This window comes from Phaethon aethereus (genome assembly GCF_964289735.1).
Source record: "Phaethon aethereus genome assembly, chromosome: 2".
NCBI classification, from domain to species: domain Eukaryota; kingdom Metazoa; phylum Chordata; class Aves; order Phaethontiformes; family Phaethontidae; genus Phaethon; species Phaethon aethereus.
Genome location: NC_138582.1, coordinates 119,534,574 through 119,678,752, shown reverse-complemented (window position 1 = coordinate 119,678,752; position 144,179 = coordinate 119,534,574). Strand labels below are relative to the sequence as shown.

The 144,179-nt window shown below is 41.5% G+C and overlaps 1 protein-coding gene across 2 annotated transcripts; it reads left to right on the top strand.

Annotated features, from left to right (window-relative positions):
* Nucleotides 1–38,539: 38,539 nt before the first annotated feature.
* STAC (SH3 and cysteine rich domain) lies at nt 38,540–112,444 on the top strand (the record flags this gene model as incomplete). Of its 2 annotated transcripts, none has more annotated exons than XM_082015131.1 (11): nt 38,540–38,930; nt 63,395–63,671; nt 85,000–85,100; nt 87,191–87,272; nt 89,038–89,153; nt 93,718–93,799; nt 97,993–98,057; nt 98,951–99,039; nt 103,102–103,153; nt 103,283–103,420; nt 112,346–112,444. In XM_082015131.1, exons 1-11 carry the CDS (start codon nt 38,814–38,816, stop codon nt 112,442–112,444), a joined length of 1,218 nt encoding a protein of 405 aa, XP_081871257.1. In that variant the 5' UTR covers nt 38,540–38,813. The 2 variants fall into 2 exon arrangements, with proteins under 2 accessions (XP_081871257.1, XP_081871256.1); XM_082015130.1 differs by having other exon boundaries at nt 98,945–99,039.
* Nucleotides 112,445–144,179: the final 31,735 nt, after the last annotated feature.

Genomic DNA, 144,179 nt, shown 5'->3' with positions numbered 1-144,179 from the left:
TTGATCTCTGCTACAGATACTTGGAGCAAGTCTCTAAACCTTGTCTTCAGCTTGTTTATTTATTAAAGGAAGCCAGTAAACCCAAATACAGTTCAGAGTGGTGAAGAATTCTTTTGATTTGGTAACGCTTATTGCAAAGCATGAGCTTGTTCATGCTAGATGCAGGAAGATCCTGCCTCTGCTTATAACATGCTGTGGTGCGATATGTGATGTGCAGTAACCACCGGGAAGTAAGGAGGAAAGTAAGGTCTAGGATTCAAAATCCATGTAGTTTACATAGGCTGCTCTGATCTAGAACTGGTTAGTGAAAATGGACATCTTTCCAGTGATTCATATGAGGTCTCAATGAGAACTGAACTGTCCACCATGACAGCTTTTGAATCACTTAAATGAAATTAAAATTAATGTTGGTGTATCTGTGTCTCGTAGTATCGGATTTTTATTAACTTCTTATCCCATTGTTCAAATACTCTTAAAAATTTGGTGAACAGTACATGCATAAGACAGCATATAGTATAGTACTAAGATTCTTGTTAATTGTAATAATTTGATTCTTTGAACCTACACATTGAACAATGGTCAGTCAAGTGTTTGAATATTTGTCCATCTTTCTTTAGTGGGAAAAAGGATTAAGTGCACAGGGACAGGTAAAATTTGTTCATTTTGATAGGATTTCAAGAAGGTATATATAGTTTCCTCCTTGTTCCGATTTGATCCAGCAAACTGGAGCTTGGTTTGTTTGTTGCTAAAACATGAATTAGACCTTAGAGACAATATCTTAAAGTTTTCAAAATGCAAATGAATATTGAAAAAAGGGCAATGCTGTCCTTAAACATCCTGGTAGATATGCACCCTCTTTCTGGACATGAAATGTAAAATGCTGCATGAAACCTTGTTTGTATGTGAGCTGGAGGCAAATTATCATCCATCTTCCATGAGGAAACTGGAGGTGTTTTAACGGGCTCTTTTTGCGATGATTGCAACAATAAAAACAAAAAATATCCATGCTAAATTGGTGATTTGCTGTGGTTCTTAATCCTGATCTATTTCCTTTCATAAATCCAAGGAATTTTGCAGAAAGAGGTTGGAATAACCCCTGCGGAAGACATCAATTAGGATAATGAATGACATGACAATTACTTGGCACACATGCTTATGTCTACTACCATTCATTCACTGTCTGCCAACTCAGATCACATCCTAGCTTTAGATCATTTCATTTCCTGCTGGTACTCAACGTATACAAACAATTAGCACTTTGCAATGCCTTTTAGTTACATACTGAGTTAATTGGTAGTTTGTTTTGATGGTCACCATGCTTCTATCTTTAGGTGGGACCCTTCAAGGAAACTTGTCCGGTATTTTTTTACCATACATATAGTTAGAACATGCTGCAGCCTTGATTTTGAGGCTGTAGCAAAACTTATTCTCAAATACCAATACAGTAGAAGAGCCATAGCTGATAATCAGGTTGGTCCTTGCATAGTGCCTGGGAAATACAAGACCAACTCTCTGGAAACTTTCAAAGGCACATATTACCTTGGGTATTTTTCTGGGCTGACTTACTCTGAAATCTTTTTTCCTCAATGCTATTTGACGTGTAAGAGAGGTGGTTCTTTTTCTTATATCTCATCTTCTCTGGCCTTTCTGCATGTTTGGATCCTTCCCACAGGACACTGCTGCTCCAGCAACCTTCGTGAGAAAAATCTCATTGCACCTGTGGTGACAGCATTAAGCCTTTCACTGTTGTTATACTTGTCTACGAAGATGAATGTCAGTAAAAACCTGCCCTTTAATTGCTCATATGCTCCCCTTAACTTGCAGGAGTAAAATAGATAATGAGTAAAGAATGTGGACAGTTTTGCTTCCAAATTAGCTCTCCATAGAAGCAGAAATTTGTAAAAGTCCCTATTCATGGGTTCATCATTTTAAGTGCATTCTTACAGCAGCTTTAAGGACACTTCCCAGCTCATAGAAATAGAGTTTTATCATGTTAGAGTTACTTTGTGCCCCTTTCTTTTTTTCTTAGCCACTTCTGCTAATTGTTGGAAATACCTATTTTAAAGGAAACTTACGCTCTCCATTTCACTGTGTGTTGTGCTCGATCCCTTAATGATGCTTTAATAATGTTGTAGCTTCATTGTGTCTAGCAATAAGCATTTAGAAAGAAGAGCTTTTATGTCTTGCCTGTGTATTTGGTGATTTTTCATGGCTCTGCTAGTATTATTCTCATTCTATATCCAGAGAAGCGTAAGTCTGGTTTAGCTGAAGTAGCACTGTACCAAAGCCTCAGTTTTTGAGAACTTGCCCATGGGCACATCATGAACAAAAACTGTTTTAAAGTGTTCACAGCAAGGTTTTAAAAAAGAATGAAATCATATTTTATAAGATTCATTCAGTATCTACCGTGATGAGCTCTTCTGAAAAGCTTGCCATTTTTTCTGGCAATTAAATGAATGCTAAACCTTTAAAGAAATTAATTCTCAGTTATGTATCCTAAAACCTTTCAGATTTAGATGATCAATTTAGTAAAGTATGATAAATAGTCAATCAAACCTACATGCGTTTCACTTCAATTTTGAAGTAGAAACAGGAAATCTCTGAGGGAAGATGCATGGATGTCTTTTGTTCACAAACAGCATCTCCAAGAGGTGTCAACAAATTAGTGTGGGAGATCGCCAAAAGAGTTAACAGGAAGTTGCCTCCTATAGTCACCTGTTAGTATAATCTCCCACTTCTCTGTTTCTGTGACAGGTGTACTTTGTTGGTTTTCTCTTTTACCATTTTTTCATTATACAGGATGCTACTGAACAGTGTGAAACACATGGAAAGACCAGATTTCAAATGCTTTAAGTGCTGTGTAAAAACGGTTGTTGTAGTTGGTGGTATTTTAAGTGTAGGAAGAGATTTCGTGATTAAAGGATATTCCTTACAATTCACGTGGCTAGGATCTGAAGGTACAGTTTAGACTCACCTTAAACTATACGCTGCAAAAATAGTTAGAAATATCTTTTCCCCAGAGTTTAGGATAGGAATGTAAAATAGATGAAGACAGGTTTGAGGATGTGAAGAAATGCTTGGATGACAATGCATGGATTTAGCACATCTGTGGCCTAATAGTCATGCTTAAGTGTGAATGTGTAGGAGTCAGGAGAGGAATGGGCACTAATTTGTGCGTTTTTGTAACCATTACAGTGAGATTTTTAGGGAAGTCCGTGGAGGTGGGTAAGAATGTAATACTGCAGTTATTAGTAGGTTGCTCTTTCCAACCTCCAGACGTAGAATAGGGGAAAGTACACAGTAAGATTATTTTCATATTTACCAGGGGAGCAGTGAAAGCCAGCAGTGCGGGTTGAGAAGTTACATGCGTCCTTGCTTTGTATGAAATGGGAAAGTTTGGGCAGGCATAGGTTGGGAAGGAGCTGACTGAAAACCAGAGGAATAAGTTTTCCGGTCATTACAAGACCAGACTGTAAAGTGTGGAGTATCACAAGGGTAGGGAAGGTGACATGCTAAAATAAACAGGCTAGGAAAAATGTCTTTCTTTTGATATTCTCGCTAGGAACACATTAGGACTGTGCTTCTCTGGGCAAGGGATATGGTTATTTGAATTGTAGACTTAACTGATCATGATTTTGGGGACTTTGTTCTGGCAGCAGAAGTTTCATTTCCTAACAGTCTGTTACTCCAGGTATGCTTAATTTGTGGTAGAGTAAAGGTGTAAATGTACCCTACAATAAAACTTTGTTTTCAATTTAATTTGTTAGCTTCTAAAAACAGACTGTGTTTCTTACACACAAAATTTTCAGTTCAGCCTCCTTATAAAAATGGCGTGGAAACTGAGTAGCTGCTAGGCCATCTCAATAATATGTTTCATATCGCAGTAGACTTAGAATTCAGCAAATTTTCATTAGTGTACAAAGTGTCAATAATATTCCATATTTCCACAGAAAGCATAATGACTTCCAGTATACAGATACACATTCAGAGCTTATTCGCTATAATTTCTCCAGTGCATATAATGTGTTTACATGCAAGAACAAACTGCAATTCTGAAGAGTGGCACTCACTGTGAGCAGTAAGAGTTTGAAAGACAATTAAAGTAGTTACATGAAGCACTACATGTGACCCTAGGGAGCAAGAGTACCTCAGGACTGGGTTTGAAGAATGTATCGGCTACATTAAGACAATTACCTTAAAAAATTACTAGTTAGAGTGTTCTTATTGACTGCTATGGCTTATTCTAGATTGATGGAATGAGCCTGGAATATTTTTGGTTTTCTATTATTATACACCATTTTTTAAGTAACCTCTGCAGTCTGACTTGTATTTCAGTGTGACAGCTTAAAAATCTGATGCATAATTGATGTTTAAATCTATGGACATGTTTAAATCTATGGACATGTTTAAATCTATGGACATGTTTAAATATTAAAACCAATCTCCAGGGACATTTTCCCCCTTTTTCTTTAGTTTCTCACCACCCCCTACTCCCCCTCCGCCTTGTTTTTTAATTATTTGAGCATGACCCAAATCTCCCCTGTCAACAAATATGACAACAACAGAGGAATTGTTGACAGCTCTGTGATTCTCTGCTTAGCTGGAGACTGACCTTGCCACAGAATAGGCCAGTTTCAAGACTTCTCTAAAACTGTCCAAAAAGTGTGTTTAAAAACATTTGATGGGGACGGGTGCAGTCTTCCCACCACACCCATCTGTTCATGTTCAACATATTCCAAGTCCAGATATACATTAAATCAATCTCAAAGGACCTATACAATTAAACCAGCAAACTTCGGGAGTACCAGGATGACACTTCTGGTAATGCCTTATTCAGTCACCACTTTATGAATACTTTACTTTTTTTCTCCTCTTAAAATTTCTGGCCTCATTTTTTTTTTTTTCCCAGCTTAAACTCTAAGGTACATTTTCAATGACTAGCCACAATTTCTATATTTGGGTCAAGTCTTGTTTTAGTCATTAAGAGAAATTAAATTTCTTAATAATTTATTAATCATTAATTAAAGTATGTCTTCTTGCAAGTGCTAGAATCCAGGCCTTTAACCCTTTTCCATTAAATATATCTATTTCTGCTAGCTTTTTAAAGTCAGTTATTCACTGAGAGACCACAGCCTGATGACAAGCATTGCACACTGTTCTTTCCTGTATTTAGGCCATCAGAAGGAGCAGTCCCATGGCTGAAGGCATAGTCTAGAAATCAGACACAAACTCCACTTTCCAGAAACTTTCTTTGAGATTTTGGACAAGTCATCTGATGTCTTCTCACCTTTTTCTCACCCCCAGGTTAAAAAAATAAAAAGAATAGTCAGGGGTTTGATTGCCTGTTTCTTTCATTTATCTGAGGTGCAATTTTGATGCATGGATGTTTATAAAGAGCAAGATTTTTTTATAACTTGGGTGCCTAGCTGGAGACCATTGAGGTTTTGGAAAAGCTGAATGATCAAACTCATTATAAAGTGTTGCAGATTAAGCATGTAAAATGGCTCATTTCTGAATTTTTTTTCCAAGCTACATTGCAGTAGTTCTGTGGAGGCTATTAAATGGTAATTTGCAAAGTATTATTTACATCCTTTGTCTGGCTTTGTACAGACTATTTGTATTCTATCCATGCTCATGTCTGGCTTATATTACCTTTAATAAAAGGACACAGGTCCTCAGGATGTAGAAATGGAAACCCGTATATTATGCTTAATATACGTATTTTAGAGTCATTACGTTATATAATGAAATTGCATAGCATGTAAGACCACATGGAGGGAAATGACTTCTCAAGAGTATTGTTGCAAAACAGCATTGGTTTAATGTGGGGTATAGAAGAGATATGATACCATACATAGAAACTCTTTGTTCAGTGTTTTACTTACAGTCCCCTAGCAATTCTAGCTTTGGGATCCTGTCCCCTAAATGCCCTATCTTAATTAGATTGTGCTTTTGGTAATTAGTTTTCCTAATGCAATATAGTCAGTCCTCTCTGAAATTTTCTTTTGATGCCTAGGGACACATTATGTCAAAACCTGATGAGTGCTTATGTATGCAAAAGATGATTTACAGTCAAGCTCACTCCTCTATACCAAAAAATGAAGAAAGGAAGGACTAGAGCAATAATCTCTTTGACATCGCCAGCAGGAATCCCAATTTGTCCTTCCATTATAAAGTTAGTGTCTTGCAATACTATGAACCATAGACATTTACTCACAGCCACTCAGCATGGCAAGTGTTTTCCATTTCTATCTTTCATTTATCCTGGTAGATCATCAACATCTTGTGCTTAGGATTGGATGGATCAGCCATGTGCACTGATCGCCAAATAGCAGCTGGTGTAGAAAAGGGCAACCATTTTTTTTTTTTTTTAGATTTTCTAAAAACACCCAAAAAATTGTAGCTTTGACTTGACCAAACTCATTTTTCAAAATTGTTTATTTTACTGAAATGCTTAGAAAAACAGAAGGGAATCAGAATATTTTGTTTTATGTTTCTTTCAGTGACGTTTTCCAACCTGATAATACCTTACGTGTCTAAGTATATTTCACTGTGAATAGCATGTTTAAAACAATCAACTAATTTTGATGAAACCTGGGGTTTGGAGTTTTTTTTTTAAAGTTCTTTGCACACTAGGGAACTTTCTGTACCCCATAAAAGGTTGACAAAGTCTAATTACCTGACACAGAACTGAAGTGCTAAGTCCATCCCTTGAATGTGTTAAATTGCTTTGTTAAATTATTTAATTTGCAGCTTGTTTTATTATAGTCCTTGTATATTTATCTAACTTGAAAGCACTATACAAAGGTTAATAAGATACTTCTATACATGATTTCTAATGACACTGAAAAAAGAACCCAAAGGATTTGTATCTCATAGAAAACTATAGGACATTTTGTCAGTCGGTGAAAGTGGAAAAATTGGAATAGCTGTGAGGTAAAAATTCTAAAAAACCATCCAATTTAGAAATGTTTCAGCAGTTCCAATTAAAATTCTCAAAGATTGATTCCTTTGGAATTGCACAATACTTTGAGGTAACTTGTTACAGTACATTCTCTCATGAGCATGAATTTAAAAAAAAGAAAAAAGTTGAGATAAGCAGGTCCTTCTGCATCTCCATCCAGACAGAGCACCCATCCCACGGGTGAGTACAGTGAATCAGTAGAGTTAGATGGATGGCTGCAGGGGGGAGTTACACAGGGATCCAAGTCTGAGGGTATGCTGCACTTGGGGCTAAAGCTGGACAGAGGTGCTCTGGTCCCCAGCTGCTCTTTCCACTCCCCTGTGCTGATGCAGATTTTGAGGGCCACAATGTAAACTGGATTTTAAATAGACTTCCAGTACAGTTGTTGTCATAGCCTGGGTCAGCCCAGTGATGCAGCACGATGAGCACGATCTCCTGGCGGGTGGTACAGGAGGTGGGCAGAGCACAGGAAGAGGCGGGTGCTGGAACATCTTATATCATTTTTGCTATAGAAGGAAGAGTATTGTATAAGCTTACCCTGAAAGAATTATACTTCTAGGGAATGAAGCACATGGGAAAAAATCGGGCCCTGAACTAATTTTTCTGAAGTTTGTGCAGTGATATGAGGGACACTTCAATATAACGTTTTATCAAATTGATACGCAGTTAATGCTTTTGGATGAACTGGGTAAACTGAAATATTCTGTGTTGAACAGGCACAAGCCACAGTACTTCCTTTTCTTCATATACAATCAGGTTTTTCTTACTGAAAATACTTTTGATTTCCCTCCACACACACACTTTTTGTGAAGTTGTTCCAATAGAAAATTCCCCACTGGTTCTAATTAAGTAATCTAAATATAAAATATAATGGACACATTAAATGAAGTTTTTAATGTTTGTGGAACCTTTGTCAGATACAGAAAGTGTGCTCCATTTTAAGTGCAGAGATAGTGGTACAATTTGTAATACCCCTGAAATGGGAATGAACTAAAATGAACTCATTACGACATTGTTTATACCAGGCAGAAAAGAGCAAACCACAAGTATGTCAGGGAAAATGTTTTGTTTTGTTGATTTTTTTTGTGTCGTGTTAAGGAAAATGAGAACAAAGAAGAAAAGACTAGTTGTTGTGCTCTCACTTGTGGACACAATCTAATATTTTGCCTCAAAAACAAAAAGCAAAGCAGCAGATTTCCTGAAACTGAGAAAATTGAGACCTCAGCATTTGAAAGAGCCCATGAAAAGAGAATATTGAAGCAGTTTCTCATTTCTTTTGTGTAGCACATTTATGCAACTGTAGCTCAGCTATATCAAGGCAGGGGTTTGTGGTGAATGTGATACAGAAAAGGAGGAATTAGCGGTTAGTCTGTGGTGTGGATATTTGACTAGTGAGGGGCTGGTGCTCTGCAGTCTGGTTGTGACCCACATGCCCAGCTCCCCTTTCCATGGAAAGCTCATCAAATGGATGGAAGACAGAAAACGGTCTTCCTCTAACCTGGAGTTAAAATGCCACCAGGTTGAGCTCTGAGAAATTATTCCCACAGTTTACCTGCAAATTTATAGCCTCAGCTTGTCTCCTACGTAAAACCAGGGCAAACACTTCCCTTGGCATCCTCTCTATGCCGGGTGTGGATGTGCACTGAGGATCTTAAGGCAGTTTTCCTTATCTTCATAGTATGCAACACAGTTGCTCAAGGCAGTAAACACTGCCCATGTGGGTATTTTAAATGGCTGTTTTTATCATGGATGATGTTGTTCCATGTATTTTTTCATTCATTGACTCTCTTGTTTAGGGACATTTTCTTTTACAGATTTCCAAAGCAAGGAAGCTTGGGATGGGGCATTTAGTCTGTGAAGCTGACGAGATGATTAATCTGACTTACTGCATTCAAGTAGCCTATAGAGTTATATTTCACTATCCTTTTTGGCATTTATACGGCTAAAGAAGGGGTGAGCATTTTGCATTTGCAAGAATCTCCTCCCTTTCACCAAGACCAAACTTCATTTTAGAAGCTCTCTACCTTAGCACAAAAATGGAGAGGTTTCCTTAGGCAACATTTCAATCTCTTGAGCAATAAATTAATTCCCAAATTTTGGACAGCTCTAAAAGAGTCAAAATCGAGCCCCATACCAAAGAGAAAGCACACCAAGGGATGGGGACTAGCTTCACTTAAAGCCTTGACTGGAAGTATTGATGGAATAGTTAATATAGTTAACGGAACTAATATTGGTGGTTAACAGAACTAATAAAATCTTTGGCATTTACACCTTTTTTAGGCATAGGAGGAAGAAAGAGCCATTCACTTATTTCCCAGCACTTTCAAAAACTTGAAAAAAATTATGATCAGCTTAGCCTCTTAAATTAATAGAGGCTCTGGGAGGAACACTTCAATGTAAACCCATTCAGCCCTCTCTCTACCAACACTGTGATCTCTTTAATTACAGTCACAGTATGTTTTATAAATATTTGTTTACAGCTTCCTGCATGAAAGCACAGGGAAAATATGGGAAGAAATTTATATAATTACAGTTTAATGATCTGCATTTTAAATGAGATTTTACCAAATAATTTTGTAGGAAGTCGGGAATGCTCCAAAAATGTTGATGTATGGTTAGGCACTTGGAGTTTGAATTCTCCTACTTTGTTATATTTTCACATATAATGCCATGAAGACAGGAGTAATAAAATATTTTTAAAAGTTAGGATTTTTTTTTCTCACTCATTTGCAGTATTCTAGAAAATCATGTCTTCTTTTCTTATGTCTGGCTGCTTCTGATCAAAGTGTAATACACTGTGTTTTGAAGAAGCACTTTATAATTAAAGTTGATAGTGGGGTCTTATACATACTTGCGAAACACTGAGCTGTGCTGCTGTTACTCTCTAAGATGCCCTCTCCCTAATTCTTCTTCTCTGAAGACAAAACCAAACTTTGTATTTTGCATTTGCTTAGTCCTCCAGTTTCTGCCCTGTTTTCCCAACTAACGCTTACTTGACAGATATTGTCACTTACCAAATAGAGAGTTAAGAATGATTTAGTAGAGGAAGCTGCCAGAACTGTTCCTAAGATATCTTCTTGCATAACTTACGATAGTGTGACAGTTGCCACGTTAGCTAAGCAAGCAGGAACTGAACCAAGATCTCTAATGGCCCGTGACACTACTATTTCATCCTTATTTGGAGCTGTAACTGACTCTATTCCCGTGTTCCTTTGGTCCAGAGGACAAATATACACTCAGTAATGCTAAGATTAATGCTCTCCCCATTAAATGGTGTTGGAGACTAATTTTCCAGACAGTTTTGCTGCATTTCCTATGACAACAAAGTGTTGACGGTCACAAAAGTCTGGCTACCAATCTCCTCCCCTTCACTTATTCCTGGTAACTTTCATACCATTAGCAAATCTTAACGGAACTTGCCAGAAGCATGGAACTTCTTTTTGTGACAAGCTGGGTGGGAGAGGGACGCCGAAGCTTGTGTCACTCTGGTAGAGGTGGTGACTTTATGTTAGGCACATCTATGCAGGTCCCCACACTTTGGTTGCAGATCTGCTGGAAATCAGGTCTTGTTAGGTGAGCTATTGACAAAGCAATGACCAGTCTGTGTTTTGCTGCTTTTATTACAACTTTTTTTTTTGTGTATCCATGTTTCAGAACAAACACTGAGAAAAATACCAAATGAATGCAGCTTACTGTTTTCAAAGTGGTCCATTCCCAGTAAGTGTTAGACTTGGATGAACTACCTGTGTCACATAAAGTACATGATGAGCAGAAAGCTTATGCTTATTTCTCACAGGTACTTTTCCAGCTGTGTGCTTGTGCAAAAATAGGTTATGTACTTAAATTATGCATAGAAGTCATCCATAAATAACCTTCTCATTTGGTTAAGAAAGATCCCTCATGCAATACACACATCAAGAAAGATTCCTCATGCAGTGCAGACATCTCTCTCTTTTGCGTAATAGCTTTTGTAATCCATGTCTTGGATATTACCCTGTACCTGCTTTTACTGGGTATCTTTTAGGTTAAATACCATTTTTGCTTTATTATCTTTCTCTGTGCTTTCCCTTTTTTGTGAGATAAATTTTCTCTCCCAGGCACCATGTATAGCTATCTCTAGGTAGATTGTAGCTCGGGCTTTCACTTCTTGTGATTACCTTTGTTTCCTGTTTTCATATAATGTATTCTGTGCTTTGTCATATGCTAAGCAGCCAGCCTGATGAAAAATACACAATCACCAAACAAACTGGTACTTAAAAACAGGAAAATCAGTGTTGCAACTAACTATCTGTACTCTCATTTAACCCTATCTGATATTCTATTAGATTTTGATCCAAGCTTCTAGCAAGCACGTATTTACTCCAGGAAACAATTAGTAGTGAGTAATACTGCATTCTTTTCCACAATGAAAATATAATCTCATCACTGCAAAAAAATACTGCTTACTATTGGTATGCCATCTAGGCTGATGAAAAGAATGCTCCGCTGCATTAGACAAAATTCAATGTCATGAAGAGTCTGAAGTCTAGTACCTTAGAAAGACATTTTGCAAAGGACAGGCTAATCCATAATATATATATATTTCCTTTCTTTATATCAACCTACTGGCCAGTAGTGCAAAAAGGATAGTGGAGCAGAGGGAACATCACTGTGGTATACTAAAGATAATTCATATCAGATCAAATTTAAATATAACTAGTTGAACCTGTACTGATATCAGCAGCAAAGTTTCCAGTGGGATCAGGGGCAAAGAAGCTGAGTTGCTTGCTGTGAGCCATAATTCTTAGGGAAAAAGAGCTCAGACTATATAACATTTCCCATAACTAAATATAGGGGAAAACGAAACCTTTCTCTCTCATTTGTACTATTGCAGCATTGTGAAATCATCAGAGGATGAAAGGACAGATCTGAATGTGAAAGCATGTGGTCTTTTCTGAGCAAAGGATATTAGTTTTATGAATCTAAATCTAGAGGGTGGACAGACTGCCTAACAGTCACAAACTCCTAAACTCAGTATTAGAAAATTATTATTACTATGAGAGTAAATTTGCTATTTATGTAATGTCAAGAGTCCTGACCCACACCAGAAAGAAAGGAGCCAATGTTTTCAGAAAGTCTTGTTCACTGATGGGAGCTCCTAATGTAGGCGGAAGGATGTGTCCTGTCTTGTGATGAATGGAATTCCTACATAGAAGGTAGATAGTTATAGAAAATGAGATGATGAGAATACGCAACTTTTTTTGAGGACTCGGGATTCAAAGGATTAGCTGCAGAAACTGAATGTAAACAAACACCACTCCACTCCAAAATTGTCTTTATACAGAAAGGCAGATTATATTCCAGAGCCTTTTATGCTTTTTCTCTGACTTTTCTCCTTGAGATGCATTTGTTGATACCAGGAAGCATGGAGCACATTCATCATCATCATCTCCCCCTCTTCTTCTTCATAGCAAGAAGTAGGCTGCATGAAGTTTTCTTCTTTTACACTGCCTCCTTCATGTCTTTGGATGGCATTGGTTTCACACTGAACATTATAGTAAAGCTTGGATAGGTTGCCTGAGAGTGTTTTGTGGGGTGGCATTGGCCTTTTGCTTGCCAGGATTGCACAGCTGCCAGTAAAGAAGGTAGATATACTGTAACTTTGCACAACTTCTTACCCAGGGAAAACTATACAGATGGCCATAAAATGAGAAGTGATGAGTGTGAGAAATGCCCTTTTAGTCAAGGGGGTAGGTGGTTACTTCACACTCTAGTGGTCTTCCCTTTCGTGCTGCCATTTCTCTGCTTCCCAATTCGTGCAGCTATTTTTCTTCTATTGACAAAAAAGAGAAACCAGGACTGATGCTACACTTACTGCTGTCCCCATTAATTTGTTCATACTGTGGGGAATCAGGCAAGAAGCTTTTGTTCTTCCCGTTAACTGCAGAATTTGTCTGCCTGGAGCTGAGTGGAGGCGATGTTGCATTGAACATACCCCACTGCACTGATCCATTGCACTTAGGGAAGGCTGTTGAATCCTTTGAGGATTTCGAATGAATCCTGAGGCCTTTGAAATAAAAGTTTTGTTCCCTCTCTACTGCTAGGGGTTTTTTCCAAAGCCAATAGCACAAATTACTAGTGGGTTTGGTGCAAGTTGCTAGTTAGGGAACAGTTAGAGAGAATTATTTACCTAGAGGGAAACTCATTTAAAAATCCTTCCAAACCAAAATGCTGTGTCTGTTCTCCAGTTCTCTTCTTTTTTTTCCTCTTTTTTTTTTTTTTTTTTTTTACTTTGGTCATAAAATACAAAAATAATGATCAAAAGCAAAGGGGCAATGTTGAGATGGTGAAGAAAATAATTTGATGGCCCTAATGAGTCATAACACTGCTTTGCTTACCATCTTTTCCAGTTTCTTAATAGCAGCCAAATGGACATACACACAGGAACATTTCCTCACACTGACTTACAGCAGAGCTGTAGGCTCAGCTGCTTATGATCCCTCAGCCAGTCATCTCCTCTGCCTTTGTGTAAGTGACTCCTCAGGATGCCATTGCAATGGTTGGATGTTTTGGCCATTACCAAAAATAATCCCTTGTGAATGTCCCTTAGTTTTTAAATGAATAATTTCAGACTCTGAATCACTGAGATGTGCTACCAGGGGAAAACAATAGCCCCAATCAGTCATAGTTAAATTTATGACTAAAAAGCTATAAACCCAAGGCTTGTAGAAGCAGGATTCTAATTTGGTGAAATACTCCCAACCCAAGATGGAGAGCGAAGACAACAGCTACCTCTGAGCAGCTTCTTGTCAAGCTGCATAAGCTGTTGTCTGTGATTCAGGATGTTGAACTGCAAAGCTGTCCTGTGCTGCTTTTAGAAGATGCAAGTCTTCAGCCTCCTCTTCCACCCACTGTTTAGCAGAACAAAGATGGGACATTCACATTTCCTGGGAAGCATTCAGATCTTGCTTAATTCCCAGGAGATGCAACCAGTAATGACACTGACTTGGATGTGTATTTGAGGCATGGTCTAACGTGGCATCACCTGCTAGCATTGCCTGGCATAGCTGCAGTGTGTAATTTGCCCTAATTAAGGCAAATGAGAAACTGCATCTCCAAAACAAGTTTCTTTTGCACTACTTCCATGAGTCTGTAACATCAGCCACAACCTAGACATGTCAGTTTAATGAATCATAGAATCACTAAGGTTGGAAAAGACCAAGATCATCAAGGCCAACTGTCAACCCAACACCACCATGCCCACTAAACCATGTCCCGAAATGCCATGTCTACACATTTTTTGAATGCCTCAAGTGATGGTGACTCCCCCACTTCCTTGTCAACAGCAAGGTTGTTGATGTCTTCAAATGGACAAATACAGTAAGATACATCTCTTGGCTACAGAAATTGCTATAATTTATGCCAAAGAAGTAAAATAGGCCATGAGGCCATGGCAGACCATTTGAATTTCTGCTACACACTACTGTTCTTCAGTTTCAAAAGTGAACTGCATGTCATCCTTATTATCATTTTATATGTGTGTGTGCTTTTCTGAGGAGGAACACATTATCATCTACTTGCCATAGAACACAGGGCCAGAATATAAAGAGTTTTATAATCCTTTTTATCCCCTCTTCTTTAGGTCACAAAAAAATATACTTACACATTAATTGTCCATTTTACCTTCCTAATGCTTTTTTATCTCCTCCCAGCCATAGTGGGACTATCTACCCTGTTCCTAACTCTTTTATTAACCAACTACATTTTTGTACATTGTTACATACGGGTTGTTTTGGGATCTTTTCCAGCATTGTAATTCTGTAGGAGTTGATTTTTTTCTGTCCTGGTATTCTGTAGATCTTCTTAAAATGCATGTCAGATGTGCCCCTAAATGACATGTCCACATTTTCTGAAGTGCACAGAATGTTAAGTATGGGCATTTGTCTGTAAGCATGTTTTATAAATACATTACTGCATGTGGAGAAAAGCTTTTTTCTTCCATGATTACACATTTTTCAGATATGGTATGATATTTCATTTAGAGGACCTGGGGGCCCACTGTGTTAATGCCTGTTAGTGGGTGCTAGTGAACTCTTGGGAATGTGCAATCAGAAAAGACCAAAGCTTCTAATACACTTCATATAAATGTGTGGTTACTGAAATACATATGATTTAGTTGAATGTGCAATTACTACTTGATTGAATGACATATCTGATGGTAGTCTTTAAGGAAATGTTAAGAAATCTGGAAAGTAACCTATGAAATGAGGTTACGATAGCTGAACTGGTTTTGACAAAATCGGATGTAATGTTAGATTTAGGCAAAAGTTTTCAGATGCATTGTTTACTAGCTGAAAAATCAATTTCTGCATGACCTAAACAATGTCCCAGTAGGGAACTAAGTTCAGAATAAAATTTCCTTTGGGAAAATTGAGGACCTTACTGTAATATTCATTTTCCTGTTTCATGCAGCATTTTCAAAGTGGAAACATTTTCTCTTTTCAAATCCACATTTTAGATTATGATAAACAAAATTAAAATTTAGGAAAGAGATAAACAATGCCTACAGAGAAGTGCATCTTTAAATTCTAAAAAATGTTTTTGCTTCTTTTAATCTAGTGAGAAGCTGGAGGAGGAAATATTACAGATCAGAGCACCTCATCCAAATTAGGTTTTGTTTGTTGCTGCCTGGTTTATAGTTTCAGTCACTAACCCCAAATAATCAATTATTTCTGCAGTTCCATCTTTCCAAGTGTTACGCTGAAAAATAACTTAAAAGTTTTGAGACTTTTATTAATTATTCCTACAGCTGTGGACTTTTGCCTTCATATGGAACTTGTAAAGTAGCAGAAGGAAAGCTGACTCTCTTGCTTTTATGTCTGGGACTAGAAGGATGAGGCTGAGAAACTCATGAGACAACCTATTTTACTAGGCACAGAGAACTTGTCAAAGTTGTCAAAAAAAAAAAAAAAGCTGCAAGACCTTCAGAGAAGTATTCAAACAGCCTCATCCTGCTATAACTGATACCTGAGCTTCCCACCTTTTGAGATTCTGCCAGCCTTTGATGAACTTGTTTCATTTCAGCAAAAATAACCTCCTCCCTTCCACCCCTCCCAAAAGGAATCAATCATAGGGAAGAATATAAATTGTTAGCTTTTTTTTTCTGGCCGGGAGTTCAAATTAATTCTTCTCTGTGTTTTATCGCATTTCTTAGGGAAAGAAATGGCATTTTAGAAAAGTGTTCTTGATTCTGAAGTGATATAAAATTTGCTATAATAGCAAGTCTGTTTCTTTAATCTTCTTTTTTTGGTTTTGTCCTAGTAAATACACTGTTTTCGTTACTTTAATAAAAAGTGAGAAAAAAATCGATAACTGGTATTCATCATACAATTTCCCTGTCAATCTAGTTAGAAATTAGCTGTCAGCTTAAAAAAAAAGGATAAAAACCTCAACCTGCATTCATGCTAGCACAAAATAATACAAAAACACTAGAAGAGCTTATCTGGGACCTTGCTGTTTATCGTTCTGGCTATGAATCTGTAAAAGTGAAAAGCATTTTGACATTTCATGGTAGTGGCTGAATCTACATAGTCCTGTAAAGACATCCCCAGCAGCAAGTTCAAGGCCAAATGGCTCAACTGTCTGCCTGCCGTGAAATTCTGGGAACTGTCATGCAAGCACATCACCTGACATGCTGGGAGTCCACAGAGGATATTTTAAGTGCACCTTGCCCCTGTTGTGCTGACTATAGGAGCCGGTATGAACAGCACGGCTGATGCTTGCTTGGGAAGGACACTACTCCTCCCCTCCAGGGCTGTGCACCCCTGGAGCACTGTGCTGACCATGCCCCTTGAGAAACCTTGGGCCTCACCCTTTGCCTTACTGGGCAACCCACAGGGCTGTGGCAACACCAGACTTTCTGCTAGAGCCATGACTTCTGCAGGCACCTTTCCTACTGCCCTCACCATGGGAGAAACATGTCCCATCCACACGTGTCACCTGAACTTGCTTTCCAGGTACCACCCATGGGCAATGAACTACCCTAAATAACTCACCACTTGCAAAGGCAACTGGCACACCTCTGAAGGCTTTTTTAATACACAGGTTGCCTTTGCACAAAGGCCAGGTTTGCCTGAGGATCAAAATCTCAGTGTGTGATCCCAGGGTGGCGTTGGCCAACCCCCTGTGCCTTTTTGCAGATGTCCTTGTGTACTTTATATTATGTTGGGCCTATTCTGCTTCCTCGCACAGCCATGACTGCTGCCATCTCAGCCTTGCCTCTCTCTCTTCTCATCTTCATCAGCAGACCCCAATCCAGACAGTCTTACTAGTTTCAAAGAGGTACCAGTTTTGCTTCTGGCAATGAGCTATAGAAAAGCTTAACCCTTATGGTCTTCCCTGACACGCACCAGTCCCTCTTTGCCTGAACTAGGCCGTGCTCATCTCCTCCGCTTCTCTGAGCTGCTCCTGGCTTCTGCTGGCAAACTTACAGCTCTGTCATCTTCCTTATAAACACATTTTCAGGAAAATCTCCTTCCACCTAATGGGGGTTGAAATCAAGTAAGGGGATTGAGTCATACCTGTAGATGCCCTCAGAGAAACACACAGGTATTAGGAGGCCAGTTTTCTACCCCAACTTTTTTTGTTTTTCCTTTTTTTGGTTTAACGAAATATTAGTTTTAAAAGTGATTGTATATCTTGCCTGTTTTAGTCAGTCATTCTTAGACCATTTGTCTTTGGGAATCTAACTGGAACAAAAGTTAGGTGGACCTCACATTCTGGGCCAGATTTTCCAAACCACTTCAACTCACAGTAAGCATTTAGACACCAGGCGTAAGAGTCTGGATTTTCAAAAGAACTCAAAAAGTTGGATTGTGTAGATGCTTAAAATTCCACCACAAATGCTACAGCAGGAAGATGTTGAGAGTTCTCCAGTTTTCAAAACAAACACACAAGCAAAAAATAAGTTCTTTGTCTTGATAAGGGAAGAGATAATTTGAAGAATCCTCTTATATTTGCAGACACTAATTCCTGGAAACTGTACTGCAAATACTTGGATTGATTGTCCAATATACTTGGTGAAAACTCAGCTCTTCCTATCACTAACAGAGAATTCCACGAGTTCTGTGTATTCTGGTAGCAGCGAAAGCTTAAGTGCCTTTGTTGCCAGGGTTTCTATATTTTATTTTTCGGAATTTAAATCAAACTTGTTTTACAATCCCCAAAAATGTTCAGGTCAATGCATTTTCAATTCTAGTTTAATTGGAGGGTAGTGTATCTGGCTGGTTTTGTTTGTTCGATGGGGTTTTCAGTTCCTTGAGGTTACAGTGGTTTGTGATGTCTTTTACTTGTAAGTACTTAAAGGCACAGTCAGTATACAAGCTTTTCTTCAGGTCTTGTTATTCCAGTATAAAGCTACCGTGTTCATAAAGGAGTCAGTGCCTATTGATAATGAGAAATAATCAATACTGTTGTGTAGCAAAATCAACCTCTTCTTGATTTTTTATTTTGTCTTCAAAGTCCTCTTCTCTCTCCAGTTGTTCTGCTTGGGCTGAACAGTTGCTGGTGCTCAGTGAACAAAAAATACTGAGGCTGGCCTACAAGGTAGAATGGATCTCTAATTCATCACTGGGAGGGCAAGACTTTAGCGTAAGCCATCCCGAAGGTACAAAATTAGATTTTCACTTGGGATCAGAGACCAAGAAGGGTGCTGGCAGTGGGCTACAAAGTTAAGGAAAAGCTGTGCAAGTGTTGATGCTGTCTGGAAACGATGACTCACTTTTTTCCAAGTATGATGCACCACAGTGTAATGTTGTTGTGGGGGATTTCCTGAAGAGTCTGCTTGATGAGCCAGCAACGTGCGCTCACAGCCCACAAGGCCAACTGTATCCTGGGCTGCATCCAAAGCAGCGTGGCCAGCAGGTCGAGGGAGGTGATTCTGCCCCTCTGCTCCACTCTGGTGAGACCTTACCTGGAGTCCTGCGTCCAGCTCTGGAGCCCTCAGCACAGGAAAGACATGGACCTGTTGAAGAGGGTCCAGAGGAGGGCCACAAAGATGGGGATGGAACACCTCTGCTATGAAGAAATGTTGTGAGAGGTGGGATTGTTCAGCCTGGAGAAGAGAAGGCTCTGGGGAGATTTTATTGCAGCTTTCTAGTACTTCCAGGAGGCTTCTAAGAAAGATGGGGACAGACTTTTTAGTGGGACCTGTTGTGATAGGACAAGAGGTAGCCATTTTAAACTAAAAGAGGGTAGATTTAGATTAGGTATAAGGAAGACATTTTTCACTATGAGGGTGGTGAAACACTGGTACAGGTTGCTCAGAGAGGTGGTAGATGCCCCATCCCTTGAAACATTGAAGGTCAGATTGGATGGGACTCTGAGCAACCTGATCTAGTTGAAGATGTCCCTGCTCATTGCAGGAGGTTTGGACTAGATGACTTTAAAAGTTCCATTTCAACCCAAACTATTCGATGATCTCAAATTTCCTTTATAAATTCAGCTCATCTACTGCTCATGCATCATTACATGGGTATGATACCAACCCTAAAATAAAAATTAGCAGAGTAGCTCTTCACCTCCACTTACAGAAGAGGAAGGTTTCAGTTTTGTACTGAGGAAATGTTTTGTTTCCACCAAGTAGTAACATTAAGAAAAAGTCTCCATCAAACCACTAAAATGTCCTGTATGCAGCTGGGAAGAATGAGGACTGGGGAAAGAAGAAATGGGGAGGAAGTGTAGAAAATTGAATCAGAGTACTGTAAGACCAGAACTGAGAGCCATTTTAGTCCCTTTTTGATGATTTAAAGAGAGAATTTTTAAATCCCTCACTCCTTTCCCTTTCTGCCTTTCCCCCTTTCCACTTAACACGAATCAGTTCCTCTCACATGCCCTGTTACAGACAGTGTTCTGTTTCTTTGTAGTCTCTGGCACATTCAGGATCCTTGCCTTCAGTTTTTGTAGCTGATATTAACAGCTGTTTTTCAGGAAACATTCTGTAGAGACATCCTCACAGAAATGCTCTAGGAAGTCTGATACTTAGGAAGGAATTATCAAGCAGCGAGAACAGCACAGCAAGCAACCATTTCAAAATGGAGTCAAAGCTGTAGTGAAACATTGGCCTCAAGCTAAAATAAGCCAGGTAGACTAGAACTAAAGCAATCACGTGGTGCAAACACATGCTGAGTAGATGTAGCATTGCTATTTTATCATAAAATCTCCCACACTTCATTGTGTAATTTAAAAAGGCATCAGCTACTCAGCACTATCATTCTCTACTCTCTCATGGCAGATTAGCACCATGTACTGGCCCAAGGCTCCCCGGGTGTCATCTGGGTACACATACATATAAAGTCACTCAGAGTGAACCCAACGCATGCTGGATGTATCAGACATATGACTCATATGGAAGTTGATTCTACAGTGAATACATCAGCGTTTCTACCTGGGACTGTAATTTAGTCTATTAGATGGACATTTTGTTTATATACAGTTGGCCTGGGGCATGTCTGTCCCACCCAGAGCATCCAGGCTCTGTACGTGTGTGACACAGAAGGGCTGTCCAGGTCTCTGGATTGTGGGTAGTTCACTCAGACTTAGTGCTCCAAGGGGAAGTCTTTGTATGTTGAGATCCCAGGGGAATAGTTAAATGCCTTATCTCTTCCTGAACAAAATGTATGAGGGATAAGAGGTTATACCAGGAAAATTCAGACTCATGGTAACTTTAATCTGGGAGAAACAGGTTCATCATTTAATATACCCAAATTCTGTATTTTCACTATCTTTCTGATTTCAGAAGTGTTTGTTTGTTTATTTATTTTCAAATTCTGCTGTTGTCTTTCACTCTGCTATTTGTCTTTAACCAAAACCATTGTTATAGGGATTTTGGCCAGAGTGCCCAGCAGGGCAGCGTGGGTGAAACATGCTGAGCTTTAGCTGAAATTAAAAAGAGGGCTTTCAATAGCAGCAGGGGTCTTGGCATGCTTGTGCGGCTCCACTTAGGAGCCTGTGAGCTGGGTGCTGGCTTTTAAGCCAGAGTTCTGGTGTCTAGCTACTCACAGGCAGTGGAGTGCAGTCTTCTCTCCATTAGAAATGCTCTCCTCGTCCTGTGTGTGGACCTGTTGTGTGGGTGGTGGAAAGGGAAGAAAGCCCTGTCACTTCTCCAGACTTCCTTAAGCATCCTCCTTTCCCCTCATGAGAGTAAGAGTGAAGGAACGGTTTCTGAATGACCTAAAATACAGGGGCTGCTCTTGTTGGCTGACCCCCTCAACTGGCTGCTTTCAGGGAGGAAAAGTCTGCAACTGAGAGATGTCAGAAGGGTAGATGAGGTTGTTTTTCTCTTTTTAGTTGGCAGTATAGAAGCATAATAGCAGTTGAGCATATAAGTTTCTGGACAATCTTTAAAAACATCATCACCAGCTAGCCCTGGAGAGATACTTGCACCGTTTTACTGCAACATATACATACATTCTTTCTGCCTGGCAGATGAAGACAGTAGTTTGTTTTAATTGCGCAGAGAAGAAGGAAGAAGTATGTATAAATACTTACTTTTACTACCTTTAACCCTCCTGACCATATGTAAGGAGATGCTAGCATTTGAGAGCAATTTCCCTTGTTCTGGTCATACTCTAAATAGATGAGAGTAGTAATTGTTTCTAAGATTCCCATTCTTAAATGTTACAACAGTACTTGAAATGACTCAAAGTTCAGTGTAAATGTTATGTGCTGTCTGCTCTGTGTTGATATTAGTGGCATATTTTCCAGTAGCAAAGCAAATAATTAGCACATGGGAAGACGTTATTTTGTTAATAAACAGCATACAGTGCCAGTTCATCCAATATAAACCTATTGCATCTGTCTGTCTAGACAGCACATATACTCCATAGGGCCATGGCCTCATAAATTCTAGTAATCTGGCCAGGCTAAGAGTGGTTGCTAAGTGGCTGGAAACCTGGAACGATGCAGGAAGAGATGATGCGATAGTTGTGCTTCTTCCTCAAATTCACCAGTGATCCAAAGTAGCTGTAGGGGTTACTCTGCCTCTGGACATGCTGCCAGACTAATAACATTTAAAACAAAAGCCCTGATGAACGACACGCATAACATAGTCTCATATGCCTTGCCATGAGAACGGAGTTTTCTATTCATCTTAGTGAGGATAACTGTATTAATGCCCATCTCAAGTTCTCCTTCCAGTCAAACTGAACATGGTGCAGTATAACTGTCTGTGTAAATAGGAGCAGACCTACTCATGTCACGTGAGAAAGGCCAGATTAATTCAGCACAGGATGCGATGCAACATCCTTAGAAAAAGTTTCCTAGCAAACCCTGTAGTACAGGTGGATTTGGCTGAACAGTTGGTCTCTAACCTTCCTCTGACCTCCTTGAGAAGAGATGAGGCTTTTCATACAGGTGTATGTCTGTCCAAGGAGAGGAGATGGAGACTGGAGCCCACCTGCCTGGTGGGCCACCAGATGAATTCACTCTGTGAGTGAGTGCAAGGAGGGAGACCTGTTCATCAAGAGTGGGGTGGTGAGCCCTTTTAAATCAATTCACAGTGATCCAGGCAACATCAACAGAGATGTTTCAGCCCCTGAACTTCTCCCTACTTAATGATGAAAGGAACAAAAGCACCAGCAAATTTGGAGAGCATCCAGAGCCCAGAGAGACACACATTTTGAGCTGGCATTTGCCCAAATGTGAGACATGCGGAGGGGGAGGGTGTAATGGGATGGCAGTTAGGTTCAAAAGACATACATAAATTAAGATGGCACCTTTCCTAATAGGACCAACGGGGATGAGTTTCATTTTTCTTGAAGACACAGCTTTCCAAAATCTGTGACACCCTCTTGGACTGTGGCTCCTTAGGGCTGTTTCTTTTTCCTTCCATCTCTCATGCAGTCATCAGATGAAAGCGTAGTTGCTGCGAGCTTGAAAGTGAAGCTTCCCTTACCTTAAAAGTACTATTTCTCACGCCCCTTTGTCATGTTTTGAATCACTGTGACAAGCAAAACTGCTAACCTTAGCTCTCCTCCTCCTAATTAAGCAACAGCATTAGAACTCTTTATTAATGCCACCCCTCCCGGGTGGTTGCAGATATATATACTTTCAGAGAGTAATTGCTTTCTGGCCCTCATTTTAATTGGAGTCAGTGGGGGGCCTGTGGAATTCCACTGCCTTCATCTCCCACTGGCTCATTGTGCCCGTGACATAAATTTAGAAGCAGGGAACTACTACCCAGATCTGCATCTGAAAGAATGTGTAAGTGAGGGGGAAAAAACCCAACATCGCTGAGATGTAAGAGAAATTAGACTGTGAGAAAACAAAGTCTTTCACTTTGGTTCCTTTTTTCACTGGGAGAAAACAATAAAGGAATAAATTGGTGAAAAAGCTTTCCAGCATTTCCGTCTTCTGGCTTTTGTCTAGTGTCATGCAGCTTGTAACTAGGTTAACCAGATCCTGAAGGAGCTTAAAGACTGTTTGAGGCTAAGGTTAAATGTTAGTTAAGGTTAGACCTATTTTGCAGAAATTACCCTCAGTTTTCAGGGTCCTTGGAGTCTCAGGCAAGTGTGTAGGGAGAGGTAACATTGTGGCACAAGGGAAATGCAATATACGATGTTACAAACTCGAATATGAAAGGAATTCTCCCAATTCAGATTTTGGCAAGTTTAGATTCAGAAAAATGTTTTTGTTTTCTTGAACGTTCATATTTCATTGGAAATGGACCCTTTTTGAGGAGTGGGAAGAAACCATTCGCCAGAATAAAACATTTCTGTCAAAGAAACTCCCAACAAATCAACAGGTTGGAAGGAGAATATCTGTTCATACCTGATTACACAAAATATAGTCGGGGTTTTTTTAATGCTTAGAGAGAATATAAGTTTTTGTGGCATGTGCTTTAGCTAGATATTTCAAAGGAAATGAATAGGAGTGAAATGGTAACAGTATTGTTATTATTAGTCTTCAGAGTTAATACATGCTAAGGTGGATGAAGTGATTCATATCCGTCCAAGCTATTGTTTCAGTGACTGCAGACACTTCTACTCTGCATAGTGTTCCAATTAATGTTTTCTAAATTATCGTCATAATCATAAGGAGTAGAAACTATAATTATTCAAAAAAGTATGCAGATACAACAGCATGAAAAGAAATTCTTTCTCTTATTTGAATGTTTTAAAGTAAGAAGTTTTTGTTCAATTCTTTTTGTATTAAAGCAGAAGTAACTTCATAAAACTGCAGGAATATAATTAACATTTTTGGAGCTTTTTTTTCCCCCAACATCTCACAGTTTTGACAGTTTTCAATCAATTCCGCTAGAACTTACATCCATCCTTCATTCTTCTCCTTTCTCAGTAAGCCTAGCTACTAGAGTACAGTTTCACAACAACCTAAAAATTCCTCAGTGCCACACATAGAGATACACAAGGTTCTGCACCTGAGTGTCATTTGCTGGTAATTGCGGTACTGATGTTTTGCTTCTTGTCTCTGATAAAAGGCTGATTATTGTTGCGAGCTCTATGCACAGTTGGGTGTTTCTAGAGAGGACAGTAGCTCCTCATTACGTCTGTCTAATTAGGCTGATTGGTTCACAGCACTGAGCCAACCTGATTGAGAGGTGTGCTTGGCTGAGTGTCCTTATTTCTAACTGCTTTCGCTTTGTGTTAAATGAACTTTTGCAGGGGCTCTTCCTGAGCCACTCTTCCAGCTAGAGGCAAAGATGCATGACCAATGTAATGCTGAAGAAGTAAAACCTGTCCTGCTGGCATGATGTGGGTAAGTTATGCCACAAATACACTGAGGTTGTAGTTTTAAGTTGTGGCTGCACTGACAGGAAAAGAGGCTGGGGATTTTGCAGATTAAGAACTTCGAAGGACCTTCACGTAACAGTGATCTGTACCTGGAGATTAATGCAGGTTGATTAATCTGGTTTTCCATTTAAAGGCAGTTTGGCCATCCCAGAATGCTTTAAATCAGAATGCTTTAAATACCTTTAAATAGAAGGTATAAACAAAAGACTTGAGAGGACTGTGCTTGTTTCAGAGGCTGTGAGGCTACAGCAGATGTAGTTTTGGAGCCCGGTTCTTGCAGCCCTTTCATAATTCAGTGATGCCATCCATTTCTCCTACAGGGACTGAGACATTTGCTTAGGACCATTGACCTCAGAAATGCAGCTTCCAGTGTTGCATAAGGAATAGATTTTGTACTAGCAGCAGCATGAAAACACGAGGAGCATATGTTTGATAAGTTACACTGGAGCAGCGAGAAGGATGGGATAGGGTTGTGCCTGGAGCAAGCTGTCTGACTTCTGGGCTGCAAAATCAAAAGGGAAGCAGGGGAGAGGAGGAGGCTGTGTGGTGTGAAGCAGAATTCAGATGTTGGTTTGTCTTTTAAATCCCAAACTTTGAGATGGTTAGATTTGTGAGATTTATTCACTCCATAGTGGTGGTCCAGGAGCTCATTCTCTGTTGGCTGTAATTCTTGTAATCAAAGCAATTAGTACAGCACACCATGCCCAGAAAAGCATTTACAGCATTCATATACCTATACAAGATCAGATTTTGAACTCTCTCATAAATGTGGGATTGCCCTACTCATTAAGAAAATGTAGCTTTTACATTACAGCCTTTAAATTATCCATTGACTTTGACAAGCAGTCACAGGAGTGCTGTGATAACATTGAATTTAATATGAGCAAATGTTCTTTTTTGTTGACCCTTATAAGGAAGATGGCTCTAAGTGCCTGGAAACCTAAAACTGTCAGGTGATCTACTGGGTTCCAGTTCTGTTAGTTAAGTCACAGTTAATATCAAATGCATCAAAATTTGCAAAAATCACGTTCCCCTAAAATAGATGAACCACCCGACAGATCTACATCAAAATCACAGGCACATTTTGCAGTTTCATTTGATTGCATGTGAGTGTTTCATAATCCGATCTTCTTCTGTGCAAATTTAGAGTGCTGCCATTAGCTTTGAAAGCACTGCAGTGAATTCCACTATCTGTGTATCTGACACAGCAAAACTAAACCCAAACCCCACATTCCTTGTCCAGATCTGAGTTCTTAATATTCTGCTCTTTTTCCTTTATTTTTTTCTTAAGGGATTAAAAAAAATCAAATTGTTCCATTTTGGAAGACAAGGCAGCTGATACAGATGCAGCACTGTGCAAGATTTGATCCATTTTCCATTTCAAATATGCGTCGGTATGTACAGCTGACATCTGAGAAGAATTTTACATTCAGAATTAAAAGCTCATTTGAACACAGTATACCCAGCACATTCCATCCTTTTATAGAAAGACCATTGCTCGTGAGCAGTTGCCTAGAAAAAAGCTTACTTCAGACACATAACAGATAAGAAAGGACAGCATTTCCACAAGCACACTCCTTCTTCCTTTCATGAGCTCACATGGCTTGTTCAAGCTCTAATGACTCACAGGTTTGAAAGGCTTTGTCCACGTCATAAATGATAAACACCAGAGAGATTTGTCTGAAGAGACAAGATAAATTATGTACAACTATTCCAAACAAAGGCAAAGGTAGAGCATTCAATAAGCAGATACCGGTATTAACCTTCAGAGTGTATTACCTAATGTCTTCATGCTAACATGACTAAGGCATTACAACTGAAAAGCTGGGCTTAGGGAAGTCCCAGCAGCCATTGATAGGATACTTCACATTGTTGATTTAGAATTTCAAGGAGTAAAAAACCACCTATTCCTCTTCAGTTTGAATGACAGACCTTCATGCTAGCATCAAGCCAAAATGGCCAATGAGTCTATGGTGGATAGGCATTCATTTCTAATAAGTAGGAAGCAGTTATTTTTCTCATCTCCATCTAAGGAGACAGCTAATCAGTGACCAAACCCTAGCTTTCTCCTAAACATGTTCTGAAGCCTGCCTGCAGTCCATTCCTGAGTCCACATGGTGTGAACACAGGCACACAGGTTTTGTGTAGACAAATCACTCTCTAACTCCATGCTCTTTCCTTTTCTCCTTGGGGAAGAAGGAAAGATCCTCTGGCCACAGCTCAAAGGGACATGCTCACATACATTCAGAACCTGTCCCCCAAGAAGCCCTACTGTTGATGGCCCTCTATCAGGTCTGCGATGAGTCTTTAATAAAGGCCAAGACACCAGCAGTGCTCTCACTGAGCAGCAATTTGCCTTCTCCACATTGGGAAAACCTATCCAGCTGGTTATAACACTGCCTAGGCTGACAACCACACTTCTCTACATCTCCCAGTAAATCCCAATAGAGATTACAGTGTAGTGATATTCTCTGAGTAAAAAAAATAGTAGGTTAAATTTGTTGGAGAGCCTTCACAAACTGTTTCTTATCTGAGGTCCCCAATATCAAAGCTAGCCTTATGGGGAATATAGAAATCATTTACATGTCTAGGAATGATAGTGGAATATGAGTTGATAACTAAGGTGACTAATTAAAGCAGAAAGTCCTTGTTTCCTCAACTAACATGTAACATTTGAAGCGAATTAATAGGAACCCCTGAGGCTGAAATAGGGACACAGCTTTTAAACTGTGCTGAGATGCATTGGAATAGTTACAATTCTTTGTGAGATAGACTGCACAGAAAAGTACAGAAAATAGGAAAGTGTGTGCTAAAAGCAAGAACTGTCCTTTCTGAGTAGGAATGTCTGACAGCTAAGACGAATTGGTTTGGCTTTGTCGTTTAAAATAGTAACTGATATTTTGTCAAGTTGCTCCCTCATGGGTAGAGCCTTACAAAACAAGAGCGATGATTCCATTAATTTGCGTCTCTTCTGTGGTCCCAGGTGGTGTAGTTAATATAGTTTCTGTAATATCAAGTTAGTACTTGTTCCTACTCTTGGTGCATTCTTCTATAAATGTGCCCTCAGCTCATATTATACCCTCTGGTTGTAGAGAAGTTGAAAGTTGAGGATGGAGACTTTAGGCTTGATCTGAAACAGAATTATAAAAGCTATCAAAATGAAACTTCCACGTGTGTCTTCAGATGCAACTTAGGTTCTGGCTCACCTGCTTTCCAATGCTACTTCATGCTTCTAAAGCCATTTGTGTGAATTAACACAGCTTCCTAAATTCAGTTGAGCTATGGCTGTTTAACCCAGCTGAATACCAACCAATATCGGGCCAACCCAATACCTGGACATTTAACAGAATTTTCCCTCTTCTTCCATTCACTTTTGTCTCCACTTTTTTTTTTTTTTTTTTTTTTTTTTTTGAGTGCTAAATTTTTAAAGGAAAAAAGTGTGAAGAGCACAATCCCATAGCATCTTGACTTGTAAGAATGACAAGATATTTCAGCAGCAAACTTTGGGACACGGTTGCCAAATGCAAACCTGCTCTTGACTTGGCTAATTCTCAAGAGGCTTGGAGAAATAGCTGGTCCTCAGTCCAGGGAACCTGTAGGAGGAAGATGGAAAGGAGCCTACTAATATTGATCATCAGAACATCTCCTAACTCTCTGTTTCATTTTTTGAATCAGATGAAACAAGCTGAACACATATGCAGGGAAAACTTACGTTTTCAGGAATGAATTTCACCTAAACTCTAATTTTTCTTTTATATATCAATCACAATTGATGAGATTAAATAGTTAACCGACCAGTTATTGGTATTCTTCATGGCTGTAGGAGTTTGTGATTGGTTTTCTCAGAAGTGAAATGAATACTGCTGTAAAACTGTATTTCATAAATTAATTTTGTATGTTTCCAGGGATGCTTCTCTCACAGTGACTGAAAGAAAAAAATAACCAGGGTAATTTGGTACAGTCAGATGGCACAAGAAGCGCTGGAAAGAGGTAAGCATTTGAAAGTAATATACTCCAGGACTATTTTTTCCACTTTTTCATGCCACTTGAAAAAAACAACCACAGTTAAAACATAGTCAAAATCGATGCTGATCTCTCAGGCTGACATTGTCGTGAGTGAAAACTTCCGGGAAGTTTGGCTGTATTCCATTTTTTGCAGTTCTGTGGTCTTTTAGGATTTTTTTTTTTTTCTTGGATAATTAGATCTCTGACATTAGACACATATAATTAACAGGGAAAATGGTTTGCATGCTGACTATAATAGCACTGTCTAATCTGTTTGCCAGATAACTGTTATGGCCTGAGTTTTCAAATCATTTCATTCCCACAGATAGCAGCAGACATGCCTAACTGGAACCACCTGGATTTGTTTGCAAGGGTGAAATCCTGGAACCTTTTATTGATTTCAGTAGTCCTAGGATTTTGCATCCATCCTCAAAATTTCCCTTTAAGATAATCCTCTTTCAAAATATTTTTTTTATATATAGTTGAATGTGAATGACTCCTCCTTGTCAGTAGAATAATAGGACTGAAACTTCATCTGCAAAGCTGTATTGCTTAGGGAAGATGTTTTTTAGAATTGGCACAGAAGCTTTTACTGTAGTTTTCAAAATGTGCCTCTCTGGGTGAGAGGGAGATGTGTTCTCTTTAAACTAAAAAGTAGGTTTATCTATCTTTTGTTAGCCAAAGTTCAGGACTCTGGTGTCATTTATGCCTTTTGGAAAATTGTTCCCAAGTCTTTTTTCAACAGCCTATTTACCAGCTGCTAAGCAAACAAGACCTAACAATAAAGGACTGGAAAAAAATTGGTTGCAGCTGCTTGTTATTATGTATTTTATGCTACTTACACCTTACTTTTTGCATTTATATCAGATAAAGTTTTGATTCAGTAGAATAAAGCTTTCAATCCTGACTTTTTAAGGAGTAAAAATATGGACATGAGGTGAGTGAAGCCAACACCAGATTTCTTTTATTTTTGTTTCTGAGCATCGGGCCCAGGAGTAATTTTTAGGTGCTTATATAATAATAAAAAAATAATAATAACAAGGAAAATAGACCTGAACTGTTTTGGACCAAAGTGGTGTTTGGATTTTCGGCTAAGTGCTCAATTATGGTCCAGCTTTGCTCTCCAGGTCAAAGGAAGGCAGCTTTCACATCTGTGGAAGAAGAGAAAGGTCCATGAAACATTTTTGAAAAATGACATCATGCTTTGAGCACAGTGTATTTCAGTTGATGGAGAAATGGTTTTTAAGACATACTGCAAGTATCCTTATAACACCACTGGCTGCAATGGGATTAAAAAAACATCTCAAAGAAGTCAAAACCTTTACCAGCTATCTGCAGTTAAAGCATATCATTCACAGCTCTGCACATTCTTTGCTTTTCAACGTGGAAGGTAAAAATAGATTTCCCACACAAAGCTCTAATTAGCGGGCCACACAAATACACTGCAGACTTTTTTTTCTAAATCAGGTCATTCTCTACAATACTTCGTTTGATGTATGGAGTCCTTACTGCAGCGATCTTTCCCCTATCTTTCCTGAGCATTACTGCCTGTTATTGTCTATCATTCAACATGGCTACAATATATGAAGCCATTACTGTGCCAAGTATGCAGCATATGAACATACATATATATATCTCTACTGTTTACCTTCTATTTTTTTACTTCAATGTCTTTGTTTAAGCTTTCAGTCTTGAAAATACCATTATGTTTTCTTTTTTCATTTTAAAAAATGTTTTTATACTTCTTCCTCCAGTTTCTAATAATCAGTGCAGAAAAGCAGAACTTTGTTTATCATAACAGAATGGGGGTGGGGGAGCAGAGGAGAAAGCAAAGGGAAAATTTTGGTGATAAAATCTTTGAACACAGCCAAATATTGCACAAGTTATATTTACAGTTCCTCTGGGATTGCGTAGACACACATCCACTTTTTTAAGTGATTATTTCTCTGTTTTACTGTAATACCTAAGACCAGACAGAAAGCAAAACTACCTGCTAGATGCTGTGCACACTCAAAAAAGAAGCACAATACCTAGCCTGAAGAGCTCACAATTTAGGTATAAACCTTCTGTGTTTGCAGGAGTTCGTATCTGAGGGCTGGTCACATCCCCTTGGAAAGACAATCTCATCTGTCCTATTCCAGCCTGATTACTAGTACTTGCCTTTTCATATTTTCTCATGAATCAAAGTTTTTTTCTAGCTGAAGTTATATCTTCCTAATGTCTGCATCTCTTGAACGTTCTGATCATGTGGGCTACCAAGGCTGCTGGATTTCCTCGTATCTGGGATCCCAGAAGAATGCCCCAGTTTGAAACAATCCCTGACATTGTGAGGCGGTGGCTATCCCTTCTGCCATAAACTGCCATAGTTGTTGGTCCCCTGAATTTATATATGTCCAAACACCTATGCTCAGTTCTGTTAGTTCTGCTTTTGGCTAAATTAAAGCATCCCAAATATTAGCCCTCCATAAGTATTTGTAGTAACTCGCTTTTCCTCCAGATTTCAGCCATCCTGATGCTCATTGCTCAGCAGTGTTTTCTTTCCTCATGGTTCAGTAAAAGAGACTGAAAAGACAGAGAAGTATTGTAGGCTACAAAATGAAAGTAGAATTTTAAAATTATACAGAAATATATTAGCTAAATCATCATTCATGTAACTTTGTCTCAGTTATCAAAATCAATTTGACCAATTATATGGATAAATCTACAAAATAATTCAGTACCCTGCTTACTTGATGTCTGAAACTAGAGCTCAGTTATTAGGCATTTGAATTTGAGTCAACCCATTCCATGGAAATAGCAGGAGAGGTCCAGCTCTTACTGGGTCCAGTGTGCAATCCCCTTCTGCCAGAACACTTCAGACTCTCTGACGCATCAGAATGACAATTACAGAGTGGTATGACTGCCGGTGATATGACTAACAAACCTAAGGAAACCTTAAGTGATTTTTTTCTTAAATACAACAAAGTGTAGAAATAGACTAGAAATAGTTATGAATATAGAATATGTCACACTTTGGACAATTTGCCCCTGATTTTTCTTTTATTTCTCTTCTTTTCTGATGTTCGTACTTCTAAAAGTCTTGACTATCTTTACTAGTGAAATTGTTTGCTCTTGCAGCTGAGCTTGACCCCTTTGAATATTAAGAGGCAGTGTTATGTACTTATCAAAAGAAGCAGTGACTCCAGAATTCTCTGTGTTGAGATTTCAAATAGAAGTAATCAATCATGTTTTTTCCTATTGCTTTAAGCAACAAAATATAACAATTGTGTGCACTGGAGGACTTTAGAAAATGGATGTTATTTCTGTGAAGAAGTCTGGTTGGAAAGGTTCTCAACTACAATGCTTGGTAGTTTTATCACTGCTAGTAGGCTTAATAGTGAGATTTGATTTTCTTTTTCTATGTAAATTGACCTGAATCTTTTTAAAAATGTATTGATTATATCTGATAGACTCATAGGATAGTGATAGTCTTGCCTTTACCAAGAAGACAGACTTATCTTCCTATTATCATTATGCACTGGACTCTAAGTCTTCTTATTGCTTTAAATAAAATAATACAAATTATTATAGGTAATCTCTTGCAGTGCTTTTAAGATTTACCTTTATTTTTTTGCTCAATTCAAATTTTACTTCCCATTTTTATTTTGAACTGGTAACTATGTAGAGAGATAACAACCCAGCTACCATCAGTATCTTTCAAATTTTGCATCTTATCAAGATTCAAGGAACAAACCCAATATATTTGGGCTGTAAGATATTCACTTTCCCATCAGATTTATAAAAGGCTGGACATTTATTTTCTTTATTCTTGTTTGAGAGCTGTAATAGATCATTATAATAAGTTACATAACTGTGAGCAACCCTTATCACACACACTTCTATTCCAGTTGACACATGCACTAATCTGATGGAGTGGAATGTTCATCTAGATAATGATAAATTCTGATATTTCTACAAAACTTCTTACCCTATAAGGTCCAAAGGCATTTAAAAGATTTGCTGTCCGTAACTGCGTTCTACCACACCCTGTAGAAAAGGCCACTTCCCTGACAAAGGTCATTGGCACACGGAGAATTCCTTTTTTCTTCCAAAGCAAAATGCGATAGCACAACTGTTGCAGGTTTGCAGTTGACAGTGAGGTTGATTTTGCATTCAGCATGCATGTTTGTGCCTAAATACTACAGTGACAGGCACACACTGTAACTACCTAAGATAGGAAATACTGTGCATGCACAGCCTTTTAAAAATTGGTGCATAGCCATAAGATATCTGTATGAAAAAAAATGCATATACATGTCCTTGTGTTTGCCACCAGCTATGCTGGGAATGTTTGCCAGATCTTATTTTGGATTCTATTTACAGTCTAAGCAAAACATTGCTCTCAATGCATTTTCACTGACAATAGCTAAGAAATAACTCGTGGTGATGGTATACCAGAGTTAATGGAGAAAACAGAAACCTGTGACAAATCCAGTGATGTCCTGTGAGCTGTAATACCCAGCTCATGCCTGGAGAAGCTAACAACTGGACAAAGGAATTTAAGGGACAATTCAGGTCAAGGAAGGACTAGGAAAGAAAGAACCGATTGAAAGCTCCCTTCTATCAAAAGCCTTTCAGAAAAAAAAATAAGCCCAAGATCCAGGGCGGTGACCCTGTGGGTGATTCCTCCCACCCCACCCTGGAAAAGGCTGAGGAAGCGAGGTAGGTAGAGCTGGCTGAGATGGTATGATTATATGGGACCCTTCTGAGTGGTACTGAGAGCCGTCAGGAAAAGTCTTAAATGACTATCCAAGGAAATGGAAGTGTTCTTAAAGCAGAGTCCAGAAAGAGCGGAGGAGATGATGCTAATTATCAGATCTTTGTTATCTCTTTAGATATTTGGAGCATGGATACCATACCCTGAAAGTACATGGCTAAATCACCACTGCAGCAACTCGTTGAACTGGTTCAGGGCATTCCTGCTACAGTCATGTTGGACCGAGTCAGTAAATGGTTATTAAATAGCAGGAATTTCTAGGAGCATCTGTGAGTTGCAGGAAATGGTGCTACTGATTTCCACGGGCCTCTTTTTATATCACATTCCTATAAATAGTGAGAAGGAATCATATTGCCAGCAGAGATGTAAAATCAGGTCGGGACTGTCACTGGTTATTTAAAGGTATTGCAATGCTTTTTGTAAGACTGAACATATTACATGCTGTATCTTGGCTAAATTCCATCTTTTAGAATTACATCCTCTTCTCCCCTTCTCAAATATTTCTTGCTGTCACAAGAGGATGCAGCATTCTTCTTTCTCCTGGTCTAGATGTCTGGGTAGCAGTGTTTTAATCTCATCGTGATCTCTCTGAAAGACAGATTCAAGTTGCCCAAGATGCAGCATGATCTCTGCATCACTCCCTGTAGCATTGCTGTGGATGCAGAGAAAGAGGGTTTTGAAATTAATACTCAGGCAGAGGTTCCATTTTTCTCCTTGCTTAAGTACAAGCACAAATCTGTTGGTTTGGCTTCCTCCACTGTTACTCGTTTGCTACAGTATAATCACTCCCTGGAGCAGTAGGAGACTTAATACTTGAACTCTAAAAAGTACTTTGAGATCATGTTGGTCAAAACGCAAACCACCAGTACCCCATTAGTACTGGGGATGCTTTCAGAGCATTGACTAGCTTGTGCTTCCAGCTTGATGAGCTGGTGATTGTAGCCCTTAGATGGCATTTTGATAAGCAGAATCCGGGGGGGTTGTTACTATGTTAGCTGCTTGATGAACTGCCAAGATTGTACTGAAAGCAAACAAGGGGTGTGTGACTATAAACAAAAAACCACAGCCACCAGCTACTATTTTAATACCATTTTCTCTGTGGGTACAACATTTACTGGCGAGAAGTGCCCACAAGCCTGTTACTTGGAAACACAGGCAGATGTTCCACTAGAGCAATGGACTGTTCTTTGCAGGCTAGTAGCTAGCTGTGGGCAATAGTGGATATTTGAGAGCAGAGCCTAGTAAGACGTCCACCAGTACATCTGGCCAAATGCTCCATGCCAAAAGGAGAATTCCCATCACAAATGGCACTAGGCAGATACCCTGTTGCCAGTTTCCACAAAGACAAAATTGAACTGCCTAAGAAATGAAGCTACTGTTTCTCACCTGGAACACTCACAAATTGGACTGAGGGACTTGGAGAGAGGCTGATGAAGATTCACTGGAAGTGCCAGAACTACAACCTGTTTTCTGTGTCCAGTAGTTTTCCGTGGAACTCAGTCTGCATCCTTTTGGAAGTTGGACTCTCAGTAGACTTAATTCTTCTTTCGTTTGAGGGTTCTGTTTTGGTGGCAACCAGCCTGATTCCTCACTGCTTTGTACATTTATAGAGATGTGCACACCGGCTTAAACCGGTGCCATTTATCAGTAGTATCGTCTCTCTATGCTCCCTTATACCCTCTTTGCTCAGGAGTATGAGGTGGTTTTTACGCATCAGGTAGTGAACAATGACACCTATAGCTCCCTCTGTCCTTTTTACGTCTTATTTTCCTCTAATAAATACATGGGGGGTCTAAAGGGGAATAACATCTTTTGATAAGTACTGATTTCATCTCTTTCCTTTGGTGAAATCCAGCTCTGCTCACGTACCTCTTTCGCAGAAAGGTGCTCAAATATTTCAGAGGAATGTCTGTACCAGAAAAAGAAGGCAAAAGAACACAGCATGGGCCAAAATCTCTACATCAGCTTAATCTTGCCACTGTGGAGCTCTACAGCAGGTAGGACTTGGCAGTACAGCAGTGTGTATACGTTCCTGGTGTCAGGAGCCTCTGGGATGCTCTCATCGTGCCGGCTTAGGAAGAACTGCTGGAGCCCCAGCGCAGAGGAGTGCTGTGCATCACACCCTGTCACCTTCGTGTGTGCGGCCAGAGAGCGGGGTGGAGGGAGGGAGGACGGACAACGCGTAGCACCCAGGCAGTCAGCCTCAGACCACCCAGCAGGGGAATGCTTGGCAGTGACTTGAGGCAATATTCAAGCGCCTTTACATGGTGTGACAACTTCAGCTGGGGGCTGAGAATCGGCTCTCATGTTTTATTCATCCAAATTGCCTTTTCCCCACTCCAGAAATCTACGCTCAGCTCTTTACACTAGAGAATCTGTTCAATTTCCTCTTGTTTAGCACTGTGCTGCAGTGCTCACATTTCCGCCGAGTACCTTCACTTAGAGACTGATCAGCAGTAATCACAAGTCCAACTTCTCAGGAGTGAAATCTGGGAGAAAGAGGGAGATGTAGGTTCACCTAATTTGATCAGTCTGTTTTGTTATGCTGAATATTTGATTTTCAATAGCCTGTGGAAGGAAATAGGAATATAAGAAATCCAGCTTCTTTTCCTTTTTGCTTTTTTGGTAAGATTTTAGGTTTGACTCATCTTTCCCAGGCTAATTGTCAAGAAACTGACAGATCAGTCGTGGTTGACAAGTGAGTAATTGGGAGAAGAGAGGGAGTGCAGCAGGTGTCAGTACTAATTTGGTGAAACAACAACAACAAAAAAAGCGTAGAGAGTGGTATGATAGTCACTTACACAGTCATGACGTTACAAGCTTTTCATACAAAATGTATGCAGGATTTTACAACACTTAGAGCATTAACTATTAACCAGCCACTCCAGGTCCGTTTCAAAGGTGACCTACAAGTTCATCAGAAGAAGGTGTTTTTGAGCTTCCTAACAAGAAAACCTCGTTCACAACACTGCTGAGGAACTGGACAAAAATCAGTTTCGCGATTCTCACCTGTCGCGTTGCTGGGCACACAGCACAGCCCCTGCTGGGGGCAGACCCCATGCCCTGGCCCTGGCGTGGCTGCGCTAGGCTGGACCGTCAGGGAAGGATACCACTACCAGAGCTGGAGCATTCAGTCGCTGTCACCCTGCCAAGATCTCCGTTGCCCTAATTCTCCTAAACTGTGACTGTGCCCAGTCCCCGCTCATTGCCAAGAGGCTGATTTTAAAGCCCAAATCTCACTTGCTGAGTGGAAGAAATAAGCTTTGCACCTGGAGGATTCCTCTGGCTCTGAAGAGGACAGCCTAAGATGTGGCTGTATGTTAGAAATCAAACCCTTGGAAATAAATTCTTTTACTTACCTGCCAAATCTGCCCCTCTGAGATCCATGTTTCCTTGCTTCAATCTCAGTTGTCACTGACAGTGCCTCAACAGCAACGAGTGTTTTCTTTTTGATCTCTGTAATGGTGTTAGTGACTACAGGCCAAATAATAGGTTCTACGGGCAGACTCCTAAGACACACTTTTGCTCTGAAGTAGCTGTACAAATAGCATTGCAGCATTTCATGTTCATTGTCTGCTAAAGATTTCAGTATCTTATATGCTCTATTTCAAAGAAATAAAGTATTTTTCCCCATCTAACTGCCAGTCCTGAAAATTCACTGGGGATTCAAAGAAAAGATTATTTTTTGCCTGGCTTCTGCATAGTTATTAAGAATACAGAGGCTGCAGGGCAATATCTGCTCTGGCTTTCATCTGTATAACCCCTACTATCTTGAAAACTTGCCATCACTTTCATGCATGGATTATTTGAGGTGGAGGGGGGCTGCAAGGCAGCTCCAGGTAGCAATTGTGATTCTAAGGGATGGGGCTGGAAGGGAATCTGGTACCCTCTTCCTGGAGCTACAAAGTACTCTCTGACTCAGACCTCAGCAAATCACCTCCGAACACCTGTACCTCCAGTATAGGCTAACTAATCGTTGCTTACAACAAATTTTTTCTTATCACTTTCCAGGATGTAAGTATTGCTTATTGGAAACATGCTTGGGTTGCTTTTTTCTGTTTTCTTTAAATGAGAGAGGCATCTTCACCAGCCATATGGAGTGGCTCCTGCTCTGCAAAGCATCTATCTGGTGGGGGGCACATCCATTCAGCCTTTCATAATACGGACCTTAATTCATCAGGGAAGAGAGCTGACAAGCACCTTTGCAACAGATTTAAATCAGAGGCAAAACCTCGAGCAATATAAAGCAATCTGAGCCAGCCAGCAAAGTCGTGCTGACCTTCTGCCGGCATTACTGCAGCCCCAAGCATGACTTTGGGTGCCGCATCCTCGGGAATGGCAGCACGGGGGGAAACTGGCAGGCCCTTCCCGATGGCTGCCTCTGCTCTGTTGCTGCCTGATGGAGTGTTATCACTATGACAACCTACAGGTATAGGATGCCTGCGATAGTGGGAGCTCCGGCTGACCCAGATTGCGTGTGCATGGCTCAGAGCTGGGCTTCCCTGCCCGGGAGGGGAGCAAAGAAACGTGGATCCACAGGTGACTCTTCCCTGACTCTATCCTGTCACTTGCTAGTGGGAGTGGAAGCTTTAGAGACCCTGGATAGCTAGGATTTTAAATAATCTTCTCTGGGACAAGGTAAGGGAAGACTCATTTTTCTCCTCTAATTCTAGAGTCCTTCTTCAGAAGACTTGTAAGAACGTAAAGCTGCCGTTCAAACTCTGCCTGCTCCAGCCTGTTAAAGGTAAAATGCTTCCAAACCCCACATGCACTTGCCTGCCCCTCTGTGTGTGTGTGTGCATGCGCGCATTACTTACTTTCACTACTATGACAGCACATGCTCCTCCAAAGCTATTCACAGCATTAGAAATACAACTCCTCCCTCCAGTGCCCCGTGTGTGTGTGCGTGGCTCGGGCTTTCTGCTTCAGCTCACTCCCCTCTGGTCGCGGGGCTGACGGTCACGACTCTGTTCCACACCTCCGGGCTTCGCGCAGAGCGGAGGAGGATCGGGGCAAACACAGAAGCAGACACACAACTGACCTACACAGCCATCAATAACTTACTCCCCTCACAGCAGAATTGCATAGGGGAGGGGAGGGAGGAAGGAGGGAAAGGAGAAAGAGAGGGAGGAGGAGGAGGAGAAGGAAAAAAAGAAAATTCTAGTCTTGCAAATGTAGTGAAACCAAGCAGTCGGAGTTCATTTGCTGTGGAAGAGCAGAGAAGAAAGAGGACATTAAATGAAAAAAAAGCAAGAAAGGTCTGTAGCTTTTTTCCTGATAGTAGCAGTGTTTTAGAGGTAAAATGATTCCTCCGAGCAGCACGACTGAAGTCAGCGTGGATAGTGTGGAGAAAGAGAATGAAGTGGAGAGCACAGAGCAGCCCCCCTCTCCAGCATCAACTACCAGCCAGGAATCAAAGGTACTCAGAGAATGAGATCATTATTTTTTTTTGTTACTTTTTCTTTATTTTGAAGAGAGATGTGTTGCTTTGATTTTTATTTGGAGCCCTGAGCCAGGATCAGCGGTAGAGTGCTATGAGCCACCTCTGATTGCGGTGCCTGCTCTGACACTCCTGCTTCTGAATTCTCCCTGTCACTTGGGCAGCTCAGGAGTCTGAACTGGGAAAATACCTGCCTTTTGAGATGCTTGGGTTTGGGGATTTTTGCTAGTGTTTTTCTTCTCCTTATTACAGTAAGGGCCTGGGGGAGTGGTGGGGCTCAGGGAGGGGATCGATGCCAATAGATGTTGTTAGCTATTTTCACACCAAGCATCAGATCGCTTAAAAGGTTTTGTTCATGGGTGGAAGGATTGATTTTTCTCATAGGTTCAGAGAAGAGAATTTTGCCTGGGGTCTTGGGGTGTTTCACCTGCCTCACCTTCTTTGGCAGACCCATCAGTGAACTTTCACTGTTTAACAAGCCAGCAGCTGAAAGAGGGTGTGACAGTTTTGGCACAATAATCCTCATGTACATCACCCAGAAAAGCATTTTTTTTTCACAGACTTTTATTTATTTATTAATTTTCAAATGCAGTTCCATTTACCTTACTGAAAAACAACTTCCAGCTCAGATGGCATGGCCTCAGAATTTTTAATTGACTTGCATATGAAAAGTTTTTCTGCCCACCAGTGTGTTACTTGGAAGATAGAGAGGTATAAGGGAGGAAAGTAGTAACCTTGCATAATGAATGTTCTTTGCAGCTTACCTGGATAATGTGGTTTTACTGATCCTCTGTTACTTATGATTTATATCATGATAGCACCTGACACATCTTCCTGTGAACTTCATAGTGATGCTATGTGCTGTGTAAACATGTAAAAATGAGGAGCTCCTTGTCACTAGGAGCTCTCAGCTGGGTAGAGCCTTAGGATGTACGGTATGAGCAAAATAGCTGTTTGACAGGGAAGGTTTGTGCTGGCCAGAGTTTAAAGGCAGCGGCTGCCTGGGTCTAACGTAGACAGACTGCTACGTTATTCCGCAGCTATAGCTAGGTTTCTGGAGGGTGAGTCAAAATTATCTGTCTGTGTGGGTAGAGCTCTGACGTGGGCTTTGGGATTTTTACTTTTTTTTTTTTTATTAGATGCTGTATTCCAAGGAGGAGAGCTAAGGTATTCCCTATGTAAAACAGCCTCTTTAAAAGAAAAGAACTCTCCCAGCAGCAATAGCATGTGCTGTTCATACTATTCACTATACACATTCAGCACTACAGGGACACTATTACAGCCTTCCTGGTTAATGGGAAATGAAGAGTAAATGGGTTGTTGGTTTAACCCCAGGCTCTAAAAGGATCCAGCTGATCGGTACCTAAATTGCCCCTGAGACCACTTCTCCGGAATTGCTGAATTGTTCCCCCCAGTGAGGTCCCAAAAGTAACTGGAACCCTCACTGCACTGTCAGCACCAGCTCCTCATGTGTGCTGGGCTGTGCACAGGGCCTGGTGGGTTGTCTGCTCCCCTGTGCTCCCAGTTATGGTCTTCATTCAGTGCCGGGTAAGTGATTATGGAGTTTGAGGTGCTGCTCACGTGGTCAGGCACTTCATTACAATGGTGCTTGAGGGACTTTCCCGCTGGGTCACAGAGCGCTGTGCCCAAGACGAATGGACCAGCACAAATCCTAAACTGAGAGAATGTGAAGTGCTGCATAAAATCATAGAATCTTTGGTGCAGTCATCTAGTCCAACCCCCCTGTAGTGAGCAGGGACATCTTCAACTAGGTCAGGTTGCTCAGAGCCCCGTCCAACCTGACCTGGAATGTTTTCAGGGATGGGACATCTACCATCTCTCTGGGCAACCTGTGCCAGTGTTTCACCACCCTCATGGTGAAAAATTTCTTCCTTATATCTAGTCTGAATCTGCCCTCTTTTAGCTTAAAACCATGACCCTTTGTCCTATCACAACAGGCCCTGCTAAAAAGTCTGTCCCCATCTTTCTTAGAAGCCCCCTTTAAGTACTAGAAGGCTGCAGTAAGGTCTCCCCAGAACCTTCTCTTCTCCAGGCTGAACAACCCCAACTCTCTCAGCCTGTCCTCACAGGAGAGGTGCTCCATCCCTCTGATCATTTTTGTGGCCTCCTCTGGACCCGCTCCAACAGGTCCATGTCTTTCCTGTGCTGAGGACTCCAGAGCGGATGCAGCATGTAGGGTTCCTTCTTGCTATTTGTGCATCCATGTTTCTGCAAGGATGACAACAGGAATTAGGCACATCTGGCCAGAGAACAAATAGACTACAAACTGGTTTATAATCAAACGTTATTATCGGTTTTTCCAGTCTTGTGAACATTTGAAGCGATATACTGGAACTGGCAAAAGCTATGACTGTGCACTTGATGCCGTTACTTGCATACAGGTATTTTAGTAAACATATAATCTGTGTATTTACATTTTAGAACTGCAAATATGATCAGAAAGCATGCTGTATTGTCATTGCAGTAGATGGATTCAAAAGAACCTTCTGATCACTGTGCTAATGGGATAAGCTTTCTTTTTTTGGTCCTAGTAAACAGCAGAATGGAAAAATTCTCAATAATTTCATAAAGATGTTGTTTGTGCTGTTTTGTCTTTTTTCTAAGGGAATTGATGTACTTCAAAAGCTAAAGACTTTGACAAAAGCATAAGTCATCGTGTGCCAAGGGCCTGTGTGCAAACTTTTATCCCACGGTGTCCCCTGCTGAGGGAGCTATCCTGTTATTCACAGATGACTAAGCTTTCTTCAGGTACTCTCTGATGCATAGGTTAACAAGTTCATGTCTGCTGCAGTTACTGCAGAACAGTTTGTGCAGTATCTAATTACACCAAAATGACTTGTTTCTGTGGCAAAACACTATTATGACTCCAAATATAGGAACAGAAACAACATGGATAATAGCAACCTCCAAAATACATTTGAAAACATTTCAGTGGAAAAGCAATTTTGAAAAACTAATGTAGAACTAATGTGGCAAGCTTGCATCTAGTCCTGTGCAATTGTAGACAACTGCGGCACATAGTCCCTTGTAGTACCAAAGCCCAGGCTGCACCCAGAAGATGACAGAGAGGAGGTATCTCAATTCTTGACTAGCGCTGAGCTTGAGAGGCAGAACTTCAGGCTGCTACTAAGTAGCTGAAATTTGGAAGAATGACTCTCGTGTTAGTCACACACCCCTGCCACAGGAAACCGACTCTCTCTTTAATAAATGCTAAAGCCTCCCACCGCCTTTTCCTATGGATTAAGAGCCATATTTACAGGTGAGTATACTTGGATGCTGAAAGCTGAAAGATTGGACTCTCATGCATGTCCTCCTCATCATGAGCTCCTTAACACCTGGACTTCAGTACAACTGCTCAGAATGAGGAAATTCAAATAGACTGTCAGTTTACCACATTTCCTGGGCCCTAAGAGGAAATCCATTTCCATGTTCTAAGTACATGTTTGTGTTATGGCATAGTATATATATATTGCTATATAACGTGACTGTGTCTTTCAGATTATGTGCCCTCAAGTACTTTACATGTAGCCCCTCCAGCGTGCACTCTCATTAATATAACTTCAAATAGGTGTCTGAAGGGTAGCAAACATGCTGTAACCGGGCCATTCTGTAGCACTGTGTATACTGCTGCTGTGCTAAAAACCCTAGAGCTTGAATGGTTAAGAATGTTGCAAAACTAATTTATTTCTTAAAGTAATTTATTGGCTCTTGAAAACATTTATTTCACACCTAAGTATGACTTGAGTGGATACTTAAAGTTTATTAGGAGAATAATTTTATGAGGGTATCCTACAAATACATGTAATTGCTAATTCTATTACGTGCATATGTTTGTAGTTATGGCTCCCACCTGTTTGACTCCTTCACATCTGGCTTCCAAGAAGGCAAATGACCAGTTTGCTAAAGACTTTTGTAGCTTTACAACTCAGCGAGGGAGGAAGTCATTAGCTAATGAATCCTAAGGGAAAATTTCTTCCTGGTGGTAACAATTAAAGATGCACTGCACCCTTGTACGATCACTAACTTAGTAATATAAGCAGAAATCTAGTAGCAGCAATCAGAGGTTGTATTTCCAATGTCTCTTATATAAAAGTACCCTGGAATTTAGTAAAGAAAACTAAAATTTATGGGAGTATGTGTCTAAAGAAAAGATTCCTACACTTGGCAATATTTCTTTGTGTTTTGGCATAGTTGGCACATAACTCTGTTAGCTTTATCCTTCTTGTATTTAACTGGTATTTCTATATGAACAGGAAAGAGCCCATCTGCTGATTTCTTTAGGTGTGAGTCAAGTCATTGTCACTGTATTATGAATAATGACTGGAGTTTTTCATAGCCAATAAGTACATTTTAGAAAATTCCGTTACCATTTTTAAGTTTCAGGGGGACCTGAGCATCTATGATGTTTGAGCTAGTGCCAGCAGGGTTGGTCAGCACTGCTGACCTTCAAGCTATTAGTGTTTCATTTCAAGTATGTTATGCATCTTTCAGGTTCTCTCATACACCCCAGAAGGGGTATCAAGCCCTGCCTCTGCCAATGCAGGCGATCTGTCATGTAAAAGTTATTTATTTGTAGATATCAGTACATATCTGTGAAGAGCAAATTTTTTTTCCACAGCTTTGCCCGTTTCCATCTACTTTTTATGAAGTCTAGCTGTAATTGTTACATACTGCAGTCACACATCTTTGGTGAGAGGGCTTCAAAATTTTCCTCTGAACCACAATTTGATGGGCCTAAAAAATCAGTTACACTCAGGTCAGTTAGGTAAGTTGAATAACTGAAAGAAAAAAAAAAAAAAAGATAAACTAGAACCCCAAATAAATATGGTATCTGGACTATGTATTTCACAAAATAAATGATCTGTCTCAGTCTCTCATTTCTATACACTGACTATCCAGTGTCCAGTATTCAGGGAAATGCAGACCATTATCTTCAAATTCAGGTATGGCAATTCAGGAGATGTAGCACAATTGATCAAACACCAGCTAACCTGATCTGTAATGTATAAGATGGAAGTTGCTGAAAAGTAGTAAGCCAAGAAAAGGATTAAGCATTGAAGTTCAAGATGTAGACTTCATTTATGTTTATCCCCACACTGGTTAATAAGACTGAACTTAGTTTCCCCTGTCCTGCTGGTCCAATACAGCAATGTTGCTTACATGAGGTTTCAAAACCAGGTGTTAATATTAGATACCGAACTAACATAAACAGCTTGAAATTCTTTTGATTTTAATAGGATTGCATGGGAATTAAATCATGTAGGATTTGTGCTATGCTGTTAAGCAGAGATCTTCCCGACTTAAAGAGTTAATACTTTATGAAGCTCTGTAGATGGTTACTCATCAATTAATATTTTAAAAGGGCAAGGAGTATGGTGTACAGTTAGTGTTTCACCCTCCACACCAGTGATAAATATCCAGTATGTAAACTACTGCTGTAGTCTTCAAAGGAATACCAAACAGCTTTAAAAAATCCTGTGAAAGGGGAAGAAAAAAACGGTTCTCCTTCATAATCTCACCTCCATGCCTCTGCATAAAATGGTGAGTACATACTGTGACAATAAGACTAAGGGAAAGAAATGAGCTTAAGCATTTTTATGTGTTTTGATGAAGTGTTAGAACAATTTATGTAGAGGAAGATTTCATTAAGAGCAGAAAAGTAATACTCTACCCTATCAATAATTTCTTGAGCATGCTTGTTCTTATATTTACATTTATTTTGAATTTTCTCTCTTTTTTACTCTTCTTCTGATTAAAACACCCTGGTACTGTTTTCGCTTTGATATATATGTCAGATCAGTTCCTAGGCACATTGAGATATCTAAGGCAAAATAGAAATGTGATCTGTTCATTCTCTTCTATCCACACTTTCGATGTTGCCAAAATGAAGACAATATCTATTACCTTTCAGCAACTAAAGATGACTTGACTGAAATCTGGTGTGGTAAAAAAATGGATTTACGAAAAAGTGTAAATTTTCACTGAAACAAAACAAGTTATTTTAAAAGCTGGGAGATAGTCCAGTCCTACTGTCTCAGCCTCTTATGCTGTATTCTTTTTCATAAAGTAATCTGGTTGAATTCAGGTTTTACCACCACTTTTCAAAAGCTGTCCCAACACCTGGATGCTCTAATGGATGCCCTCTGCCCCTCACCCCCTTCTAATTCCAGTCTAAGTTTATTTCTGGCTAGCTTGTGTGGCATTGTAATTTTGTAGCTTAAACATCTCTCTTCCGCTCTTGGTGCAGGTTTCCATCATGTAAGAATAGACTTTTATATCTCTCCCAAGACTTTTATTTTCTATACTAAACAAGCCAGGCTGACATAAGATAAACTCTCCATTCTTCATCTCATTCTGGTAGCAGATCCACGCACCTGTTTCAGTTTTGATTCATCTTTCTTGAAAAAGGGTGACTGAATTTGTGCACGATATTCTACATGAGATCTTGTACAGTATCACTAATGATTCAGTAACTTTCCCAGAAACTGTACTTCTGATGTTTGTGTCTCCTAGTCACCTCTTGGTCAACCAGAAGTCACCATTCTATTTCTCTGTAATTGCCAGTGGATCCAGAATAGATTTGTCTGTCCTTATCTAGAGTGGTTTGGATCAGGACTCAAGTGCACAAGCTTGCATTTACACAGCTGAGCTTCATCAAATTTCCATGACTCCATCCCTCAAGCCCCAGGCCTCCTCAGTTTTGCCAATGCCTCCAACCTCATGTCAGAGGGAAATGGCCTTATGATGGTCCTAATCTTTGCATCAGATTCAGTAATAAAAATACAAAGAGAAAGATTGACCCTAAGACTAGGCCGGTGTTGTTCTTTAAAGAACTCCTCCAGTGATCTTCCTTCGACCTAGTACTTTTCCTTTCAACAGTAACCATCTCCCATTGAATTTTGCTTAAAATTTCTTCACTACTTCCCTTTTCCACCTTGGCTAATAGATTCCCTTTTGGTAGCATACTCAATAATTTTAATGAAATCCAGATAGGCAGAAACTACCTTTGACCTAAAACATTTCTTTGTCTAGAAAATTGTTCATATTATCCAAGACAACGGGTCTAGGAGGATCTACCTTTTTTTGTTTTACTCTAGCACTATTGAGGTCAGATCTATAAATCTGTATTTGCTGGGGTGGCTTTTCCTGCACCTTGAAACAGACTTCTATTTTACTTTCTATCATTTGTGGCTTGATAAAGCTTGTTAAGAAAACTTGTTCCTAGACTTCCAAAGTAAAATTTTGTAATGGAGATTAACTGGTTTCTTTTCTCCCTTTCACCTCAGCAGACACACTGAACTGCTTTTTTAATGTCACACCATCCATTTCTGCAACCTCTTTCCCATTATTCCTATTATTTTGCCCCAGGATTATCGTTCTGGAAATAAAGTAAGATGAAGTGTTTGGTAAGTTCTGAGCCAGCCTTTTATCCTATCCTTACTGTACCACAGTCTGTTTCTTCTTTTGTTTTCTCTAGCCTGAATCAATCCATTGACATTTCCTTAAATACCTTTTGCAAGGACTCACTCAGCTTTTCTGGACAATTAACATGCTTAGACCTAAGGAACTCTGCTTGAAAGTTCCAGTTTTATTTGCATAGCAGGTTTTTTTCCCTCTTTTTCTTTCTCTTGTTCCCCTCCCCACCATTCTTTTTGGACTCTCTGCTTATTCCACATTTCCTTTTTGAGGTAACTATTTTCATGCAGTTTGCCAGGAGCACACATTCACAGAAACTTTTTATTTCTTTTCGTTTCATATTCCAGGTAGTATTAACAGATTTGCTTTGAAGAAATTCTTTGCCTTTTACACATCCAAGTATCTGACCATTCGTGATAGGTCATCGTTCATCATTCATCAATGAAGCATGTCTCTAACCTGATACGTCAAGGTTAGCAAAGGCCAAGGCTGTTCCATAACCCATGGTCACCTGGGTTCATCAGCACTCATTAGCAAACACAGTGACCTGCTTACACAGCTGTGCTGCTTTCCAGACCAATGCTAAGACCTTCATACCTTCAGACAGACAATAACTTGGGTCCTTCTGTGTCACACTCCAAAGTGTGATGTGGTCTGAAATATATCGCTAGGGAGCTGACAGTGCTGAAGGCTTGGAATTTCTTCAAGGGAACATAACACATCAAAGGCTATCCTCTTGAAATCCAAAACTTGGCTTAGAGGTTCATTTTTCCCTTACACTTTATTTAATTTAAATGGAAGTAAGTCATAATCACCTGATAGAAAACTGTAGTTCCTAGTATGATGAGCATTTCTCCTATTGCCTACCTGAGCCATTGCTGTATACTCTTGATAGGTAGAGGATTGCATATTTGATAAACTTATGCTCATATTTGTCAGGCAGAGGACTAATCTTTCAGATGTGAGCACGAGTTGAATATTCTTAATACAGTATTCAGTCTTGCACAACTGCCAGTTGCATAGGCAAGCGGTCATTCAGTGTTAAATGAGCACTGCCTTTTCCAGGCAAGTAGATGTCTAAATTCTAGCTGAAGCATAAATAAACTTTGCATATTCATTAGCAAAGAGGACCAGCTGTGAAAATAAGAAATCTATGTGTGAGTGACTGAAATAACTTGACCTTGTTTCCCTTTGATATAGCCTCTGCTTGAGGAAACTCCCTTGATTCAGTGGACCAGCTGATACAATATATGCTACTTGTCAGAGAATTCAGCTCAGGAACCCTGCAAAACATAATACAATGGATGTCTAAAAAGCAGACTCCTTGTATCTTTGGCATCAGCAGTTAAAGATGACAAATGGCTTGCGTATCTTCTTACTTATTTTAAAAAAAGAGTCTCATGTCTGTAGTCTAGCATAAATGTTCTAGACACTTATAGAATTTTTCCTATTGATGGGTCAGCATTTCTTAGCTGACCTGTTTTTAACCGATGAGAGTAGTTTGCTAAGCACTGGCAAATGGAGGTGTTACAGCTTAGGGGCTGCAGTTGGTGAAACTTAAAAATACCATAGCATGAAAAATTGTGAGAGGGGTGTTTCCCAATCGCAGGAGGCTGCAAGTTCAATATGGAATTGCAGACAGTCGTTTAGGTAAGTAACAGTGACAACTTGAATGCTTTTCTTTTCTGTAGACATAATATGCTCCATTTCTGAGTGCCATTTAAAAGCTGTATTAAAATGCCACACATGCACTGCTTTAATTTATTTTAGCAGTCTGGTGTTCTGAATAGAAAAGCAAAATGCAGCTGACCTATAGTAACTGATGATTAGGTTTAATTCAGAAAGGAGAAAAATACTATAAACTGGTATTCCCAAAGCTATAAAAATCAGCATCCATTGGTGGAGTCACCATAAAAACATGTGGATATGGCACTTCAGGACATGGTTTAGTGGGCATGGTGGTGTTGGGTTGATGGCTGGACTTGATGATCTTAAAGGTCTTCTCCAACCTTAACAATTCTGTGACTCTGTGAAAATCAGCATTTGGAATATTTATTTTCTTAGCTTATTCATCAGATTAAGACAAAAGAAATGTATGCTGTGGAGGCACAGCTCAAGTGAGAGAGCAAAGTCAACCTGACAGGTTGCTATACAGTTGAATATGATCTTAGAGACAGACTTGCATCTCCATTACCCCAATATTTAACTTCATTTGGTTTTTACATAAATTACTTATGCATAGTAAAGGAAGGCATAAGCTTTCGTTGGCCAAGAGTCAGATTTCTGCCATGATGCGTACAGGTCACCTCCTCAAACATCATATATATAGGTGCACGATTCATTATCGATTTGCCAGCGTTTTGCCTGCTAGTTTAAATGCTGTGGTAGCATGTCTTGGGATTGAACTGAGAGGCTGAAAACCTTGACCTAGTGTCACTTGCCTTTGTGCATACACACGGTGAGAAAAGGCCTTGGACTGGGTATCTCTGTCCTCGCAAGTAAGCAAAATATACTGGGCAAAATTCAACATTGTAAACTTGGCAGAGTGCCGCTGATTTCTGTGCAGTTAAATTGAGGATCCAGTTGTTAAGATGTTGAGGTGTTTTTAAAATGCACCTACTGTTATCAACCAGTATCAATCAGCTCAAGGGTCCAGGATATACAATTTTTGTTGTACCTCTTAGTGTACTTATTTATATTATTTATAAGTGCCTGTAGCTCATTTCTCGCTTAGGTTCACCCCCCCCCCCCATTTTCTTCTTTTTTTAATGTCAAAACTTCTGTTTTTGAGAAAAAGTTCAATTTTCTTGATTCTGTCAACTTTTGTCAGGAAGCTTTCCGCGGTTGCAGGTGAAATTTCCAGTCAAAAGAGGAGATAAAAGCATCCTAGGTCAAATCATACAGCCTCCCCTTTAATTAGAGACCAATTTTAGGCAGTTAAGTTAGTAGTTCAGTCTTGCTATGTTGGAACTATAAATGGAACACAGACTGAAATTGTTTTATCAAAGGTGATTTAGAGGAAAAGCCTGCCTTACGTACTCTGAATTAGTGTCTCTGAGGGGAAATCTTTTTCCATTGACCATGGTAGGCAGCTACAGGTAAGTTAAAAGCTTGAATTTAAGTAGGGTGAACACGACTGTGAATCTGTCAGAGCAAGGTCTTGAACCTTGACTACAAAAACTGGTCAGTCATCTGTTCCCCTGGCAGGTTTGTCTGACTTTCCCGTCTTCTGCCCACAGCACTCTCAAAGACATTTTGAAAGGCTGCAGTTGTTTTTTATGTCAACGTGGAACAAAATCATTCAAACTGAAAATTTTTGCTAAGTGGAACTGCTGTTTTCCAGCCAGACCTATAATGGAAAGTTATGCACCTATGACAAAAAGAGAGAAAAGTGTGAGCCTATCCAGGCTTCAAAATGTGAAGTGCTGCTATTAAACTGTAGCTACAAGATGAGTGTACCAGTTTCATGAAGTATAGGCACACAGGAGTCTTTGGCAAGTTCACAGCAGTTAGGTCTATCTCCTGTAGTTAGTTGTAATGACAAATGGACTTCCTCCCAGCCGTAAAGATCCGGATGAACAGTTAACTTTTTTTGCTAGCTCACCCATTTGCCCTCTGCCTTTCAATGTTTCTTTCTTTCCTTTCTGTTCCTGTTCTCACCCAAATGCTTTAATCCAGGACTAGGCTCTCTGATACAACGAGCCAATGCAAGGTCTGTCTTTACAAGAAAAACTTCCAGGTTTCCAAGGCCAAGTTTAAAGATTCCTGTTAAGAAAATGGATGTTGATTCTTCTGTTAGGGGGAGGGACATTTTGTAAACACTGTGTAGATGCTGGCACTCCTGCCATAAGCACACTTGGAAAAAGGCAAACCTTACGGTTTGCACTTTCCCTTTCACCTATACCCCAGCCGTGCTTACTTTATTCACACAGATATGCCTGAAGTTGCATTTTGGTTCCTTTACATCACCTGGTATTACGTGGTCTGCTCCTTGTTTGTGGATGCCTATTTATCTCTTGGTGTAATGTCATGTTTTCTTTATGTATATATGTAGGAAATGACACATTAAAACCTCGGCAATGAGGTAATAGAAAACATTCCTTATGCAGAAGAAATTAAGCCCTCTTCTTAAGTCTCCCCTGTCTTCTTAGTCTCCTCCGTCTTCTTAGTCTCCTCCTTTCTGGGTAGGCAGTTGAAGACCAGCGTAACTCAGGAGATCCCTTTTCAACTGGGCTGCCGTTGGAGGGTTTTTGAGCTCCTGCCTCCCTCCCCAGCAGCTTAGGCTCCCACAGACTTCCCTGGGCTGCAGTTCTGCACTTCAGCAGCGCTGGTGTTTCTAGCAGTTCCTGCCTGGAATCCAAGAAAAATCACAGAATCACTAGGTTGGAAAGGACCTTCAAGATCATCAAGTCCAACCATTAATCCAGCACCACCATGTCCCCTAAACTATGTCCTGAGACAAATGATTCCTTGGAGATTATCAAAGCTAATGTGAATGCCAACAGCTGTAATAGACCTACTTGAATCCTGCTAGAATGTAGATAAATTAAAAACATTTCACAAAGGTTCAAAAAATGACAGCCAAGCCTTAAAACAAAAATCTTAACAGCGTGACCTGCCTCTGAGGAGTACTCGGCGATGACTGGGTGCTGGCCTTGAGAATTAGCCACTCAGCCTGGTAAAGAAAAGTCAAACCTTTTTTAAACAGGATGAGAACACTAACCTATTTTTTCTGGCACTGTAAGGGGGTACACTGCAATAAAAATAATATTCCTGAAGTAGCAATTGAGGTAACGTCATTTGGTCTTTACTACCAGCTGCTGAGTTCCAGAAAAAAAATCTCCTTTCCATGAGTTATCATCGCTCCAGCACAGTCATGCTCAGAGCCACTACTGCACATAAAAAAAAAACCCCACACCCAACCAGCTGACAGTAGAAAATGGATATAAATCTCAGAAGTTAGTGCTGCCCTTGTTCTTCAGTTCAGCAGTGGTCAGTAGCTCTGATTTTTGCTGTAACGCATCACACTGCTTGTAAGTCGGTGCTACTCTGCTGATATCAAGAATTGTACCTACTTTGACAGTAGAATAGACGAGACAAAGCAAGGCACTTTATGGAAATTCCCCTTCTCACACAGGTTTGCTGTTCATATTCTTTAAAACTCTCTCTGTCCTAACTTGAATTTCCTTTCATCTTCCTCCTTCTGTTCCCCTGCTTTCCTGCCTGCCCGAATCCCTCATGCAGCCCCGTGCAATATGGTGCTCCTGTTGAAGTCACTGCTATTAATTGTGTCAGACGGTATTTTACTGGTGCAAGATCCCTCACTTTCCTATCAAACAAGTAACTCCTATTAAATCCATTGGTATCTTATGTCAATACCAACAGCTCTTTTCTCTCTCAACACCAAAAATACAAAATTTGGATATGCTTCATTTATTAGCTGAGCACAACCTCATGACAGTGTTATAAGATTATGATGATGATGATTATATGTTTGTCTGCAGGCCTTCATTAGCAACAGTTTAACTTTAGAGGATTCTGAGGGACTTAAAAAATCTCTTTTAAGATTCAGAAAAAAAATTGTAGTTCTTCAGAAAGAGATATAGTCTTAAATTCTCTGTGGTATTCTATGTGTAACTAACTTTTTACATGAAGCTAGCTATCTCAGTATAAAAACAAATTTTTGCAGTTCAGGCAGTCATTTTAATCTTGAAACTTTGATAGAGGTAATTTGAGGAGGAAAGTTGTGCAGCTGGGGAGGATAAAAATAAAATGTTTTTGTTTTGCAGGGTAGATCTTGAAACAATAGCTGGCAAAGATGTTCAGCAGCTTGGAGGTTTAGGAAAAATACAAAAGAAATGGATTAGCCTGAGGCAAAAGGAGTCAAAGATGTATGATAAATCTCATGCATAATAACTCTTGCCAATTAACATCTCCAAATATATGTATTGGAGATACATACATTGCCAATTTTTGGTTTTAGGCCTTCAAACATCTCCATAAAGTGCCAAGTAACTCTATGACATATATAAGACAATATCATCATCAAGTTAAACAGATTCTTAATGTGGAGAATTGGCCTATTATTTATGTAGGACACTGAATGCAATTTTTGCTGGGCATGACTAATGTGCAACTGAGATGGAAACATTCTATACTAGTAACAGGTTTCTTGGAAGCTGGTACTGTAGGCATAGTTTTCCCCAAAATTATTTGGAAGTAATTTTTTAAAATTAGAAAATTATTACAGTAGGTGTGTTGAAAGGGATAAATGCATGCCATAAGTTGAGATGAGCTGTAATGAAAAATGTGCTGTATCTGGACTGGATCTAGAAATAAACAGATCTTTGCCATGGTGGACAGTAAGAAACTGGATACAGAACGAACAACAACGAAACTGTTATCGAGGTAGGAAAAAATTATAACTGGCACAGCATTTGTCATGTATGTGGTAGGAAATATGAGATGAAGGAAACTTGGTGGGTACTCAGGTGAAGCCCGGAGAAGCCCAGAGGAATAAACTAGCTTTGCTCAACCTGTGCTGTCAGCACTTCCCGCAGATCCAGGGCTTCAGGCCAGTGGTGCCAGGGCAGCGACGTGGCTCCGCACCAGGACCATATGGGTCCTGTTGGACTTGTGGGGTTAGAACAGACATTGCCAGGGTGGCAAGAAGCAGCATTCACAGGGTGGGACAGCATCGGTCTTTGGGAGGGTTAAAAAGAACATGGGAGGCAGCCAATTTGCTACCAGGTTGCAAAAATATCAACAAGAAGGGGAACTGTGAAAAAGAAAAATTGGAAGTGAACCAACAAAACACTGCTAATATTCTGTAAGGCCTAAGTTCCTACTCCATCTTCCCAGTGAGAAGAATTTGAAATCGAAAGATGGAAACAAGTTGTAACATTTTGATATGAACCTCTGTTTGTGAACAGGCAGCAAAGAAGGGAGTACAGAAACCTGTGGGATCAAATAAGCCAAAATACCTATGTTTGTGGGCTTTTTCTAAGCCAATAGGCCATAGAGTACCAAAATTCTGGCACTGCAGTTCTCGTTCTTATTTTGATGGGAAAATGGGGTAACATCATCTCAGAGTTAAAGCACAGTAGCTAAGTGAGAAATTTGGACAGAATTATTTCACACCAAGTATGAATTTGAAGTAAGTGTCTAGGAAAGACAAAAGAAGCAAGAGGCATAGGTGCCCCCGGATCTATCTGTATTTGGTTGTGGAGGAGCAGAGATTGGCAGAGATGGTTTAAAAAAACAAGGAACGATTGGGAAGCGGTGAACAAAGTCAGGTAGATAACAGGATGCTGAATGTGGCCAGGTGTTTTTTCATGCTGCATGCAGAAAGCCTTTATTTTTAACGCACAGTGTAAAACAGTAAAAAAAAGTTTCATTTTGAAACAAAAAAAACCCAACAACTGAGCCAAACCCCAAACCTTTACTCGGAAACATGCTCGCTGAAGGCAGTGGCAGTTAGCAGTAAGCAAAGACCTTAGGATTTGGCCCGGTGACAATAACTTTGTTGTAGAGCTGAGCACTTAACATGTTTTCATTGCAAAGCAATTTTAACAGTGTAAGTTTGGAACCCCAGAAGTAGGAGTGGAAACACTGACAGAATATGAACTATAACAACTCCCAGAAGATCTGAGTCTTCCTTTTTGTTTTAAGACGGAACAAATCTGATTATACAGTATGTGGGATCTGGTGCTGATGTTAATTTGCCCTCAGTTAGTATCTGCCTCCCTGCCAGATGTATTTCCATATTTGCTTCAAGACACATACTACCATTTAAAGTATTATAAAACAGCTCTGTTAAAAAAGAAACAAAAACCAAAAAATAGAGAAAAAACAAATGGGTAAAATAAATTAGTAGAAACTATTGCTGTTGGTAGACCAGTACTTTTTAGCAGAAGACTGGGGTTTTTTTTTAAAGTCCAAGGGGGTCATAGTGAGCTTTAATTTCTCGTAAGATCAATAGTGGTAAATTATGATGCACACTTCCTAGATGGACAGACACAAGATACAATCAAGGATGATTAATCTTACATTCGCAACTACATTCACTGTGGATTATTCATGAGAAGAAAAAGAAGAAAAACACAGGCCCTGTTGTTATTACTCTTGAAGACTCTCAGCAGGTAGATACCAGTGTACCTTCCTTCACCTCAGCAGGGCTGCCTGGACTTACATTACTCTGAAATCCAGACTTTTAATCTCCAAATTTCATTATGCCGCTTCCAGCGCAGCAAGGATTAGTAGGTTACTAAATGGGGAGTTACCAAAGGGAAATCACTGTTGAATCACCGTTTTAAAAGCTGAAATGGAAAAGAGATATCCAAACAGGGCAGCAAAATGTGGGAGGCACCTCAGAGATAACAGTCCAAATTCCTTCTATGTCAAGAGACAGGAGATAACCACACGTGTCCCTCATCCTGATGGGGGCAAAGTATGGAGATGACTGGCTGCTTAGCAACCAGATGACTGAGGTGAAACCCAAAGTACAAAACAAGATGTTGTAAACATGTACCCGTCTTGAAACTGAAAACACAGGGGGATTTTAAAAAAATTGAAGGACTATTCCTAACTATCTCTTGCTTTCTTCGTGAGCTTTCCTGTCCGTTTCAGGAGGAAGGACTGGAGGCAATTCAATTGCCGGACCATGAAAGAGAGTTAGAAGCCACACAGAGGTTTGCAGCTGGTTATTCCACTAGCCACGTTTCATAACATGAATTATAAATAAGATCTCCCACAACTGATGCCACCCATGTTGGAACAGCTGTTTCACAGCAGGGAGAATACAATCCTGGATATAAATCCTGGATTTACAGTCTTTCCCACTGCTCCCGAGAGGAGGAGTTTTTCTTTTGCTAGGTGAGGCAGAAGAGGAGATCAAAGGGACAAAACATTTCCCAACCCCAGTATAAAGCAAGCAACAGGCTTTGGTCATGACTGAAGTGGTGCTTAGTTTGATTTGTAACATGTTTTGATTTATGCACTTGTTCACAAAAGAGGAAGAATTGGCAATCATTGAGCTCAACACAATGAACCCAGCGGATCTTACTTTGGGACTGTTAATCCGATTTTCATGAATCGGATGATAAACTTTGGAAAGCTACAGTAAATCTTCTCTGAAAGATCTTGTGAGTTGTTAGCTTGAAATGCTGCAAATTTGAGAAAGATTCAATATTTTTCTTCTCTGCTAGAAGCTGGCTGAACACAAACCATGGTTCAGTGATACTGCAAGCATTTTCACCAAATTAAACTTGAATCAAACCTGTGGGGAAGTTTGAAGAAATGCTAATAGAGACTAGATCTCTCATGAAGAGAAATGTAATATGTACTCTTTTCTTTCTAGATTACTCTTTCTAATACGGCATGATTAAAAGAAAAGAGGAACACACCAAAATAGGGCTGTTCAAAAACTCAACAGCAAAAATGCTGTCAGATAGAAAATTTGACAGTTTTGCTAAATAAATAGATTTACTAAATGTGTTAGGGGGAATTTTACTTAGTTATTGATAAAAATGCCTTAAAAATTTCTGGATTTGACATGCATACAAATATCATTATATTTATTTTGCATATGTTTTTTCCTTTTTACAAGCTTTTTTGAAGTGTTTGAATGACAGTGAGATTCTTGAAGTTAATATGAAAATATATTTGGCCAGGAAAGTAATATGAGCTCAGTCACAATTGCAGAATACCTAATACAGGGTTTACTCTTTTTATGCCTTAAGACTAAGTAGACAGTTCTGAACATAATGGAGACAAAAAAGGATTTCTCTGAGGTTTGATGGTGATTGTTATAGTTAATAAATTGTGTTTCCTCAAATCTATCACTCCCTGGACTGCATTACTTTGTCCTGTCACATCTTATGCTGAATTTTGAAGATGTATAAGGGAATTTGGTACACAAGGAAGACTTTTTCATATTTTCAGGCCTTAAAACTTTCAGCGCTTTATTTCACGTTTGTCTCGCATATTTGCTAATCCTGGTTCCTTGCAATATTAGAAGATGTACGCAAAACTGTAGGATAATTCCAAACCCAAGTGCAGGAGCAATTGTTGAGAACTAAATTAATTTTTCAGCGTGTTTTAAACCGAAGTAGAGAGTTGTACGGTATGAACAGGTCTGCTAAGCAAACACACTCTTTGGCTACACATGGAGACTGTACCTCTCGATAATTTAGAGGTCTGGCAACTAGAGGTGCAAACACACAGCTGCCAAAGATGTAGTACATCAGGAGAGGGCTGAGAACGTGTGATCTACACTGACATTTGTGGGAGCAGTGATAACTGAGCATCCCTTCAGATTTCGTGCTTTCAAACCCTGAGGCTCTTTCAGGGGTTTTTGCCATTACGCTCTGGCATGCCAATCAGAGCGTTTCATTGTAGTTAGGACACTCATGTGTGAAACAAAATCGCAGGAAGAGCCCTGCCTGTAAAAGGTTTATATCCTAAATAGGTCTGCGGATCAGTGAGTGGTTTCAGAAACATTAAAGGGCAGGGAAGAGAATCTGAGAATGATGATCAGAGCAGCAAGAGCTAACCAGAGTAGTTGAAGGTACTAAATAAATCCCTAACAATGTTATTGTTAGGTACTATGGAAAATGTCTCCCCTTTGACTAGTCCAATACTGTATTCAAGCAGACAGTTTATTTATTTTTACAACAATAACAAACATATTTGTTCTAATGCCAGCTATGCAATCTGTTTGGGAAAATACACAAATATAATACGTAGCAGATTCTGCAATAACGAACACTCCCTCTTTGTCTGTAGTGGATTAAAAGGGTACAGCTCCCAAGAAAGCTGGCTATGGCAGACACAAATACATGATAGGGACAGATTCTCAGACTGTATAAATCAGCCACAATTTAAGTCAGTTTAGCTAATTCGATTTGTACTAGTAGAGTATTTGTACTATTTATTATTTAGAAAGAAGGCGGCAGAAAAGTAATCAGCTTTGCTCACAGGTTTTATCATGGATACTTTGCCAACAAACAATACCAACCCCTTAAGTGTTTGAAATATCCTTGTATCTTGTTAATTCTGTAAGACATGGTACTTCTCTCATCAGCAGGCAAACACACGTATTATTTATGAAATTGCACACTGGCTTTGGGCATGTCGTAATCGTATTTTTGCTCATTAAAATGCCAAGGCAGGGCATTTTCAAGTCAAATCGAGAAAAAAACCCAGCCTTGCCTGTGCTTAAAAATCACTTACTTTTATATCCCTCAATTCTAAGAAGAAAATCATTAGCCTTCCTGCTCACATAAAGTAAGCACTTCTAGTTGAGCTAGTTCCTGTTTGCTCTTAATCAGCATAGCTAGCTGAAGCCCAGCAATGCTGCCAGGTTAGCTTACACCCTGGTAACATCCAGTCCTCCAACAAATCTAGTTAACATCTGAAGTATGTTCTGAGCGCTGCTAGTACAAATTGAATGCTCCTTGACCCAGAAAAAGGACTGTACTCAGTAGAATAGATGCCATTCATCAAGGCTTTTTTCTTTCCCTTATTTGAAAGGCTTTTGGTCTGAGTCCCTTTTGGTAATGTACCATGTACCTGACATGCTCTCTCGTGAATCTACACAACCTCATCTGGGCTCTATGCGTTTAAGTCCTTCTTTTATAAAAATGTGAAAGTCAAAAAACTTGGAAACTTGCTCTAAGAAGCCGAAAGGAAGAAGAAATGGTTCCTTACAGAAAGTGGATGTTCGTCTCACAGCAGAGTGAAATCTGCTGATGGAGCATTTTTAGTCTTTATAGCTAAACAAAATAGCTATATTTTACAAGAATTGCAGGAATCAAACTGGCTTGACAGCTCATTCCAACTGTGTTAATACCCTGTATTACTTGTGATCCATCTAATGATATTGCTAACACTAGTGTAAAGAAAAGGATAGAGAAGAGCAAGCAGTATCTTTTTTTTATTACTAGCACAGTAGCAATACAGCAGACAGCTGATGTCTGAAAATGAGGGCTTGGTTATACGGTCTGTCGGTAAAGTACGGTTGATAAGCCTGGTTCAGTTGTTCATTTCTCCTGGAAGATAGGTAAGGGTGGAAATGTATAAAAATAATCTCCAAGTTGGCCCCACACTGCACAGGAGCCTCTGCTGCTGGCAGGGATGGTTAGCAGTGCCTGAAAAGGGAACAAGACCAAACAGGTTGGGAAATAAGCTGATGTGGGCAGACTCCATGAAGATTGCTCTGAATGCCAAAGCTGATGGCCCAAACAAGCTAATGTAATGTAATATAATAAACAGTTTGTCCTCCTAGTAACCACCGTTCACACTGAGATCACTAAGGAGGGAGCTTCAAGAAGGGGAAGGAAGCACTTGTGTGTGGGATGTGGAGGGAGTGAGGCTTTCCCTGATCTTTGAATGGTGAGTGTGATGAAGAAGTTGTGCTAGAGAAATGGCGATAGCGTAGGGGATGCCTATCTTAGCATTTTAGTTTGCTTTGGGAGTGTGGTTTCAAAGCAAATCTCCCATTTCTTGCTGCTCACCCCACTTTGGTCCTTGTTGTGGTGCACAGAGCACATGCTGCATCGCTTGGGGGTTCGCTTGTGCTCCGGGAGTGCACCTCGTGCACGCCCGGACTAATGGGCTGGTCTGGTTCAGAGTACTCTGTGCCCTGAAACACATGTATGCTGGGTCCTCAGCAGCCTGTGTTTCATTCTCCAGATCTGCTCCTACTGAGCCATGCTGACTGCTGATACAGACAAGCTGGAGAGGCACAAGAAAAAGAGTTTCTGTGTGTCAGTGAGCAGTTAGGAGCCTGAATAAATTACTCTTTGCATGGTGGATGATTATCTTTTGTAATTACAAAGCTAGGGATTATAAAACAGCTCAAATCAGTGATATCTTCCCAAATTCCATGGGAAGTTCTTAAACCAAAATTGTAGACATGAGTTGTGTGCTTCCAATGTTTACATCAAATAAAGTCTTAGTGAGGGCAGGTGCAGTTCCCATACGCATCAAAAGCCGCGGTACCTAGTTAACACTAGGAATTAATTTCAATAGCTGTCCTTTTGCTACCTCCTGTTTTCTGGTTATAACAGCTAAAAAGTTATAGTATAGGGGAATTAGGAACAGAGGAGCTGCTGATAAGCTGTGGTTTGTCAGAGATTCCTCATCCCTTGAAGCCTGAACATTCAGTAACTCAAGAAGATGGAGATTGTGCTGGAAGATACTGGGGAAAAAAAGGTTAATAAGCTCTGAGGCTTAGCTACTGCACTTATCTCTACCTTGCCTCCGGGGTTAGTATGTGCAGTCACTGAGAGTCTGTGTGACTGATAAAATGTTTTTAACTAGAGACAAACTTTTTTCCCCAACTCTAATTTCAAACCACAGGAACATCCTGGATTTGATACCAAGGGTTCATGTTTCTGCAGTGTCAGTGTTGTGAAGTCTCATGATGCTATCAGGAGTCCAGAAAAACTCTTGGGCTTGTGGGCATTTAATTTTCATTTTTATTTAAAAGAAAGCTAATTTGTAGCCTTCCTTGCAGAGGAGAAAATGTGAAAGGCTTAGGAAATTTATCTCAAATATGTTTCTTAAAGCCTTTTTGTGCTTGGTTTAGGGGTTTTTTTCAGTCCCAATACATAATTTTTCACTAAAGTTTTGAAGTAAGTGTTGAGTGCAGAACAACCCCAGTCACAGGTTTTTCCAAAGTTCAGTAGTGTTTCTTCCTAAGATTTAACTTTGGACTCATTAACACTGCAGAAATAAATAATGAATAGTAAAATTTGCATATTTTCCTCTCTATTGATAGAGCTGATTCCTGCCTTAGGTGAATGCTGTAGCAGCTCTATTAGAAGCCAGTGGCATCACAAGTGCATTAAATCAGTTTATGGCAGATCGAAATCAGGCATATATTACATGCCTATATTTAATTACATTTGAAATCTTCCAGTAAAAGAACAGGGGTGGGATATAAAAAACTTCAAAATGAGGAGATGGTGATATTTAAGTAAGGGAAGTGACGCTCACTTTGCTGCGGCACAATAATCCCTTAAGCATTTACGTTTTTACAATTTACACTATTTGTACAACCACCTGCCCTTGCCCTTGTGTGGACCAACTTTTCCTGAGTAAACAATCACATACCAGTAACCCTATTTCAAATTCCCTTGTGGGCCTAGTATGACAAAGGAAAGTTGGATCAAATTTTAAAACCTGATGCCAATCTTCTGTTGCCCTGTATACTCATGCAAGATGGGTGCAAAACATTCTCATTTGAGAGGTAGTTTCTAACTACTGAATAAAGTGTGTAATTAGCTGTGCAATATGCTAAACATTGCCTATGTATGTTCTCCGGTTTTGTATAGTCGCTTCTGTACACATATAACCTATTTGGGATGTAGTAGCTGCAGACTTTCATTGGTGTTTTAGGTATGCAACACAAGCCAAACATGTAGATGTCTTCCAGCCTGAACGCAAGTGAGTATGAAATCTGCATTTGGGTAACAACAAGGATGCCCACCTTGTCTGGAAATTATTTAACCACATCAACACAGGACAAAACTCAGGAAGTCTCTGAGAGGACTATTAACTTGTGCAGACATGCCTACGAAATCTGTGAATGTATCTTGGTCAACTCATTCTTGAATATGTGTTCTGCTCTGAACATTGAGGTTAGAGATGCACGGGGTATGCACAGGTGCATGCTTACCTCAGCGTGTATGCTTTGGACATGCATAGCCTAAATGCTGGACTACCCCTCTTTGGAAAACTGTTGACTTTTCTGCCTGGGGGAGGGAAAGCTGCTGGTACATCCTTTGACTGGCGAATGACTGTGCACAGGAGAATGGGATAAGAATAGTAAATGCAGAGCCCCTTAAAACATACTGCTTGCGTCGTCCGAACTAGCAGGACAGTTGTTTCGTGATAAAACAAATACTGTATTGCTCAGCTTAGTCGTCTTTCTGTGGCAGAAGCAGTGTTTTGAAATTTAATTAACTTCATGTGGCACTGTGGAAAAGGATGGCAAATCAATAATGAATGCCATTTCAGTCACCTTGTGGTGGTGTAATTCTCTGTGTTTTGCTACACTAATTAGGTCTGACTCCAGTGAGAAGCATTTCAGTAGCAAGGGGTTGAATTATTACTGAGTTCCTGGCTGTCACTCAGGAGATGAAGTAATCTCAGTACTGAGTAACCTCAGTGATTTCAGGAGCTGGTGACTTAACATCCAAGCAGAAGAGGGAAGATCTCACGTTTTGTTGGTGCTTGTCATACGGTTTTGGGTCTAGCTAGTCCATGACTTCGGCTTCAGCTGAAAGACCTTCAGAAACCAGAAACTGTTCTTACCTCATAGTTGGCATTTAGTGACTTAACTGTTCTTATTTACACATTCCCCCAGAGACTGACAGTTTCTTGCAAACAGGTGAATATTTCCTTCATTTGGATCCAGGGCTCCTCTCGTGAACCCAGGGAGAGTCATGGGTGGGAGTGGCGCATGTGGGACGGGTCCCTGGCTCTGATCCCTCCCGACTCCCAGAGTCACTGTGGAGAAACGGCTCAGGGAGCAGAATGCAGTGTGCTTCCATGCAGCAAACCCAAACACTGTTAACTGGAGGCAATGGAAGCTCTTTGGTGGTTTATTGAGCTCAGGGAGTTTGTTATGAAATGTGGGGAAGAGAGCTGGAGTGTCTCCCTTCTCTGAAGGTAGAAGAGAGGCTTCCTCCCGGGGCACCTTGAGGCTCCTCTCTGACAGCGTGCTTTCGGCTGCATCATAAAGAAAATGGATGGATCTGGAGTAGAAGCTGGGGACAGCAAGTGCTCTGAGGCCACTAAGTCAGTGTGACAGACCAGTGCCATGCTTTTTTGGGAAAGAATGTGAACTCCTTCCCTTTATATTAGTGTGAATTATGATTCCTGATCATCATTGCTTCTAACATAAACAGTTTCTAATATAAACCATTCCTGCTGGTTACCACAGACAGCCTGAGTGGCATGAAAAATTTCAGTTGTTACGTCACATTCACCCAGAGAATTGCAGCAGTGATTGAAATGATTCTGCAGTGGTTGGAATAATGCTGAGTGGAAGGTGATACATAGGTATTAGCCTTCGGCAACAGCAAACATGAAGCGCACGCAGAGCTGGCTTTCCTTTTACCCGGGCTCTACTTGCAGGCAGGCAGAGTTGACGAACCCACAAGTTTGTGTAGCTGCTATCCTGAGAGCTTCTGTGCCTCGCCTAGTGCCCTTCTCAGCCTTATATAAAATTTGGGGGGGGTAGGATGAGAGGAGGTCTGATAAGGTACAAGGCAGTTCACAGGTAAAGAGTTGGAGTTAACAAATGCAAGTTAATAGTGCCGTATTGTGGTACTTAGTAGCCTGACAATCCATACAATATACAAGAATATATGTGAATGTGTGTTAACTAGTATTAACTAATTATATGTTAACTATCAATTGGCTAGTTAATTATACTGTTACTGCTCCTTAGCCTTCTTTCCTTTAAAAAATAAATGAAAACAAGAATTTCTCAGACAAAATTGCATATAAACTCTTTTTCTGCCAAATTTAAATGTATCAAATGTATTTGCTGAATTCACTCCTCTTGTAATGCCATCTAACAGCTATCCCTGAAATGGCTTTACAGGCTGCTTAAGGACCATGCAAGGATGAATAATACTCTAAGTTCTCCCATGCTTGAATATGAAGGATATATTCTCCAATGTGTACAACTCTCTGCAGTACCTCTTTGCTGTTATACCTGAAAGAAAAGACCAATAAAAGCATTCATTAGAATTACCCAGTTTATTGCCTGTCAGAAAGCATATGCAGAGTAGTTTATTTTCTGATTGGGATCTGTTTGCTTTGCTCTGAAATTGCTGGTTAAATTCTAAAGTCAATTTTATTGTTCAGGTGGTTCAAGGTCTGCCAGTGGCTCCCAGGTTCACTTGTCAACAGCACACCCCAAAACCAGGAGCCTTGCCTTGCTGTTGAAGAGGAAAATGCAGTAATTGTAACTGGCTTATTTGTTGCAGCTGCAGAAACTGAAAAGATCACTCTCCTTCAAGACCAAAAGCTTGCGGAGTAAAAGTGCCGACAATTTCTTCCAGAGGACTAATAGCGATGTGAAACTGCAAGTAGACTTGATGCCTGAGGTGAGCACAAGCACTGGGCAGCTTCCCAGCTCAGAGACCCAGGCGTCCTCCCCCATCAGAGCCCAGCAGCTGCCGGAAAACAACAAGGCTCACATCTTCCAGGAGCACATCTTCAAAAAACCCACCTTCTGCGATGTCTGCAACCATATGATTGTTGGTAAGAAATTATTTTTTTTAATCTGTGTGGGTGTCAGCACTAGAACGTGCAGGATGACCTTCCCATAACTTATGTGAGCCCAGATGCCTACTTGAGAATATTCATGCAAAAAGGATCTGGACTTGTGTTACATCTGCCATAGGCTAATACAAGTTCTGTATTTGTTGACAGATCTCTTGCCTTGTAGACACATACTATTATCACAAATCGCAGGTGAGGGTTTCAGCTAGAGTCAAATTCTCCTCTCGTTCAGGTTATACTGAGCACAAAGCACAAACTCTGTTGCATGTTACACTAGAAAGAGCAGAATTCCGTCTTGCTAATTTGTGTCTGCTATCCTTACTCTTTTCTACAGCAGTAATTCTTACTCTCTTGCTCCTTGCGTCTGCCCCCACACCCTGCCGTGCCCCCCGTTCCCACTCACTGTGGCAACCATGCCTACCTCCTCCAGCTGCCTCACACCTCTCCTAAGTGACAGTTGGGCAAGAGGTAGCCTCTGCTGGCTGGTAAGCTCCAAGCTGCTTGTGTGTGCAGGTTGGCTGTCTAGGACACATGTTTTGGGAGACCATGTCAACAGAACAAGTAACAACTGAATGCACACTGCAGGCTGTCTTGGGATTCTTCTACCTGATCCCTGCTACTCACAAAACTTCACTCAAACTTTATGCCTTTGAAAGATGACCCCGTCTTCTCTCTGAAACTGTCCATGGGTATGTAAGTTAATGCCAGGGACTGACTGACTGACAGACATAGAGGACAGAGCTAATCATTTATTATTCTCTTCACTGTGTAGAGAACAACTCCATACTGAGCCCTGCTTGTAACGTAATACTCAGTGCAGTGTGGAAGGCCTAAACAGCCAGCCTTTATGCTGCGGATTATCCGTGGGGCTGTGCAAGGAGAGGTCGGGAAAGAAGTGGTGGTAGGTGGCTGGAGGTGTAGAACATGCACGATCACCACTGTGGGAAGCTGCAGGAATTGCTGTTCAGAAGTCTGGTCCTAGAAATTCACGTCGCTGTGGCTAGCTTGTTATGCACATGGTTTGGTCATCTTGCTACTTATCATCTAGTTGTCCCACCACAGTAGATTAGGAATAAATTCAGTGGCAGTGTAGCAGTGAGGAAGTGAGTGACACAATTTCCAGGTTTTTAGGCACAACAAGGATTGAAACACTGGTTTAGCTTCATGTAGAAGTAGTGCAGGTCTTTGAGTACAAACTACTATCTGTGATTTTTCTAGCTTACTGTAAGAAAATCATGTTCCTTGGCATGATTCCCTGCCTTTCAGATAACAGTATGGTAAGTTCTTGAAAGATGCTGATAGGATTGCTCAACATTTTTCAGAGAAAGGTACCTCCTTTTCCACATGGGGGTGCTCAGTGTCCCCCACTTGTGTGGGGAACTTGTGTTCTTTGGAAAAGGCAGCTGCCTGCAGGACTTTAAATCTGATGCAAGACAATCCTGCTTCCATAAATTAAAGAATTAAAGCACATGAGGCCTGATTTCATCCACTCTGCACCACAGCTCTACTGAACCCAGGGAGACAGAGGAGTTTTGATCCCAGAGTTTCGGTTTTATTTTCCAGTCCTTTAAGGTTTTCTGTACTGTCAAAGCTTAGTTTCACAAATACCTACTGCGAATATAAGTCCTTCGCATTTCTGGCAGCCTCTCATGAAGTTGTATGGAGATTAGTATCATCACAAATCTGCACGACTCAGCAATACTGTTTCAAAACACTGCTGCTCAAGAGTGTTATTACTGGCAGCAGACTTTGCAGGGAGTAACTCCAGTTCATAAACACTCATGCCCTTCTCCTTTGCTGGGCAATCCATGTCCCGCCTGGGATAGGAAAGTCCTGAAGCGTAGCTATAAGCTTCAAAACATCAGCTTTAACCCCACCTGCCTTCTGAGCTTCTGTTCTTTTCTGTCCTCTGGGGGCTTCCTTTTTCTGTGCTGTATCTTAGCCACTTCATTAGAGAAAGAAACCTTTCATAATTGCTGAAGAAGCTAACATGACCTATTTTGTCTAGCAGCAGGCTGAATCAGGTGAATTGCTCTGACCTCCTCCAACACGTTTTCGCTTGGAGGTATGGCAGAAAAGATGTTACAAGTTTTACCTTATAATGCCTTAGAGTCTAGATGCCCTGGTTCTTATAGACAGACTTCTACTCTATTCCTGTAATCCTCTTTTTTATCCTTACTGCAGTCATGCCTGGTTTCACTGTGTTGTGTTTTAAGCAGCATGGGAGATCTGGACGTTACTGTTTGCAGCTCAATTAATCCATATAAGTAAGTTGTGCAAATGTTGGGACAGTAAAGCAAAACAGACAGCTTTTCAGGAAATCGTGTCAAGCCTGCTCCCAAAGGCAGACTGAAAAAAATTCACTTCTGTGCAGGGACTCTGAATTTACACTTGCAACATGGAGTCTATTTATTCTCTCTATTTGCATTTTTCACGGGTAGTGACATTTGAGAGTAATGAGTCTATGGCTTTAAATTCCTTATTGATGAGAAAGGGCAAAGACAGATACATGTTTTGAAGACTAGGGGAAAGAGTCCAGGAAAATCACGGCTTGACTTTAGATGGTTTCAATTTTGCCACCAAGAATGATTCCAGGTTCACCTTAAATGGCTCTCTGATCTATGAACTGAGCAGCTCTGTTTGGTACAGGGCAGCATGATGGACTGTGCATGGCATGTGCGTGCAGCACGCACTTCAGTCTCACTAGCGGAGAATCTGTCTGTAGCTTCAGAGCGAACAGGACACTCGAGGCAGGGGCAGCAGGCTCCCTGTGCTGCTCTTTTCACAGCAAAATTAAAGCAAAGGAATGCGAAACATTATCTTCCTACAAAAAATATGTGCTTCATCTCTCCTTGATTGTTAGGCACTATGAGCCAAATGTTGCCGTTGGAATGCAGCACGTATGCCTGTTTGTTCATTTGACAGAAGTACAGTCATAAGATAAAGGCCAAATACATGTAATTGGTTTCAGCATTCAAAGGAAGATGTTTACTAGAGTCAGTATAATGCAAACTTACTCATTCAAGTGATTTTATTGCATCCCAGAGTGCAATGCAACATATTAAAAAGAAATTCTGTTTATTAGTTCAATTTCAAAAAAGAAAAAACAGTATTAGCGTGCTTCATACCTCACATTAAAGATAGGAGTCAAAGTGTTCTTACTAACTGTACTAGACTGGGGTTAAAGTTCCACCTCAGTAAACAAAAGGAAAATTTTATATAAAAGCAGTAGTTTTCTGACAAATGAAATAAGAGAGAGAATTTCAGATTCAAGGGAGCTCTGAGGAGTGCATGGAGGATCCATTTTACATTAATGGGGTCTTTTTGCAACATCAAATACTCCAATACAATTGTCAGTTCTAATACTGAAGTCAATGGTAATAATTCATGTAATTTCAGTGAAGATCAATAGTATGTTGGAACAGACTCTGTACTCCTTTCCACCGCTTACTGCCACTATGAGCTCCAAGCGTTGGTTAGTTTAGGACTGAGGATTCAGCTCCATGGTGGGTTACGTATTTTCCTAAATATGTCCACCTGTGAACATCCTCTCACAGTATGACTCTTAGAAACCCGCTCATTTGCTGTTCTTACTAGTAGTATTTATTACTGTTTTAATATCTAACCCCGGCAAGGGAAAATTTTGAAAATCAAAGTATCTTGTGGAATGTATCACTAGATCATTACTTAGAAGACACTGGGGTTTTTTTAATTTTACATCACTGTGAAAAGAAAATCGAGTCAGAACACCTCTGAGTTTGCTTCATGTTATCTGCCATTTTCTGTGTTTAGGAAGAATGTGGTAAGCTTTGGCAATGTCCAATAAGGGGAGAAAAAACTGCCTGGCACCAGCAAAGATAGAAACTATTAAATTAATGTTGCATCAGATTAGAGTCTTAAACTATGCTGATCAGAAGCAAGTTCTCGCTCTTCTTTAGTCTCTGGTGTGTCATCAGTCATCTCTGTGATACTTTACTCTTGAAGGAAACATGATGTCAGTACTCTACTCTTGAAAAACATTGTGTATTTAAAAAAAACTCCATCTGTAGACTTCTCAACATTTTACTCATTTGCAGTTCATTTCCTGTGCTGACTCACATGGAAAAAACGTTATTTTCCACACATTCCAAGCATATTACATGCAATTAATATATTCCCATCTAGGTCAAATATAAGTAGTGTAGCAAAAAAAGTAAGCCACTTTGCTTTTAAAAATAGCTGACTTTCAAAGTTGACTTTAAGTCAATGCTTTAAAGCTGTGTTTTAAAGAAATAGCTGCTCATTTAGGACAACATAGTTGTATGTTTTTTTGTGTTTCAAAGGTGTACTTAGCAGTTTCGTTCCGTGCTTAACCTTCATAGACTTTTGACTAACCACCTGTTTTATTGACATAAATGTTGGGGTATCTTTGCCTGGAAAGACATGCTAGAGGACCACAAAACTTTCAGAAAGACCAAACAAAATTGGGGTCCGCAATGTCCAATAATAGTCAAAAACAGGTCCTTCTGGACCATGGCATCACTGGTTTAGGTACCTGAGATAGATGCATTTATAGTCGGTCTCAGGGCAATCAAGTTTCTGGTTTGGATGCAGATTCTCCAGACCTTGGCAGCTCTGGAGGTAAATAACTCAGTACCTGCCTTTGCAGGGAACTAACTAGGTTCCAGTCAGAGAAACCTGTAGAAAACAAGCAAGCAAAATGATAAAACCAATAATAAACCCCTAGCACAGTTTACTTCCACTCTACTAATCAATAGTGCCTAAGCAGTGAAATTGTGCTATCTCTTCAGTATTGACTCACTCCTACCGCCGTCTGTTCTGGTTTAGCCAGTCATTCTGGAGTTTCAAACAACCAACAAAGTGCCATGAATAATTCTTTCTGGCTACATCTTTTAAAAGCAGACTGTATTTCTTTATTTCACTGTGCTGCTGTGGCTACTAGAACTTCCAACCACTTATCCCAAAGCTGTAATGCAGCATCCTCCATAAAGCTAGACTCAAAGTTGATAAATTGGCCCAGCTTTTCAAATGCAGAAATGAAGGAAAGAAAGAGATCTGGATTAAAGCTATGGTCCCCCATCTTTTTTAGTTCCTACATCTGAACCTCTTCTTTTAGACTATCAGTAACTGTGACTAGTAAGTAATGGAAAAATTCCATAGTTTGAGGATATGTTTGTATAAACATAATTTATGTGGATGTTTATTAAATATAGCAAAATTTCACAGGAACTATGACACAGTGCTTTCTGCCTCCAGTCTAATCAGCTCCCGCGTAAAGAATATTCTTGACTTTTTTTAAGCTTGCTGCCTCATTCCATTAAGTAGGCATTCTGGTTTGATCCAAGCCTGCCTTTATTCAGCATTATCCAGGCAGACAACGATGCAATGAATAGTCACAGGTTGATCACGACTGCTTGGCAGTTAGTCAAAGTAGAAGCACTCCTGGGAAGCATGACTGTAATTGAAGCTGTGTTTCCAAGGCTATGGTAGTTTGGAGAACTCTTCCAGAGCTCTTAAAAATAAAATAAAAAAATAAAAATAAAAAAAAGCACCTTTTCTATTTACTGAGGCTTTTCTTGCAGGATAAATGAAAAAATAATGTTATTCATTCAGTGTTCATCCTGCCCTCCACTCTTCCCAGTCTGACTAGCATCTCCCAGTTCAGATGACTTTGGGGGAAGAGATTTGTGTTGCCACTGCATCAGCATGGGAATTGTCCCCTGTAGAGACAGTAAAATGCTACCAGTGAGAAGGAGATGCCCCTGGAGCAGCTTGTGGAGACGGCTTCATGTTCACCTCTCCAGTGGGCTTGTGCAGTCACAGCTGAGCCTTCCCACATCCATTTTCCAGATGATAGACTATTACAGTACAAAATAGTGTGTGTGCGTGTATGTGAATGTCTTTTATTATTAATGCAAGAGGGCAAAACTTTCCCTGTGGAAAGAGGTTTTCAGAAGCAGCTGAATACAGCCGCTTTTGGTTTTAATTGTGAGGAAACGGGGCAGTTGTGTAACCTTGTCAGTGACTGGTACCAGGTGCCATCCCATATGTTACTAAATGGCCTGAAGTCCCTGTCTCTCCCTCCTCCTTCCATCCAATAAATCCACTCCTGGATTTAGGAGACTTAAGTTCTCACTCCAATTACAGAATCACAGAATCATTAAGGTTGGAAAAGACCCTTAAGCTGATCAAGTCCAACCATCAACCCAACACCACCATGCCCCCTAAACCATGTCCCAAAGTGCCACGTCCACACGTTTTTTGAACACTTCCAGTGATGGTGACTCCACCACCGCCCTGGGCAGCCTGTTCCAATGCCTGACCACCCTCTCCGTAAAGAAATTTCTCCTAATATCTAACCTAAACCTCCTCTGGTGCAACTTGAGGCCATTTCCTCTCGTCCTATCACTAGTTACTTGGGAGAAGGGACTAACACCCTCGTCACCACAACCCCCTTTCAGGTAGTTGTAGAGAGCGATGAGGTCTCCCCTCAGCCTCCTCTTCTCCAGACTAAACAACCCCAGTTCCCTCAGCCACTCCTCATAAGACTTGTGCTCCAGCCCCCTCACCAGCTTCGTTGCCCTTCTTTGGACACACTCAAGCACCTCAACGTCCTTCTTGAAGTGAGGGGCCCAAAACTGAACACAGGATTCAAGGTGCGGCCTCACCAGTGCCAAGTACAGGGGCACAATCACTTCCCTACTCCTGCTGGTCACGCTATTTCTGATACAGGCCAGGATAATTGATGCTGAATGGCTCTGGGCACCTAAAGCTTCTCACACTTTTGAGAATCGGTGTGAGTGAAAATTACTTCGGTCCTCTCTGACCTGCTGTGGTAGGTTTTAGGAAAACAAAAATACTGTATTTTTTAACACACATCTGCAAACAATTGATGCAAAATAATAATTTTAATGTATCTTTTAGCTTGAAATTGAACATGTCCTCTCCTATGATTTCTTTCTTGATTTAATAACTCTCTATAAGTGTAGACCTTCCCAATTCTGAGAGGAGCCCTGTAAGAAGAGCTAAACAAAAGCCTTCTGGAAATATGAAGTACTACATTAATCAAACTGTACAGGATGCAGTTAACTGTTAGTTGTAGACTAGTCAGGTGTAGATAATGTCATCTAGTCTCTGCAAAATTTCCAGCAAGTGGATTGTTTGTCTATTAAAATACATAAAGTCGGGATGAACAGATGGAAAGAGGTAGAAACACATATGATATACATAGTATAGGTGTGTTCCATCAGTACGTCTCCTATTATTAATAAGCATGACAAAAAGTATCCGATTCATACAGCCCTACATTTGTGAAGTAGCTACAGAGGGCCACATATTATCCCCACATTAAATTAATATTTTTCTTCAGTAATAAAGAGTTAAACATACTTTAAAGCAAATATTGAAAAGCAAATCTTTAGTCTGTTGATTCTCTGAGAGGGCTTCCTCCTCTGAGATGAGGCAAGAATGTTATCAGTAAATTGGATAATGAGGAACTGCTTAGCTGAGAAAAGAGGGTGGAAATATATTTTAAATTCTAATTTGTCCTTGAACAGCATCAAACATGTTTCACATTGTTTACTAGATAATTTTCAAGCTTACTGTAATTTTGGGGAAATTGCTATTAATATGAAACTGCAGTTAATCCTCAGACTTTAAAGATGTTGACCAACATTTTCTGCCTAAGTAGGTGGAAAACAATAAAAATTTCCAGTACATCTACAATCAGTATTTTAACATGATGTTAGGTAAGATGATTTTTGACCAAAAACTATATTGAAAAACACCAAACACCCTACTCGGCAGTGGCAATTGCTTCTGAGATCAGCCCTAGTGAAGAACATAATAGTAAGCTTAAGGTTTCTTAAAGACCTATGAACAAAGCAGAACACAAGATTTCTTTTTTTATGTCCTGCTATGCACTTTTCCTGAGCTCATACGGGACATCAGGTGTTTTCAGATAAGCAAATTAAATGCATCTTCTTTGAAGCTGATCTTCTAGTAAAAACATTATTTTTCTACTCAGAGTCTTTGTCTATCACTGTTATGTAGAAAATTACATTGCCACATAGCTGACAAAAGCATCATCTAGAAGGGAAATTATTAGAAGCTTCACCTTCCTATGAGTTGCAGAAGCCATAAAATGAGGCAATTAGCAGAAATGCTTTTGCAAGACATAAAGCATTGCCATCATGTAGAGTAAAATGCCTGCCCACGGTTGCTTGTTGCTGTCCTTCATATAGAAGGATGTCTCAGAGAGAAATGATTCTTGTGGCTCACATGGAGCATTGCATGCTCTTTATGCTTTGGTAATATGAATGCAGGTAAATGCATTATCAGCAATTATCTTCTCTAAACTGCCTGAATCTTAGTTTTTCAGGTATACACAATCTATAGCTTTTTTCCTCTTTGACCTAAGTTTATCTTACATGTTGAAAGATGCTGCACACACATGGATTCCCTCCCTGACTTCTAATTCTGAAGATACGCTCTGCAGTTGAAAATTGTGATTACATTGTAGTTTCCTTTATTACATGCAGGCAGTGATCTTGAAAATCTTGAAATGTTTTGCTTTGACCACTAGATTATTTCCTGCTTAATTAGAAGGGTTGGAAGCAAGAAAGGAAGAAAGGTGGCTATGTTTTCCCCCCACTCCCCACAACAATTCCACTTTCCCATCCAAGAGAGGAAATGGCATATGACTGGTATAATCCCCGAGCCAGTGTGAACTTCAATGTCACAGTCAGTATGTCCCTGATTGGCTTCCTCAGCAATCACAAAAGAAAGGCTAGAGATTTAATGCAGAGGAAGATCCCTCCAAATGAGGATTGGGTGTATTGATGAGGGAACTTGTATTTGCAGTGCTAATATTGCCTGGGTTTCTAGCTGCACCTCTCAGAAGTGTAGCGATCTTTCATATTCCAAGATCTGTGGCACATGAAACTCTTCAGACAGACTTTGTGCTGCCCAAGGTCTTTCTTTCTGAAGCATGGGGATGAATTTTTAACATTTGCCTACAGAGCTCCATCATCAATGGGCTTGAAATGAGAGGCCGCTGTGTGCAGCCTCATTTTGTCCCACCACTTTACCTTCCTCTGTAAGCGCAGGCACAGCATATTGGCATCATCGGGGTTGATCTGCACATCTGTTTAGAGCTGCAAGGTGAGATGTTGTCTGTCTTGCAGTGTTTGTTACAGCTAGCAAATATGGAGAGGTTACCCTGCGAGGTGCTTGCTCTGTTTTACTAGATCTAGTCCCTCAACACAGCTGAGCGTGGAAGTCCATGTTCCATTAATAACCTCTGGATGGGTGTCATGATTTAACCCCAGCCAGCAACTAAGCACCACACAGCCGCTTGCTCACTCTCCCATCAGCGGGATGGGGGAGAGAATCAGAAGGGTAAAAGTGAGAAAACCTGTGGGTTGAGATAAAAACAGCTTAGTAATTGAAATAAAATAAAATAATAATAGTAATAATAAATTGTAATGAAAAGGAAAACAACAGAGAGAGAAATAAACCCCATGGAAGACAGGTGATGCAAATGAAAACAGCTGCTCACCACCAACTGACCAATGCCCAGCCAGTTCCTGAGCAGCGTGTGTGTCCCCTCTCCCCACCCCTGCCAACTTTCCCCCTAATTTTATTGCTGATATGAGCATGATGTCATATGGTATGGAATGTCCCATTGGTCAGTTGGGGTCAGCTGTCCCAGCTGTTGTCCCCTCCAAGCTGCTTGTGCACGCACAGCCTACCCTCTGGCAGAGTGGTGTGAGGAGTGGAAAAGGCCTTGACTCTGTGTAGGCACTGCTCAGCAATCACTAAAAAATCCCTGAATTATCAACACTGTTTCCAGCACAAATCCAAAACACAGCCCCTTACCAGCTACTGTGAAGAGAGTTAACTCTATCCCAGCCAAAACCAGCACAATAGGATAAACAGTCACTAGTATGATGGGTCTCAAATGTCACCAGAAGGGTGGTCACAAGATGGTTTCTCTTGGAGAGCAGCAGATGAGCAATAGCCTCTGATGAGCAGTTGTTTTCTGTAACAAGCTGATGACATGTTCTGGCAGACTGAACTGCTCAGTGGTGCTCTCCAAGGGCAACAAACTCTTTGTTAGCTGAAACAGATTTTTCTGAAGAATAACAGAAAATTCAACACTTTTGATGTTGATGGGGCTTGGGTGTCTCACAGATGCTCTTTCAAAATGCCCCATCTGGAAATTTAGGCTGTTTCTTAACCAAAGAATCAAAAATGATGCCGAGCTCTCGTCAAGGGTGAGACAGCATAAATGCCAGGGCGGAGAGGATCTGCATACCAGGTGTTACTGAAGAATCGGTGATATTACAACTTTTACCCTACTTATTCTTTCTCTCACTCACTCCCTCCCCATCAGCATTTCATTCCCTAGGTCTCCCCTTCCCTGCAGAGAGGTCACTGCTGGCCTGGGAAGGTTGGGCAGAAAGTTGTGTTGGTTCCTGCTGTGATGCTGCTTTTGCAGCTCCTGTCTCAGGCGCCTCTGGCTAAGGTCACTGGGCATCCCCTGGCATTGATGTCCATGGCTTCCTCATCTCCAGGATCTTCCCCCATTTCCCAGATCTCTCCCCAGGCCAGAATCTTCACCACCTTCTTTTTGGGCCGCCTTCTTTCTGAGACCACTTCTTCCCTTCAGGAACCCATCACTTGGCACCAGATCTTCTTTCTGGAAACCAAGCTCCCAGTTCCTCCAGTCTAAATAGTATATGTGCATAAGAACAGCACCTGGTCAGTCTCTTAACTAGTAGGTCGGTCTCCTGTCTCTATTAATTGGAGGATTTGGGATGCATCGCTTTTGTTTAGTCAAAGTGTTATTAAAATTTCCAAGCAGCCCATACTGGTTGCAAGTAGCAGGCTCCTGTCTGAGAGTTCAGGAGTTCAATTTCAGACATTCACCCATGCGAATACACACAGTTATCTGCTGCCTGTTCATGTTCACAATTTCAGCTTTTTTTTTATTTGCCTGTGACAGCTCCTAAATGTGAATACGTGTATTCACCCAGCTGTCTGTTAGTGAGATCCAGTTACGTGCCAGTGCCTTCTGACACACTGATCTGTGGGGTTTTTTCCTCCCCTCCAAATCACGCCTTCAGTGAATTCCCATCAACGGTTCCTGTTACACTGGAAATCATTCTACCAAAAGCAAGGTGGATGGATTTTGCTAGACTTTTGTTATAGGTTATATCATTATACAGGCCAGACAGTTGTAGCTATCAAGCCTACTGCCACCCTTATGGGTTTCCTTATCTCTAATAGCAGTAGCACAGTTATGGTCAATGTTAATTAAGGTTTTTGGGGAAAAAAACATGTAGTCGTGCTGGTCCAAACATAGATGAGAAAAGCTATGGCTTGAGTTGACTTGGCTCGTTCCTGCTTGAATACAGGGTGTATTCAGATAATGCAAATACTTTCTAACCATGAAGACTTTATGAGTGATGCTTTGAATTATCCCCTTTATAGACAAAATCTTAGAAACCAGATTTTTTATATTTTTTGTTTAATGCTTTAAATATTTAGAAATAAAGTAAAATTTCAGCTTAATGTCCGTATTTTTTTGCTCCCTGACCTCCAGGCAGGTAATATTCTTTTTGCATTGCTGAGACTGCAGCTGAAAAAACTTCTGTCAGTCATTTGATGGAAGTTTTTCTTATTCATATAAACAATAATTGATGCCATGTGGAAGTGTACTTGTAGGTGTGCTTTAGGCCAGCACTGCTGTATGTCAAGTACTAAATTCCCTCAGGTTGTAACAGTGAAGGCTGAGATTGGCTCTTTGAGCAGATGACAGGAGTAAGCCAAAGTGTTTTTCTGCCCAATTTGTGTGATTTCACTGAAATCATTAACTATTTCTGGAAAAAAAAAAAAAAATTAAAAAAACTTGCACTTGAGTTGAAGTGTTTAATTTGAATGTTTTTCTGTATTTACCATTTCCTTTCTTGTTTTCAAAACTGCTGTGGAAAAGAAACTGAAACACTTTGTTATAAAATGTGATTGTAAAATTCTGTAAAGAAGCAACACATTGTGACTAACTGTAAAAATAACTTCCCTGAAAACTGATCCCACCAAACTGCCCAGTTATTTACAGTGGTGCCCTGAAGCATCTCTAGTCTGAGCAAATCATGGTGTCACTTACACCTGGAGCTTCTGATGAAGCCCCCCTCAGCTACTGTGATCCAAGTGAGGAAACGGCTTTGGAGCAGAAGCCTGTGTGTGGCCAGACCCTGACCATGCCCTAGATTTTAGGTGAAGACACGTGTAGTTATCTTCTGTTGCTCCGCTTTCCAGCTCCGTCGCTAGCTGCTGTGAAACGGGCAAAAAAGGGAGGGGAGGAATCGTGGCCACGTTAAGTCACGCATCAACGTTTCACGTGCGAGGCCCATCGCTGCGGGCACTGCCGGTCAGTCTGTGCTAACCCAGACCAAGAACAACGCCCAGAGGTTGCGTTGACGAGGGAGCGTTTTTGCTACAGGAGGAAGGAGCCAAAAACCTCAGTAAGTTTGAAACAGATGAAGGCCAGAGAGCAGCTGGCTATTTACATATAAGGGGTTTTTTTAACATAACTTTTTATAGTCCTAATTGATTGTCCTTCTGGCACATAGCAGCCTCTCATTTCAAACCCATCGATGATCAAGCTTTGTAAGCAACAGGCAATGCTAAAAATCCATTAGCAGAACAGCAAGACTATTAAATCCCTTTTCTGAGGGCAGACTGTTCTTTTGTTCTGTAACTCTCTTCCCACATTTTCAGCAAGCCCAGAGTCCTGCTCTTCATTTTGCAGCATAGTTTTTGCTCAGATACTGTTTTTCTGTTTTCCAACTCCTCTATAATGGTACAAGGCCCTTGAAAGATCAAGGTTTTGGCTCATATAAGTGGCCCTACAAAATTCAACTGCTTTTTCAAAGCGTCTGAAAACACAAAAAAAAGGCTGTAGCTGGGTAGCTTTTCATTTCAACACATGTAATAACACAGGTACAAATAACCTGAGCCTGCCAACATGGAGATCTTGTTTGAAATCTGACTTTCATTGTCTTCATCTCAAGAAGAGTTACTGAACACACTATTTTTACTAAAATTACTGAGACCAAGACCAGCCGTTGATCTCTGCTTGTCCTCCTTTGGGACACCACACCAGGTTTAATTTTTCCATGTTCCCTTGTCCTGTTCAGCTCTGGTACCATCATCATCTCTGGAGCAGTTCAGCATCAACTCCCATAGGCAAGTCTAGGCCTATCTTCTTTGAGCTATTTTACTTTTCGGCAAAGCAACCTGGTGCAAAGGTCTACAAGCACAGGCTCAGCAGCCTAGAGAATCGTCTAGAAAATTGTCTAGAAAACTAGGTGTTGAGATATCGGTGCCGACTTGTTTAGAGCAAAGAACGTTACATATGATTTATTGTCTTTGTTTTTTTAGAGGGCTGGGACTTTTTCTTTCGATAATAGTTGTTAGTTTATTTATCATGGCGTTCCAGCATCTTAATTAACATGTAGATGATCAAAAACCTGAGGTGATACTTCAAGAAGTACAGGGGTGGATATTTCCTTTCAGGGACATTTATAGGAAAGCTGCTGAATATGTGAGAAGTGCATGGCAAAAAAAGCCTCTTGTGGCCAAATTTTTCACCACAGGGCAGTGAGTTTCATCCTGTTCTGATCACCAGGTATCAAAAATGAGAATCACTTTTGCACCAAAAGACAGGAAAGGCCTATTTGCATATTAAGTAGGTCTCGTTGTTCCTGAACCACAGAATAAAAGGTCTGGCAACATTGGAAGTTCTTTGTCAAGGAGTCACAGAGTTGATTTGCAAAAGGAATAAAAGCATTTCCTCTTGCTGATATGTATGATTTAAAACCATGAAGTTAGAAAGGACTTTATTTTAACAGGAATATTTTACTTCTCTGTAACACCCTTGAAGAAAAGCCTGCCTATTACTGCCTCAGTTTTTTCTCAGCATGTCGTTTCTAAAGAAAACTATGTCACTAGGAAGTCAGTTCTAATTTTATGCACTGTTTTGTAGCCTGCCTACATACAAGGCAACTTTTCTTGCTGTTTAAATATTGGATATTGTTATAGGGAAATTGGGTGTGGTAGGCACTCAAACAGACCCACACCTCTCAGTGACATATAACGTAAAATTTGTTAATCTGGCTGGACAGGTACCATACTTGGACATCAAGTCCTATTCTACAGAACATGAATACACAAGTCCCAGTTTCTCCCCACACCCCATTTGGTTTAGTCTGACATAAGGTGGACTCAGGAGAATGGGACACTCCAACCAGTCAAGGTGTCAGGTCCAGACCTGGTAGCTTGGTCCCAAATAGAGAGGTTCTTCCTCTGCCTCCCACATGTTGTGGGACATCCCTGTACAGTGTACCCCCATCCCAAGGAGCTACTGATTTAACGTACCCACATCTCTGCGCATTTTGAACTGGCAGATTTAACTGTAAAAAGAAAAGCCACACCACAAAAAACCCACCCTTACTAAAGAGTTAAACCTTTGAAGTCAATCCCATGCTGCCGTTATTCATGAAAAATTGCCTAAGTAATATTTTTGCCTAGTTTTCTCTGTGTGTTTCAAACTTTTTCATCCTACACATCTGTTATTCATGCAGAGTGCCTTTGCCACAGTGTTCAAATGAGTGTAGACTATCTAGTCAGGTCAAAAGAGAAGGTTACTCATAAAGTGCAATTTTGTTTCCTTAAAAAAGGAAAATTGATCCTTTTGAAACATCAAAATGACAATGCCAAGAGCTGCCATAATACATTTATCTGTGGGCCAGTTAGGAACAATACACAGCAGACCACAAAATTATTGCGTCCTCATTTTATTACTTTTTTGAATGATCCATTCAGTCCTGTATTTATCAGTGGAAAGTGCAATGGGAGGATTGCTAATAGTACTGGTAATTTTATGTGAGGTGGATATTTGTGTATCAGTCAACGCACCTGGTAACTGTGCGTCCACCAACTTGAATTATCAGTCAGGCATCAGATGGAAATGACTTCCAGAGGTCAGCCATCTAGGGTGGCTGGGGAAATCTGGGTTCAGGCTCTGATCTGTAGCTTACGTGATGACCAGCTGAGGATCTGCACCTCTGTCCTCTCCACTACGTCAGCTGGGGGAGGCAATGGTGTCCCAGCATCAGTTAAGAAAAAGAAGTATGAGGGTGCCAGGTATTAGGGCAGAGAAAGGGGGTAATTCCTGAGGTGGCAGGAAGCACCCAAAGAGACTGAAAGCCAAGGAAGGGCAAGCAAAGGGATGCCCAGCTCATCTTTATAAACCTAATCATTTGGGGGAATTTGTCTCAAGATTTTTAACTTTAAAGGTGTGGATGTCCTATGTGGAAAATACCATTCTCTGATCCACCCACAGCTCTCAACCAAGGCACAGCAGGAGAAGGAGGAGGGTGAGTGCTTGTCCAGGAGCAGCCAGCCACTGGGTGCAGGAAGTATCCATAGAGGAATTTTTAAAAATAGTCTCCCTTTCAGCATCAGAGCTTTTACGCAAAAACAATTAATTAAAAATGAAGAAGAGAATGGGAGAGGAGGTTGTGCAAAGGTTTAGACATGACTGCAGGGGTACCAGTGCCATTTCAGGGACTTTTCTTTCTCCTTCTAAGGTGATATCCTAAACCTTTCATTGCTATGATACTGGCCCAGCTAGCTTAAAAATCTCCATTTCCCATAAATTCTGGCATGGAGACAGCTTTCCGGTGACAATTGCAAATGCGCTTGGGGAGAAAGGGGCAAGGCACTCATTATTTTTATCAGCCTCCCACAGCAGAAGTTGAAGTTCTGTGGAAAATATGTAATTTTAAATTTATTTATTTATGAAAGCTTTAAATCAAAACAATTTCTGACTGGCACGTTCCTCTCAGCTGGAACAATAAAAAATAGTGGTTGGATCATAGCTAGATTAGCCGGAGTCTCTGTGTCTCTTTCCCTTCTTTCTCTCTTTTAGACCTGAATCTTTTTATCCTCTGCGGTTTTTTTCCCCCACTTTAGCATAAGTGTCTAATATAGTTATCTTTATACAGGCAGCATGACTTCATGTTGTTACCAAAATTTGCAGTTTTCTTTCAAATTTCTCCAGGTTATAGGGCTCTTTGTCCCTCTCTAGCTATTAATCTTATATTGGGCCTTGAAACAATAGGCAAAAAGCATCAGCCAACAGTGCTGCAGCCACAGCTGTGCTGGCCAAGAGGATGATAAAGGTTCCCTTTGCATGTGTGTGACAAACACAATTCTCATTTGCATTCCTTAGGAAAAATGTCACTTCCCTGAAATGCCGAGTAGTTACTAAATTACTTTTATAGGGGAGAGAGACATAAAGACTTGGAATCAAATTCTGCCCTTTCTGTCTCCTCTGTCTTTCTCTGCCTCCAAATCTTTCCATTCACCTATATTGAGGTGTTCTGTTTCCATTTAGGCTTCCTCCAAAAAAAGGCTTAGATTTACAAAAGCGATGCAGTGTGTCCTTTTGGTAGTATTTAGGGTCAGATTACCAGAACAGTTTAAGATTCAATTTTCCATGGCTGTTCTGGAAAACCTAGCCACTGGTTTAGATATTCAAATGGGAGCTGACCCAGTCATAGAGTATTTCTAGCAAGGCGTTATTAAACATGACCTGCTTCTCAAAACAATGCGTCCTTCCAGTGACGGGTGTCTGGATGCATTAGCTGGTATCTGAAGAAAGTGACTGTGGCAGAACATCATTTGTAAGTTTATTTAAGAGCTACTCGGGTATCCTGACACGAAATTTCTTCATTTGCTTCCAGTGAAACACTGTTTCTTTTGTCAGTTTTGGCCTTTTCATTTGCAAAAGGAATACCAGCCTTTACAGACGGTGAGATAATTAATAGATACATTAATATATAGGACACAGATGACATATGAGCAAATGTATGTGTGTTTTTTTCCTATATGAATTTCATTATTACATTTACAGTTATGTTTATGGGCTAAGTCAGCTATAAGTCAGCTAAACATGTCTGGTACTTTCCATTCTAAACCCCCAGTTTTGGTAGCTTCCAATTTTTACACCTTAAAATACCAGCATCTGGGCCAAATAGTGCCGTAGTAGTGACACCTCTGATAATTTTACCCATTAGTCCCTCAAATGGGAGCCATCCCATCCAAGTTTTGGCAAATGTGCTCATATTGCAAGGCATAAAGAGACAAAGACAGTGAGCCCACAGGAAAGACTATGAGGCCATTAATCACCTTGTATTGGGAATTAGGCTAATATGGTACTCAAGATACCATGCTTAAGGACACACACTGACCGATGAAACTAAAAAATAAGTATTGAATGGAGTTGCCCATTCATTGAACACCGTCCACCCTGTTCAGTGAATGAAGTAGTGTGCCTTGACTAAAAATAATGACAATCACATGCCTAGATTGCAATCAAAAAGTGGCTGAGCAGAACCTTTGTTCCTACATGCTCAGCATTTGACAGTTTGATTAAGTAACTTTAGTAAGGGTCTTTGGACAAGAGCGGGGAAGGGATGATTACCTTTTGAAGGTAATAACAAAGAGTCCATCAAAACTGTTAGTTTACTACCCCTTTGAATGAAAACCAGAGAAAAAAGTAGTTAGAGTACTCCAAGTTTAGCTTAATTGCTAACAATAATCAATTCTTTTACTTCTGATCCACCACAAATTGAAATGATTCCAGGTGGGCTAAGACATTTCAGTGAGTACTTTGTACCAGTAGCTTCCAGCTGTGCTTTGAGGTTGGTGTAGGGGAGTATCTACTAATGAGAATAAATGGTGGACTGCAGTCAGGCTGCCAGCCATTTAGAGTGGCAGGAAGCATACACGAGAGTGATGGTCAGGCTTGCAGGTCGTCAAGAGTATGTTCACCAGAAGTCCCTGAGGAGAGTGTTTTAGTATTCCAGACTTCGCTACTTCTGCAGGAATGCTGGCCCTTCCAGACACTGCTGCAGCCATCTCAGATGTGAACTTTCTCCTTAACTCTTCCCCTTCCCCGTGCTTCAATCTACAGAGAGATTAACCCAGTGGGAATAAGCACACCACAGAGAGGCTTTCAACTTCAAACAAGCCCTGGTACCCCATGGCAGATAAGTGAAATGATACAAATGCCCCTCAAATAGTCTGCCACATTGTGTTGTTGTTATTACTATTATTATTATTATCATCATCATTTTTCACTTCTAGTCATTAATACCACTTATTTTCTACTATTTAATATATGTTCAGACCAAATTCATAGCTTTCTCCTGCTCTCTGGGGGAATTCATTGACAAATAATGTTTCAACACATTGATATATCCTGGCATGACTGTAGGACTTTCACTGTATTCACTCACTTTTACATAACTTGTCTGCAAGATCTAAGTTCTGCATGCTTTTTCTCCATTTCAAACTACCAGGATGCCTTCCAAAACCAGCCCCATTCAGGCAACTGCGAAGTCAACAAGCTTGCTTACATGGGAGGCCAAAAATTGATGAAACGGGTCAAACTCTGGTCTCATTTACACCTATACTGACTTCTCCATAATGTGAGCTGTGGCTGTGCCTCAGCTCTGAATCTCAGGAACTTTTTGGTCAGATACATTGCCAATATGTAGTTGTCCAGTCACTGGCACATGGTTTTGAAATAGTTTAGCCATGATTCTCTGAGGAGACTTGATTTAGTGTGATGGATATCAGAAACTGAAGAAGAACTGTCCTCAGGAAAAAAGAAAATGTGTCTTGTAGAAATGTCATTTGCAGAGCCTGAGGTATGTCAGTTAAGTGTAAATACAGAATAAATGCTTCTTCTTTAAGCCCTTTAGTTATTCCTCAGTGGGAAGCAGGGAGATACATGTAAATTATTTCTAAGCTGCCTAGTCCCACAGTAAACCAAGTAGTTAGAAATGACAGTGAATTAAAGATTGAAGCTTTTGGTAGTTAAAGAGAATTCAATTTTAATTTACAAAGACGTCTTGTAGACTCAAGTGTGTAACTGAAATACTTTTTCTCTCTTTGAAGTCACTACTTACCTACCCACAGGTAACAAATGGAATTCAGCAATAGAAATACAGTGTTGCTCTTTTGTAATTTATTGTCTTACTCATTTTCACATGACCACAGATTTCTGTTCTGAAGAAGTTGGGGTTTGATTTTTGAAAGTAGCACAGATACTTTGCATTAATTTTGCAAGTCATTCAGATGCACGGTTTTATTGAAAAACGTACATGTTCTGTGACCACGTTGCTGTAACACGTAAGGACCAGTATCTGCCTTGTGACGTTAACACTAAAATGGCTGGAAGAGCAGCCAACAGAAAGATCTGAGAGACTGACTGCCTTTTCAGCTGAGTCTCAGGAGTAACTTGGTAAAGCAGGGAAGAGTTAGCCAGTACAGACCAGTGTGAGAGGAGAATTAGACCCAGTGTAAGCACTGATGCTAAATACGTGTTGTATATGCAAAGTATGGTGTCATTTTCCTTTTCTTCATTCTACCCTATATATATAATAAAAAATGTGAAGGAAGTCCTGTTTTCTCAACTGTGTCTGTTGCTGACCATCAGGAAGGGTGAGTCAGCATTTCATCATCAGTAATAAAAGCACAAAGCCGCAGAAGTCAATATTGGTTTCATCATGTGTTATTGAAAAGAAGCTATAACTGAAAAAATCTTCACAGCACAGTAATCCAAGTACAACGATGCAGGAAAAAAAAAAAAACAAAACCAAAAACCACTAAACAGGGATGTGTTCTTCTAGTAAATCCTGTGTTTACTAGGAAAAAAAAGACCCCAGGAATGAGACTAGACATCTGCACATACCCGAGCAGTGAGGCACCGTGCATCAGCTCAGCCAAGAGGGGCTGGGCAGGCAACAAGCAGGGAGCAGGTGCTGACCCCACACCATTGGAGTCCCCAGGGTGCACCGCACACTCATCCTCATTCATTCCCCATCTCTCCATCAGTCTCAGTAGGAAGGTGGGGAAGATGTCGCTTCCATGTCCTACAAGAAGAGCACAAGTGAAATATGTGAGCCTGGCTCACTTCAGCCACCCCCAGCTCCTCAGCCTGCCTTGCTTGAAAGCGGCCGCTTCAGGGACCTCTTCCCCTGAAAGGAGTCCTGTCCAGGCTCAGGTTTTGTCACCAACTTGATGAGCCCTTTCCTGAAGTGCTTCTTTCAGAGGTAGAATTTTACTGATGAAGGTAGCAGTGTGTACATGGTGTTAACTACTCAAGTAACCAAGAGCTACATGAGTACTTTCAGATGCAGGATCCTTCTGACTAATACTCCTATCACCTCTGACTAATGAGGGCTGGTTAAAATGTCAAGAGTTTTTTCAGGCTTTTTTACTACCTTGTTTCTTACTCACTCTCACAGTAGATGATGATGAACTGACATGTTGTTTACCCCTTCCATTTATACAGTCCCATGCGGATAAATGAGTTGCTGCAGCTTAACTGCTTCTGCGTAGTTTAAGAAGTCTTACGGGCGTATGAATAAGAGTGACTGTTCCTGCCTGCAAGCAAACAAACTGGGCTCTGTCATTTAAGAGTAGGTCCACATTGAAGATAGTGCAGAACAACTGTTGCTCGAGTGGGAAAAGTCTGCTTCTGTAAGGCAAAATTTCGCCTAGAGCTCCCCTACCTGCATCGCTGAACTTTTCCACTGCCAGTGAAGGAGAGCAAGGTCAGACCCATGGCATCCTCACTGCCCTGCTTGGGGGCATGCAAGGAGCCTTTCGTGCAGCCTCTGAGCATTGGCCCAGGGAGGAGAAAGCGGCAGTCCCTGGGTGCATGGGTGGGCAATGGTAAGGGAGCTGGCTTAGCCCTCTCACACACCCCTGGAGCTCCCTCTCAGCCGCAAAACCTGTCTCTCCACTGGGGACAGGATGGCCTGGCTCCCCAGCGCAGCTCCAGAGCCTGGGTGCTCCTTCAGCGGCTCCCTCAGCCACGAATGGCTTTCATGTCAAGCCCTTTCAAAACAGCAAAGGGATTTTGCTTGATGTTCATGAGGCAGAGACATCACTGATAAGACTATCATACAACAGAGCATAACGCAATACATATCTGAAGGCAGCAGTAGCCTAGGAAAGAGCCTGGGGGAGAAATGCCTACAAAGGAAAGGCTGTAAAGAAAATGCATGCGTAAATATGTGTAAAAAAAAGTAGGTAAGGCGAAAAATGCTGTCAATATTTCCTCTACTGTAACTGACCTCCCCATCAGTTCTTTCAGGTCATTCATTAAATGCATGGAAACTATTGATTTTGTCTAATTAAATAACTTCTGTGCGTTTCACAGGGACAAACGCTAAGCATGGACTGCGCTGTAAGGCTTGTAAGATGAGCATCCACCATAAGTGTGCAGACAGTATTGGACAGCAGCGTTGCATGGGCAAGCTGGTAAGTCAGCAGCTCAGGGCAGCAAGTGTGGTGGGAGGCACCAGCTTGTGCTGGAGCCACTTGTTTTGTGTGCCTGACCCCCTGGCTGGCATTTAGCTGGTGCATTAACAGAACTGACACCAGGTCACTTTATTGAGGTGGAAAAAGTAAAGCCAAGTGGTGCCCTATTATCAATTTGAGCAATTGTTACTATTCAAAAACCTGAACAAAAATGAAACACAAATTTGGTATAGTTTGTGGATGTGAAAATAGTTACATAATCCAAATTTAGGTAAATATCAGAATTAGTTCCCTTGGTTTAAACTGTTCTTGCTGTAGTGTAAATCTCTCAAGGAACACTGTAAGTCAAAATATTTCAGTGGAGTTTTAACAAATGAAAAATCCTTCAAATTATGTTGGGGTTTTTTCCCACTGTTAGGATTTGATGAAAAGCCATAATTCATCTTAAAAAGAAAACCAAAGCATATTTCACAGTGAAACACTACAGAGTTTGAAGCAATCTCTCAGTAGGAGAGGCTGGGAGGAGACCTGCCCCTGTATGGACACAGCACCTTAGTGCCCAAGTCACCTTCTAAATAGCAAATTCTCATTATTGGCAAAGGCAGGATACTGTGTTTGAGACAATTCTAGCCCAGCTGGATAATTTCTATGGGAATATGGGTCTTTTGGTTACTTCTGAAAAAAGAACTTGGAAAAATGACCATTTGGAATATGAAAACTGAATACATATATTCATGTCTCAGATGTTTGCAGATTTGTTGAAATCTGAAGCGACCTGAGAAAAATATGAGCTAAAAAACAGAGCTTTACTGTGTTAAATAATGAAAAAAATCAAGCATTGACTTCAAAATGGATAGAAAACCCAGCTTTCCCTGGAAAGATCTTTTCTCTCCAAGAGTATTCAGTGAATGTTATTGTTGTTTATACATCTGTGACAAATCTTTATGCATTTGAACCATAATCATAGCCCTAGTGTGAGGCATTCTGGTATAGGAAGTTGATCTGTAAAGAGCTGAATGACCTCACTGCAAGCCTTGGACAAGCCAAATATTAAATCACGTGAATTGTTTCACGCATTTCTCGATTCCAGACTCAGCTGTTGTGGTTACTAATTTACAAAAGCAGAAAAGTAGAGGCCAAATTTAAAGCAAGTAGTTGTCCAGCAAAGTCATGGGAGTCCTATGAGCTCATGTTGTGTCTGAATCTAGTTTGTTTGTGGGCAAACTGAAGCTGGGGAATCTGGAATTTATTCCTCTAAGAAAACAAATTTATCAGTCCTCTCATTACTTCTCAATCCATACTGCAGCTCATTAGCAAACTCTTCTCATTAGCAACTAGCTGTCTACCATTTTTTGATGTATACTGAACATAGGATACAGAAAATATGCACATCCCCATGAGGCTTTTCCACTTCTCACTGTGACTGGAAGTTCTCACAGCCCGCAAGGGTTAGAAATCTGAGGGACCATTTGTGAATCTCAAGTACCTTGAAGGGCATTTCCAAAGACTTAGATGTTAGCACCTTCATTTTGGGTACTCATCTGGTGATGGCTTGAGGAGTTTTTTGACCTTACAGGACAAAAAAGAAGTGGAAGCCGCAGTCAGTCAGCAGCACACTTCAGAAAAACCTATAGAAAGGCTCTAAATTCCTTGGGTTTCACAAGCGCATACGTGGGAACATGAGGATTTGGAGTTAGGCTGGGGAAGAATAGTTGTATGTTTAGCAAATGCAAAACAATGCAAATTCATATTATATAAGAAGAGGAGAGGGAAACTTCCCAGAACCTCTAAAGATTCAGCACTTCTGCTGCAATTAATTAGTGCTGCTTTTGTGTAAGAAAGACAAAAGAAAAAGAGGGGCTGAAAATTAGTCCCTCTTCCTTCCACATAAATATGGGATTTTTTTTTTTTTCCAGGAGAAAAATCAAATAAATCCCTGATCTATAAACCCCACAGTGACTCAACAACAGGAGGCACATTTCCAGCCTCGCCACACTCTTACTGTCACTAGCTGAAGAGCTGAGGTTATTTCTACTACACCAGGCATGGCAGCAATGCACTTCATTTGTTTTTGCTTTCTCTCCCTCCAGCCAAAGGGATTTCGACGGTACTACAGCTCACCACTACTCATTCATGAACAGTTTGGCTGCATCAAAGAAGTGATGCCTATTGGTAGGTTTTGATTGCTTTTCTGTTCAGTTTCCCTTTGGCAGTGCTCTGCAACAACAGCGGCAGACTTCCAGCCGTGGTATTTACCCTCAGCAGCCTTCCAGCTCCTTTCGGTGACTGGATGTCCTTCTGCCATCTCAGGAAAGGACCACTTCAAAGATACAAAGCTGGAAGAGGAGAGGGTGTGTTTATTGTGCGTTTCACTCAAACCCCCGTACATATAACCTCTTAATAATCACCCTGTTTATAATAATAACTACCTGAGCTCAAGGTAGGAACTTGAAAGGGAGGAAACACTGGAATATTGAGGTGAAGGTCTGAGCTGGGAAGAACCAGATATAAGACAGAGAGATCAAAACAGCAGGAGACATTCAAACCACTGGTCAGGCTTTTGAGGGACTTTGCTAGATTCCTGTCCTTTTTCACCCCCTCTTCTTATTTTCCTCATATTTTTCCTTATTGACCATGTATACACAGTGTCCAAGTATTTAAAAGACCAGATTTTGCTCGCTATAATACCAAATTCCTGAAAAGAAATATTTAGAAATGGAGAAGTTAAATTGATTCTGGAAAATATTTCTCCTCACAAGTACTCTGATCAGGCAAGCCTGGCAGTACAAAAAATGAAAGCCAAAACTAGGCAGTCAGTTTAAAATTACTTGTCTGAGGACGTTTACTTTGTTTTTTTCAGCAGTTAAAAAACAAAGTTAATTACATGGATTTTATCTAAGTTTCTCTTTCTAAGAATGTCGTTTTTGTCAGAAGATGTCAAAAATGACAGATTTTGTCATTTTGAACAAACTGTCTAAAAAATGAGGTGTGTTTTACTCCCTTCAAAATTCAAGATCCCATATATTTTCTCAGTACTTTGGCCAAAATTTCCCTCCTTCTACACAGCGCTACAAATGTCCTGTATTCTACGTGTCTACTGCCTTGTACTGCAAGGGAGGCTGAGGTCTAATAATGCAATATGTAGAAGAGGATTTGAACTGGATTCGCTCATGCCAGTTTAAGACATCCATTTCTCTGCTATGGGAGATGACTTTGGGGCCAGCTATGCAGGAGAGTGGGAGTGAGAATGGAATGGACACATGCCAAGGGGGGGGTGATGGCCTTTCTGGCTACCCCTAGACTGAGCTGAGCAACCTGGAGCACATTCCCAGTAGCAGGTACCTAGCCACACCTGCCTTCAGACCCGATATGGCCTCACAGTAGGGTTGTCAGTACCGTTCAAAGAAGATCCAGGCCATCCTGTTTAGACAAATTAGCCAAGTAGTAGCACTGTGAGGGCAGACGGATAAAGGTGATGGCCCAACCTTACCACGAGGATGCTCGGGCACGATGCAGGGTTTTTCCCTTCTTGCATCTACTGTTGAGAGCAATCCAAGAGGTCAGTGGTAGGACACGCAGCAAACATGGATTAAAGCCTTCTGGTACTTTGTTTTCCTTACCTCAGTGTACACAGCATCAGTGGTGATTAGAGAAGGAGGATGTCAAGTAAAGAGAGAGAGGCAATGGCAGGAACCCAAAGAGCCTGTATGAGGGGAGGGTGATCTTTATGGGAGCAAGGAGGCAGCAGAAAATCACTAGCAAAAGCCCAATTCCGTTAAGGTAATCAAACCCTTTTTATCAGCATAGTCTCTCAATTCATGTTTCTAAGCATACACCTCAAAACGTTGGTAGAGGCAGGTGCTTCTTCAAGTGGAGCAGAAACATGACCAGAAATATCTTCAAGGGATTGATGCATGTTTTTCTCCTTCTATTGCAGCCTGTGGAAATAAGGTTGACCCTGTGTATGAAACTCTCCGGTTTGGGACTTCCTTAGCTCAGAAAACCAAAAAGGGCAGTTCTGGAAGTGGGTCTGAATCTCCCAACAGAAACTCTGTAAGTATCCCACATCTTTCTTCCATTTTTCTTTGTGGAGGAGCAATGGATATTAATTCACAGGAGCTTGTATCAGAGTTCACAAAGCCTGTATTTCAAACTGTAAAAAAAAAAAAAAATCACTCCCACCTTCCAAAATGAGACCAGAAGACACATTATTTTTGCAAATTTGGGTTTTAAGTATCTTTTAGACGACTCTTGAGAAAAAGAGAAAAATAAAAATTAAATTAATAATCTTCTGTTATCAGATTGGAAAAGGAAAATATATTCTTTTGATTTTGCATATCTGTGTAAAATTGGAACAGAGATATTTAACTGTCATGCTGGAGTAAATGCTTCCTGTCTGTTGGTAGTGGTGGACATTTAGCCTTCATACAAGTGATAGCAATGGGTTGGAGTCCTCAGAGCCTGGATTTCATAGAATCATAGAATAGTTTGGGGTGGAAGGGACCTTTACGGGTCATCTAGTCCAACCCCTCTGCAATGAGCGGGGACATCTTCAACTAGATGAGGTTGCTCAGATTACGGTCCAACCTGACCTTGAAAGTTTCCAGGAATGGGGCATCTACCACTTTTCTGGGCAGCAAGCTCCACAGTACAAACCCAGCCAAAATTAAGCCACTGCTACTGCTACTGGACTGGAACTTCCACCTTTGCCCAGTGTAGACTCAGGAGGGTGGCATCACAGTTTTGGGCTCCTCTCACCAAAACCCAAATAAAGGCAGGTGTTTTCAGCTTGTTGTATCCAGACAGGGAGATTTTCACCTTCATGTTAATCCTTGTCATTCACTCTCTCCTTTCATAAAAGTCACTTTCCTCAGGACCATGGCAGAAGAGATGGAGAAGGAAGACAATGCTAGTTCCCTTAGCCCTGCCTTTGCTAAATCCACACCTAGCTCAACAATACCAGTTTCTTCCTTACAGAAATTATTCTTTCAACAGTATTGGGACCCATAAGATCAGGACCTCATTCATAGTGTTGAAACAACATTTCATACCCTCTCACCTCTCATAAACAGGCACTTAAGCCTGTGCTTGGGGCTCTCTTTTTTTCCCAAGAGATCCTCCCAACTCCCCTGCCAAAAAACAAAAAAACAAACCAAAAATGTCACACCTGAATACACTGGAGGCTAAAGCTGATTGTCATGTCTAAAAAGCAGACCCACATTATCTGACAACCTCTTCCACACCCACCTCAGAATACAAATCACCAGGCACAGAGACATGATGAGAGTCGGTCTCCAGACCTCGGAGCAAACACTTACATGTTTAATTTAAAATGGTGCTAAGATCTGTTTATGTTTGGTACAACATTTCCTTGACACTTAAATGTATGCTGACTCACAAGGCTGAACTGTAACCTCAGGTGGTATAGGTGGCCTCTAAACAGATGTCCATTTGTGTCAGGTGGGAAAGAGGACAGACAAGTTTAAACAAGAACTAAGTGAAATCTGCAAGGGCGTTATTAAAAGACATGTTCTCTATCCACCCTTGTTTGTATCTTAAAAGGAATTCAGTAATTTCCACTCTTTTTTAAAACCTAAAGTGACTCTACCACCTGTCGCATCGTGATTACGGTTCTTTCTTTCAGTTATTTAATTTACTTTGAAACAGAAGTTCTACAAATGTAATTATTGCTTTCTAAATCAATAAAGCATTATGTTGAATTATGAATGACAACTCAAGTGTAGAAATCACGAATGCTGTGTCAGCTTGCCCTAGGGAGTTGATCATAACTAGTTGGGGTGTGGGTGTACAATGAGGAAAGCAAGTTCATTATGGGAATTTCTCCAGGGTATTGAGGCTGAGAGAGAATATAACAGGTGTCAGCATGCAGAAAATAGAAAACACTACAGAACTGAATAAACAGACATGTGAAACCATAACTTCTGCCAGTGCAAGCTTGTGGATTGAGACAAGGATAAAAACCAGGGGCAAACACAATCCTGATCCAAATGATGGGGCCATGGAGTTTTACAACTAGAGCAGACACTGACCAGCGACCAGAGCAGGGACATGATACAGAGCCCTTAGAGCCCAGGTGAAAATGCATCAGAGCACGTGAGCTAGCCGTACATGTTAAGATAGTAACACATAGGGATTAAGACCTTTCCCCAGTGGTCCTCACTTCTGTGCTGCCCTGCTCCTCTCAAAGCAGAAGCACCAACGCAGCTGTGAGGCTCGCAGCAGCGCTGGGGCTTTGCAGCTGGGCTGCGCCCCAGCCCTGGGAGCTGGGAAGTGCTTCAAAGTTCTGCCATGTCACCAAACCAGGGCCACCAGAGACATGGTAACACCTGGGATCCTACTTCACCTCACAGATGGTGTCCAAACTGTCAAAGGGTTTGCTCTGGGTCAGAGCAGCATAGCTGCTTCTGCTGAAGGCAATTAAAAGAAAAGGCAACTAGCCTAGGAGCTGTGCCCTGTCTGTACAGCCATAAAGCTTTCAGGACTGCAGTTCATGTCTCTGGGCAGAGTAGAGATAACCGTCTTGCTCTGAACTAGCCAAGGTATTTTTAATATGACTGAGCAGTATGGACACACCCACTGTGATTTTTCAGCCCAGATTCTGCATTTCCCATAAAAGAAAGTGGCCATATGCTCCAGATTTACTACCTACTGCTTCCTTCAAAAATGTGCTTCTGCAACCCACATTTATACAGAAAGTCACTTGTGGTGATGTAAATGTGATTCCAGTTCTTGTTAGATTTTCGTGGATCAGCTCCTCTCAAAAGTAGCTTTGTACCTCTGTCATTTCTATCAGACCATTTGTCATATAGCTCTTGACTGAAAAATCATTAAAGGTAACTGATGTTACTTCAGGAGGTTTTGGATGAGGTGTATACTGAAGAGACAGTCACTGCATATCCCATATGCAGTGTCATAAATGCAGACCCAATAAAATACGAAGCTAATCAGCAATTAAGAAGCTGGTCTATGAAGACTGTGTAACATGCTGTAGCAATGAGCTGAAAAATAGCTGCAACTTACTATTTCAACCGAGCCAGTCTTTCCCTTCTCCTCCCAGCAACTAGAAATCCCTAGATATGCTCTCCACTGACTCCATTTTAGCATTGGTATCGCAGTACCTTCTCATCCAGGGGTGACCCATTTGTGCAAGATGCAAGACCAGCATGACCTGCTGCAAAACGCCGAGTCTAAAAACAAGGCAGAACAGAGCAGTAAAGTAGAAGACTCTTAAAATAGCAAGGGAAACAAGATAACTACAAGATATCTGTGGCATAAATCTACTTTTAACCTCTTTGTTCATTAGTATCCTTGGATGGAGAAGTAGCTAGGAAAGTAATAGATAGGGGAAATAAAATTGTTAAAGTAAAGTACTTTCTAAAAAAAGCTTTGTTGTCAACACTACGAAAAGCAAAAACCATATAAAAATCTATAAAGAAATTCAGATTTTGTGCTCCCTGAACAAAAGCAGTGAATGTTCTTTCTTTGGCTTTTCTTCCTGTAATGCAGGCAAAGGTCTGCAAAGCAATGGACAGAGATACGTGTACAGCATAGTTCTAGTGTGTCATGGAATAATGAAGTGAAATCCTTCTACATGTCTTAAAATCCTGTTAACAAGAAATAAATAAAGCTTAGGAGCATATAAGGATTTACAGTTTTTCAGACTAGAGAGAGCGCTTGGCTCAAGTTCAGTGTTTATGGTTATCAAAGATGTTTCACCCAAAAGAAGTCAGGTGTGGAGAGTTCAGAAACTGAAGTTCTATAAGGTCAGATTTGGACAGAGTTGTTTGGAGCAGCTCCTGGTTCCTGTCAGGCTATACATGGAGAAGCTGACTACCCAACCAAGGCATCTGGTGCTTTATGCAGACTATACTTCTGAGGCTTGAGATTATGTCATCCTACGTTTCCTACACCCTAGAACAATGGGTCCCTAATCATGATTGACATTAATATGGTACAAATAAGAAATAATAGTAATTCTAACAACAACAACATTTGGGTTTCATTTTTCCTCAACCATACAAGCCAGATGACTGTTCAAAAAAAAAGTGAGGGCAGATATTTAAAGACTGACTTCACCAACTCTATCACACTCCAGCTCCTTTTTCAATAGCATGTTAACAGAATTAAAATCACCCTTACATTACAGTTATTTCACTGAATAATGTATTCAGGGTTAATAAATTAATAGTCAATAGTTTCAATTAATGTCCAGTCTCCTTGGTAGACAGCATTTAGTGTACCTGCAGGATCTACAAATTCCCCCAAGTCCCTTCTCTTTTATAGAGAGAACCACATTGTTTAACATAATCCTTTGTTCCTTAACTTTCACTTCACTTTATACTGCAGAAATCTTTTGTACTCCAGACTGGAAACTTGGTCTGGAGTTCTTTCTGGGATTTCAGTGCTCCCTGTGAAGTAGGTATTTGTTGTGCATCACCAGATACCATGTCTTCTGCAATCCCATTAGGCTGACTTGCTCTGCTCTGTATAGCACCCAAGTACCACATTTCCCAAAGGCTCTTGTATGGTCTTATTTCACCTCATCACTCACTTTTTCTGGCTTATCCCATCTCATTTGCTCTTTCTGTCCCTGCAGACAGCTGACCTGGCAGAAGTTCCTGAGGAAGGCGATAGCTCTGCAAGCACCCTTGACATAAGCAGGAAACGCAGCAACAGCGGTGAGTGCTGCTAGGCCAGGATAGCATCTTCAGATGTATAGGCCTGTGTACAACCTAATTATTTCAGCCATTTTTTTATGGCATGTCCATGTTTTAGCAGCATTCTGGTTTTCAAAGCGGGAGGTGAGTGGGACATGTAGTTGGGGAATGTTTTTTGCCATTCAGATGAAATTCAAGCCACCAGTTTTCTTAATTTGTTGTGTCCAGACCTGACGTTGGACAAAGTTCAGCTCCATTCCCTATCTCCTCCACTTCATGAACATGACCGTAGGCTAATCACTTAACGTGCTTCAGTTCCACATTGGCAAAATGGAACAAAAATAATACCTCCTTTCTCTTCCACATGTTTGACTTGTCTATGTGTCTCTATATACCATAACCTCTTTGGGACAGCAAACGAATCATATAATATCCATGTGTCTGTAAAATATCCAACATAATGAATCCTGATTATAATGGCACCTTCTCAGTACAACGATAGCATGTGCCCAGTAATATTAACAGCCCAATTCCTTTGTCTGCTTTGCAGTACAAGAGTAATGTTTTTACAGCATTGGTATGATGGGATTTAGGGACCATCATACCCTTCGAGAGCTTAGTAATGAAATCTCAGCCACTGAGGGATGGTGTTCGTGACCCTATTCTTGAATTCAGTCATGGTGAGGGAAGCAATAAGTACAAAAGGTTTTGGAGCACTAAGCAAAACTTCAGGCCCAAACCACCAGAGCAGCTTCTCTAACAGCACCTGAAGGTTGCTTTCCTGAATCTCACATGAGATGTACGCTACAGAAATAAATCACAGTGAGCATAGTTTTTTTCTGTTAGACCCCCCGTGCTCCTTACGTACTGCTAGCAATTCATGTAGGTGAAATGCCAGCTTCAGCTGTCCCTTCCCATTTTATGCCACCTCCTTATTCCTTTCCTCCCCTCCTGGTCCTATCACTTCTCCTGACTCTGATGAGTCATTTCCTCCCTCTCGCTTTGTGAACACCCCATCCGTGTTATCTGCTTTCTCCTGACTTTTTTTTTAGATTTTCTGTCTTGCAAGTGCAAGTTGACCTGACCTGGTTAAAGATAGAGAGTTCAGTCTGCTTCACATTCTTTAATCCTGCCCACCTGAGATTAATTTGGCCCTGTTTGAGTTTTCAGATAAATTTTTATTTCATTGTCAATCCGTAGCTTCATTTCTGAAACCCAAAGAAACTTTTTTCTCTGAGTTCTGCATTCACTGAATGCACTGAGAGGCATTCAAGGAAGTTACTCAAAGAGATTAGTTTAAAAACTCAGCATGTGTCAAACCTCCAAATAACCTCCGCGGCACATTAACGATTCCTTTGATCAGCACTGGCTTTTTGCAATCCATCCTTCAGAGGCTCGGGGTATAAATTATGCATCAGTCACTCCAAAAATTTCCCCTTGGTAGATTTTTAATAAACTGCCCGCACTGTTTGTACAAGCTATGGAAATGGTAAAATCCTTTTCAGACTGTAAAAATCCCTGCTTTTTTGGGGTTTTTTTAGCTGCTGCTGTTAGGGCAAACAAATATGAAAATAGATGGATTTCTGTTGTGTGGAGACGTGAACTACATACCTCTATGGCCTTCAGATTCAAGTGCCTCCTAGTAATATCCAGAGACCATGAGCTAAACAGAGATTAAAAATTTATCAAAGTAAATTCAAAATGTTGTTACAGAGTGATTCACCACTCCTTTTTCCTCAGTTGTCCGCTACCTCTTTAGCAGGCAGTTCCACTTTAATGCCTTGATGAATCAGGTCCATTCCAGTTGGGTTTTTTTTTTTTTTTCTCATTAAAAAACTGTCTTCTGCAAATCAGGTTTTAGGCAAATGTACATGTGAGACTCTTTGCTCAAAGGGAAACAGCAGAAAAGACACAGCCTGCAGAAGGGTGAACGGACCGAGGACATATGCGGCCCTGTAATCGCTCTTGTAGACTCCTACGACAACTTCGAGGGAAGATGCTTTCATTCAGGCCCTGGCAAGCTTCCTAGCTTACACCTGTAAGACGGCATACCTAATTTCCAGCCCTTCAGCCTCCTCTGAGCCAGTTATACTCCTTCACCGCAGTGAATTGCCATCCGTAACAGAAGTCCCGCAAGCCAAAATGTACTTTAAGTGACATGTATGAGCCTGTTATCAATAGATATTCGAGCACTTCCCCCTCGAGCAAAATATGGGATGTCCTCCCTGCAAACCCAGGTGTGGTGAGCTCTTCTGAGCTAACAGAAGGATACAGTCCAGCTCCCTCCCCACCTCCACAGCTTGCCAGGCCGTACTTTAGTAACTCGCCTTTATTTTTTGTCCCCAAGCAGAAATTACTCCAAACGTGCTGCTGAAATGCTGCCGCTTCATCTGGTGAATGACTTTCTGCAAGTCCAAAATGCTGCTGGTTGCCCAACTCATTATTCACCAGACCTTTTTCTACTTGCCTCCCCAACTCCTTTTGCTCTGGACACAAAAAACAAAGCATAGTAATTTCAGTAGGACGTAAACACAGCCACATTGTAACAGCAGCATTTACATCCCTTTATACAGATGCCAGGTATACATATACCCCTATGCTAGAAGGTCCAGGAAATTAATTTTATTTTTAAGGGTTTCCCTCTGGTACCCATGAGAGTTTGCAGGGTCAGAGTGCTTCTACAGCAGGACTTGGTGAGAAGCACGGCGAGGCCCTCAGGTCAGCCGCAGTCAGACCACCTGGATACAACTTGGGGCATTTTCAGGTTAAATGCTGCAGGCGTCAGCTCACATGCTGTTTTCACATTCACGCATTGGACTTGATGACTATAAAATTATTGTCTTACGTTTTATCAGAGAACATGGGCTTGTGTGTGCTCGTGGATGCGTGTCACTCTACAAAATCTTTCTCATGCATGCTGTGGCTCCCATTTTAGCTCTCTTTCCTCTGTTATAAGAACACTACATTTTTTCAATGTCTAAGTACAACTCTCTACTCTCAACTACTCTACTATTTCACTCATAAAACTTCTTTAAGGACTCTTTGTTTCATTGTCATTTACAATGTAGAATAGCCACAGAAATATGTGTTAATGGGAGAAAAGGTGAGCAAGTAAAAGAGCAAAGGAGGAAAGAAATTCAGCAGTTTGGTGTTCCCTGGCACCTTAACTCCCCTGAACACATTAACTATCACAGAGAAACAAAAAGAAAATGCACTCAATCAACCTGCTACTTATTACCATTCTGGAGATTTCCAAATTGCTAGAGACTACGAAATCCATCTTCTGCTCAAAACACCTGCGGAGATAAATGGTGGGAGAAGATGCTGATGGTTCTAGCTACTCAAAGACTTCAGCTATTAAAATCATGTTCAGACTTTATACAGAAGCAAGAAACACCAGGCAATTTTTAAAATGTGAAGGGCGAATTTAGTCAATGTAATAAAGCCACTGTGATTTTTCTAGGGAGATAGATAACCAAGGACAGGCATCAGTCAGCTCATGAAGAAATTACAGTAGAGGGTAACTGATTAGATATCAGGTACGTTAGGTGCTGTGACCATTGTCTTATTCTGTGAGTTTCTGATTTAGTAACTTGGAAGCAGATTTTCACACATACAGGCCCGTGTCTCAGATAGCCCATCCCTATTTGAAAGCAATTCAGGTACCTCCTATAAAATCAGAGAGGGACAGCATATCCAGTGCCCCCAGGCAGGGACTACTGGGGAGAGAGATCAAAGAATGCTGTCAAACGTTTAGAGATAGAGGGTCAAAGAGGGGGAAGAAGGGGTTTTGCATACAAACTTCCGGCAATATTGCTCATATGTGGTCATCAGCTTTTGCAGGCGCTTTTAAATGGAAAAACTCTTCGTCCTAAACATGAAAATACAGCATTCAGTGTGAGGAAAAGGCTGCTGGACTTTAAATAGTAGTGCAATTAGGGGACCTACCTTCTATTCCCGGTGCTGTACTTGTGTATATTCATCTGATCAATATGGTTTATCTGTTATGATTGTAAATTCTTCAGGGCAGATTGTTTTATGCCATGTGCCAGTGGTATACATGGTTTTGTTGGAGGTGTAGAAGGCTTCAGAGGAGAGCACAATAGATCAAAGAAAGTAGAGGAAAGGGAAGAGATTAACAAAATAAAGGTGATCCCGTTGAGGTGAAGAGTCATAAACAACTCCTAAAACGTCATGTGTTTGCTTTATTTCAGTGTTTACATACTCCGAAAATGGAACAGAACACTTTGGAGAAGAACCAAAAAGTATACATTCCCCGGTATGGGCATAAATTTAGTGAGAATGCAATGGGAATGCGAAGTCATATAAAAGGCTTGTTTTTATGGATAACTGAGGACCTTGTAGGTCTGTTGGGGCATTAATCTGGAGAAGCATCGATATCTGACAGTCGTATTCTTATACCATTTCTGGACCACTGTTAGAAGCAATATACAGGACTGGATGGCTCTTTAATTTACCCATCATGGTCCCTTTTATGCTTTTCTGTTTATTAGAGATTGATATTGTGAACACAAAAGATCCAGTGGGCAGGCCATATCATTGCAATAGAACTGCAGTAATGTAAAAATCACAGATTTCATTTGGAAAATTACTTGGGGGTTAAGTGTTTTTTTTTCCTCCAGATTACCAGTGGAGAAAGGGAAGAGAGAGACCAGACAGTCTTCTCTGTGGGAAGCCCAGTGCAAGCAGCTTTCTGTTTAAGAAAGTGATTTTCCCACCCTGTTTTTTGACCTGTGCACTGCACAACTCTAGCTCCATCCATAACAAGGACTGTATAATAGACACCTTACATAAAGCCAATAATATACTACTGGGCTCATAAGAGTCGTACATTAACAGAAAGCAAAAGGCTGACTCATTTTTCAGATCTCACCCAAAAGACCAACTTGTGCAGATTTCTGCTGGTGTTCTTTGGAAGTCTGGAATTTGATCTTGGGGTTCAAAGAATCTTATTTCTAAATTAAGATGGTTACTGCCTTAATGGCTCGCAGTGTATCTGGGCCATAGTCCTCCAAGGTGTGAAAGCAGTGAGATGATTCTGGCTCATTTCTTGGAAGATCAGGCACTGGTTCCTCAGTCTCTAACAATGAACTGAATTCCTGTACAGCTCAGATAGATACTTACATTTTCTTTTTCTCTTTTTTCTTAAAGGGACCATTTTATAAAAGCACATTGCAAATGAACACCTATGTTGCCTTGTACAAATTTGTACCACAAGAAAATGAAGACTTGGAGATGAGGTAAAGCCCAAAAGTATTTATTAGTTGATTTGACCCATGTGAACTGAGGCTTATACGGCTGTATATGACTTCAAGGGAGGGAAGGTTCATTCTGGCATTTGTACTAAACATTTTTATAGAGGTATCCACTTGCAGATACAAAGATATTCTTATAGATAAAAAGCTGGTGACCAACTTTTTGGGGAAGGACACCATAGATAAAAAGTTTCAAAAACACTTATGTCACTTTAGGAGCAAGATGGCTTTCAAGTAGAAAATATTCAGTTTTCGGTTGCTTTGTTTTTTCAGCCAGAAGTGTGCAACTAGGAATTTGTCACCAGCTCTTATGTTAATGCTAAACATTCTACCAGTCCTGTTTGATTTTTCCCTCACATTCAGATTATGTCTGAGAAAAGAGAACAATGTCCAGCTGCTGGATGGCAGTGTTTTCACGTGAGAAAGGTGTATTCTGATCTTTGCAAAATAACCTTGTTGATTATAATTTTTAACACTTCCTTCCTCAATTCTGCATCAGTTGCTAGCACTGCAAGGTCTAATTCAAGCCCACTGAAGTGAAAGAACATCTTTTATTTTAGTGCAATTAGTTTGATTCATGCTACTCACATTTTGCATGTTCTTGCTAGAGCTCTTGTCATGAAATGTGTCAACTCTCTTCAAGGCATCCCCTACATCAAAACAATCATGCACATGCCACAGGATTTAGGGAATTGCCAGAGAAATGCCCCTCTCATCAGCACCTCCTTCACTGAAAGCCTTTTTCCTGTTCCCAGCTGTGCCTTCTCATTGCTCTGGAACTGATGAGTGGGATGTAAGGCAGAAATTAGAAGCATCCCTATCATTCTGCTTTGCTGGCATTTCCTAATCATTATTTTAGGAATGTCAGCTCTTCAGAAAATAACCACAGGCTATGGTGACCTTTAGTGCAACTTGCCAGCTACTCTGCTTGAGGGATTCCACATTGCATCCTGCTCCTTTAGAGGTGTATTCCAGCTTGCGCATTTGATTCACGAAGAGGAGCATTGCTCAGACAAGCCTGCACTGGACTATCATTCTCATCAAGACGTAACAATCCAGAAAGCACATCATTCTTCACAGTTCTCCTGTTCCTCATATTAGAGGAAAAAGCAACCTGTGGTCTGCAACCTGGACTGTCGTGACTAACAGGCTTTTTCCAGAGACACCAGCCAAGTTTTAGACTAGTGTTATTCAGCTGCAGCAGCGTTGTTTGTCCCATGGCCAGAAATTCAGTAATACACTGAATAACACTGTTTCTTATGGGATGCCAAGCAGCTAGTAATGCTGTTTGGTCACTGCAGAGCCAGGCAGGATTCAGCTCAGCTGCATGAATTTTCACTTAACATAGCTGAGTTGCTGGAGATGAATTCAGCATAGAAATGTTGTCAAGACTGACAAGCACTGTCCTGGGAACCCAAGTCAGGGACCAGCTGGACACTGATCAGCCCTAACATAATGAAGGCAAGTAGCAGGGAAAAGAGCTAAGCTGGGAAGAATTGTTAAGGGAGATTTCTGGAGACCTCAGCTCACCTCTGAGGGTCTGCAATGGGTGGCAGATTACTGCAGCAGAGAGGTGCCAGCCCTGATTTCAGCAGCAATTAGTACTTGCCACAACCTTGATTTGTTCCTCAACTGCAGGAGCAGCCAGTCAGATTTTCCAAAGCTCTGGCATAAGTAGGACATTCCACTAATATGCTGATTCTAAGACATGGCCTTATTTTACAATAAGTAAGTAGAGAGTCCTGGACACAAGCAACCCCAGATTTCAGACACTGCACTCAATAGCAGTAGCAATAGCAAGAGCAAACAATAGAATAGGAGTAGAGTAGAGTAGAGTAGAGTAGAGTAGAGTAGAGTAGAGTAGAGTAGGATAGGATAGAATAGAATAGAATAGAATAGAATAGAATAGAATAGAATAGAATAGAATAGAATAGAATAGAATAGAAGTAAAATAGTTGGAAGGGACCTACAATGATCATCAGTGGTTGCCTGGACACTTCAGGGCTCATGAGTGCCTATCTTGCCACCTACTGAAATCTAGAGCACTGATATAGAGCAGACAACTTATCCAGAGTTGTGATTTACGGAAGAAAAAAGATGAGACCTGAGAGTGATTTCAACCAGTAGTAAACTGGTAAACACCGAGCAGGTTGCCCATTTTCAGGGATTAGCAGCCTAAGTCTAGGCAGCAAAAGTAACACAGGTCCAGCTGGGACTTCTATTTCTGAATCCTTTTCAGAGATTAGAGACATCTACGTTAGTCGTGTGCTAAAACATATCAAAAAGCAAAATCTGCAGGTCTTGCATCTAAAAATGTCAGTGCTCAGACCACTGACATGGAGAGACTTTAGGTTCAGTTGCCATCTTTCTTTGACAGCCAAATAAATTTACATTTTCTAAGTTATTTTTCTGACCAGCAGGCTGAAGGGTATTTGGAGGATGGGTCTCTCTAAACCCTTCTTTTTGGAAGTGTTCTTCCTTGCAGTGTAAGGGCTCCAATGGTGTTACAGCCTATTCACTCTGAAGTGGCAAGGTCGGCTCCCACAAAAACTCTTTAAGTCTTTTATATTAAATATTAACTAGAATAAGGGACTCAGATGTTCTGTCCCATAGAAGAAATCTTTTACCACTGGGATACTAAGTTGTCCTTTTTCTCTAGCTTCCTTTCTCACCTCAGCACATTTAATTATTCCAAACACATTAAAACAGCTTCCTGAGGAGGGCTCGGGGAAAAACCTACCCTGATGTCCTATTGATAGCGCCTGTCTGTGAAAGCTGGAAAACTGGTTCAGATCGCGCAGTGTTAGAAGACTAAATGCTTGTTTCTCCCGTTGTCAGCAGCAATGATAACCACTGGGCAAGTGGACCACAGAGGCCCACCGCCACCCCGACCTCCAGGACAGGTCCGCACCTTCTATGCATGCTCTGACAGAGCCCATTAATTTGGACCTCTTATTCATCGCATGCTCCAGATGCATTTGCAAGCACTTGTGCTGATACCTCAGCAATCCAGTGAGCCTAACAGGGAATGCAAGGAAAGCTGAATAATTAGGGGTCAACCGTTGAGGAAAATTTTTCACCATCAGCCATTGGAATAATCTCCCCAGGGAAGTGATGGATTCCCCAACATTGGACACCTTTAAGATTCAGCTGGACAGGGTGCTGCGCCATCTTGTCTAGACCATGATTTTTCCAAGAAAGGTTGGACCAGATGATCTTTGAGGTCCCTTCCAACCTGGTATTCTGTGATTCATTTTATTCAGATGAAAGAAATGCCTCTTATCAAGCAGACAGAGTTTTCTGAGGTTAATCCGTTTGGAAATGGGCTGCCACTTACTTTCTACAATGCAACACTATTATAATTACATAATAACTTTGATGAAGTGCCACCAATGGGGGTAAGGAGGTCAAATAACTGTTCAACTACCTGTATAAAATCAGCTCAGCACATTTTGCTATTAGCATTTCCAGCCAAATTATTCTCCTAGCTCTGCTTTGGAACTAGTCAGCTGGATGCTGATACTTAGCAATTACAACCCTGCACCACACATTATAAAGGTAAATATGTCCCATTCAAATAAAAAAAAACAACATTCCTGGGCAGAATTATATCCCTGCTGACTAATTGCCTTTGTCAGTTAAATAGAACTATTTTCCTGCTGCCTTCTTTCTGCAATCACAGCTTGAAAACACAGATGATAAAGTGGTGTGTCCCAACAATGTGAAATGTCTTGAAGTAACAAGATAATGCCTGTAACAAATAGGTACCGTATTTTAAACAGTTTCTTATTAAACAGGAAGCAAAAAAACCCAGTTCACAGATGTTGTCTCAAAATAAAGATCTAACCCAAATATACAGAGACTTTCTTTCTACATTACTGAGTATGATTTAAGAAAACTGTGCTGCCTTATTGAGTCTACCGACAGTGCATGCTCAGACAAAATGACCAAGGAAGGACCACCTTCCTATTAGAAGGTAATTGTGGAAGCTGATGCAGCGTAATAATTAAGAGTCATTTTAATCTACTTTTCCTCTTCTAACGACAGGCCAGGGGATATGATCACTCTTCTGGAAGACTCCAATGAAGACTGGTGGAAGGTATGTGCTAATTATTTTATATCTATCTGTTTTCTTTCCAAAGGGAAAAATAAGTTATTTTCAATACTGAACTTGTATTAAAGCTACTAGTGTTAATGACTTTCTTCCATCAATATGTTTTCTCCACAGGGGAAGATTGACGACAGAACTGGATTTTTTCCTGCTAACTTCGTTCAAAGAGTGCAACACGATGAGAAGATTTACAGGTGTATCAGGACATTCATCGGTTGCAAGGAACAGGGACAGATAACTCTGAAAGAGAACCAGGTAAGTTCCCCTGTGCCAGATCCCCACCGGACCTAAGTGCCCGGCAGTCTGGTCAATGACTGGAGGAAAAGTTGTGCAAGATGAGCACAGGCAGATGTTGTTCACTGCAATTTTGCTACAACTTTTATTATCTGTATGGTAATAGTGTCTAGTAGCCAGTTAAGAGCAGTGTTGGTCTTGTACAAATGCATACCCCCTGCCTAACATAGCCTAAATTTTCAGTCTCACAGATGTTCATAAAGATAATTTACATATTATGCACTCTCTTACTGACTTCAGAGGGACAGCTTGACGAACACACATTCTTAGTGGTAGACCTTGTGTGCCTGAAAAATGGACTGGTTTTCTCCTCACTGTTAGAGATAATCTAATAAAAGACAGTGGCTCCCTCCCCAGACCTTACCTTACCTAAAGATCCAAACACAGATCATTGTTTTGGCTTCTGCAGGAACAGAGTTGAGACAGCACCAAACCAACCCGTAAATCTTAAGTTTAACTCTTATTCACCAGTTGCAAAGTATCTTTAATCATTAAATGCTTGTGTCACCACTTACACACCCTCTCTACAGGCTGTAATCTATTCTAAACTAGAAGTGCTGCTGTGAGTTCAAGTACACCACGTACAGTGAGTCCATTGTGTACTCTCACAGTCCCCCTGTGTACGCTCAGCAGCTCCTTCTGCTTTGCGTCATTCAGGTGGGTTCACAAGGCGAAAGCCATGGCTGCCATTATGGGGTGTGTCTATGATCTGAATTTAAATGTGATTTTAAATTTTTACCAGACATTTAATACATCAGTCTGATGATTCTGGGGCATAAATAATACCAGTGTGGTATTTTGGCTTGTTGAGGTAAAGTGAGAGAACGATAGGGCTCAAAACCTACATTAAGGGACGGTGGGGTTTGCGGCATAAGCTCACATAAACAGGAGGATGGCTGACTAAGAGCGACACACAGCCTGGGTTCTCCGACACCTGCATGAAATAGAAAGCTAGATTTTTCTCATTGCATCTTGTGACGCCTAATGTTCTTCCACCTCATTAGGTATTTCTTTTTCTTTGGCAACTGATGTCACATCACCAGGAATTGTTTGCCTTACAGTGCCTGGACAGCCACTGATTTTAATAAAGTAGAGGAGAAGTCAGCATCAGGGTGGTCTTCGGGGCCATAGGTTTTTCCACACAGAACTTCTGTAACACTTCACTGGTGGATAAGGTTAACTTGTACCTTTGCTGCCTGCAGCATAGCAAAACATGCAACTGCTAACAGTCCTTGGGTATGCACAGCTTTTTAAAAGAAGGCATGGCAATACAGTAACCTGAATAGATTTTAACAGCCCCTATGCACATAGTACATCGGGCAGCCCTGAAGCTGCTAGAAAGAGAGAAGGTGGTTAATTTTATTCTACCCAGCACCTCTTTTGATTGTTTACATATGTGCACACAGAGGGAAAAAGATTATCAAAGCAAAGCAGAAAGAGAGGTTTTTGCACCTTTGTGCTCTACTATAAGCAATGCACAGGGGCAAAGCTTGGGTAAGTGGTAGCGTGGGAACATGGCGTGCCAGCATGAGGGAATGGTCAAGGTCCGAGTCCCTTCTCGTCAATGGGCATACCGGATCCTCTCTGATAGTGTGGTTGCTGCTGCAAACAGTGACGGCCCGGTTTCTTCTCTCACAAAACCACAGTTTCCAAGTGGGCAGGTTTGGCAGCTTCATCTAAACACCAGGACTTCCTATTGTCCCTATTTCATAACAGGCTCACAGGGCAGCTTGCAGTCACGAGCTCGTCATCGCCTCTGGTAGGGCAGGAGGTACAGAAAGGGATGAATCCATCCTGTCTGTCTGCTACTTCCTCTTTTTTTAGCAAACTTATTCACCCCATCTCAAACTTGCGCAGATGCTGAGGCTGAATGTGAATGCAGTCCTCACTCCTCATGGGAGAGGCTTCAGAGGAGGATATAAATATTTTCTGTAAAACAGGGAGCAGAGATCAGACTGAACAAACAAATACAGGAATGCAGAGAAGGGCGAGGAAGGGAGTGGAGCCAACAGATCCCGCTCCAGCCTCGCACAAATTACACAAAAAGGGGACGTTGAAGTAACTTCAAGGCCATTTTGAGCAATTTCCAGGTGGAACAGTCACAGTGAGGCCACGGACACTGATCTGTTTCTCCCTGTCTCCCCAAACAGGGTTTGAGCTCCCGATAATAGCCCCCAGTGAGAGCTGGCAGCCTGCACAGGGCCAGCATGTAGCAGCAGCACAGGGACAGGAGCACAAGGACTGTCCCCTGAACCCAGCCTGCAGGCCGTGTGCCTGCCATGGAGATCACTGCCTGAATGGCATAATTTTATTTTATTTTTAGCAAAACAGCTTTGCCTTCATTGTCGAACAACTCTTATTGTGAAAAACGTTTTAATTGTTATTGGGAATTTTTTACTTTAAAATTTTATTTTATATTTCCAAAGTCAAATGTCTGTCTTCTTTCTTCAGCTGTTTCTCTGATTTTCTGTCCTTCATTTCCCTCTTGTTTTCCATGTGAAGCAGAGAGATGGGTGCAATAAGGAAGGCATAAAAAGAAAAAATGTCATCTGTATGGGACTTCTGGGAAAAGTTTGGCAGAATTCTTTTTTTTTTTCCCCCTCTGTTTGGGGATTTCTGTGGGCTATAACCAGCCATTTTAGCTGTCTCTGGCACGGTGTCCAGATTGATGTGAGCACAATATATGTACTACATACAAAGCACTGGCTTGCTCCAGATTAGCAAGAAGGGGAGATTTTTCATTACTACCAATTCCTGTCAAGTCTCGCTTTAGCTAGAAAAACTCATTAAGTGGTCTAATAAATTCCTGTGACTACAGTATGGCAAATTGTCTCCACTTTATACTGTTAATTCACTGGGTCAGTTTCTGCAGGGTCTAATAAGAGTCCAGAACCATTCTGACAATGAAGGCAAGGATGATATGCTAACAGGAAAACTTATCTAGTGACAGTAATATGAATTTTCAGTATAGTGCTTGATACCATCCACAGTTTATACTGCACGTCTCTATCCCCTTTGTGCCTTATATGGATGTTCCCAGGCAAAGAGTCCATTCTTGTAAGGCAAAAGGCAATATATTTACAGGAAGAAAGCCACAGGAATACTTTAAGAAAAGCCATTTCAGGGTAAGAAAAGCCATTTCGGGCTAAGAAAAGCCGTTTCAGGCAAGCAAAGATATTTTCAAAGTTTGAAGCACGGGCACAGGGGGTGAGGTCTTTCTCTGGAATCACCTGCCAGTTTCATGCCCTGAGAATAACATTTTGAGTTTCAGCTTCATGCAAACCTTCCTGGCAAACCTAATACTCAAGGAGAGGACTGAGAGAAAAACAACACAATTTGCTCACCCATCTTGAGCAATAAGCACAAGCTAGTCTTCAGAAAGGATCCCTTGAAAATTTCATTATGAAATATGAAACCCAGCCTGGGGGAGGAAAAGTGTACTGCTTCAGAGACATCACCATCTTGGAGTTTAGGGTTCACTGACAGATTTGTGGGTCCTGAAATAAATTCAGAAGATGACTGGGCACCACAGGGCTCAATCAGGAATCTGTGGGCGGGAGGCAGACTTAGACCCTGACATCAATAAAGCAAGATTATTAACAGGGAAACCAAAACCAGCCAATTTCTGTGGCTTTCCACTCTTTTAAGCTGTTTCACACACAATACTGAGTGCATAATTTCCAACTCTGATTGATTGTACCATCACTTAGATATATAAATTTCTCTCCAGCCTGTAACTTCTGCTCTAGCGTACTCAAATTCATTACCACACATTATACAAATGCTTCTTTGCATGACTACAGGCTCTGATTTGAACACTTTTCACAAAAGAAAAAGTTACCATTTTGAAAAGATATATCTAATATATCATCAATGTTTGGAAAAACATCTCTTAAAATGCCTCTAACATTTTTGGTCATGCTTATGTTTAAAGAAGTCATAATAATCTATTGTTTGAATGCCTGGTTTTACTCCTCTTATAATATCTTACTTAAATAAAGGAAATAACTTCTTTAAAAAAAAACTACTCACACCCTTCACTGGCAGCCTCTTCCGATGTCTACAGTCATACTAATGCAAGCCACTTTAGAGCTGGGCTTTTTGTGATTAAATAACACAATTGATTTTAAATTGCACAAGTGATCTTGTGCAATAGAAATGACCCCAAACCACGACATTTGTGACAAGACTAGCAATCAGAATGCCTCATCCAAGTATGCACTGTGAGTTTACATAAAGGTCAGTGCAACAGATCTATTTTGCGATAGATGTGTTTTATAAATGCCATCAATGTAAGCTAGCCCTGTCACAGAAAGCGTCTCCCAGCCAACTGCTGTGGTGACGGCAAATAGGCCACTGCTGTTGTGATGGCCACAACCTCTGAACCAGGGCTGTCATTGCTGTCCCCTTGGCACCACAGCTCAGGGGACAGACTTCCCTTCTACACCAACACCCAGTCACAAATTTCAAAAAGAGTGACTTCTAGGCACCTGTACATTAGCAGCTACGTGCAGGTTTGATCCAGCCGCTCCAAGAGAGCCTGGGAATGGGCTTAAACACATCCATGAGGTTAGGCGCAACAAGGCAGGATTGCAGCCCAGGTCTCCAGCCCCAGGGGATGCCCCTGGCTTGGGTCTTCTTATGATTAATCAGGATGCATTGTTGCTACCCAGCTTTTCATCTCCTTGCCTAGGAATTACTTTATGTCCCCACATTTTACATCCTGGGATAATCTAAAAGGAGCTGAGCTTCTAAGAGCTGCCTTGGAAAATCAGTTGCATCACGGTGCCTTGTGCCTTCAGACTGAATCACGCAGAACACAAACCCAGTGCAGAAAGTGATGTTGCAGTTCTTCATATGCTCCCCAGCTATAACTGCTGCACTTCATAGCTAGTCTTGAGGGGAAAAAGGGTCTTTTTCTAGCTATCTCTGATTTTCATTGACATCAGTCTTGCTGAACAGGGATGGGTGGCCCCATTCATTCAGAGATACTGAGTGGCACACAAGTTTCACAGGAGTCCAAGCCATGGGCACAGCCCACTATACATACAGTTCAGTCCACATCATCTTTAGCCATCTTTAAAACCCTAAATAAGTTCCATAGGTAAAACAAGATAGTGCTCTTGGTCTGAAAGCTAATGAAACAGCTTATATAAAACCTGTCATCATCATTTGCACTATGGTTGAATGGGTATGAAAACTGAACTACTGATCATTTCCACCCACAAAGCTATATAGGCAAGAACTTCAGTGCTTGGACAGCAGCAGATGTAGAAACTCACAGTGTCCCTGTGCTGTCATTCTTACAGACAAACAGAAGACAAGCTTTCAGACCTCTTGACCTGACACTGTCTGCAAGCTCCAGGGCAGCTCTTGAAACTGCTCTGTCCTCATAACCAAATGCCTGTTCCATAGAACCAGTCTGTGGCTGACAGATGGGTTAAACATACAGGAGAGAGAAGATAAGCAAAAGACAGCTGCAGATAATTAGACCAAGTTCAAAGTTGCTCCTGGGCAAAGAGAATTTGCCACTTGAGCCCAAATTCAAAGCACACGTCTTAGAAGAACAGGAGAGTATTAACGACCAGGCAGCTTAAAGGATCATTTCTTAATTGCTTGTCTCCCCATCTGCTTAGGGCTGACTGACAGATAAAAAATCCTTGGGGCAGATGTTGGCAAGTTCAGACAACAGTCATGATCTGAACAGTTGTTTGCTTTTAGTGTTTTGGGTGGGTTTTTTTAAACAAAAGGAGATGAAAGAATGGGGAAGTGACTTTATAATATTAAATCCCACGTTCAGCTATTTCTGAAGATCACTTGATGACTGAGAAATAGCCTGAGATGTGTTTTCTTACCCTGTGGCTTACTCTACTACTAACCTCTTGAGCCAGGGTGCAGGGAAAAAAAACACAACTCTTTGTCTCCATTTGTGTTGCTACCAAATTCACTGGAGAGCGGCTGCTCTGGCTCACTTACTTTGTCAGGCCAGCAGCCTTCCCCCCAAAACACTTCAGCCTGAGTAGCTGCCATTTTAAGCAGTTTCCAATTTGGTACAGCAAATCTTGAGCACCTGATAGTAGCTGTGGCACCTTGTGCCTTCACAGCCATCATGTTTGCCATCTGTCAGCAGGGCTAGTCCTCAGCCACAGCTGATTCATCAGGTGGAGTCCAAAACTCTGGATACCATCATGTTACCTGGTGTTACTCCTGATTTACACCCACCTAAGAAAGCCAAGAGCCAAATCCCGAGGCTACAGCTCATGGGTGAAATACTTGGCAGCACTCACAAAAGGGCATGAGGACAAAAGTGGCCAAAGATGGTGAAGTGTTCCCTCTTCTGTGAAACTACAGAATTTGGAGCTTCTCCAGGGCTTTGCAAAGCTCCAGCAGCTGCCACAGCCCCTGGGGGACCTCCTGAGCCACACAGGATTAGGAAAGTGTGGCATATTGTGGCCAAGCTCATTCTGCCCCCAACACATCCCCTTCCTTTGGAAGGAGTGGGAAAAAACTCTGCCAGCCAGGGGCCAGGACATGCAAGGCTTAGTGTATTAGTGTGAGAGAATTTCAGCTGGAATTTGGGAGAATTCAGATCAATGTATTAGTATGTAGAGTGAGAAAAGTTCTTACAGAAAGGCCTTGTACTCCTCGTGCCCAGGGAAGATCTAAAGCTATTGCTGTAACACAGCACTCCCACTGATGTCAAGGAGCACTCAAACCAACGGCAGAACCAAAAAATGCCTCTAAAAAAAGGCCAAATCTGCCATCCTTTTTCACTCCAAAGATAAAGAAAACCAGTGTTCAGAAAGTTCAGTATTTTTCTTTCGTCCATAAATCATTCTGCTGACAGTACAAGACATCAGGGAAAAGCACTCTGTTCTCGCAACGTGTTCTGCACAGCACCAGAGGTTAAGCAAGAAATGCAGCATGGCTAGTGAGCAGTGCAGACCTGCTGGAGGTCCCTTCTGGAGATCTGACTACTTTGGGCATTTCTTTGGCCCACGCAAAAAGTTAGAGGTCTTGCAGACATCTTTAGATAGGAGGAAAGCACAGTGATGGAATCAGATATTCCTTTTAACCAGCCAGGTCTATTTATAGAGAAGCTGCAAAGGCTTATTTTCCCACACAGCAGCAGGGATCAACCGAGAAGGGGCATGTTTCAACCAAGATGCTCCTTCCTACCCTTGGGTACTCTGCCATGCTCAGCCGTCCTTAGTCTGGTGCTTCTTTGTAGGCTTTTTCTCTCTTTATTAAAGTTTTCATAGTCTTTCTCAGAGACGCAGACCAACATTTAGCAGTAGTCAGAAACACCTTTCTGTGCCCAGGTGCTTCGCACCTCTCTGCTTCGACTGGTGATACGACTGGAGAGGGAGCAGCCGCTGTGCTAAGAATTCATGACACAAATGAGCTTCGCTCTTTTGCAACAGTACCCAAACTAAGCGGCACCAATTCCAAACCTCTCCCACGCCGTCGGTGTGATTTAGCCCAAACACCACCACTTTGTGTTTGTTAATTGCACGTCAGCTCCGTTGGTGTGTTCAGTCATTCTGCCCCAGGGATCCAGTTCAGTTAGTGTTAAGTGGGTACCTTAAGTAAGAAAATTGAGGAGTCCGTTTGCCTTCCAAACCTTTGTTTGCAGGTACATAGGTGCACCTGACCATTTCCAAATACTGGGGGTAGCAAATGTTAAGAAGCTTCATCTCCTTCTTAGGACTTTTCATTTCCCTCTGGCAGCATCAGTGTTCCTAGTAGATTTTATGTATTTAACAACAGGAGGACAAGCTGGCCCAGAATTCAGATGTCGTATTTAGGTGCCACCGTACAATCTATACCAGTCATGCTGAAATTCATTTAGCCAGGAACATTTTTGTTCATTTCATACCTTCTGAATTACTGTAATTAAACACTGCAAATACTTATCAGAGAGCCTTTGTGAGTGTTAGTCCAGACAGAGGGCTTTAAATACCTGGCACTGACATCATGAGAAATCAGTGAGCTGGTCTCAATAGGACCATCAGTTTTACGGCTATTTTTTAACCTTCTTTGATTGCATACTTCCTTGGCACATATGTTTGAAAACAATTCTTTATTTTGTGCCCAGTCTAAAGTACCTGTGCCACTAGGCTTTCAAATGGCTCAGCCATTACCAAAAGTACCTCAGGATGGGCCCTAAAATTGAAATACCTGCGATCACAAAGGCCTTCAGGAAATGCAAAACTTTACCATCATGTAATATTTGTACTATTGTAAAGACCATATTGGCTTCACCGTTTGGAGTAGGTGTTAACGCAAACACGCTCGCAGAGCTGGATTCAGATCAAATACTTTGGTATCCGCAACAGGCACAGGCACCTGTAGGTGCAAGAGCTGAGTAAATAACATAAACATAACCCACTGCCCATCTGAGAAGCACCTGGGCTCCTTAAACACACAAGAGAATATGCTTACATTCAGATCAGCTGCTATGAGTGACCCACCTTGGCATCATGACTACTTTTCACCACCAACTGTTGAGGGAGCCAGCTAGCTCATGATATGAGCTCATGAGTCTGAAATACCCAATCCTCTCGTACAGAGACAGCTAAATCACAATCATTGCAGTAGGCTGAAGTCGTAATTCAAGTTTCAAAATCTTTGATCCACTACAGTGTTCTTAATGATTTTAATGTCTCTCATGTATATGTGGCACTTTAAGAAGGGAGGGGGAAAGGAAATTCTGTAAATGTATGAGTTTGAGTTTCTTATCAAAGCAGTGAGAGTCTGAAAAGGATTGTTCTACTTACAGAAGTAACTAGCAGGATGTCTAACCCATCTGATAAATAGCCTGGAATAATGGTCGCTTGATCATGGCAAAGAGTTTATTGTTTTCATACTTTTCTGTGCATTCAGATTTGTGTCACTTCTGAAAAGGAACATGATGGCTTTATCAAAGTATACAGCGGGAAGAAGAAAGGCTTTGTCCCCATAGATGTCTTAGAAAACATCTGATTTCAACAGCCCACTTGCTGCAGTAGGAGCCCTTTGTTGGCAATGCCTGTCTGCCTCATCTCACACTGTGTCAACCCAGATGGGCTGTCTTGCAGATGTTCAGGGAAATAGTGAGAAAACTGCAACTACAAGAAGAAAAAGACATTTAGACTGCCACAGCAACACTAAGAGATAAGAAAAGTGGAATGACTGAATGAAAATACAGTCAGAAACCACTAGGGAAATGAGAGGTCCTTGGATACTAACAAGAATAAGGTAAGGAAAAAAGTCTGGGCTGATTTCTGCTGCAAGATGGCTGTTACGACCCTGCTGGAGACAGACAGCTTGTTCTGAAGGACTAAATTCATGTCCTGTTCTTGTGTCTTAGAAAACTGTTGGACTGCTTTCTTGTTTGAAGTGTGTATTTAGGGGGGAGGGGGGAAAAATACCATTCAAACTGTCCTCGTACTACAGTCCAATGCTTGTAGTAAAGTGTGGCTGTGGTTCTACAGTTTCGTCCCCGGTATCAACTGATCAGTTTAAGCGTTTAATCCTGGTGTTTAGTCTCATAACAAAGCAATTTGGAAACACCATGTGAACGTTAGTCCAAGAAATGCACTGTGCCCTGGAAGTCGGCAGCTTTCTCTTTCTGTGCAATCTTCCCATATGAAAGAGTGGCGAACTTGTGTGTCCTTTGTTTTTCCCTGTATGCGAACAAAAGCTCCCAGCGTATGTCGGGTGTGATGGCTGCTCTCATAGCTCACAAAATTAGCTGGTCCTACGATTCACAAGCCTGCTTGGAAGCAACCCTCTGTGTTTCCTGCACCTTTATCTGGTGATACAGAAAATGGGCGAAATGCTGGGAGAGAGCCACAGGCTTAAAATGTTTTATATTTTTCTGTGTTTATTGCACTTAAAAGATTTTATATATTAATCCTATTTATAAAAAGTAAAACGGCTAACTAACCCCCTGGAAGACTGAAAATTCTAGGAAAGGACAGACTGCACATAGAAGTGAAGTCTGTAATTATGGAAATCCAGAACTCGTGACAGAAAGACACTGAGTGTCTTAGCATTGTGTTCACACACCAAAGTCATCTTTTTCATTTGTTAAATGGAAGTTTTGCAGATTCAGTAGTAAATACACTGACATGAATTCCTCCTTGGCATAAACCACCGTGAGCATCCCGTAAATCCTCTCCATCCCAGTTAGACTGTGCAGACAGGTCTGTTTTGTCCATGCAAGCCTCCGTCTTCAAACATGTTTTGAACATATGAACATTTTGGTACCTGGAGAGCAGTCTGTGAGACCTATGGATCTTGCCCAAATGATACATGTCAGCCAGTGCCAATCCTGTTGTAGAGCAGGGGCCTTACGGTGTTTAAAGACAGGGAACCTAATTTCCCAGTATTTAATTGGATGTAATTGCACCAAATACACTTAAACAGCTTAGCATTTATTATGAGGTAGAGATTAAGTCCTATCCCAAAGCTCCCTGCTGAATTCATGCCTTATTTGACCAGCTTGAGACTGAATTCCAGTCTTTACTGCGATTAACCCCAAATTGATGTCCTAAATACTGATACTGCAAGAAGAAATTCAGATGCTGCCAGGTTAGTATAGGCCTTTGCAAAGTTGACTCTATTTCTAAAAACAACCTATCATCAGTTCTGGTTCCGTATAATGAGGCAGTCTGAATCTGTGTTTCGCAACCCAGGTCTCATAGTTGAGTTGCCCTATTCGAATAGCTGATCTTACTCAAAGCCTTATGAAATCCAGGGCAACTCTACACATGACCTGAAGTTCACAGAGCAGATCAGTCTTCAACCTCTGAGAGACACATTTTGCAGCTCTTACGTATCGCTTAATTGCAGAGGCAGAAGTTGCAGGGGCATCATCTGCTTAAACATGGACCTTTGTAGTAATATGATGTGGCCTATACCAATTATTAATGTCCTCCTGGCTGATCAAAAGTATCTGATTTCATATCTTCTGTGGGAATATCAGCAATTTATACATGGGGTTTTTTTCACTTAGCTCATTTTCCTAAGTAACCAATAAACTTAGTGGGAGGACAGAGGATTCTGATAAGCCTTAAAGATCAAGAAGAAAAGCAGTAGAGACATATTAATCCACTCTGCTTTATAAGATTTATTTTTTTTATATTCACCCATTCAAAGGACAAACTCAAGTGTTTGTTAGAAGCAAAATATTTGCTACTTTTGATCAGGCCTCTCAAGTGGGCAAAGGAAATTTGTATTAATCTATACATATGTGCTGTTGTTTACATGATTGCATCATACTGTGATTCCCTCCTTCAGTCTTCTACGATTTCAATTTATCCCTACAATGTGCATCATACTATTCAAAGAATTATATGAATATTACCTACAACTCACAATGGCCTTTAATCAATGTCAGTTTGATTCCTTTTGATACTGAGCAATAAATAATAAAGTGACTGAGTAAAAACAAAACAGACCTTACGTGGACTGTATTACACCTGAAAAAGCATTGCTTCTGAACCAAAGCTTTCATGGTCATCTCTTCTTCGTGTTTTTTGTTTTGTTTTGTCTTTCTACTGGGCTTTTGCTGCTGTTTGATGTGGAGACGTAATTTATGTCTAATTTAGCAAGAAGCACATACATAAGTCTTACTTTAAGCATGTGATTCATTGGCTATTTGCATGCTTAAAGCTGAAGCACTTTGCTGAATTAAGGTCATTTTCCTCAAATTTATTTTGGATGCCTTACTCTGAATCCAGATGAGTATCCCATCATTTTTTTCCTACTATATGCAGTTTGCAATAGATACTGCATTAGCACGCAGTTAAAAGTCAGACAGAAGATGGAATGGACTTTATCTGACATATGCTCAGAAAAATTGAATTTTAGGAGACAAATGCTGTTCACATTTAATTTAATATTCTGCTTAATAAAGACTACGCAATGGTTGGAAGAAGAATAGAAGTGTATGTTTCTTGGCTTCTTTGCATCAGACTGTATCATTTTCAGTTATCCACCTTCAAGAACATTTACTAAACCGATCAGCAACAGATTTTACTGAGCATTTCCATTTAAAATCTACAGCACTTGCATTTGCCACATTTAGTAAACCATTTCTAAAGTAGTTCTTCTGCAACATATGTAGCCTGTGTAGACCTGGAGTGGAGTTTTGTGGTGGGGCCATGCTGAACATTTGTTTCTGGCACATCAGAATGTATTTTAAGCCACTTAACATCTCATCACAGCATAAAACTGGCTACAGAATATTTTCATAAGTGCTAGGAACAGTTGATCAACATGAGTTGAGGATATGCTGCCTGAATCATGATTTCTTCCCATCAGTAAATAACACAGTATTTTGGTTGATTATCATCTTTCTCTACACTTGACCATTTTGACTCAGTGACTTCTTTTGGAGACAGTTACTGCAGTTCATTATCAGCTGTGGACTCAATGCCCATGGGGAACCGAGACACTTGTTCCTACAAACGTTGTGTAGTCTAGCATTGCTTACAAGCCTTTTTTTGTAATTATTTGTGGAGATTCAGTTGACTAAATATAGCACCCAGTGCTATTGTAGACAGACTAGGTTGTCAGAGGAACCTGCACATGGCCATCAGGCAGTGACACTGGAGATTTGGAAGAGCCATGACCTTCTAAAGAAGCCACCGGAGACTATGTAGGCTGTCTAAAATGGCACTAGACAGATGTCTTTGGAAAATGAACCCAACTCATTTATTTTAAAGACATGCAGAAAAATCTGATTTATTGAGCACTCAAATTACATCTTTCTTTCCCTAAAGGGCACTGAATAAATGCAGCAAACTGTATCAATCTTGTCCTTTTTAAGTCCACAGTAAAAAGAATCCTTGAATGCCACAGGGACCGGAGTTCAGCTGTTATCTTGGAAAAGGCTAGGCAATGTTACTGTTCTCCCAAAAATCTATAATGTAATTTGTCTGATCTAACTGTAAATGTCTACAACTAAGCTAGTAAATCAATTTGCTTTCCCTCTTACCCAGAAAAGAGAGTACTGTGCACTTCAGTACTATGGTTCATCTGACCGACTGAAGACTTCTGCTTTTGCACAACCTAGAAATGTGCCTCACAGGTGCCTCTTTCTACCCATTGACAATCCAGGGAGCATTGGAGAGCTGGGTCACACGTAGACCTCTGCAGACATAAAATCTGTATCAGGGCAGAAGAATTCCTAGCCCTAATTTCTGGATGTGTAGGTGTAACACATATATCTGTAACACATGCATCTGACTACCACATGTCTGTTTGCTACGTTTTACAATGCCTCTGACGTTTCTTGTCATGGTTATTATTGCAAATGCGAAAAGTGGTGCATTTTTTACCCTGTTCTTTTTCTATAGAATTTTCTTCACTGGCTGGTGGACAAGGGTGGCTTCCATCTTGCATTTAAATATAAGCATAATTTTAGTATTATATAGAACTAATCCTATTAAGAACATTTTAATTTAAAATACTGAACATGAAGAATATGAAGCATGGCCTTATCCCTGCCTGCAACAATATTGACTGTCCACAAGTTCCCAGAGCAACAGTAGCACACACTTACCATATGCCTAGGGAGGTAGATTCGTGTATGGTTCATTTTCTATTAACATTGCACAGTTTCTGCTGGAAAATGTTCTGAGATGCTATGAACCACCAGAGAGTGAATAACATTGGCCTGGGCAATCAGACCAGGGTGAGTGTTGCTGTGCTTGTTCATACATAACAAGAAGCAAAATGCAGATACGGACTTTCTGTTCATTGATGGTATACTTATCTAATAGTTCGTACAGCAGTGAAAATAAACAGAAAAGAAAGTGAACAAGTACAAAGTAGGTCAGGTTCTGTTTAAAATACAAGCAGGGAGGAGTGTGAATGATATTCCCATGCATACTCCTTCCGTACGTTGCTCTACTACAAATAGGGTCTCACCAACACAAGTGTTTAGTTTCGTATTTGAGGCATTTCATAAAAATGTAGCCCCAAGTTATCATCCAGATTGTGCGCACTACATTTTGTAAAGCAAGGAGAATAAATATGTTGCCCGGTGGGAATATACGTCATCACAACGTGGAGTTTTCCATGGCTAAGAAGAACAGCTGAATCTAAGAGGTACGTGAAAGTTATTTTTAAAACCATTCTTTATATAGAAAATTGTTATGTGCCTGGGGAATGAACACTTGGCAGGGTCTCCGCAAAAGAGGCCCAGAAAAACTACAGTAGGTCTGCTTCAGGTTGGTGTGTATGTCCACTTCATGAGTGGTTCGAGAACTCTATACAGCACCTACCTAAATTAATGTCATTTGTTCAAGCCAATATGCATAAATTAATTCCCTTTCATTTACGTACATACCAGCAACACAAAAGCATATACACATATGTACGTATATCTTACAGTCATTAACATCAACCCAATGGCAAGAGCACATGCCCTTAAAAATCTGTCCTGACTGATTTTTCTTCCTTATCTTAATGTGCTCAGCATCTAGTTAGGATGGTAATTGGTGCCCGACAAGTACCGAGACAGACAGATATATGGACAGAGACGTCTAGCCTTGACAAGTTTTGCCTGTGTTAGATGAAGCATATCACACATAAACCCAGAGTTACAGGTGGTTGAACTGCAAATACGCAATACACTGTGCACAGTCAAGATACTCGCTGCTCTGAAATGCATGTCATTTATCAGGCAAAAGTTAGGATTGCATGCCGCATACAAATGGGCAGCCTGAAAACATTGTCAGAACAACGTGTAAATCATTGACCTGGCTCCTCACAATAATGAGATGCTGAAAATAATAACTTTTCCTTGGAGCCCTGAAGGAGAGGAAGATGGGGAGCATTCCTATGGGCTTAAAATAAATTTTTTTTAAAAAGTGCTAGTCAGTCCCACATATACACCATGAGAAGGAAGGGCACATAAATTTACCTTCATTAGGATGAAGAAAGTCAACATCTGAGTAATTAGCGTGCTACCAGCAGTTTGCCCGCTGATAGGGTCAGAGGCTGACAACACAAAACTGAAAAGACTGAGAGTTGTTCCAGCTTTGTGTCACAGAGGGGAAGAAACGAGAGGTAGCTGTGGGTAAAAAGCAGGCTTTTACAGGGCGGAGTCCGGTAGCGGTACTGAGCCAATCCCTTCAGCGTGTCCTGGCTTTCCCGCGGGGCCCCCTCCCCTCGGCGGGGCCGGTGCGGCTGGCCGTGGCAGCGGCTCCCGCCCCGCGCTCTCGCCCGAGGGCAGCGCTGCGGGCGCGCCGGCGCAGTCGCGGAGCAGAGCTCCGGGCTCTTCTCGGCCTACCCAGCCCATGGCAGAAGAACCTCCTTCCAGCTGCTCATCCTCCCACGGATCATGGCAGTTCTGTTGCTGGCTGGCCACTGCTTGCCCTTGTGTCTGGCAGGAGAAAATAACCAAAGTTATCCCAAGCAAACAGAAGCCAGACAAAGCAGACGGTGTGGCAGCGGTCCCCAAAACCTCGGAGTCTGGCCTTCCTGCACACCCCTGCGGTGTTTCCGTGCTGCAGAAAATGGTTGTTCTTTGTGCCTTCCTGCAAGGGGTTGCTCCCCTCTGCTGCTCATGGTCCTTCTCCAGCTGGGCAGGCTGCAGCACCTTTCTCACCAACACACCAGCCACCCTCCTTTTACACCCACTGAGCCTCACTGCCTGTCCTGCCAGGAAAACCTTTCCGGTCCATCCAGTGCATCTGCTCTCTTAAATGCCTGCTGTCTGGACTAAATCAAGCAAGTTACCCAAAAAAGGCAAGGCTGTCATTGGCCTTGGCTCAGCAGCCCTCCCAGACGGGCACCTTCTATGAACTGGTTGGAAACCCTCATTCAAAGGGATATGGGGCTGCTGTGAGACACAACCCCACCAGCACAGGTGATGGAGAGAGTCCACTCCTGTGTGATCAAGGATGGTAGAGGAAATACAGGTGTTACCTGATTTTGTGATTCTGTGATTTTAATACCTTGGAAGAAGTCTGGGTCTCTAAGGCCCAAGTATTATGTGAGTCTTACAAAACATGGGGAAAAAACTTCTGTTTTCAGCCTATTCACATTATTTATTACTCTGTGTCTCCACATTTTTGCTCAAGAAATGCAAAGTGAATGCAGATCTGTCCTGCTCTCTCACTCCCTCCACATCCTCATCAGCTGCTGCTTTGTATCTTTCTGCTCAGCGTTGCAAAGGTCTCCCCTCCGCGGCTTTTCTCCTCCTGCCAAAGGGCAAGGCTTCCTGTGGATATTTTCTAAGGTACAGCGAGAAATTCCCCTCTGCAGGATGGTGTGGCCAGGTTTCTTCATGTTGATAGTGTCCCCTGCTAAATAGCAGGTCCCTGAAGACACCCGTGTTTACTCCATGAACACCAATGTCCAAGCAGAAGGAAGAGAGGGAGGGCGATGATCTTCATGAGCACTTTTGTGTTTTGGGCAGTGCTTGGCGTGAACTGGATGTGAAACGCTTGATCTCCAGCTGGGCAGCATCCAGCCCCGTTGACGTACCTGTACCACAACCACGTCTGAAGATCGCCAGCACAGCAATCCAGTTTGCAATTCATTCCTGCTGCAAGGAAGCGTAGGGTCACGTTTGGTTTCTTTGGGTTTTGTGATCCCTAGTAGACCCCTTAGCCAGAAGTCCCTAGACCCCAAATGCATACCGGGAGGGTCAATTATTTGACTAGTGGGACTGAGTGTGCTCAGGCTCCTAATCACCCACAGCAGATTCACTTGCCACTCTTTCATGCTTGCAGGCAGGTCTAAGTACATCATCCTACATTAGCAGGCACAGGGGAGACTAAGCTGACAGTACATGTGATATGTATTACCGAAGTGCAGCTATCCACATTACTAAGTATTGGCTGAATTGACTAAGCCATTTGAAGCTCAGTCCTGCCAGGAATGAGGTATCATCAGCTGCACAGGGAAGAAGTAAGCCCAGGTTATTATAGCATGAAGAGAAGGTTACACCATAAAAATAGCACCTAGATCCCGTGGGTTCAGTTTCTTGCTTAACGGTGGACATGGTACTGTGTCCACCACATCTAATGGTACTGGAGCTAAAATGAAAGTTAATACTGTGGTGGGACAGTCTAGAAAAGCACACTGGAGTAGGTATGTTTTTTCAGTATTTATATGGTTTGCGCATTTTACCATGTAAATAAGATGGTAAATACACAAAAATAGCTCAAGACAAAATTATTGGCTTACTCCTACCCATCATCTTACACATGCAGCTTTTAAACCATCTGCTGTAGTTCTTCTGTAGAGAGGTGTACAGTCCTGTGGCCTCTAGAGGCTACTGTAATACGAATTACGAGTACAAAGGGCAGGCAAATCTGCTTTACTGACACCCTGAAACAAACTCGCAGGTGCTCTGCGGAAGGAACATCAGTTTAATTACTGTACGTAGATCTTCACTGGGCAGTGAAAGACATTTCCTACGGTCTTCCTTGGAAGCGTAAAATGTCCCGCATGCCCAGACTGGAAGCGACAGATTTCTTCTTGAGACTGCAGCACCAAGACAGTCTCTATCCTCCACGCTGCTTGCAAGGCTCTGCTCTTTAAAGACCTCAGAGACCACAAAGAAGTTGTGCTGACCTTCCTTCTATCCGAATAGCAGGAGTACAACGTGACATGCAAGCCTGCACACAACGTTAACTGGGACGATGTTTGTATCCTGCGTGCTTATACGCATTTTGTGCAAAAAAAAAAAAGCCGGCATGGGGGGCATATCCCTATCTACAGCATGCTCCATGTGGATGTAATGAAGCCTTGGTTGTGTAGGTCTCAGCTGCTCTGCAGCACTGCTGGTGCGCAGGGTGAATGATAGCTGTAAGGAAAGCACCATTTCCCCGTCTGCGTTCAGGCAGCGTCTGCCCAGTGTTGAACCGTATTTTTTTTACAGGTCACAACGCTCTGGCTTGGTTTCTTCAAAATCCCAGGGGCCTTTGTGTTGGCTTGTGTGACATTAGTAAGGGTTGCAGAAATACAGTCTGCTTCACTGTATAATGCCCCCTTACCACCCCTAAACACACAAACCCAATCGACATAACACATCAGCTGAGAGATCAGATGCTGGACCTGAGACATGGTCCTTTGTCTGACAGCACTGTACTTACTCACCCCTCAGACTTCAGTTACACAAAAACTGCTAATTGAGAAGGAAGCTACATAATTTCTTGAGTTTTAAGTGCTCTTTAAGAAGTCTTCCTGCTTCAGTGCCCCAATTAACGCCCTCACAGATTTAGCACACTAGTCGTATTTAATGCTAGCAATTAATGAAACAATCTGCAGCAGGCTAAAGGCATCAAAGAAGCCCCTTGCCTGCAGTGCCGTCTCTGTGAGTGAACTCCTCTGCCTGCCAGATCAGTGCAGCCGTGGGTGGCAGAGCTAATAGGAATGGTCATTTTTGTTCTTCTTCCTGTCAGGTCATCTTCAACCCCAAAGAATCATTTTTCCAGGCAGGCATCACTAGGTAGTGCTCTTTGCATGTTTTAACTTAAAAACCAGGCGGAAACCCCTTGACCCTTCAGAGTAACACCGCTTTCACAGGCAGCTTTCAAAGATGTTGCCCTCCTGTAAGTAAGATTTCTCTTTTAAGTAGCATCACTGTGGCTTTGGTCTCAGACCAGTCAAGGAAAGACCTGACAAGTAGATGGAGCAGCATCTAATGTTGTAGCCTCTGAGTCTCTCCACAGAAGATGAAGATTCAGCATCTGCTTAGTAGAAATCCAAACACAGGTGGGATAAGTACCTTCCCCCACCACCACTACCTTGGGAGCAAGGGAAGGGAGAGCTGTCAGTGTTAATGAGATATAGAGCAGGTGATGCAATTATCATCTGAAAACCTGAGCAGGATGAGGCAGATGTTGCTTTCAGGGTTCATTGCTTTATTAGTGACACCTGCTAACCAGCGTATGTGATACCCCCCAGCCACACAAGGTACAGCCTAATATAAAATTAACTGGTTTGAGTAAAACCAAAACTTGCTAGCTGATATCAAAGCCATACTTGAGGCTGCCCTTAAACAGTGGGAATCCCAGCAGGGATTGAAAATAGAGCTATAAATTACTCTTAAATAAAGTAAATATTTCATTCCTTCCTGAGAGTCTGTCTCCAAGCTTGTACATCACCACAAGTCCCTTCTTCCCAAAATGGGATCATCAACTTTGCACAGAGCTGCAGAGGAATGGTGACTCTCTACTCATCTTCAAGCTGAGAAATAAGTTAGCTAACCGTGGGTTTGGGGTTACTGTGGGAAGGAGGGCCCAGCTGGTGTTCACTCGATCAGGTTAAGTGGTGCTGAGGAATGGAGGCAGCTCCTGCCATGGTGGGAATGGCACAGGGAGGCTTGGGCTATGTAAAAACCACAGCTGCGTGTCAAATCACAGTCAAGCACATGCAATAAGGCCCGACATGACAGATCATCACTCAAATAGACAGGATACATTTGGGAACATGATTTTGCCCTGGGGAAGATGAAGGGAAGCAGGAAGATCTTGTGGATCAATTAAAGTCCCTGTGGCCTGAGTGCAATGGCATAATAACAACTGTGTGGCGTGTGATCCATGTTCATCCATGCTCCTGAGGGCTGAGAACAAGTGGACAAGAGTGATAAAAGCCCTTTAAACATGGGACAACGTGAGTTAAGACTGTAAAGTGCTTTGAGAATCTTGTACCACTGGAGCCCAAAATGGCTCGACGATATACTTACCACGACACAGATGTCTGGGGCAACTGGTGCTCTGTAAATCACTATAGACAGAATTAGATTAACTCCAAGGACACACATGGATAGGTCTAAAGTCACACCCACAAAATGTGTTGCTCTTGCTCTTAGGCTTGGCTGGATTGTGGGGAGCAACACAAGACCTTACTCAAAGGGAGAGGGTGTTAACAGTGTCAGCAGGCACAGAAGAAACCTATTTTTGCCACCAGCCCAACTTGACAAGAGAAAGGGATTTTTTCTTTTTAAGCTGTGTTTGCTCATTTAAATATTTTTCAGGTAATTAGCACTGGGCACCAACAGAGCTGATGTTCCTTGAAGAAGAGTGAAACATTTATTACCCTTCTCATCTTCCTTCCTGAAATGATTGAGGTAAAAGAAAGGTTAGAAGGAGAGTCTGTTCTGGGTTGTCTTATTTCTCTTTTGTCTTTCACATTGGTTCCAGGAATGGAAAGTCATTAATCACCTATCAAGATGGCAGATAAGAGTTGCCTTGGGGTTAGCGAGGATTGGAAAAGATCATTTAAGCATGGCAATTAATTGAAATGAGTAAGATGGGGACAGACTCTTTATTCAAAAGTAAGTAGCAGGTGATAGGCAACAGATTCAGACTGGTATTAAGAAAGATTGAGTGAGGAATTTTCGCTGACAAAGATGAAAAGTAGAAAATCAGTTATAAGGTAAAAAGAAAAAGTGGTAAATGAATGGAGAAAAGGGTTTATAGTGATAACCCCAGTTTATTTATTGTTTTAACTTATTCAGCCGGAAGCCTCTGACTGCCTTTCCTCCTAATTACGTTAGCCATGTCAGTGCTACACAGACAAAGCAGTGGGAGCCAAACATCAGCCACCTTTGAGGCTCCAGAAGAAGAATGCTTCAGACAGTGATTGCATTATGCATCTCTGTGACCACGTTTTCTCTTCCAGTTAGACTCTGGGGACACCGCAGATACCTACCCTGTGGCTGCTGAGTTGTATGAGCTCTCGTTATATCTTTTGCTGGTTTTAAGCATCCCATGCTTTTGGCACAGCCACCACAAATTCCATCACCCTCCTCCTCACACAAGCCTTCCTCTGTGTCACGGGGAAGCTCCTGCTGACCACTCACCTCTCCCAGATTTGATGTAGACTTGCAGTGCTGTTTTAGAGGGGCCGGCAATATCACCAAAACACCTCCAGCTTTTATCTCCTTCCCGAAGGAAGTGCCAAAAGATGATGAAATAGCCTGCTTTCAAGAGCCTACACAACACAATAAAACCTTCCCACAACCTAAAAGTATCTAAAAGATTCATGAGTCCTTTCCTTTGGAAAGTCTTACAGTCAGGCCAACTGGGGATGAAACGCTTTTAGCCATGTTCGGTGGTAAAAAACCTACATTCGTAAAAGCCTCTGGGAGATATGATTTGACCAACATACGATGTTTTATCCACAATCAGGTTCTACATGGTTGAATTCTACCTCTTTGTTAAGCTCAATACATTCTCCACTAAAGAAATTTGTTATCCCATGCCCATGCAAAAAAATTCCCGATGACATATTCAGAGTTGGAATTTTATCAAGATAGGTAGTATCTCAAATCGAATGCTTCAGTTTCTACAAACAGCAATTTCTGTAAGAAAATGGCATTAGAAAAAATTTATCTTGCTCAACAGACATGGCCATGAGTGCCGCTGCTTGTATACTGGGGCGTTGTAAAGGTGCAGTGGGACTGTGGGGTATTGTGGTGTCCATTGGAGGGTCTGCCATGCTTCCCTGTTGAGCCTATTTGGATTTTCAGCAGAGGTCTGGTGCGATGTGGTGAAATCACACCAGGGAGTAGGCAGAGTCCCAGTTTGCCACCAGAGCAGCTGTCAAAAAAACCTTTGATCTCAGAGGAAACCTGAGAAAGGTCTCCAGGAGGAAAAAATAATTAAGTTCACTGATAGTATCAGCAGGCTATGAATGGTTAGTCTCTAGAAGAAAGGAGGAAATGGGACTGAAACTGCATTTTAGAGACAGTCGTATGTTCAAAAGTCAAAATTTCTCTCCTAACTGTCACTGAACAATTCAGAATCTTTAAGTTGGGGCAGAGGCACCCAAGACTAAGTTTTCGGCTTCCCTGTGTCCAGAATGTCCAGTTCCTAGTGAATCCTGACATCCAGCTGCCAAAGGTCAGAGCCTCTTGGAAGTTACCCCTTGGAGCAGACTTTTGTCCTGGAGTGGTGGCTTCCAGATAAACTAGCAACCTCTCCTCTCAGTCGCCACACTCCCTCTCACCTTCATTTGAGGCGGGGGTGGGAAAGAGTTTCAAAAGGGTACCTGGGTGCCTCTCATGTTGTGATAGCTAGCAAAATAAAAAAGCATTCACCTCCTGGAGCTGACAACGTGTTTGCAGACAACACCAAGCCGAGTGGTGCGGTTGACACGCCTGAGGGATGCGATGCCATCCAGAGGGACCTGGACAAACTCGAGGAATGGGCCTATGTGAACCTCATGAGGTTCAACAAGGCCAAGTGCAGGGTCCTGCACCTGGGTAGGGGCAACCCCTGGTATCAGTACAGGCTGGGGGATGAAGGGGTTGAGAGCAGCCCTGCCGAGAAGGACTTGGGGGTGCTGGTGGATGAAAAGCTGGACAGGAGCCAGCAATGTGCGCTCGCAGCCCAGAAGGCCAACCCTATCCTGGGCTGCATCCAAAGCAGCGTGGCCAGCAGGTCGAGGGAGGTGATTCCGCCCCTCTACCCCTCTCTGGTGAGACTCCACCTGGAGTCCTGCATCCAGCTCTGGAGCCCTCAGCACAGGAAAGACATGGACCTGTTGGAGAGGGTCCAGAGGAGGCCACAAAAATGATCAGAGGGATGGAACACCTCTCCTGTGAGGACAGGCTGAGAGAGTTGGGGTTGTTCAGCCCCAAGAAGAGAAGGCTCCGGGGAGACCTTATTGCAGCCTTCCAGTACTTAAAGGGGGCTTAGAAGAAAGATGGGGACAGACTTTTTAGCAGGGCCTGTTGCGATAGGACAAGGGGTAATGGTTTTAAACTAAAAGAGGGCAGATTTTGACTAGATAGGAGGAAGAAATTTTTCACAATGAGGGTGGTGAAACACTGGCACAGGTTGCCCAGAGAGGTGGTAGATGCCCCATCCCTGGAAACATTCCAGGTCAGGTTGGACGGGGCTCTGAGCAACCTGATCTAGTTGAAGATGTCCCTGCTCATTGCAGGGGTTGGACTGGATGACCTTTAAAGGTCCCTTCCAACTCAAACTATTCTATGATTCTATGTGTGAAGCATCCAATTACGACTTTTTTATTCCTGCTGAATAAAAGGCCAATTTTAATACATCTTTGATGCCTTCTAATCAAAGTTCAGTATGTGGTGCAATAATTTTTTTTGCATAAATATCCTCTTCAGCTGCTTTCTGAAGCACACAGAGACAGGTTGATCTAAAGCATCAATCTTATGGAAATTGGAGAAGTTCATAATAAGCTCTCAGTCATATTTGCAATGCAAGATTAACACCATTTCTGCATGACTTGGTTCCGTCTAAGTCCTGAAAGACCAATAACACCTAGAGCAGCTGTGATTAAAGTTCACACACTGGGTTGTCATTTAGCAGACATTATACTAATCACAGTCCTGCTGGTTCAGAGAAGAATTATTCCGCTGTCTTTTAAGATACCAAGGCTGTTATAATCACAGATATTTGAAATAAATCTCAAAACATTGAGAATAAATCTCAGAAAAATATATGTTCAGGTAGCAACTTCATTAAGATTGGGAACTTGAAACTAACTCTGCTGCCACAGGGCAGATTCAACTTTCCAAAAATGATGTTTTCTTCAGATGTGCTGGCTCATACAATTCGCTTTACATGCACTATTACTGCTCGGTATATAGGGCATGACTCATGACAGATCACAACACAGAGTGATAACTAGAGAAAACTGAGCTTCTGAAAACTGACATTAGAGGGGAAAAGCCACAGGAATAAATAACACAACAGGCAGATAGGGTTGGAGCATACAAATGAGATGTCTCGGAATAAGTTTTGGCCGGCCATCTAACCTCTTGTAGGGGGCTGTGGACATGCTTTACCTTCCTAGCATCCTAAGGGAAGCGTGAGATAGTTAAAAGAATTGAAGCATGAGGTCTTCTGGTACCAAGTCCACATATGCTGGTACTTGAGGGTCAGAGACTTGTGTATTTTCCAGCATCCCTCATGTGTTTATTTCTCTGATAAACAGCCCTGGGCCACCAGCCAGCTCTGCCCACCTGCATCCTTCAAGGATGGACACCTGCAGCAACCCATTCCTGCCCAGCAAACCTCCCACTGGGAAGTTCTGCAGCTCTGTCCTGGGTGTGGTGGGTCCAAGCACAGCCACACACCTTCCCGTGGGAGGAAAGCTGCAGTCCGGCTTTGCCCCTTCAGTAGAGGCATTTGTGGTACAAATGTAAGTAAGTAAGTAAGTACTGCACTCCTACCAGTGTTTTGTTTTGTTTTGTTTTTTTACTTAAGAGTCTAACTTCAAAATTTGTCTTGCAGTTCTTCCTATGAACTTCATATTGGTCAGGTGGTGTCTTTTATGGCGCTAGATGATTTCAAGTGCTGCTTACAACTAATGAACCTCTGCAAACTTTGCTTTGGTTTAAGGAAGAGACTACGTGTTGCTTCCAGTATTCCATATTCCTCCATATCTACAAATCCATGTACAGAGCACAGTGCAGGAGCGGAGCAGAGCACGCTTTGCCGCCTCTGCTGCTTCCTTTTGGGAACACAGGGGACAACAGGCCTGGCAACCGGAAGGAAAACAAAGAGGGGACAGGGAGATACCAGAGAGCAAAGAGAAGCAACAGTCCTCTCAAATCTCTTGCTGCTCTTCTGGCTCTGCAGATAAACACAAGTACGTAAATTAATTAATGGGCCTTTTTTTTCCAAAATTACTATCTCTCAGTAGTGAGATGCAGAGGCTGATATTGTAAAAAGGGTGGATGGTTTTAAATTAAATTAAAAGAAGACAGTAACCTCATAATGGTTTTTGCAGAACATAGGCGTCCTTCCAGCAAAAAATAATCTGATGTTATGGTAAGAGCTGTTAAGCTTTCACACCCAAATTGCCATGACATTGCAAACTAAATCCATGTAACTCAAGTATTGTTTGTTATTCTTAGCCTTACTAGCCTTGCACCGGGCATGCCACCTGCCCTTTTGTTCTGCCTTGCTTTCCGTAGTCAGAGGCGAGCTGCTGAAACACTTCTCAGAAATGCTGGGCTAGACGTGCCCAGGAGAGTCATCTTGTGTTGGCCCATCCACACACCCTCCCACTTGACAGACGCCTTTTGTTAAATCAATACCACAGAAAAGCCAACAGAAAAGATCATGTCTGTCTTCGTGTAAGTGCATACAGCACTTCAGCGTTGGTCGCCCTTGAAACACCCGGGAGCAAAATAACGCCAGCAAAGGCCTCTCTTTTCCTGAAGAAAACAGTGGAATCCCAGAGGACTAAATGAAATACCTACGCTCCGTCCTTGCTCAGTGCTGGAGGGGGGTTCTGTGGGCAGAAAGGTTTAACTGCCAGGAACTCACGGCAGGATGGAGGTCAGGGTAAACAGGTCCTAATCCTGCTTCCATTGAAGCCAGCTGAAAGACTCCCATGGAGAATATGATCCTACCTCTCACCACCTGTGTTTTAGCATTGAAAAGAATTAAATGAAACAAAATGGTTAAACAAAATAGTTTAAGAAAAAATACATTCAAAAAAAGTGTGAGGGAAGAGGGGGAGAAGGAAGGGACAGAGACTGCTGCGTTTGGGAGAAAACCTAAAATCTCAAGACAATGAGAGATACATGAATGAAACATAATCACTAATAATTAGAAGTTTTAAGCTGAATGCCTACATATGTATTCCTTAAAGAAAAACATACTGGATCCAATGAAGTGCATATATGCCCACCTAAGGATGCTACAGCCAGGGTGAGGATGATGCCATATAGATGGTCAGTAAAGGACAATGAGTTTCCAAGTCACTTCTGTGTGAGGTGATACATCCTGGGCAAAAGGATGCTAGTCCATCATCAAATCCCCATCTCTGTCTATGGAGAGATTTGGAGCAGTGCAACAATGTTTGCACAAACAATCCTTTATTAAACTCTCTCCCTGGTTCTCTGATTAATTGCTGATATTAAAACCAAAAAAGACAAGTAGAAACCAATAGAAATTGAACAAATTACAATGCATAAAAAATTGATCCTATATTTTTCCTTAGTGTCTTTAATTTTCCTTGTTTATTTTCTACATGTTAAAACTTAGAGTTTATGCTGAAGATACCAAGGAAAGCTCTAGGACTGTCAGGGCTGGAAGAATGGAGTTTTCAGAGTGTGTTCAGTACAACAGAAATTGTATTAAGAACTGCTAATGTTGATGCTGAAGTTCCAGTTCAGCACTAGGCAAATACAGCTCTAATCTTTTTTGGAAAGTCATGGCAAAAGGTACTCACAAGGAGGTGAGCCGCTCGTAAGCCGACCCATTCAAACATGGTGTGCGCTGGCTCCCGCAGGCGTGAGTGCTTTCCCAGACCGATGAACAGGGACATTTTATTGGTCTAAGACAGAGAAAACACAGAGCTTCAGATCAGCACAGTCACATCCTGAAACTCACTGAAAAGGATTTAAGCTGTACAGGTTTCCCACCCAGCACAAAAGAAGCTTCAGCAGGATGCTGTAGGGATTAAAAAAAAAGATGCTAAGGATACATTAAGAAAAGAAATATGCGGCCTAGTGTAAGGGACTTTGTGTTACCTGTGCAGGCAACACAGATAAGTTGAAGACCAGCTACTAGAACTAGTAGCTGAACTACTAGACCAGAACTAGTTGGAATTTAGGTGATGATAAACCTGATCCTGGAAAAGGCCTCAAAAATTATACCAGACTCTTCAAAAATTACTTCCAGTCAGCTAGTTATTCAGAAGCTCATCAGAAGGATGGTTTCTGAGTAATTTGTTCACCTGGTGTTATTACTTTCAGAGAGCAAAGCCAAGGCCAGTGACAAGATTTTTAGTCCCAGAAAGCCATAAAAAACCACCAAGGACTCAGAGATGAATGAGACAAATTCAGACCAGAAATAAAGCCCATGTTTTGAGGAGCAAGGGTAACTGACTGGTTGGACAAGATAGTAGAAGAATGGCAGAGTATTTTTGGTCTCCTGAAGAGAAGACTTAGAAAATAATCTTCACCCAGCACTGAAGCTACTAGCCTCAAGACAGCAATAACCCTGCAATATCAGGAATAACCCAGGAAATGTGGGAGACAGTGTATGGGTTGTGTCTGAACTTAACCTCTCTGAACCATTGTTGTAAATCATTATTATTAACCTGAAATATAAAATGGGAATGAATCACTGAAAGTCTTTGAGACGCTTTTCATTATAAGTATCCTTGCACTAAGTTATTGAGTGTACTTCAAAGAAACAAAAAGGAGCAATTGTGCTATCCAGGAACAAGGAGCGGAAATTATTTTAAGCTTTAAAAATGGCGCTTACTTTTTCAAGAAGTGTTACCCAAGTGTTTGCAGCATTAGTCAGAGTTTTCAATTGTCTAATCACAGTTAATCTCAACCTCGAAGCCTGTTGTTAGTCAGCCAGCCACTGGGAAGGGGAGGGGAGGAGGGCAAGGTTTTGGTGTCACACAGGTCTCAATGCAAAGCAACCCTAATGAAGCCAGAAGCATCACAACAATGTAAAATGCAGAGGAAGGCATAGTCTGACTCTGGGGATTGCATCCACGCCAACGTGACCGGCACATGAGCAAACAGCACTGAGAAGCAGCCCTGTGCGCTGACAGACGCCTGCTCAGCCAGTAATACGCAAAGAGCTTCCCCAAAACCCACTCTCCTAGACGGTGAGCGGCAGCAAGCACTTGCAAAAATAGCGTGGAAGTGAAGTACCAGAAATTAATCCAATAGCCAGTTGTTCTCTCCTGTACCCTGGGCACTGGTTTTACAGAGGAAAAGGTGGTGGGCTTTGGCAGGTTCTCCTGGTGGCCAGCCTTGTGACCACACCTGGAGGCGTAGCCACCATTTCGGAGACCCAGCTGCTGATCCAGGCAGATGTGGACCTGCAGCAGCAGGGCGCAAGGGGAGTAGCAGTCACCATGGGTCAAGTGCATGCACGTGTTTCTGTCACTGCTACTACGTGTGCCCTGAATAACCCCTGCGTGAGTGAGACTAACGCTTGGATAGTACCAGTCTATTAACTTTGCCGTTGCATTTTGCAACCCCAAATATCAATGACCACACAGAAAAGCTGACCTATGCTAAGGGAGCTACCACTGACTGAATCTTTTAACTTAAGGAGACAGGCACAAAGAAGTATCACCCTAATTCTTCCAGAGATAAATTTGCCATCTGGAGGGAGGGTTGGAAAAAGATTGTTTTGAAGAACTACACTGTGAAGTCCCATCCATTTCTTACAGTTGGACAGACCTGGCAAGTAGTGATCAGCCATATGAGTTTATATGTCCCTGGTGTGAGTAGAAGACATGCTGGTGTGTGTCTGCTGGAAACGAGACAGAACATTCCTGATCAGTGCTTTGAAAGCAGTTTTGCCCCTCCTCTACATAACTATGTAATCTTTTAACATGATCCTGGGAATTAGCCCTTTTCCAGTACCCCATTTGACTTTGTTGTTGATGTCATGGAAAAAAAGCAGTCAGTTGTTTACCAGAGCATTCAATTTCTTATCAGCAGGTCTGGCTATGAATAATTATACCACATATTAATACCATAGTAAGCCAGCTAATGGGCTACAGACGCCTAACAAATAACAGGATGAGAGAAGAAAGGGCAGATTGGCAGGAGGTTGTTTGCCATTGCGAGGGTTGAATTATAGAACTGGCCAGGCTTCAAAACTATGAATCATTAAGAACATGCACACAGCAGTTTTACATCAGTGAGCTCTATTGACTGCGGAGGAGCTAATATTGATCTACTAAACATATGGGAGTGGGTAAGCAGGTCCCACATAGTTAAAAACGTTGTGTTTTAATGTCTGTCCTTTGAATTGTGTTGGTTCGCTGAAACACCCACACATTTCTGACATCATGACCAGACCTTTCTCGAAAGCCTTTGAAATGGCAGCTGTTTCGTTTCAGGTTCACAGTGGCAGCAATCTTTGAAACATGACTGAAAAAAGGTGATGGTGAGTTACCATGCTTATCGTATCTTCTGTCTCCCTTGTCACGTTAACTCAGTTTGCAATACCTCTACTGGTGTCTATGCTTATGGAGATGTTTCTAAAGATCAAAAAAATACAGAATTAACTTGCCTTTCCTTAGCAGTTGCGATTTATCTTCATTTGTGCAAATGGGGCAAAAGTATCACCTTGCTGGTCTGCAGACATAACTATTGCAAACCACAACATGAGCAGCAAGGAGCTACTGGTGTTCTTTGCTCTTTGCAAGTAAGGAAGAATGAACGTTGCGGACCATGAAGCCATGCTGACCTCGGGGAAAGGAAGGCAGGCTATGACTGCTTTTCTACCCATAAATACACTTCATTGTCCATTATAGGAGATAGCACAAATTAGCCCATTGGCTGTTAGAGTCTATTTCATGGAGGAACAACAAAAAACTTAAACTGAAATTATACTTAGCCTGTTTTACTCATGGGACTTGAAGACCCTGGACTAACATCAATCGGACCATGGCCATATCGGTTTCCACTGGTGGAATACCGTGGCTGCTGAGAGGTCCTATGATCAACTTAAATAAAATTTGAAGATTCAATTAGAGATGCAAATATTTAATAAAGCTCTATCTATGCCCTGAAGCATTAACTCAGTACATAAAGAAAAATCATATGTTGTAGTTAAGATGCTAAATTCAGTGTTTACCTACTACATGCCAGCATGCAAAATGTTTATTTGTCATTTGTGTCATATGCAAATATGTGATAGAACACACCAGTGGAAACCCATATGGCCACGGTCCGATTGATGTTAGTCCAGGGTCTCCAAGTCCCATGACTAAAACAGGCTAAGTATAATTTCAGTTTAAGTTTTTTTGTTGTTGCTCCATGAAATAGCCTCTAATAGCCACTGGCTAATCAGCCCTGTTGCTAACAACCTCTGACTTTATTCTTCCAAATACCACAGTCACATCCCTGCCACTGTGAGCCATAGCAAAGGACTAAAAAAAATGGAAGCTGAACACAGGCCTCTTCTTTCGTTCTGACAAGCAGGCTCACATCCACAAACACTCAACTGCCTTGGCAGCCTCCAGTAACAATAGTCAGACCTGCACCCTGTTGAAATACAGAGAAGAATCGCTCCGCAGGTAGGGTTACATGAAATACAAGCCATTCTTCAATTCAAACGCTGATTTTCCATCTCTCCACTGTAATGAAGTAGCGAGTGTGCGATATGCATCTGTTTCAAGGAAAAGCCTGTTTGCAACACGACCTCCGCACATTGTGGACTGTGCACCGGTAAACAAACTAGGCATGATGGAAATCTATCATTTCAGGTTTGGCTATTGAAAACCAAGAATACGTGCGATTTAATTTTCAGCTGTTTACGAAGAGGATGAACAAGGCACAGAGCTCTTTCATTTCTCCTGTTAACCCAACCCGTCTTATGGAAAACCTGAGCTGTGGCCCTTTGTGACCCTTTTCCTTCACTTTTATGTAAGAGAAAGAGAGGGAGACCAGAGGAAATTAAAAAGCAAGGGAGATAAAGTGACATCTCAAATGACCAAGACATTGAAAAAAACTAAAAACCAGCAACTCACCTAACTCACCTTGAAGTTTCCAAGTCTTCGGTTCCCCAGACCTTTCCAGGGACCCAAACTTCATACTTTGCTGTGGGGCACAACATCATTGGCCTCTTCTTCAGAGAAAGCACATGTGGTTTAAAGCAATAAGGGACAAATAAATATTTCCTCTAAGGGTAATCTTGACATGCAAGATCCCAGGGAAGGACCAATTTAAGGCTGATTGTCTGCCTTCCTTGCACACATATTTAGTAATTTAAAATTTGATCACTTTAAGTCACTCAGTCACAATCAAACTATAGGTCAAATTCTGTCCCTTTTTTCCCTAAAGTGCTTTTGGAAACAAATCAGACCACTGAAAATATAAATTAGTGCAGAATATTTTAGATATTTACAATTAATCTATGTGCGGGCAATAAATGATTTCACCATAATGCAAACAGACTGGGCATGGCAGAAGCTTTCATTTAATATCAAGTGAATTTAATACAACTATTTTATTACATACTTCTGAACGAAATGCAGGCATTCCAACTGCAGTTGACATGCACCTGCACAAATGAGAAGAAAATCTGGCTTACAGAGCAAGGGATAAAAATATAAATAGAAACCCTTACTTCCCTGAAATAAGCTGTAAATACTTGAATCTTAAGGAAACTTGGCGGCTTTCAATAACTGAATGTTGTTAATGGTACTTATACAATTATCAGATCCACACCTTTTTCTTTATGACACATTTTTGATCATTGTTATTCAAAACCAGTTTGATTAAAAAGCAATCTTTGATATAGTGTGAATTAATGTCTTTTGCATGGGGCTTCTAATAATTCTAATTATTATTGTAATAATCCTAATACCTATTAACTGTCCTCCCTTTCAATTTCACATTCTTCAGCTCAGACAAAATCCTCGTAAATCTTTCACACTGACTCTTCTCAAGCATTGTGGCTGTTGGGTTTAAACCACTGCATTGCATTGTACACCTTCAGTTTAACAGGTCTTGCACCTGCTGGACCTTGAGCAAACTCTATAGAGGAAGCCAAGTAAGTCCAATAGGAAAAGGAAACTTGCTCTTCTTGGGGCTGTGAGTTATCTGCTGCCACAGAGCAGTCACTTGGCTTGCTGGAAGGGAAGAACTGACCTTCAGGAATGGTGGGTAGAAACCAGAAGAAAGTAGTCCTTCCCTGTTTTGCAGCACGAGGCAATGCAGAATTTTAATAACCACAGGGTTGGAGAAGACTCACTGTAAAAGGGGTACCAAAATTTCATCTGAAAGAAGAGCCAAGCATCTGAGTGATCATGAAGATGTGAAAGAAAACAAGGCAAGACACTTGCTCTGCCACATCCAAGACTGGATACCATGAGGCTGACCCATTTTAAGTAAGTTTTGTATTTCTCACCGTCGGTCAATTTATTCAATGCTGTTTGAAGTAATACAGTCCAGTGAAATAATATATCCCCACCACTCATTTTCACACTGATCCTGCACTCTGCTTAGAGCTTGGATTTCAAATTTTTGTATTCATTCCCTGCACATACAGCTAATTACCTTGGCTAGATGACAGACCACATTACTAGCAGAGTGACACTGGCGAACCCAGAGAATTAACTGAGGATCACATAACTTCACAATCCCAATTTCAATGAGATATTAAAGTGAAAACTCTTTTCAGAGTTGTCATTCTCTGGTCCATCTCCACCTTCCAAAAGAATTTGGCCCAAGACGGCAGCTGCAGAATGGACATTCCTATCAATAAATTCAAATTTGCAAGAGAAAGGGCTATACTGTTATCTTCTTAATGGGAGGCTGAGGTTACCTACACTGTTCATTTGGGTTTTTTAATAGCAATAATAAAGATGTGGAATTGGAATAGAGCGGTGACCATAGGAACTAAAGTGAAAATAGGAGCCTGTAGAGTAAGTATTCATGTGGCATTATCCATAATAGAAGCAGAGATACTGCTGCTATTTGAATTAATGACTGAGAAAACCTGAATCTGTTCCCTCAAGGACAAGGATGTACAATGCTGTCTCTCCCTGGCCTCATTTTAAGAGTCAAACTGGTTCAAATTGTTAATGGGATAAATATGCAACATTTTTCTTTCCTCTACCATCTACCTCTCCTATTTTTACCTTGGTAGGCATCATTACCATAATATAGTCTCATTATGTTATGCATTGGTCCCAGTTTTGAATGCTTAATAAGAAATCCTCCCTTGTCCATGTACCACTGTGAAACCCAATGGGACTATTTGTGGGGTGATTATTTATGTAATTAAGGGTTGTTCTACAAGATGTGGAGCTGACTTAGCAACATGTTACCTGTATTTAATAATTTCTATTAACGTATTTATTAACCAAGTCAATATGTCAAGGCATATCATAATCGTTATTATTTCACTGTCTTACAACAAATTAGGGAGGCAGAAGGGAGGGGGAGAGAATCCCACACTTACAGTAACCACAAGGCAGGTCTCAGAAAAATGGAAGGAAGGAGAGGAAGGAAGACACCAGGTGAATGGGACACTGAGGAGAGTAGAGGGACACTGAGGAGAGTAGATATAAGGAATGATAAAAAAATTGTATGGATGATGTCAAGAGAGCAACTATGAGATACAATGGTTTTGCAAAGCATCTAATACCATGTCACAAAATCTTACTGTCAAAGTTAGTTCAAATTGCTTTGGATGTGAACACTGTCACCTGGACAGAAACTTGATCAACCAGCTATGAATTCAGGGTGATGACAGCAAGCAGCAACATGAAGCCAAGAGATTAAGCCTATGGTCAGATTCTGCCCAGATCTGAGGGCTTGGGAGCTTGGATACTGTTGCAAAGTACCACAGAAGTGACTTTAGACGGTTGATCAAAAGAATTGGATGGCAATTGCTGATTTAGAAGAAGGGGCAGAAGTTTGATGAGGAAAGAGAGCAAATATTAGTTAACGGGAATTACACATGCTGGTCAGGATGGAAGAACAAGGATAGCTCACCTTGTGGGAGGACAAGGTGGGAATGGCCATCCTGAGGCCTGACGATCCACTGAGCCCAGTGACTCATTTCCAGCACAAGTGCGGACCGACGGGAGCAACGGTCGGTGGCTGGTGTTTGAGGAAGGCAGGAAGTTCAAGGCATGCAAAGAGTGGTCCTTGCCCTGACTTCAGCCCCACTGCATCAAACCTCTGAGTCACCCCTGGGCAGAGCGGTCCCACTCCTGTCACGTTCCCGGGGAGGAGAGGGTTTACAGCATACCTCCACCCCGGGCTGCAGAGAAGAGATTGGGTAACATTTTCCTGTATAGAAGGAGGACAAACATCTCTGGTACCTCCTGGCCTCCCCCCAAGCAGAGCTACCCTCTGCAGCAATGACTCTGCCAAGAAGCTGTTTCCTCTGATCCTCCTGAATTTGTCCCATTGCCTGATTCAGGTCTTCGGGAGGGCTTGGGTTTGCCCTCCCCATTGCCGTTGTGCTTCTGGGGACCCAGGCCCCCGTGTTCACAGCGCAGTTTGAATCTGATGTGGCCCTGTTGAAATCAACTCAGATCTCAGATTCCTGTCCGCTGGTGGGAGTCAGAGCAACCACAGACCCACCGTGACCAGGCGCTGACAACCACACATACAGTTTGTACCCGTAGAAGCAGACCCGCTCTGGAGACCTGATCCACCCACATTTGCTCTGTGGTAGCTCCAATTAGGCTGAAACCCAAGAAACAACAGCAGCTGTCTCTTCTGAAAGTCACAGCTCCTGGGCACCGTATACAACCGTTCACAAACATCTGGTGCAGGATCTAGACCTGTTGCAGTATGCTTACCAGTGGGTATTTTAGCTCTGCTAGTATGACAGCATTACATTTTATTTAGTTCTGTAATTGGAAAAATCAGGATTTGTGTGCAATAAAGTATTTTAGTATACACTTTTAGTAAAACAACCTTTGGAAAGGGTAGATGCCCTGACGTCTGGAGTGGCAAGGAAACAGGTTTCTTAGTCAGGTTGCCTAACGACCTTTCCATAGACTCACGGGGAACCACTTCAGACCCAAAAACCACACGGACACGTCCTGGTGGCAGAGGCTTGTGTCTACCTCCCACCCTGGGTCCGCACTCGCTGGGGAACCTTTCTGCTTTCCCGGTCAGCCTCACGGACGTGTTTTTTGCCACCTTTCTGCTGAGACTCACAGACATGTTTCTTGCCACCTCTGCCGTGTCTTCCCAATCTGTCACCACAGGTCACCAGGACTGGGTTAGTGCGGGAAGGTTCATCCTTCTCCTTGCCCCAGGAGATGCTGGCTGCAGGACAGGGGATGGGATGTCTTGACGAGAGCAGGTGCACAGGCATGTGCCCCTTTTCCAGCCTCAGTGACTTCCCATCACGCTGGAAGAAATACTCCCGGCTGGTTCCTTCCACACCTCCCCACTGGAGAGGCAAGGAAAAGAAACAGAGAGAAAGCAGAAATTAATTCCAGCTTGACTTCAGTGCACTTGTTAAAGTGCTCCCTGCCTGCCAAATGAAAGCACCATGGTAACTGCAACAAGCAAATTAATGAATTAGAAAACACTGATCTTTGCAAATTGTTGCTGTAGCCACAAAGACCCATACAAGGAAAAAACCGTACAAATTCAGAGGCACACGACGCAGATCTAATACAACTGCACAGCTCCTTTGCCCAGCCAGAGAAGGGTGCCAAATCACAGCCTTAGGCAGAGATCTGAAGGACTGATTTCAGATAGGAGATCGGTGTTTTCTCCACTCTAATTTTTTATTTTCTTGCCATTGCACTCTTGAAATGGGAGCCCTTTGGGGGGATAATTTAACCTATTGTTATTCCAACAGTAGGTGAATTTACAGTGAAAAACAGGGGACTGTTCTCCATTCCAAATCACACTGCTTTTACAAGTGCCAGCTTTTTGCTCAAATAGCAATACAAGAAAAATTCAGAAAAATTCTGAATAATCTAAGCTTCAGCTTAGGAAAGCAAGCACAAGTAAAAAGTCTAGATATTTTAGGTATTCATGAGGTGCTTGCTTTTTTTTATTTTGAGCATTTTTTTGGCCTCCCAGCAAATGAGGGTTTTATTGAGGGATTCAACAAAAGATAAGAGATCACTTTTTTTTTTGATGCTTAAGGAGTATCTATGTCCTAAATGTGAAGAAGCAAAGGACTAGCAGCATCCCCAAAGCGTTCAGAAAAATGTAAGAAATGGGCAACATACCGAAAAGGAGAGCTCCCCCAAAAGAGGCAGAGATTGTTGATTAACAGCTAAGAGTTGTGACGAAGGATGAACAGCTGAGTTTTAGCTTTCTTGAACTGGAGCTAGGGATGACACATCAAGAGGAAATGCCAGACAGACAGGCTGAGATTTCATTTGGACACAAGCAGATGGGTCTGGAACAGAGAGATTAATCTGAGGCTTGTCCATATAAAGACAGTAATTAACTTACAGATGAGTCAGGTACATGAGAAAAGAGAAGGAAACCACAGACAGACTGCTCTACAAGATTCAAAATATGAGCTAATATTTTCTTTCCCTGTTTCCATGCCCATGTAATAACACGTGCACTTTTCATGTCACTCGCTTCAGTGATTTCTTGTTTTAACACAGAAATCAGATTTTCCACAGCCCTAAGTCTTCAGAAGCATCCTGCAATACAAAATTATGGCTACTGACAACAGCACACATTTTCAGAAAAACAAGATGTATTTCAGTTTTGGGAATCTAAAGGTACAACAGTGAGTTATGTATTAGATGTTGCATGCAAGTATGAAACACTTTATATGACACTTTCAGAAGGGAAAAACGAAGTCTTACAGTGTACCTTACTGACAGACCTGGAGACTGAAGCTACCAATCTTCTTTTTTACTGGCCAGATCTGCAATATGGCTTGAAAGTTGTCTCTAGAGCCTGCCAAGAGGGCATCAGGCTGATTTAGATGACAGAGGGTAATTTCTTTCAACACAGGACTTGTGCGTGGCATGTAGAGGTTCTTTGGCTCCCATGGATGCTCAGAAAATGCTGTGTCCATCACAAGATGGGGTCTGGAGTGCTCTGTGGTCAGCTCATCTTCACAGAAATGCAGCTGCTTCAGTGCAGTTCCCAAAAGGACATAAAAGATGTGGGATGACCCTTCATATTAGCAGTAGGACACCTTGACTCTTACTTGAGCCAAGACCAACAACCTACTCTGTGATGTTTCAACACTCCACGCTTGCCTTACTGGTCAAAATCAGTGCTGCAGAAACCCTTCTCGGACAGCTCAGAGATGAAGACCATCATTAAGTCATGTGTAGCATTGGTGCTTGGAAATACAGTTACAATATCTCTAAAAATCTGCGCTCTGTCAGAAAAAGGCACATCCGTGCCGACTCTCACCATTTCACTCCAAGCTTCTGGCTGCTTCATGTCTTTCTTTGCCAAAACCCCAACATCTTCCAACATGTAGCCACCAGCTAGTCAACACCAATGAATATTCTCATTGCTCTTACCTTTCTGCTCACTCCCTTTGGTGCCTCTTCCACCTGCAACACCTTCAGGTAAGGGCAGCGCTGCAGTGCCCGGACCCCTGTGCAAGTGTTGACAGCCAGCATGCACTGGCTGTTGTCCAGGCAGTAGCACAACAGCCGTAATGGCTAAGGGGACGCTAAGGTTGTATGATAGATAAAGGTGTAAGTGTATGGGTGCGCCTGTACAGCCAGCTTGGAAGGAAGAGTCTGTTGCATGTGAATTTTTCAATGCAGAGTTATATCTTCTGAATAATCGTCAGTTTTACCAGATCCAAATTAAGCATATCCTGCTAATTTAGTTTGTCATTAAGCACATTTTGCAGCAATCTTTATTAGGATACGAAATATTATTAGAGCTCTGTTGGCTAAATATAGCTATTTTCACTCAATTACCAGAATTTTCTTCAGCTTCTTTGTCTCCTCTTTTCTCCTCAGGTCATTTGATGATTGACAGTTCAATGTACTGAGAGAACATTGGAGGGTAAGAGATTACTGTGTGCTGCAGCCAGAAGGTCCATGCTGCATAAAAATGTATTCTCTTGATTATTACCTATTTGACAAAGATTTAAGAGGGTTTTGCAGCTGAGGGCCACATGTAAGAAGACTACAGATCATTTCCAAAAGACAAATTGCAAAAAACCTGCGCAATTTACAGTGAGACATACTCATCTACATTAAGGAGTTGATGAAAGCACATCTTTAGGGTGCACCACCAGTGCAAACCACATTATGGGAAGGAAATTGGAAATAGCAGGCAACAACACAGCTGGCTGAAAATTTTAGGAATTACATATTATTCTACAAAACGGGACTTTGCTGCACTAGGAAACAGGAAAATCTCAGGTTTTCATTTGTTTTTCTCTTCATTTTACTATTAGCAAAAGGAAGGTCATACATTGTGTCTGGAGGTGTGTGAAAAGGAAAACCTGCTGCTTCCGAGCTGCTACAGAGCACTGCTGGAGTGGTAGTTCAATTCCCCATTGCCCTCACTTTCCCCATGGGTCCGGGGCCCCAGCCAGATCAGACGTCCTCAGAGCCACATCCACAGCCTTCCCAGAGACCCCGCTGATGCAGCACCCGCTGCATCACGTCTTCCCAGCGCGACGTCGGAGGCACAGCGCCTCTGCCACTGGTGCCAGCAGCGAACCACAACCTCTCTCCCTGCTCTCCTCCTCTTTCCTCACCTTCATAGCCCGGTGCTGGGCCTAAGCTCTTGTAATTCATGGTAGGCATGATCCTGCACGGCACAGCCTGAGAAACAGCACTTGGCCAGAGAGCAGGGGAACGGGGCGGGGGGAGGAGGGCTGGGGAGCTGCAGATCCCACGAGGATAGTTCAGGCAGATGGAGAAACTAATGACAGTTCATAATGCGCAAAGCACTCGGAGAGAAAGCCAGCTTTACATTTTTGTGTGTTGATCCAGATTATGGGAACCCACATTAATCTCTTGTTTAATGCATGACTGCTCTGCGGTACCAGCCATCAGGAGCCTCATACGCTCCCTGGTTCATCTATATAGTCCAAAGATGCTGGTAGCTATCTTTGATGACCTGAACGGTTGAAGAGATGCTAACCCACGGTGTTGTACATCACCCTATAATTTACAGAAAATTAGCTGATTGGTGAATGGTCAGATAACAGAGGCAAGAACGTGCTATCAACAAGCTTTTGAATTCAAGCTGATCCCAGCGATATACACATCTTAATCTATGGGCTCCTTTGGGAAGTCTTCCTGTCTTTAGATAAGAGACACCAAACACAATGCTCTATAAAACCAAACTCGTCTCTGCAAGGAGCTGCGGAAGAGCTGCATTACTTTAGCTCATGCTTGGTGTGCTTTTAGTGTTTGGTTTTGAACGGCACTGAAAATGTGTGGTTTCATATTTGCCGCTTTGCAACACCAAAACAAAAGTAACTACTGTAATCAATATTATGAATAAACACAGAAGAAAATAAACATGTCATTAGGAAATTCCCTCTCTTGCCTAAATGGGAAAGATTCCCCTCTAAAATTCCCTTGAACAGGGTTTCCAGCATCTCTTTCCCTTAGTGACTCTCTGACGCCTGCTTAGCACAAACTTACTGCCTCTTCTCTGTGGATGCAGCGCTCTTCTCCACCCAGACACTTATTTTCATAAACCTTGCAGGAAATTTTGATCTTTGAGGCAGATACACCTCTCTCAGCTATGGCTGATGTTGGCAGTGAGTTTGTAGGCAGAGGGACGCGTACTCTGAGAGTGTGATCACCCAGCCTCATTTCCACAGGGAACCAAACTGAAGAGGGCAAACCCTTGAGATGGGAGGCACTTGCAGCCAGACTGTGATGCCACCCCATCCAGCTATGTACCTGAAGAAGGTGAGCCGCTCAGGGAACCCACAAAATATGTAATAAAGGGGCAGAAAAATGCTGAGAAGGCAGAAAGAGCAATGTTTTGGTTGTTTGCTTTGGCACGTGCAAGGAAATCCACAAACCCTCCTTGCTCACGGCATTCCCAGTGCCTGCACCAATAGCAATTTTACCTCCTAGACCTCAGCTACCCAATGTTCATCTCAAGGCAGAAAAAGGACATGTAAATTCACTGCCTGATCCCATACGTGCAGCTCTCCCTGTTGCCCAGAGTGGCCAGACCCCGTACAGAAGAGGGGCAGTGGGGAGCTGTCAGAGCTGACAACACTTCTCTCCCTCCCCACTTTGCCATGCCGGTAACTTTTCCCAACCCCAGCTAACAAACTGGGAAGGGAACATCTGCTGGGGGACTAGTAGTGAGAGCGTGACCGGCACAGCTGCAAGGCCACCGAACGGCAGGGAGGACTGGTATGACGAGTGAGATGGGCTGTCAGAGGACGGCTGAGCAGCTGGCACAGCCGCCGGCTCCGGGGGTGGCCCAGGAGGCTTGCACGCAGGTACTGTCTTGCGTATAGATCTCTGCAAGGGTTTTGCTCCCCTGGGACCTCGTGCTGCTCTTCTTTTCATCTCTGACTGAAAAAAGGAAAGCACACGAAGAAAGAAAGAGACATGGAAAGAAGAACATCCCTAGTGCGAAGCAGTCACTAACGTGGGTGTCCTCATCCTAAGACAGAGGACCCAGTTCAACTCCCTCCCCAGTCACAGGAAGGCTCTCATGCTCTGATCCCCTTCTCCCTTGCTCAGCAAGCTACAGCTCTACAGCCTGGTTCCACTTATTTCCATTCTGCAGTTTTTAGAAACTTCTCTATCATCTTGAAGTCAGGTCAGCAAGAGGCAGATGTATTCAGACCTTCTAAAAGTGTCACCCCACAACTCTATGGCCTTAGGACAGGCAAATGTCTATAGGATCCACTAAGCAGGTTTCTATCTTTCTCATGTTAACTGTATATTTCTGCCTAAGAATGCAATCCCGTCCTGCTCTTTCCTCCTCCCGAAGAGGTGCAAGTAAACAAAAATGGACTGGTTGTTTTCTTGGCAGGAGAGAAAGCACATGTTTTCTGTGAGCCACCAAAACAAATGAAGTGTTCTAAAAAAATCCCAACAACTCTAAATTTAATAAGTGTCAGAGCATTGCTTATGCAGTGCTCTGCTGATGGATGGGTTGCTAAAAGCAGACCGAACCTCAGTGCCACTCTGAATACCATCTACTGAAGAAACTACTCATGTCATCAGCATCAATAGGCAGCTGCATTAATGACAGCGCCTTGCCTTGCTTAAATCAGGGACAAGCTTTAGTCAGGCAGAGGCAGGAAGAGAGATTACAGCCTGAAGGTGCTACAGCTTGGAGACAGAGCCCAACACAATGGCCGTA